We start from the raw sequence: 144,179 nt of genomic DNA on the forward strand, positions 1-144,179 counted from the left end.
ATTATAGCCAATCATCTGGACTAATCCAAGCCAGTGTTCCACTGGGATGTAGCAGTGCCATATAATACATTTTGAGTTTACAGTCAACTATCTCAGTGTAAAATCAAGGAAGTTTCCTGGAGAAATCTGATGGAGAGTGCTCCAAAGTTTGAGTTCAGCCTTCTCCCCAACTCCTCTTCTCCAAGTTGTGGAGGGGTCATATAGTAAGTGCCAGCCAGATATTTTTTCATGTTATGCTAAAATGAAGTCCAGGCTCAAGGTGGCTGTTGTGAGATCTAACAAGCCAGTATCTTAGTCTCAATTACATTTAGGGGCAAGGGGAGAGTAAAGATGTTCTTACATTTTGCTCTAAATAAGAACTCTAAATCCCCATCAGAAACTATTTGTTGTTTCTATGATGCTGAGGATATACCAGTGTCCACGGACATGGCTTGCAGAAGGCTTGAAAAGTTTATTCAGAATCATTTAATGCAGTTACTGTCCTGTTCCCCTACTCCCCAAGTTATGAATCCTAATCTTTTAAAAAAATTAAATATTATATATATTATACATTGTATCCTTTAATACAAGGCACTGTAAATCCTTTTTGGAAGAAGGTGGGTGTCATAAACAAAAAATAAATATTCCAAGAATGTATTAGGGAAGTTTGTGGATTCAGGGTGGGTTGTCTACAAGTTTATTGTTTGTGGCTTAGAAGACTTTGTGCTGCTGTTATCAAAAACCCAGAGACATAACTTCAAGGCTAAGTTAACTCATTCCATGTCAATATCTGACAGTTAGATTTGTTTTTCTTTCTCTCCATCAACAATTGCCTATCAAAGAATGACTCACTTTGAAATTTCTAAGTACTGTCTCTTACGTGTTACATTGCTAAGTTTTGCTCCTAGTGATCACTGCATGTGTAGTAATCACATGATCACGCTTAATATTCTGATGGTTTTATTAACAAGTATATAATACATATATTGCATACTGTATATAGTATATGAGGACTGTACAGTACAAATTTATGTTCACAGTTTGACATGACAAAATGTCATTACTGAATTCCCATTGGACTACAGAGTAGAAACAGAGAAGGTACATTAAACATTCACATCTTTAGTAAGAAAGATTACCAAAATGTTTCAGTATTTGCAAGTATACTAATGCATGCTAAAAACCTTTACCCATTCAGTCTTATTAGCTTATAAAATATATTACACTTTATTAAAAATTTCTGCATAGTTTATACAAGTATTAAAGTATTGTAAATGTAATAATCCTGCTATACTTGCAGGTATGGTTTAAGAGATGCTAAGCAGAAAGATTATTTTGACCCTCTAACACTAAGTACATAACAGCAAAAAAAAAAAAAAAAGTGCTAGTATTTGTAAAACATAGTATTGTTGTAGCCCTCGTTTAATGCATGTAAAATGGCTTTGTAAATGTATTAAGTGAATTTGCGATCATTTAGAACTTGTTAACCTCGACCAAGAAGAGAATAAAGACAACTCTGAGCAACTTCATGTATAACAGCAATTCCTTCAAGATGACTGTGTATTTTCTAACCAAATTATTTTAAAACCTTACATCTTTGAGATTGTCTTTAAAACAATCTAATCAGGAATGACGTGCAGATATATAGTATCAGCAATAAAGTCTTTCAAATTCCACATTAGTGCAACACTGATAGTGCAGATGGGTGTTTAATAAAATATACATTTACATCTATAGTTCCCCTATAAATCTGTTCCAAGGCTCTTGAAACTTCCATGTATTTAGCATTTCCTTAGTTGAACATAGCTATGCTGCTAACATGTTCTCCATACCAGATGATTTAGAATGTTAATGCCCATTTATGAGATTCACATTTTAGAACTCTAAAATATGATGGATCCAGCCTTAATTTTTCTGACTTCCCCAAGATGACACTTGGACAATAAAAAGAAACTCTTTAACAAAATTTATACAACACTAACTTCCTGTTTACAAATCATTCTCATCAATGTAAAATATTGCAATTAAAACCACCATTGATAGTAATATGGCACATCATTAAAACCACATGTTCAAGGGCATCTTATCTTGTATTTGAGGTCTTCCACAATTAACACCTAAAAATGTCTAAGAGACTAAATTTCTCAACTATCATAGTAAAATACAAATATATATAAAAAAGGAAAATTTGGTTAAGAGCCAATTGGTAACTAAAGTATACAGACCAGAATGGGAACAGAGAATGGCCTCTCTGGGTTGCTTTTCTTTCAGTTAAAATGTATCTTTGTTAATGAACTGTTAACATAACCTAAGTAAGCTGAAGAGTAATGTAAGTCTTTGCAGGGTCTTGCTTGCTCTTTTGAACAAAATTTAAATATGCATAACACATCAAATTTCATGAGAACCTACAAAGCTATCAACTGGACTCACACTCAAAGCTAATTATGCAAAGATGATCAATTCTACCCTTTCTTGCCTTTTTTCCTACCTTCTTTCTATATGGGTTGGAACACATACACAGGTCATCTCCATCTCCTTGCATTCCAACTCGATTCTTCAGTGTGTCATAAAAGAATTACTTCTAGAAATAAACACTTTGGCATGAATGTGACTGAGCATTTGCAGTACGGACAATACCTACTTTATCCCTCAATTCATGTCATAGTTGCAAAAACACAAACAGAAAAAAAAAGCCCAATTAGGAGGTTTTAATATTCTAAACAAATTTCGCAGTGCTTACAAAAAAAAAAAAAAAATCAAAACCAAGTGCCAAGAAGATAACAAATCACTTTGCATTTCTCAACTACATTTCCTTTCAGCTGGTTCAGAGGGCTGAGTGGGATCTCTTAGGTGCACAGTCCCTACAACTAACTTTTATTAACATAGCGCCATCAAAGTAAGCTCCCCACATGATACGCAGGCCTCCAGAATCACTCATTCGCTGATGTTTTAAAAACAATTGAACAATGTGCTCCTCCCAGTAAGGTTGTGCTGGATCCTGAGTTGTGGCTGGGATGAATCGTCAGGATTCCATTCTTCTCTCTTCTCTTCCATCCTTTATCGAGGGATGAAGGCGCATTTGGTGATATGCACCCACATTTGACCACCGTCGCCCAGTCTTCAAATTTAGGACCAATGACATTTCTCTGCATGAATTATTTTTATTGGCATTTAGACTATGGTGCTCAAAAGCCAGCTTTTGAAAAAAACAAAAACAACAAAAAAACTTCCCCCAAATAATGGCGCTATTTATCTTTAACATAAACACGAGTCATTTTCAGCTTCTTCTGATGGGATAATTGAGAGATAAATTTCCAGCTCTTTAGCAGTAGATGTTGGGGAGATTGAGCTATAAATATATGAATCCCTGAACTGTGGTTTTTGTATTTTTCAGAAATCTTTCCCCCAAATGAAGGTATGTGTGCTTCACAACTAGTTGTATTTACAAATAGTGTCACTCAGGTCTTAAATTGAATGCATCTACTAAAGCATTAGCAGATACTTATTTATGGTATGTATCACAGACACAATTGACAGCCAACTTGGCACCTTACAGTTCACTCGGAAGAGTTTCTGTATAAAAGCTGTATGATTAATTTGATATGGGAATACAATCACCACTCAACGTGTCCCCGTTTGCAAAAAAAAAAAAAAAAGCTGTTAAGTAGGTTGGGAAAAAAAGGACCATCCAGATTCTTACCCAAAAGATTTCTTTTTTTTTAAACCATTACTGGGTAAATATTTTTGTGGTGTCCCTACAATCAACGCTTGATGACTCACATTAAGGACATTGGAGGAATGGTGACAGGTGCATGGATAACTGTCAGTTTTCGGCTTTCCTGTATGGTTCTGAACAGTCGGAACACAAGAGCCTGGAGCTCTGGGAATGCACTGCATAGCTAACCAAACAAACTGAAACCTCACCAAAGAGCCCTAGCCCAGGAGGAAGGGCCAGCTTCCTCCTCGGCCCCTGCCGCTTCTCCCCTGTGCAGTGCCCCTTTGTTCTGACTCCGTGCTAGGCAGATAGAGCATCCAGCCCTTAAGTGACACACCTCACCTGCCTGAATCAGCAGCTCTGGCTCAGCTCCAGTAGTGGCTGAGACCTTCTTGTCAGCTGCAGCCACAAAGGAGTGTAAAGGACTTAATTTAGATGATGTGGGAAATCCAAGTTGACGAGCAGGATCTGTGAAGGGCAATGGAAGAGTGGACGGTCCTACCTGAAATCTTGCTGCACCTCTAACTAGGCTGTGAAAGGGTGTCCACCCTTTTTGCTGGCGAGCACAAAATACGATCACTGGGCACAGAGGTATGAACGTCCCTGGCAAGGACTAGCAGGCTGGATACTGTATTTCTAATACATTTACTTTGACATTCTTTTGAGAAATACATGGAGAAACTGACAATTGGTTATTTGAAGTTTACATGTTCCCTTGTTCTCATTACATTAAACGTATCTGTAAGAAGGGTTTGCTTAGCATCCCCGGAAAAAAAAAAAAAAAAGTGTTCACATTCTTTAGGTCTGACCCGTGGTAAGGAGAAGAGGATTAGAGAACGTCTACTACTGACCATATGGAAGTTTGAATGATATAAATTCAGAGATTCAGACCAGCTGAATCAAAATTAAAATGTACATGTAAAAAATGAGTTAGATAATGGGTGGGAGGACAGAGAGAGAGCCGGGAAGAGTGGGGAGCCAGGCTGAGGTGGGGGACGGAGGCATTCAAACTAGCATGTGGCGTTTCCTATGCAGGGCAAGGTGGTCAGAACGGGAGAAGCTGCGGTCACAGTCTGGACACTGGAAAGGTTTGATTCCAGTATGTTTTCGGAAATGTCTTGTTAGTTCATCGGACCGAGCAAACTTCCATGTGCATCCTTCCCATGTACATTTGTAGGGTTTTTCTCCTGCAAAAAGAAAAATGGGAGAGCTTATTTTTTTCCCTGAGGGCAAAAGGCGATTCATTAGTTTAAAAAAAAAAAAAGAAAGAAAAGAAAACATTGGTGAAATTAAGATCTTTGAGCTAAAACACTGGGCAAATATTATTTTCAAGGTAGGTCCATCCATTTGTTTCCCAAAAAACACAGCGCCACAGAAACCATAGCAAGATAAATGAGAAAAGGATGGCTTAATTCTTTTAATATTTAACTGGCACTTTGCCAAAGAGAAAAAAATTTTTTAAGAGTTCTTAAAGCATAAAGCCACTGAAATCCATTCGGAGGAGCTAGCAAGTAATTTTGGTTTTGCCCTCAATAGTAGGGATGAAGAACTTAAGAAACAACTCGTGATCTGTGTTTATCTCCAAGTCTTAAAGTTACTGGGGTGCTCAGTTTTATGCATTGCTTTCCACTTAATGAAAAGTCCAAATTGAAAGTCTGTGGGATTCTTATTATTTTCATAGTTTCCTAAAAATGAGAAGTGTGCCAGACACTGGCAGGGATTTCAGCATCTTTTGTTTAGTCAACAGCAATTACGCTTCAGTATAATGCTCTAATTCAGACATACTAAAAATACAGCAATTTCTCCCCACCCTGGCAGAAGCCAGGTCTCTCCAACCCCCTCCGGTGGGATGATGACAGGCAGGAACAGGAGCTCCTTGGGGGAAATCATAGGGAGAGCCAGGATGAAGACCCTTACAAATAAAAAGGCCATCAGTGGCAATCTGAAATGTTTGCATTAGTAATCATGGGCAAATGGGTATCACAAATCAACTCCCGTCTACTATCCCTTGTTTTCTAGAAATTTTAAGGATTGATATTCCTTGGTATTTCAAGGAGATATTCAGACTTGTATTATCTGCTTTGCTTCACAGAACACAAGTGCTAAGGTTATTTTCCCTATACCTCAACTGTTATTCAAATATTTAGTGTCTGGGGCAGTTGGGTGGCTCAGTGATTGTTTGCCTTTGATGGTCGTGATCCTGGGGTCCTGGGATCGAGTCCCACATCAGGCTCCTAATGGGGAGCCTCCTTCTCCCTCTGCCTATGTCTCTGCCTCTCATGAATAAACAAATAAAATCTTTAAAACGAACAAACAAGTATTTACTGTCTTTTTAATCTTAGGCTGAAAGTTGGTAACATCCACCTCTCAGGTTCTATTAATGCCCTTGGTGGTGCTTTTACTAGTTTCGTTGGCATCACCAATTGGATGTTCCTCTAAACACAAGGTGATCACCCTAGTTCCCTCTGTAACAGGGACAGCCCAAGAACTCAGTTGTCCACAAGCTGGTGTCCCCTCTCCCAGGGAGTCACTGAAAAACTTCACTTCCATACCCCCATTTCCCTTCCCTTTTCTCTTCCAAATCCCAGATTTTCCGTTTTGTCAACATCCCTCATTCGAATGAATCATAAAAGCTCAAAAGCAAACAAACAAACTACATTCTGAGTTAAGGAAAAGGTGCACCCAGGACAACTGCTATTGTACTAGAATTTCACATTGAAGGGGTTTGAGGTCAGGTCAGCTGGGACTTACTGTCAACTGTAACCACCAGTACTGACTGGGATTAATCAGGCCATGGAAAACATTTTTACACCGATTCCTTGAGATATTTTGCACATGAATGTTCAAGAGTAAACGGAACAGTATTCCTCACTGCTGTCATCATTTTTGTAAGATATGGCTGCATGTTCTGTATTCAGTCCTGGGCAGAATAAATACCCCGGGACAAACAGGGCAGGCAATGGCATAGAGGTTCCCTCCGTTTTAGAAGACATGAATCCTCCAAATACCTTTACTTTTCTGTATTTGTTCTACATAGTGAACTGTGGTGGTTTTTTTGTTTTGTTTTGCCATTGTGAATTTGATGATGTACAACACTTATTAAATGAAACAGGCCTATGGCTAGGAGCCCTTCCCCTCCATTCCAGCAGCCTTTCCAACCTTTTCTCTCTCCCTGAAACACAGAATATAGAGAACTCCATGGGACTGGGAGGGACCCTGTCACGGAGATAACCCGGAATCGAACGGAAGTTTAAAAATAACTCTTGAACCAAAAGTTCGTTTTCCAGGACCAGCAGAGAGCTATATAGCCCAACTCGGCTGACTTGCACAATGTCTGGACCATTTCATTAGAATCACCTTGGAAAGCTAGGATATCTGTTTCTAACATCCCATTTTGCTATTTGTGAAGAAGAAAGCTGGAGGGAGTGTAGTATGTCGGATACCTGTGTGTGTTCTTCTGTGTGCTTTCAGGTGAGAGCTTTTAGTGTACACCTTGTTGCATCCGTCATAGTCACATCTGTGTATCCTTCGTTTCCGCTGGGTGTCCGGGGACTCCACAGGCAAAGGTCTCTTCCCTGGTTGTACTATGACTGATGGATGATTCCTATGAGAAAACCGACGTTAAATATAAGGTATCAGGTCAAAGTCTCTTCCTCTCCTTCAGTCTACCAAAGGCATTAACAACACTAGGCGAAAACAAACGAACAAAAAAACAAACAAAAAAACCCCAACAGAATAAACAAAAAGAAAATTAGCGGATCAACCCAAGAAGCACTGCTATATTCATTCAACAAACATTGAGTGAGCACCTACCATGAGCCAGGCACTGTGCTTGGCACCAGGACACAAAGATGAATAAAAACAGGGTTCCTGCCCTCGAGGAGCTCACACTCTAGGGGGAGACAGACATGTAGATAAGTAATGACAGCAAGAAGGGTTAGGTGCTATGCTAGAGGGAGATGCAGGTGCTAGGAGAGTCTCTTGCCCTCAGTAAAAATTTGCCTGTTCAGAAAATCTCATGGTACTTTATAAAGCCATGCTGAACCCTGTTACCCTGTCTTGTCACTGGCTGCCCTGAGTGTCACTTACTGCTCTTTAGGGAAAAAGGTAAAAGACCAAATTCCTAAATCTCTGGCAACCCCCACTAAGTTATCTACATTTTAGCCTTTACATAATGGGCAATTAATTAGCTTCTCTTCAAGATCACCAATTCACATTGGAGTTTCAAATTTTGGCTCTTCTAAAATCAAGAAAGAAAAAGAAAGAATGGCACTGCTGAGTTCACGACCTCAAATACTTGTTGCTGGTATTCCTGCGTGAGGGCGAATTTTGGTTGGTGCCGAGCTAGCTGTCAGGCAAGGAGGAGTCCCCTCAGCCCCGACAGTGGCTCTCAGGGGCCCCTGGGTCTCCCAGCTTTCCTGGCTGCTCGCCCAGACCCATGCCTGCGTTGGCACACCTTTCCAGGGTGGGTTTGCAATCATGTCAAACACTATTGCTCTGAACTTTCTTTTTCAGAAAGGGATCTGGTGGAAAGAGGAGGCAGATGGGGAAGGGCTGGGGAAAGTCTGCAAGCCTTCCTCGGGCTTCCTCTGCTGATTAATGTCTGTAATTAAAAAATTCTAATCTGTTAATTTGCTTTCCTAACGACTAATTACTTGATACATCACAAGCTTATGGAACTGGCCTCTGACGGTAATGAAAACTTCTTTGTCTTTTAAATTGGAATCTAAAGTTCTTAAAAATGTTCCAAATAACACATGAATTTTCTGTACAAGCATGGATGAAGAGAAAGGGAATCTGATGAAGGCAAATATTCAAGCTTGGGAAATTTAAAAAAAAAAAAAAAGGATAATAAAATTTAACCATAAAAATCAAAAGGGAGCCCCTGAAATGAAACTTGTTTGGATCTGGGTAAAAATCTCAACATATGTCCCTTATCGGTAACTCTTCCAGGTAGGCTAAGAAGTAACTAGGAAAAGAATAAAAGGTGCATTGACTTTAAGTGACTCTACTTATTTCTCACTTCTATTATTAGCAAAGAAAACTGGCAGTTGAGTCTCACTTTACCTTCCTACCTTGATGTTTAGTGGGGGTGATATAGAAGAATAAAATCGCCAAGATGGAAAAGTGAACATGGGTGGGTGTGTGTGTGGGAGGGACAAGGACTTCAATTCTATATATATGTACAAACAGAGAGAAAATAGAAAAGTGACAGATCTATGGACACGTACAGTTTTTAGACAGCTGAATCATTAATTTAAAAAATCCTTCAATAGAAAGAAAAGAGTTATCAGTTTATTTTTAACTTTCCACCTTAATGCCATGGATTGAAAGGTTTCATCTTCATTAAGACATCTTCAAGAAATAAAATGCTGGGGGAGAAACTGAATGGTTAAATACATCTCTTCTGCCTCTGGGATACCGGGGGAGTATCCCAGGTGATTTTAGAAGCCTCTCCCAATTATTAGATTTTATGGGTTGGGAATCTGTCTAATAGTCTCTGTGCAGCAGTTACGATCGCTTTTCCCAGCTCATTTTGCATATAAAGGTATGTTAAAAGGCTGTGTGCTCCAAGGTCAAATCCCAGCTCTGTCACTGATAGTCCTTGTGACCCTGGGCAAAGGATTTACCCTTCTGTGCCTCCGTTTCTCCTGTAAAATAGCGATGATGGGAAATAATATGATCTCAGGAGGTTGTGAGTAATGTACACAAAGCAGTATAACATCTGTTCCAGATGTAAACCCACTAAACGGTAGCTGTTAATATTTTGAGGTTCAGAAACCCATTTGCAAACTTTGCCCCTTCAGCTGCTTAATTTCATAAGTTTTTTTTGGGGGGGGGGAAGGGGGAGTCCCAACACTAGAAAAGGAAATCTCTGCTCAAGCCAATGTCTACCTTGACAGGTAGCATCACTGAGAGTGAGTGGCAGCCCCATCTCTAAGAAAGCCAGATGCTGGCAGAAGGTGGAGAGCGGGATCTTGAGATCTCGTCCTTTTTGGATTCTCCACTGCTCACTTTCAAAAAGGCTATTTGGGACCATTACAGCCAAGAAGTTAGAACAGCTTTTAAATATCAGATACCTGGTCATTGTTTTGAGTTAAGCCGGACCCTCTTAAGTTTGTTAAAATTCACACACACAATTAAATGAGGAGATCAGATCCTCAAGCTTTTTGTTCTAAAGACATTGCACATGTGTAAATATTAAAAAAAGGAATCTGATAGACAGTTGAGTGCCTTTAAAAATAATTCTGAAGCTGTAACTCTTACATTCCAGCAAATGGATTTCAAAGCTGTATTTTAAAGTCCGCCTTCGGAAAGGAAGGCCTTCCGGAAGGCAAATATTGGAGCTGCCTCATTGCAATGGTACTAGGCGCTTGGTTTCCATCGATTCTTTCCTGGCTAGCTGGTTTCCTATGTGGGCTGTGACTGGGCACACGCCAAGACATTACTTAATCACATCTGTGAGAGAATTACTTAAAGAGTACATGTCCCAGTTGTGGCTAATCTGTTGAATTTTTTGAGGAGCAAAATGCATTCTTAGGTCAGCATTAAAATAAGCATATTACTCATTAATCATTAAAAGCCATTGAGCTTGAGATCATCAAAAGAACTTAAAGTAAGCAAAAAGCATTTTCTTTTCAGCAGTATTTAGAGCACAGAACATTGCTTTCAAATATTCCTCTTTTATAATGGTTTACATTGTAATTCGTAACCACCTTGGAATAACCCTTTTCGGGTCAATGGATCATCCCTCTCTCTGTGGGCACTTGGCTTTATTTAGTTGTAAGGCATATTCATCACCTGTGCAGGAATAATGACAAGTGCAAGTCATGTTGCCAGTTATCTTGCCAGAGACACCTGGCATCATAAAAAAAAAAAAAAAAAAAAAAAGAGGTAACTTAGCCTACAAGGTGTGTCTATTTTGGCCAGTTCTTCTGTGTCTCCTTTCACCTGAGAGTGGGAGCGGGACGCACTGGTTAGACAAGGATGTGGCAAGAAGAGCCCTCACTGGGTGGCAAGAGATCAAGCCTGGACCCCCTCTGCTCTTCATAGTGTGATTATAGGCGAGTTATCTAATGTCTTGGCTCATCAGTCTCCATTTGCTCTGACTCCCACGTGCTTGTTGCGGGGGAATGAAATAATTCCTTTGAAAACATGTGGGAAAGTTTCATGGGGGGGGGGGGGGGAGAGTGCATTATGCAATTGTGAAAGGTAATAATGTACCAGTTCATCAGACACATCAGACACACTCTCTCCCTGCTGATGTGGCTGGTCATAGGATTCAGTCTCTCCTTCATTTATCAGTGAGGAGGGGACAACTGCCTCCCCCGCAAAATAACTTACTATGATTTGGTGCAATGAGCCATTAACATGACCTACTAAGAAGGTACCTACTTGGGTTGAATGTGGGTAGAATTAGAATGTACTCTAAGTTCCAGAAAACAGCTGTTTGGAAGCCAGAGGATTCACACTCTGTTGCACAATTAATTGGGTAAGGGAGAGGGGAAAAAGTGGAGTAGAAACATGGGCAACACTGTTTCAAGTTGGGAAAAAAGTGCTATGGGAGAATGATGATGGAAGGGACCTGGAGGGAACGAAAACTACCACCTCTGTACTAGGAAGCTGGCCATTACGTCCAACCTTGAAAGTGCCCCAACCCAAGACAATTACAAGAAAAATAATTACAACTGACAAGGAAAATAAAGAGGAAACGGAGGCACCAAGATTAAGTGACTCGGCCAAGGTCATCCATATAGTGGAGAGCAGAGCTGGGATCCAAGATGTCCGATCCAAAGGTCACCTTCTTGGTTCCTACAAACACAGCCTCCAGTGTAATCACTGGTAGAAGGCAAGGCTACCTATTGTAGTGAATCCCATCAGTGATGCTATTTTAGCTTGTGTATGACACGGTCACATTATAGAACTAAAACAGACCACTGTTCAGTGCATGGATGTAGGCCAACACAGAAGCTTTCCTCCTGCATGGCAGTTCTAAGGCAAACTGAATATTTTAAGGGCTGATGGGATTAAAAAGACCAGAGAATAACGGGTCATTCCAACACTGAACTTCTCTGAGCTACACGGACAACTTTCTGTGGCCACCACTATTTACAGGTCTTTACTGGAGTGACTTCTTTGGGCTGTGGTTGGCCTGAATATTCTGATTCAAGACACTCCCCATCACAGAAACAGACTACTGGAAGGATGAGGTGTGTCTTAATAACTAAAGTTTTCATGATCCAACCTTAAGTAGAATATCTACAATCCCAAATTCAATCCATATTGGAATTAAGATTATGGGAAAACTATGTATAGCCTGGAAGGATTAAAAAAAAAAAAGAAAGAATCCCAAAACACCAGGATAAATCATGAGTGATCCAGATGCTGCAAACTTGGCGTCAAGGTCATAAAGCAGTCCACATAGCAGAACACATTGCCTCTGGAGCGATTTCCCCATTTTTCCCAGTGGCTGCCCCTACTGCAAGGTATTCCTGGCAATCACACCACAACACCACAAGCTGGAAGCCTGTGCTTCCAATCCAGGTCCCAAGATGCACACTGCTACGCAAATGTTGGGTAGACCTGAACATACTTACTCTTGCAACAGTGCTTGCGGGGGGGACACTGAGTTCATTAAAGGGGGTGACATTTCTTCAGGATAATAATCTGTCCTCTGTGGTTCAATCCCAGGTTCTATTTTAATTTTTTTCTGTAATATAGGCTTCTCATATGATTCAATTACAGGTACTAAAAAAATAAAAATAGAAAAGTCACTCCATGTACAATTTACCAATTTCAGCTTTTAAAAGTCTATTGCACAGCTTCTATCTCTAACACCGGATTATTTGTTTGCCTTTGCCAAAATTACAGCAGAAACAAATCTGGGTTTGGGGTGGGGGTCGGGGTGGAGGGGGCCGGCTCTCATTTCGCCCCCACCACTATCCTACTAGCAAGAAGCATGCATAGGAAGCTGGACTTTGAGCACCTCAGTCCTCAAACGGTTCTACTTTAGGATTTTGGGTTAACCTCTTTTTAACCCTTTCGTCTCCTGCCTACGGCGGGCCAGTGAAGGAGGCGGCTTTTAGTAACCATTACTCATCACCACCATCAGAGGTGTGTATTAGATGCCGTTTTAACAGAGCCACATCCGCATTCAATAAAGCAACATAGGAAGTCGGGATTTTTAACCGGCCCGAATTTGCCGATTATGCAGTGAAAGTAATGATTTTATGGCATTAAACAGCTGGACTCCTGGGAGCTCTTCCAGGATCAACACTTAAAAAAAAAAAAAAAAGCCACGACCACGGAAAGGAAAGGATGCCTGGGGCAGGGGTCCCTGGAGGGCCAGAGGCGGGGCAGGTGGCGGGGACAGGTGGCGGGGCAGGTGGCGGGGCAGGTGGTGGGGACAGGTGGCGGGGACGGTGGCGGGGACAGGTGGCGGGGACAGGTGGCGGGGCAGGTGGCGGGGACAGTTGGCGGGGACAGGTGGCGGGGACAGGTGGCGGGGCAGGTGGCGGGGTACCTTGCATGCTGCTGTTGGAGTTCTCCATCTCCTCCGACAGGGAGACCATGAGCGGCTGCTGGAGGTGGCTGGTGTACATGAAGGGGACCGGCTGCACCACGACGGGCTGGATGACGGGCAGTATCCCGGGGCTGCGGATGCCGTGCCGGGACAGGGCCGCGGCCATCACCGGGGGCATGGACAGCGGCACCCCGAAGGGCTGCACGCCCGCGGGGGGCGGCGAGTACTTCTTCACGGGCGGGCTGGAGGAGGGCAGGCTCAGGCCGGGCGAGGCCCTCCGGTGCGACGGCTGGAACTTCAGCGACGACGGCGAGTTTCCCGCCGAGGGCGGCGAGCTGCGCTTGTTCACCGTCAGGTCCACCGGCTCCATCTGCATCCCGTGCGACAGGCCCTCGGGCGTCTGGAAGAACTTATCCGGTAGCGGCGTCGAGTAGATGACTCCGTACTTGTTGGGCTTCATCGGCTCCATGTAATTAGACGGGTAGGACTACCGGGAAGGAAGGACAGAGACGTCTCAAGCCACGGGCACGGGTGCGCTGCAGCCCCAGCTACCGACGCCGTCGCTACAGGGCGCTCCCGAGGGCGCGCAGCCCGCGAGCGCTGTACCTGGATGTGTGCTGAGCCCCCCAAAAACGCTGAAGACGAGCACCCCGCAAGCGCTGTACCTGGAGATGTATGCTGAGTCCCCCAAAACGCTGAGGACGCGCACCCCACGAGCGCTGTACCTAGAGATGTATGCTGACCCCCCCAAAAAATGCTAGGAGGATGCGCACCCCGGGAGCGCTGTACCTGATGTATGCTGAGCCCCCCAAAACGCTAGGATGCACACCTCGCGAGCGCTGTACGTGGAGATGTATGCTGAGCCCCCCAAAACGCTAGGAGGATGCGCACCCTGCGAGCGCTGTACCTGGATGTATGCTGACCCCCCCCAAAAAATGCTAGGAGGATGAGCACCCCGTGAGCGCTGTACATGGAGATGTATGCTAAGCCCCCCCAAAACGCTAGGAGGACGCGTACCCCTGAGCGCTGTACCTGGAGATGCTGACCCCTCCCAAAAATGCTAGGACGCGCACCCCGCGAGCACTGTACGTGGATGTATGCTGAGCCCCCCCAAAACGCTAGGACGTGCATCCCGCGAGCGCTGTATGTGGATGTATGCTGAGCCCCCCAAAACGCTAGGAGGACGCGCACCCACTAGCGCTGTAGTGGAGATGCATGCTGACCCCCCCAAAAAAACGCTATGAGGACGCGCACCCCAGGAGCGCTGTACCTGGAGATCTATGCTGACCCCCAAAAAGCTGGGAGGATGCACACCCTGCGAACACTATACGTGAAAATGTATGCTGACCCCCATAAACACTATGAGGGTAAAATGAATGTCAGGGTTAACGGGGTAACGATGTTACATGAGACATCTCAGGGGTTTTTTTTTGTTTGTTTGTTTTTTGTTTTTTTAATTCATGAGAGACAGAGGCAGAGACATGGGCAGAGCGAGAAGCAGCAGGTTCCCTGTGGGGACCCTGATGCGGGACTCCATCCCGGGATTCTGGGATCACGCCCAGAGCCGAAGGCAGACGCTCGCTCAACCACTGAGCCACCCCAGGCACCTCGAAATCTCAGATTTAATTCTATGATGATTCCCATCCAAAATATTAAGGTTGAGGTTGATACCTGGCAAAAACTTTAAAACAGGTGATACACAGATTTTTCACGGGCCTTGATCCCTAGGAGTCAGTGGGGCTTCTCAGTGGGGCTTCACACTGCGCAGGAAATGCGGCTTTCCCCCCAGCGGTGCGAAGTGTGCAGTTCTCACCATACGCTTGTGCGTAACACAGAGAAACGGAGCTGCAGTACATTTGGAGGGGCTTCCGCTGCTGACCAATCGATGCCTAGGGTGACCTGAGCAATGGTCCTGTTTGCACTGGACAGTGGTTTCAGCACTAAAAGCCCTACTACACTCCATCTCAGGCAACTGAGATGGTCAGTCATTCCCACCCACCTATATATCGAGGGCCACCGGCTATCTCGTAATTATGTCCTTGGCCCCAACTCATTCAACGGTCTTATTCATGGTTTGAATGAAACTGTAGGTGGTGACTTGATGTCCAAATTTGTGCATGACACAGAAGTCTAAGAAATAGCTCTATGACTCAAATAAGGACACATGGTGCTTGAAGTGACTACTTACACACAAATTGAAGCGTAGTGTTTCCTTCAAATCTAAGATCTGACGATTGACCTGACTGATCTTCAAATACCTTTCTCTCATAGAGAGAAAACAGTCATAATCATTGCATGCTATGGGTGTAGTCCTCGGCCATGGAATTCACTAGAATTACTTCTATTCCTTAACTAAAATTGAAAAAAAATTCTTTGCTGTAAGATGCTTTTAAAAAAATTAAACTCAACATAAACTATTTTCTTTACTCGTAGGTATTTTAGGGAAACTGAAACTTTTAGTAGTGATAACATGTCTGCTAAAACTACTTGCATTTAAAAACTTTATAGTCAAATTGATAAGCAACATACTATGCCTTGCTTTCAGTTCTAAAATCATTTTGAAGCAATACTAGCTCACGGGACAACAACGAAAACTTACCAATGGGGTCTTATCATTGAAGAGTTTACATGCATGAGAAATTTCCGGACTGTCTCCAGTGCCCCAGTAGCCACTACTGTGAGTTATAAATGACGGTGGGACAGCAGTAGTTTTTATTGGGATTACAACTGAGATCATACCCCTTCTTCTCTGGGCCTGCACTAGGTGCATCTTCACCTGGCTATGCATCCCCGGTGTGGTTTCTAAAAGCCCCTTCTCTGGACCTACCAGGCAGAAGTATTGGGCCGATATGGGACCAGGTAGTATTTATCTTTATCTGCTTCTGAAGTCAGTTTCTCATCATTAGGATTGTGTGTTTTGTTCTTCTGCCTTTCTTTATCCCTGTCAATGCAATCTCTATCATCTAGAGCAGTGATTCCTGCAACACGGTGCACATCTCTCTCTAGGGGTACCGGAGACACTTATAGGTAGTACACAAAGAATACAGTGCTTTAAAAGAGTTAGATGTTTATTTAAATGCATAAGAAAAAAACTTTTTACAGTGTTGATACAAACTTCCTTTTCAGAATAAATTCATTAAAAAAGCAATTCTACAGAAGAAGGTAGGAAAGCTTACTAATATTTAGGGAGAAGTGCAGGTGCCATGAGTATAAGGCAAAACTTGTCAAGGTGATATTGAAAACCCACATTTTAGGAGGTTGTGAGGCTAAAATTAAAATTGGATTCAGTGAGATAAGCCATGTAATGAGCTTAACACACACTGTAGTGCTAGAAGTCTCTTTTCTTTCTAGACAAGAAGTGGCGCTGTAATGGGTCTGATCCTCTCAATCAGGGCTTCTCAAACTTTATTGTGCACAAATGTACCTGACCATCTTGTCAAAATGCAGATTCTGGATTTCTGGAGTGGCCGGCCCTAGGTGCACAGACCTCTTTTGAACAGCATAGCTCTCAATGACAAAGAGAGAATAGAATAAAAATACTAATTTTTAGTATTAAAATTTGATAAACCATTCAAAAACAATTTAAAAGTGCAGGAAGAATTTTTCACTAACAATACTGCTTAAAAACAATGATGTGAAGGATATAAAACCAGGAAAATATTTATTTATTTATTTATTTATTTATTTATTTATTTATTTATTTTTTTTTTTTTTTTTAGATTTTATTTATTTGAGAGAGAGCCCATGTGCACACATGAGCAGAGGGAGGGGCCGAAGGGAAGGAAGAGGGCGAGAACCTCTAGCAGACTCCACAGAGTATAGAGCCTGACATTGGGCTTGATCCCAGGACCCTGAGATCATGACCTGAGCTGAAACCAAGAGCTGAACGCTTAACAGTTTTAAAAAACTGTTGTTTTTTAAAAACAACAATTGTTTTGAGTTATGTATCAAGAATCAAAGGAGGAAAAAGAATCTTCCTTTAGAACCAGGCACATATAAGTACACCACAGGGTAAGAGGCCCAAAACATACAGCCATACTAATATTAAATATATTTACACTTAAATATGAAAACAGGTAATGTTAAGAGGCACCAATCTGCTAACAAAACAAAAAAAATTCTAGTATGTTCAACAAAGGTTTAAAGAAATAATTAAATATGGGGAGAGAAAGATTTCTCCTAGTTCTAAAGGTTAACTCACTTTATAGAATTTTCAAAAGTGCAAAAAGTTCTTGTATTAGAAACAAAAAGTTAGGAGATGGGAGGCAGCATTAATTGTTTCTACTCACCAAATGTAGCTTCTCCCTTATTTTCAGCCTTATTCTTCAAAGACCTCCCTATGACCTAGATTTTAATGCCAAGTTATTGGCAGCTAAATAGAAAGCAGAATGAGGACACATTTTTATTGCTGTCATTGCTAGATTTTTCTAACTGTGGGGTGAGTTTAAGGAAAGTAAGAATTTAGAACCTGGGAGATTTGCAAATTTAATAATATTCTCAGGTTTCTGAAGCCATAAAGAAAGAGAAAGCCACACATAAAGCCAAGTTTTATAAACATTATGCACTTTTCTGCTGACTTTGCTCCCCAATGAATGCCCCCCGGCCCCCCATACCCAACCGTGCAGTTTTTGCAAGGCTTTGGGGCTAAAAGTAGGGAGACACATTTGGATACACATCACAGTAAACAATTAACTATTTCCAGTCTGACGGCCTTGTAAAAGGGTGAAGAAATGTGGTTCCTCATACCATCTCACTAGAAATTTCCATAGTGATGTTGATCAGAACCTTCTGTAAGATGTGTTTGCTTTAATCATTTGGATGGAGCACTTGAGCTACTACAATCAGCTTGCAAACAATCTGGTTCTCCACACTGTAAGGACCAATACAGGGTTTGCTCTGGGCATGTGCCTTAGGTGAGTATACCCTGGTAAGAGTAGCTTCTCCTCTGTTCCAGACTTTTCCTATCTTCTAGCAAAGCAGTGCAAATAAGGGCCACATTAGTCCCAAATCCCAATCGGAGGCAAGTGTTGAAGAGGCAGCAAAAGCTCCTCTGGCCACAGATGGCTATCCAATCCCCCGGTGCACACAGCTTACCCGAGGAGGCCTCATATCCTGGAACAGAGCAGCCTGAAGACAAGGCTCCAGCAAGGGTCTCTCCCATCTTCCGGCCCTCACTGGGGGTGGTCATGAGTTGTGCTTTTCAAAAAGTTCTCTCCTGTTGTAATATACATTCATGTGTTCAACCTCCACACCATGTGTAATTTCTTTGCTGGCGGCCTCCTCTTATGTGATGAATGAATGAAGTGAATCAATGCACACTCTGAGCAAGTTTTTACAACACTATGGATAGCATCAATTCTTTTGATTCTCAAAAACAAGGACTAATTGTGACAGGGAAAAAGGCACAGGGCTTGGACGATTTTTCCAAAGCTACCACTTTGGACTTAAGTGAGCACTTTAATCGTCTCTTGTTTTACTGGGAATCGTTTTGGTGAGTTTTCCATCACAAGACAGTTGAAGTGGATGGACTGACTGCATGAAACATGGGCAGAGCCTCTATTTCACTGCTTATTAATATGAAAACCGAGCGAACATCCGTGACAGGGCAATGGCAAGTCACAGGCATCTTCATACCAAGGGTGGGGTTCCCACTGCAGAAAGGCGTGGTGCATTTATAAACACACACTCTGGAAACAGCAAATGTCATACTCTTCTACGCAAACTAAAGTAGAAAGCTCTCTTTCTACCAGGCTCAGAAAAGTCATGAAAGTTTCTGTTAAAACAGAACAGAGGTACTACTGATTTTAAGTAAAATCTCAACCTGTAAAGAGTCTGTCAGAGGATAGTTTTCATTACAAGAAAGGAAGGGGAAAAAAATACACTTTTATCCAAAAGTAATCTTCCTAAAGGAATAAAATATGAATACTTTTAAAAAACGTTTTCTTTCTCACTTCCTGATTTAAATTCTTTCATTTCCGACCTTCTTTGAAAATATATTGGTAAAAGCAATTCTTTGATATGTGCATTGTATATTCACATCTCATATTTTGCATATTATCATTTCCAATTTTGCAAAAAAAAAAGAAAGGCTCAGGGAACTGCTGGTGGTTTGCCAATATCACACTGATAGTAAGTAGAAGAGATCCACAGCACGGGGAGGGGGGTGGTGGTCTATGCTGTTCCACATTAGGGCCATCCGAAGCCTTACTGTTTGCCTCAAAGCACAAGGGTTAGCAGAGGAGGGTACCGAAAGCTTACATTTCAGTAAGAGAAATGACACTTCCTTATTTTTTATAAACTTTAGCAAAATACCATCAAATAGGTACTCAGCCTTCAGGTCAAAGGTGGAATTAAAAAAGAAAAAAAGAGGAACAAGGGAATAATAAATTAGGCTTAATGTACTATAGAGACAGGAAGGATAAAATCTGAAGATTCAAGAGTGGAAACAAAAGCTGTTTATTTAGTTTTGTAAAGTAAAGTAATCACAACACCCCACACTACCCAAATGTTCCAGTTAACTGAGGTTTTGCTGAATTAAGAAAAAGAAATGTAATTGTAAGGACTGTCACTAACTTTTGATGAAATGATCTCATCAAATTCTTTAAGTGTTAGCTCGAAGTTGAAAACTAGAGCGTGAAGGAGAAAAAAACATTAATTGCAAAAATACTTCTATATATTTTAACTTCACATATTTATGTAAGGTAACAGCATTATAAGTATGTCTGTTACTTCAAATTCATTTTATTTCCTTTTTTTTCCAGTCAAGTGCATTTCCTTGCACTTAATTATATCACACCAACTTAGCAACGTGGATCTTCATTTGAGCTTTAAATTGGCTCTTCAGCCGTATTTTCATGCTTGATTAAAAGCATTGGAAGTATACTGAATATTAAAACGCATCAAAGATGGTTCTGCATCATTTATAAAATTAATCATATTCTCCAGTACTAAAAACCTATTCATATTTCAAGGATATAATTAATAGGGAAATTTTATAGCTCAATTTTCCTCCAACGTGATCACGCGATAGTTTGGAGTAAGGGGGCTGATGAATATGGTGACGGCACCAAATAACATCAGAAGTCAATTTAGTTTTTGATTAATGAAGTTCTTATTGCTCAGTTATTATCACCTTTAGACACTTGGGTTATCCAGCTCGCACGCTGGAATGTAAATGTTATTTCCTCCAAGCCACTTGGACCTCACTTTTCATTGTACCCAGTGGTAAACACTCCGCTGGTTCAGTCATGCCCATGGCGACTCAGCTCCAAGGGCCTCCGGGTGACCCCTGTGTCTTGTATAAACATTTTTGGCAGGAGCCTCAGCGGCCGATGCATAAGGATGATCTAATTTTGCAAGCGTGTCATTACCAACCTTCAGATACACAACTCGGCCAAGTTTTTCCCCTTGTGACTATTTTCCAAGCCCATGGAAGAAACGAGCAAGGCAGAGTGGGAGCCTTGCCCTGTTATTTCCTATTGGCCCATCCGATCGCCAGGAGTCCAAACCACTCCCTGCCTGGAAGTCCCTGGACCCCTCTCTGTCACCGCCCCTGTCCCACTTCCATAGCACAGCACCAGTGCTGGCCCTCTATAAACCCCTGGACTAACTCCTAGCCGCCTGTGGCCCAGAAGCTTCCCGAGGGGTTGGCTTTGCACGAAGGTGTTGAAAAAGACAACAAGATTCCCTCCCAGCCACAGACTCTTCCATAGTGGAAAGGAATCCCATCCTCATGGCTAGGTCCTCTCTCGTTAGCTTCTCCTCAACCATCTCACTCAGGCATAGCTCAGGATAAGCTGTTGTCATCGGCTTTATTCTGAATATGTTTGTATTTTATTTATTTAAAGATTTACTTAAAAAAAAAAAGATTTTATTTACTTATTCATGAGAGACACAGAGAGAGAGAGGCAGAGACGTAGGCAGAGGGAGAAGCAGGCTCCCCACGGGGAGCCTGATGTAGGACTCAATCCCAGGACCCCGGGATCACAATCTGAGCCAAAGGCAAACACTCAACCACTGAGCCACCCAGGTGTCCCCCGAATACGTTTTTAGATGCAGGGCTGAGAATTTTTTTCTTTCCCAGGTTTCATCTTTTATTTAATCAGCTCCAGGAAGGACATGCTGAATACCACAGGACACAAAATGGAATATTTTTTTTCTTCCAGTATTGAAAAAGAAAAGGACATTCACAAACATTTTTAAGAAACTATTCTATATAATTGGGTTGGTGATCTTGAGTAAAGAACACCTCATAGAAACACATTCTTGATGCAGATTTCTTGTAAAAGTACAGCTGAAAGCTTCTTAACCATGATAAACACTGAGTATGGGATTTTTTTTTTTTAATATCCTGGATGCACATTAATTTTTAAAAATCAGTCTGGTCAGGCTTTTTTTTGGGGGGGGGGGCAAACCAATAATCCCAAGAGCCCCAGCAAAAAAGCTGGTAACTGAGTTTTTATAAACCTCCTTCTGTCATGACTAGATTCACCTGTGACCCAAGTTCTATGCTGATCACATCTTGGAGGGCCTGGGGTACTGGTCTTGAGGAGACATGGATCCCATCTATTGAAGGGTATATGGTATTAAAGGTGCTAGGAGGGTGTTTAGCCTAGTTACCAACCGTGGCTTTGAGAAAAGTGTGTTTACCAAATGCCTGTCAAGTGATGAGTAACTTTAAGGAATAACACAACACACAATAATGTTATTGCCACTTGCAGTAAATAGGAAGAGGTGTTCAATTTTGGAAAACTTACCACCGACACGGAGTCCATGACCTCTTGCTTGACAGGGACCGGGTCAAACATGAGCATTCTTTTAGTTAAGCTTTCTAGGGTGCTCTGAGGTTTAGCCTAGAAAACAAAACAAGGTGTCCAAATAAGTCCCAAGGTCACTTTAAACATAAGTGAGTAAAAATAAAACCTAATATTCCTCAAACCCCTTCTCTGCTCATTCCTCTCCCCTGGCCCCAGAATGGCTGGAATTTATTTTCCTTACCTATGAAAGATGCCATTTTATATAATTAAAACCAGATTCCACGGTCATAAGTAGATGAGAGCCAACTGGCATTTCTAACTCCAATACATAAACCCTGACATTTTCTGGAACAATATGTACAGCCCCTCCTGAGCAGCAAAGCTTGCATAACATTGCTGTGCAATTCACCATCAGTTCACATGATATATGAATGTTAAACATTTTTCCTTATGTTCATTACAGACAAATCAAGAAAAAAACAAGACAGGCAAAAAGAAAACCTAGAACCAACCACCATTCATAACTTTGTTTTTATCCTTCCAAACTCTCTTTTAAAATGGATTATAGTATACATATGATTTAGTACCCATAATTTCACTTGACAACGGATTGTAAAAATGTTTCTTTTTCAGTAAGTATGGTTCCATACTGTGGAATTCACTATGCCACTGTGTGAACACAGCTTTTTTCCTTTTTTAAAGTATCCCTTTTTACTGGGCACTTAGATTGCTTCTAAATGTTCATCATTATGGATGGCAGTGAGCATCTTTATACTTATGCCTTCCTGCACACCCTTAATTTATTGTTAAATAGCATTAAGGGTAAATCTCACATGGAGGAATTCTTGGGTGAGAAGCATGTACATTTTCCAAAGCAGCTGATCTATCATCCAGCAAAAAAGCTCTATTATTTCCATGAATAAAACAGAACCCATTTCTCAACATGCCCACCTGCAATGTGCATTACCACTTAAAAAAAAAAAAAACTTGGTTAGTTTGTCAGTTTCAAACTGGCAAACTATTTTTATTCTAAATTGATTTTGTTAAAGTCGAATTTTTTCAATTTTTATTTTCCATTTGCATGTCTCCTCTAGAGAAATGCCTATATTCAGGTCTTGACTCCTTCCCCATCCCCAGGCTGCCCATTGTTTCCTAACCCACTTTTTATACATGAAGACTTATTTTTTGGTATTCACTCCCAATTCTTCATTAGGAAATAAGCTAATCTACAGCCTAATGTAAAGGAAATGTCCATCTTAATCCCATTTGGCCTTTCTCTTCTCTTCTTCTGTTGTTATGCTCGTGTTATCCCTCCCTTTTCTTCTGTGTTTCTGTACTAGTTCACTGCTGGCACTAATCTACATCAAGCCAACTGCTTCCTCACAAAACAGAATATTCACTTTGCTCAACATCCAACTGCATCTCATAGGTTTGGGAATCACTGCCCAGCTACTACCCACATCTTCGACAACCTGCTTTAGGCATCTACTATCCAAATTTGGTTTCAGGCTTCAGAGCTTTGGTTGAAGGCAAGGTCTTTACTGGACCACTTTGGTTTGTGTGGGAGAGTGAACAAGGTCTGGACTGCAGTCTACCTGAAAAAGCTGCAGAAGTCTCTGGTTCTAGGTTACCTCCTGTATTTCAGGATTAAAACTCCCCAGCCCCAGCCCCACCTCCACAATAGCAGTTGCATCCACGCTCTGTGGGTTTTACTACGAAATCTTCACATACAATTATAAAAGTAATACTGTGTCGTTCTTGTGCTCCCTTGCTCAGTTGAAGAAAGACTGTTCTGGGTCTCATGACAACACGTGAGTATCGTCATTAACTCAACATAAGGCTCTGACTTCGAATTTTATTTTCCTACACCACAGTATGTATTATAATCTGTGAACACAATTTGATACCAGGCTGCTCAAATCAATGGTGCTAATACCCTCTTATGTATGCCAGCAAAAACAAACCCCAACAGCCAGTGAAAAATGGATGATTTCATAATGAAGGATGAAAACCCCTTTTGTGTCTTAGGATCTATTATTAACCAGTTCCCAGCCTAGCAGCTGCAGAGATGGATATGGTTCTAAAAAATACTGTCCAGTGCCTCACAGCAGACTATAAACAAAAGATGTGAGATCTTCTGCTCACATCAATGAGGTCAGGTAATTCAGCAGCCCTGACCTTTGGCTGGCCACCCTTCCCCCAAGCCTTTTAAATTTAATTTAATGGCTACCCTTCCCCCAAGCCTTTTAAATTGAATTTACTCTTAGATTCATCCACTTGACTGAAGGGTATCTTGATGCAAATCCTTCTAAATATAAGCAGTCCTATTCTCAGGTGCATAACAAAAAGAGCTCTGGTCTTGGTCTCTCTCTTTTTTTTAAGATTTTATTTATTTATTCATGAAAGACACAGAGAGAGGCAGAGACACAGGCAGAGGGAGAAGCAGGCTCCCTGCAGGAAGCTGACGTGGGACTCCAGGACTCCAGGATCATACCCTGAGCCAAAGGCAGAAGCTCAACAACTGAGCCACCCACGTGCCCCTGGTCATGGTCCTGAGACTCAAACAGGAGAGCTGCATCCTAGCTATGAAATTTAAAGCAAAACAGAACCCTTTGCCCTGTAAAGAGTTTGTATCAATAAACACATACGCAATTTCTGGATATACATAGGTGTGTACACGGCACTAACACTGTTGGTTCCAACTTCAGGAGCAAAGTCAAGCATTTGTCTCTTTGCTAACGTAGGTAGGCTTTAGAGGTCGGTCCCCTCTGCCCTTTAAAAGACTCAGACTGAGTTCAGTTTAAAAGTGACTAGCAGCCTATATCCTGCCTGAGAGCTCACAGAGGGGCTTACCACTTCCCAGCTGCACCACTGCAATAGCTTCCCAGCAAGTGTATGCCTCAGGGTACCTTACAGCCTTCACTACCAGTAAGAGCACACAGTGGAATTAGGACGGGCTCTGGTTCAAATTCTAACTCCACCATTTAGCTCATAAAGCCATTAACAACTTTTCCTAATGCCCAGAGCCGTGGCTATTAAATCCATTTAGAAATGAAGGACACATTAACCTACTCTATCTCTTATCATTTAAAGACGTTATTTAAATCGCTTGCATTAATGTTTATGTTTCATCTGAATTTAAGGAAATGAATGCTCCACAACTTGAAATCATAAATGAAAAAGGTAAAGTCTAATATAGAGCATCTGCCCTAATAAAAATTTTTTCCTAATAAATTTTTTATTAAAAAATAATTGTGAAGGTATGTTTACCTGTATATGTTCAAAACTGTACCTCAAGAGTAACACAAGCCCTGGTGAAGTGATAGTTCTCATTATAGAAGTATTTCAGCTAGTGAATGAAAAGGGAGTGGTACAATTAGAAGGTCTCATTTTGAAAGACTTAAACAAGGTAACGCTGGACAAAGTCTGCAACATTCAAATATCATTATGAATAGAATCAAACCCACTCACTGTCCATTTGCACGTCGAACAGTATTCCGTTCCCGACCTGGCTGCCTCTAAAAGGACCGATCATACTTTCAGCGGTAGTCACAGGATATGGAACAAGAGGTGAAGGACATGCAAGGAAGACTGTACACTCTTAAACTGTCAACCAGACGGCCCTTCTTGGGGGGGGGGGTCACGGGGCGGGAGAGCTTTAAACACCCATCTGTGTGCCAATGTTTAAATGTATCAATTCTAGAATTAAAACTCAATCAAAGCACAGGAGGGAAGCTAAGCCAGAAAGAAACCAAATTTAGGAAGAGAATGGAACACAGGAACACAAATCAGGCATTTGTTTATTTATGTGCAGAAAAATTCTATAGCCTGTAACTAACTCCTGTGCCTGTCTATCTCTGGTCCTGACCGTGTCTTTGGGTTCTGGTGTAGGATAGGAGGAGTGACTGCAAAGTCTCCAAGGTGCCTTGCATACGACTGAGAAGTAACTTATGCACTGAAAGAACTAGAACGCAGTGGATCTTGTTACATGTGGACAGCTCAGGCTCGGGGGACACTAACACCCTCGGTAAAGTACACGAAATAAAACACAACCGCACAGGAAAGCTCTTACGCAACACGGACCGCAGTCTTGAGCGGAACCAGGAGGTGGCGCGCTACAACAGGTATTAGGGGCTAAGGACACGCGGGAAATGGGAGTTTGCTGACCTCACGGTCCTTAAACCCACCAGTGGGTTTTAAGCGGGCCCAGGAATTCTGTTAACCACTTTCTGTGGGTGCCACGGAGATGAGAAGTCCCCAAACGTGGTTCTGTTTTTGTTTTTTTTTTTTCCAAACTGCTATTTTCCAATCATTAATGCATTTACATCGTAGCCCTACTGAACTTGCCAGAATGATTTTCCATAACCGGAACAAATGTCATCCCTCCTTAACTGGGTTATTTTGCTGGGAAGAGCCATCCGACTGAATTTTTCTCCAAAGAGAAGAAACACATTTCCCTTCACTCTCTCTACTTACACTTCTGACTTTTCCCAAGTTAAGACATGGGTCAAATTTTTTTGTCAAAATGCAAAAACGTGTGATTTAGGTATTTAAAAGCTTTGGTGAATCATTTACATAAAGTTTCAGAAGGAATGCAGTTCCATCTCACACTCTTATCCAGTCCACCAGGAGGCCTACTCAACAGCTGATTTAGGAGGATACAAATGAGCTGCAGAGCTCAGAAATAAGCACAACTCTTGATGTAAGAGGAGCCTATGATGTCACCAAACCTCCTTTGAAAGAAGCTTGTCTTGAAGCAGGAGCAAGTTTTATTATAGAAACAATCTTACCATTGTCCCTTCCTTAGAAGCATCACACACACACACACACACACACACACAATGTGTGTGTCTGAAGCTTAAGTTTCTTGTGATGCAGCAGGATTTGCTCCTGACCTTCTCCCTTCTTGGGTACATTCCAAATCTCATTCCTCAGATCCTCAAAGGGTCCCTGCATTATCCTCCCCCAACCCAGCCTGACCCTTAGACTCCAAATGACCTGCCAGCCTCGGAGCAATCTTTGTCTCCTGCTGACCTCAGCAAGGTGTAAGGAGAAAAACAGTAGGAACAAAGCATGACGTCATCTGCAAGCGCCCTTAATTTTCCCAAGGGTTTGGATGTTAAAAGAGAAAGTGTACTGCCCCCCCCCCCCATTTACTCCCCAAAGAAACCAGGGAAAAAGAAAACACTAAAAAAAAAAAAAAAAAATTTGTGTGTGTCTGTGTGTGTGTGTGTGAGACTCCTGGTCAGGAGAAGGGCCAGGCCAGGCAAGAAGGGCCAGGCCAGGCAAGCTACATCCCTGCAGCTGAACTTCCTTTCAAAAGAAACATTTCTTTCTTCACTTCTGTACCCAAATGCTTTTGAGAGCTCCTGAGGAGTCACATTTTTATGGCAGTTGCCTTGGCCAGAGACAGGGCGGTTGGGGTGGGGTGGGAGCAGGCAACAAATGTGGGAGGGCATTTTTAGGTTGCAGGCTGCTTTCAGAACAGCCAGATGCTGGCCCCTACCTGGAAATGTGCATTTTCCTAGGGCTGGATGATTTTCACCTATCTTAGTCTTCTATTGTTGGTTTGAAAGGGGAAAAAAAAAAAAACGCCATGGAGCATTTCTAAATCTTTGCCCCTCACAAACTGGGTTGGCCATTTTGCATCAAAATGTTTTGTAAATGGAAAGAAGTTAATTATTTAGTTTTAGATTAAATATAATGATCCAGTGAGCAAACAATCCGCCCTCTCTCCTCTCTCTGCTAACAAGCCACCCAATTTTACTTTCCTGCCTCCACCCATCTGCTCCACCCTATGGAGAGTTGCCAAGGCGAGTCCAACTTGTCCAAACAGGACATGGCTTCAGATAAGATTCTGTCCACACCCTGTACCTCGGAAAAGACCAAGTGAAGCAATTGATTTTGCATGTAAATAGGGACAGGTGCAAAGGTAACAACCAAGCAAAATCCCTACACGTTTGCAGACTGAGGCCCAGCTAAAGCAGGGCTGGGGGGTGGGGGGGGGTGGGGAAACCCAAACCCATACTCTTTATAGGTAAACTCTCAAGTTCAACGCTGCCACCTGGCTAGTAGCATTCCACACCTTTCTGAAAGACATTTTCGCAAATGCAAATCATTTCGCCTACTAAGGTTACACGCTTGTTTTCCTTCTTCAGGCTCTCTGGCAATTTTGTGTTTTAGTTTGAAGGGCACAGAACCCAAGATCAATTGAAAAAACGCCCATACTGTGTAATAATCCTGCTGTGTACATATCTTACAAGGCCGGCCGCAGCCCTCACAATTCTCTTCCGTGAAGCGTTATATAATCAAATCCAGAAGGGCTGCGTGAGGCCACACGGCCTCTCATCTGCCTCTGCGCTGGTGCCCTATCACTGGAGACCCACCCCGCTCTCCCCCAAGGGGCCTCCACCCATGGGGCCCCACCCAGCAGGGAGTGGGAGGCAGGGAGGGACCAACTGGCTCGGGTCAGCAGCCAGTTCCTGGAAATTCCGGCCTGAGCAGGGATGGCTGGGACCTTACAAATAACCAGAAAGAGGGACGCCTGGGTGGCTCAGTGCAGGTCGTGATCCAGGGGTCCTGGGATCGGGTCCCGCATGGGGCTCTCCGCAGGGACCCTGCTTCTCCCTCTGCCTATGTCTCTGTCTCTCTGTTGTCTCTCATGGATAAATAAATAAAATCTTAAAAAGAATATTAGGGTGGTGGCAATTCCTGGGCTCCCAAGGAGTCTCCATTAAAAGCTGACCTCACAGGGCCACCAGACCTTTGGATATGAAACCATGAGCTAATACTGCGCCCTCCCTTCAAAAGTACACGAAAAAGAAAGAGGAAAGCATTCTGAGCCACTGCCATGGGAGAGAATTAACTCAACATGTCCCCAGCACAATCCTCCCTCTCCGGCTCCTGCCCTGAAAAGCCTGCCTGCTGCCCCCCACCTCCCCGGTGCCTTATTTTCTGGTCATTCGCCATGGAAACCAACCTAGAGGTCATCTTTCAAGTCTTCCTCACCAACTTTTCTTTCCATTCCTGCTGCTGCCACTGGGGGCCAGGCCCCCGGTGTAAGACTGTGTCACTGGGTTCCCTCCGCCACGCTCCCCACGGCGTCCCTGGGTCCCTCCAACTCATCCTGACCCCCTTGCCGCCCACATTTCTCAAAGCCCAGCCCTCACCGGTCTGGCCCAAGCTCGCAAACCTTCCTCCAAAGGGGTCCCCGGGGCTTGCAGAGTGGGTTCAAGCGCCCATGCTCCCTCCCCGCACCCTGTCTCTAACCGGCTGCCCCTTGCTCCAAGGGCCCTTCACGCTGGCCGCCCCGTCCATCCACCCCCACCTCCCACCCCCATGTCTTTGTTCATTTTTGGCTCCGATGCTGGGCAACCAGCATGGAATGCCCCATCCCCTTCCGGCTTATCTAAATCCTCCTAATTCTTCAAAGACCTGCTCAAGGCCTCTCCACTCCGTGCAGCCAGCTGATTGCGCCCCAGTTGAGCTGAGGCCACCCCTTCTTACCTAGAAGGGCGGGGCCTGTTAAATGGTTTGTGGCAGACCACCACCTGGATGGGGAGCATCGCCTTCCATTTCCTTAGGGGGGCAGAGGGGACCCCCTCCCATCTTCCCCAAGGGGGGTCAGGCTTGCTCACTAGAGGGAAGTTTTCTGGCAGGCATGAGGGGTGCTTCCAAGAGCACTCAGCCCACAGTAGGACTTCTACGGCCTTCCCTGTCCCCTTTGCCTTTGAAGACACTTAGAACTCTCTCCTAAAGTAACTTAATAGGGGAGAGGGGCCCTAACTTTAAAGCAAACTTGTTAAACCAAACTTCCTTTTTAAAAAGTTACTGCTCCTAACCTTAACCTCCTTGCCTGTTACAGGTCCTCCAGAGACTTTATTAAAATCATCCTCCCAGAATTTTTTTATTAGCTACCCAGAGAGATCTTCTAAACAAATCTCATGTCAATGTCTCTTCTCTGTTGTAAAACCTAAAATAGAAGAGGAAAAAAAGAAAGAGGAAAAAAAGAGACGGGGCAATTTTCCATGAGGAGAGAAGAGAGTGAGAAAGAGTGTGTGTTTGGAGGGTTTTCTTTGTTTTGTTTTGCTTTTTCAGGATACTTCTATTGACCAAGGAAAGCAAGGGGCTACGTGATGTCACAGGTTTCCTGCAAATCATCACCACCTTCATGACTGGAGGTCTCCAGGTGCTGTTCTTTACATGGATGCCTATCACTGATGCCTATCGGGTGGGTGGGTACCAGTTTCCTATCACTTAGGAGAACTACGGAACAGAGAGGTAAAGCAATCTGCCCCAGGATCACACAGCTGTTAAGTTGTACAGCAGGTTTTGAACCCAAAGCAGCCTGACTGCAAAGCCGGTGGCCCCGGCACCCTATTCTACCTCCCCGCCCCCACCCCCGGCAGAGGACCACATTACACCACGGACAGCAATAGCAGGCCAGCACGTCTGCAAACACATCTGTCCACGGGGGATGTGGAAGGCAGGGACAGAGACCTCCAGTAGCGGCAATTCCACCTCCTTCCAACTGGACCCTGCTGCCTACCCTGACTCTGAGTGTGCACGCTTGGACGCAAGATCAAAAGATGCATTCTGAAGGCCCCAAATTAGGCCATTATTCTTCCTAGCCAATGCACCTGCAATTGGTCCATAAAACTGCTCAGAAAAAAAACTGGCAGCTCTACCCAAGTAAATACGGAAATCCTCATAATAACTGTACAAAGGTGGAAGGGTCAGGTCCTCATCCCCATTTTAGAAATGAGGAAATGGAGGAACAGAGGTGAAATGACTTGCCCAAATTCACAGAGCTGGTTGGAGCTGCAGCCAAGAACAGAAATGTGTTTGCCGGCAGACCCAGGGCTCTTTCTGTTCTGCTTCAGGGGCCTGTGCGGTGGGACTGATTTATAAGCAAAATCCTCTCAAACTGGGATCACTCTGGATACAGAGGGTATGCGACGTGTACAGTACCTGCTAGCCCATGTTGGCCCGTGCCCTGGGGAGGTTCCAGAGGGTAATTAAGATTTCAAAACGCCTTTTCAGGTTGGATCACTCGGGACCTCCTCCATCCTTGTGGCATAATAATGACTGCACATAATTTGAGATTAGCTCTAATGAGTAGGTGCTCAATAAATACTTGTGAGATGAATAAATGAATGGATGTCAAACTACCCTTCTTACACGTGAGGAGAAAAAGAAGGGCAAGGGCCTCTATAATGATTGTACACCAGGTGGCACACAAGGAAAACTTGCCCAGGGGCCAGCGAAGCTAGCTTGAAAATCATCTTCTAAAACCTAAAACGCAGCCAGTGCGAAAACTTCAGGAGGCTTGGCAGAGAAAACCTCCCTCGTTTGGAGAATGGAGCGGAACAGGGGCTTGAACTTGCTAAGGAGAGTAGTTTTGGGGTGCAAAGCTTGGGAAGGAACCACAGATATAAAGGAGTGGATGTCAGTGATTAGACTCAAAGCCCAGTAGTTAGTAGACAGAAGGTGTACAGGCCAGGGGGGAAAAACCCAGTTTGTTCACAGGTCGCTCTCCAGGGTAGAATGCACTGACCTCAACGTCCATTTGATCTCTTCTGTCTAGATTTGGCCAAACTCCACTGAACCGGATTGAGAACTAGCCACAGGCCATCCCTGGAGATCCCCAGGCCTTCCAGAGACTGGAACCACCTTACCCATGTCCCATTCTAAGCTGAGCTTTCTTCAGTGTCCTCTGGTCAGGGGGCTGCCTGGGGAAGCACCCACTTCCTAAACGTCAGGGAAGGAGCTAGACCCCAGGTTTGCTCAGAATGCGTGAGATGAAGGGCAACTTCACTTGCTACATTTGGTCTCCAGCTCCCCTTAATAATTGGATGGAGGAAATGATAATGAATTCAGCCTGCCAACACAATGGAGTGAGTTTCAAAAAGCTCCAGGAACCTGTTTTGCTAGAAAATGAACTTGACTATTAAAAACCCTGACCAAGGGATACAAAATATACGGATTTAAAAAAAATTTTTTTTAATGTTCCATTGAACTATGGTGACATTCCAGGAAAAGCATAGATCCAATTAAAAAGATATTTTTGCTTTGGGAGAAAACAGTCCTAGTTCTGGGGTAGAACCGTGTCTATAGCATTGTGTCTCTTTTTCATTACTACCAAATTTCAAGGAAGGAGAGTTTGGGGGGGGGGGGGGCGGAGAAAGCAGGGCTACCTCCTTTAGACAATGCTCTCCCTTATCAGGGTAGACTGCTGTCTGGTTTCCTGTCTCGAGCTCTGGCATTACTGCTTCAGATGAGAACAGGGGTCTAATAAAGGGGACAGATCAGGCTTGAAAATGAGAAAGCTAAAAACCACCATGATCCTCTTGCAACTTACTCTGAGATGTATTTTGACTAGAACATTACACATTAGCAAAGCAGGTATCAATGGTTTTACGACTCTAGGGATTTTTTTTTTTAAAGCTAGAACCAATGAGTATGAAGCACTTCAGAAAGAAACCCAATTTCCAGAATAATGTAATTCCTAGGATTTCAAGGATGAGGTTGCTTATATTTTTTTCTTAAATACAACCGGTGTGAAAAAAACAGTTAAGAAATACTTCCTAAGGAAGCTGTTCATTATAGCAAAAATGTTGACTTGGAAATAAATAATGATTTACATCATCAAGAGATGAAACCATTATTCCCATTTTTTTTTCCTTTTGTAATTCTAGTAACTATCAGACAGATACAATCTTTCCAAATTGTTCAGCTTGGTATTTAAAAGCTTGCAAAGTGTATTTAATAAAATATATTAGACCCTAATAATCACATCTATTAGCCAACCACCTCCCTCTCCCCCAATGCAAAGAAAATAATTACCTGACGTAAGCTAAATAAAGATTCTGTCTACCAAATCCAGTTGGATTGTTAACAGCCTTGGAACTAAATTGGAAAAGTTGCTTTGATTTGGGTTACTCACAAATTTTAGTTTTAAGGCCCCTTGCACTACAAGTCAGCTTTATATTTCAAGTTTGCTTCTCCCAAAGGAGAAAGAACAGCTCTTACTAAAAGCTTCCCAAACACCCATCTTTTTTTAAAGGAAGGTTATCAGTAAACTTCTATTTGATTCTAATAGTTTTCTTAATATCATATTATATATCTCCCTTCACCCATTAAGAAAGAATGTAGTAGAATGTGAAGTTAAAAACCCAACTACTATTATCATCAATTTAGGGGAGGACAGGGTCTGATTTGCTGCCTTAGCAACTCTAAATTAATTCCATTAGAGAACATCATAGATAATCCCTTTGGATCTTAAAGAAAATCCAAAAATAAGTTTAGAAAGAAACTTGCCGGAGTTTTCTTATCCAACTATCTAAAACTTAGTTTCTGAAGATCCAAGAGAAAAAGGTAGTAGGTTTTAAATAGTTAACCCAGAAGTGTTAGCCCACAACTAACAGAATTTACAAAAAAAAAAAAAAAAAAAAAGAAGAGGGGGATTATGAAAAAGTTGGTGTTGTAAAACAATGAAAACAAGAGGTCTCCTTCTGTTTTCAAAATACAAGATTAAAATTTCCAGACTCTCATTAAAATGAATTTATTTCCAGTTCTTTTTCTTTGAGCTTTTTATTCTTAAAACAGGTCGGAAATCAGATGTAGAATAAATACATCTTTGTCCTTAGGAAAATTATCCTAGCACTTACATCTTTGTCTTTAAGAGATGATCCTGGGATTTTCTCCATATATTTTATGCCTCAATACTTTTCCTGAAGATTTCTTCCTTAAAACCTAAGCAAGATTTCCAAATCAGCCCAGTCTGCCAAGACTGCTTAAAACTCTCCATCCGGTAGAATCTCTTCTGCCTTGAGCTCCAGTGTTACTTGGGAACAAGGGTGGGCCAGAGCCTTCAGGTAATGCCAGGTCTTCTAAACTGTAAGGTGGCAATCCCCCCAACTCCAGAATTGACAGCTTCAGGGCAAAATGCCTACCTCTAAACAAACACCCTACCCACCTCCAAACAGGAATGGAAAACAAACAAATGCAACCTCCTTTAGACTTCTAGCCAATCTGCACACAAATTTCCCAAAGTCACAATTTGGCAATGATGAATTTAAAAAGGTACCAGTATTTATTCACTCACAGAAACACACTGGAGCAAAGGGTATATGTAAAAAGGTTAACTGACTCCTCATTATGACATAACACAGGCATCTTAAGCAATTGCAAGTGTGTAGAGACATGATAACTCCCTGGGTGGGGATCGGGAGTTTAGGGGCAGGGACCACGGCCTGGTCTGGGCTACTGATCTACCAGAAAACAGCCTGAAACAGGAAAGAGCACACATATGCCACTTGGAATGTATGACGCAAACCCCAGCCTTGAAACAAAGAACAGGAAACAGCTCTGCTGGCTGTGCTGGAGAGCAAGCACAGAGAAACATTTAGCCGGCCCTCCCTGACCCTATATTCATGAGCAGCTGGAGTTTTTTAAGACAACAACAGGGGGGTGGAGGTGTTTGTTCTATGGGTGTGAATAATAACACCAGCTTTATTCAGGGGACCTGCCCTATTTACAAATAGGAGCTTCCACATACAGTAAACATCATAAGTGAACATGTGATTTTATCATATTCAGGCAGCAGAGACCTTCCTAATTAACACCAGCCTCCTTTCCAATTTCTTTTGTCTCTTTCTCCCCCATCCCAATGGCTGGTCTCGAGCCATCATCAAATTCTGGGTTGGGGTAATGAGTATTGTTCAGCCTCAGCATCATGACGAAAATGAAAAGGGCGCACTCTTAAGAATTCAGATGACAACTGGGTTATCCCACAGAACTGAAAACCGGACCAGTTCTAAGCGTCTCTTAGCTACACAACTACATTCCTAGACACAGAGTCTGGGATATCTAGAGTCACCCCAAATTTCACCATCTTTTTCAACCGCATAGTTAGAAACCTATCTGCACACAGCTGGCACATCTGTTCTCCATGTACACACACCTAAAGAAATTCACCTTTTGAGAACGTGAATCTCTCTTCCTGACATTTCATTTAACCCAGAAGTGTTACACGATCTGTTGAACAGAGTATCAATTTTTATAAGACGCCCGAAAATGTCTATCTTACTTTAGGTATATTTAAGGTAGTAAAATCCATTCAGTCTTTTCCCCATTATGTCTCTTTATTTTGTTATAGTGAGCCAGGACTGCTCAACTCAGGTTTCCATGATCAGAGATTTAACAATCTGTGTGTAGACAAAACTACAGGTAAAAAAAAAAAAAAAAGGCATCACTGTGTCCATAGCAACCAAAAGATTGGGTTTTAATTTAGAAGTTTGCAGTGAAAAAACAATAGCGTTTTATAATTGACAAGGTTTTGTGGTCTTAGCAGCTACTTTTCTTTGTTATTCTCACACTAAGATTTTTAGACTTGCATTCTCCTTCATGAAAGCCAAATGTTCTTTGCAGTGTATCTTTATTGAACTTACAGGAGTACATTAGGCTTTTTTCTTCTGATACTTCTGCTGCAAACCCCACTGACTGTAGAACTGGAGACAAGTTTCTCTAGGGAGTTTAAATTCATCAAACATCTCATTTTAGGTTTCTGTTAACAGGCTGAGGTCAACATACTCCATGCTTCCAGCCAGAAGAAACTCATTTGTCCATTCCTTAAAAAACACTTAACTTGCAAAATTTTGGAGATGTTAATGTTATCAGATTGTTTTCTTTTTCCCTAAAAGCAAGTCTTCCCTCCCGTTAGGCAGATTATCATCCAGATGGATTTCTTATAAAAATGCTGCTCAAATGCACTTAAAAAAAAAAAAAAAGTACAAAATTGCTCAGTGGAAAAACCTGTAATGAACAACTGCCCTATTCGCCTACTCCATTTTGCTAATAATTATATGCTCCATGTAAATGAAGTCAGAATACCCCTACACACTGCTCCGCAAATCCAGGCTCTCGTGAGAAGAATATGATCAACACATTTAAAGTATCTTAGGTGATATTCGTGGAGAAATACATTCTGAGCTAGCAAAAATTCGGTGTCAAATGTTTATTTTAGTGCAATACAAGAAGGTGAGCGATTTCCAATTTCCGTTTAACCTGACTTAACAACAACAAAAAGAGTCCAGTTCACACGTTCTCCGTCTATTATTATTGCATATTGCTGTAAACTTTAAGGCAGAAGATGCGCCCCGGTATCTCCCAGAGAAGCGGATGGGAGGACAATTCCAAGTATTATCTGCCATCTCCAAGAAAGCCACTCTGAAAGGTTAGGTCGGTCCCCAGGGTCCAGGTCCAGGGATCAGTCCCTCGGTCCCCACTCGGCTGAGTCCCTAACGCTGCAGGCAGTTGCCTAAGGCGCTCTCCGCCTCCAGCCTCCAGCCTCCAGCCTCGCTGCAATCCTTGCTCCAGGCACTGCGGCAGGTTCCCTCCGCGCCCCCGAGGAGGGCTCTCCAAGCCCGGCCGGCTCTTTCCTCCTGCCCCCGAGGATCCAGACGCCCCGGCAGCTCCTGGGCTCCAGGACCGAGAGCGGGATGCTGCCTTCGCTCCCAACGGCCCCAAGTTTCTTCCCAGAGGGCCCGGGAGGCTGCTCCAAGTTTGCTCCGGCGGGCGAGCGGTCGCGCGCGCCCCGTCCGAAGAGGGGGGCGGCGGGGGGCGGGGAGGGGAGGGCGCGGGCGCGGGCGCGGGCGCGGGGGTGGGGGACCCGGAGGGGGAGGAGCAGGAGTGCGCGGCCTCCGCGCTACCTTTCTCCAAACAACGTTGCCACACGCGGAGAGCACTGAGGTTTCTGGGGCTTTGGAGGGAATCGCGAGCGAGCGAGCGAGGGAGGGAGCGGGCGGGCGGGGGACCACACAGGTGAGCCCCCGCCCGCGCCCCCGCCCGCGCCCCCGCCCGCGCCCTCGCCCTCGCGGGCGCCGCGGCTCCCGCTCCCCGCACCAGGCTCTGCACGGCGGCTGCCCCGAATCCCACACTCTCGACCGCCGAGCCCGAGGTCTGCCCCGGCCTCCCCCAGCCCCGGCCTCGAGGAGCTGTGGGGCTCTTGCACTTTCCCAAGCCCGCAGGCGCCCCCACCCCCGCGCGGCGCCCCAGCCCATCCACTGCGCGCGCCCCCGGCCCGGGGGGGGGGGGGCGAGGCGTCCGCAGCAGCCGGGGAGGGCGACAGCGGGAGCCGGGCCGGGGAAGGTGAGGGAGGGGCACTTACTTTCGGAGGCGCGGTGCTGCGCGCTGCAGACGAGGAATAAAGGCCCGGATCCGAGGCGCCTGGGACCCCGCGAATGCAGCAGTGTCAGCGCGCCAGCCCGGGCGGCGGCGGCGGCGGCAGGGCACGGGCACGGGCACGGGGGCCGGGCCGGGAGGGCACGGGGACGGGGACCGGGACCGGGCGGCCGCGCGTGCGGCGGGCGCTCGCGCTGCGCTCCGGCTCGGGCTCGGGCTCGGGCTCCGGCTCCGGCTCGGGCTCGGGCCCCGGCTCCGCGCGGCTCCGCTCCTGGCTCCCCTCTGGCTCCTGGCACCAACTCCGGGCAGTCACATGACGCCGGCGCCGCTCGCTCTGCGAGCCTCCCGGGGCTGGCGGGGTAAGTAGAGGCTGGGACCCGGGGTGGGAGGGTCAGGGAGGGGAGAGGGAGCCGCCGCGGCCGCCCGGGCTGGGCGGGTCCCCACCCACTTGGGTGGAGGCTGCCGCCGGAGGGGTCGGCGAGTCACTCGCGCAAACACGCACCCCGCCCTGCGCCCTTCCCCCCGCCCCCGCCTCCCGCGCCGCCTCCGCCCCGCCCCGCCCCGTCACCCGGGCCGGCCTCACAGACACTCATTATTCCCCGGAGCCGGGCGCCGCCCCGCCGGCCCAACCTGTCCGGCGAGGCGAGGCGCGGCGCGGCCGAGGGGCTGGGCGTGCGCGGCGCGGCCCCCGCCCCGGAGCCCGCGCCCCGGAGCCCGCGCCCCGCGCCCCCGAGCCCCCGCCCCGGAGCCCCCGCCCCGGAGCCCGCGCCCCCGCCCCCGCCCCGCGCCCCCGCCCCCGCCCTGGAGCCCCCGCCCCGCCCCCGCCCTGGAGCCCCCGCCCCGCCCCGCGCCCCCCGCCCCCCGCCCCGCCCGCGCGGGACCCGCCGCCGCGCCGCCGCCCAGCCCGGGGGGAAGGAAGGGCGGCGCTGCCCGCTCCGGGCGTCACGGGGCTGCAGCCCGCTGCGCCGCTTCCAAAACACACAGCCGGGCGCGGGCGCGGGCGCGGGGCGGGGGCGGGGGCGGGCCGGGCCGGGCCGGGCCATCCATCAGCCGGCTCCGGCGGGAAGGGCGGCCCCGGGCGCGGCGGGAAGGGCCGGGCCCCGCGGCCGGCGCGGCCCCTCCCGGGCCGAGTGCGTGCAACTCCCTTAAAGAAAAAGCAGGGAAAGGCGCCGCCGGTGGGGGGGCGGGGACCCGGGGCGGGGACCGGGGGGCGGGCGGGACGGCAGCGCTGGGACGGCCCCGAGTGCCCGAGGTCGTCCGACGCGCGGCCCGGGCGCCCCTGCCTGTGCCTGTCCCCGGTGGCCGCGGCACCCGCTCGGCCGGGCCTCCTGCAAACTTGGCCAAACTTCGGAGCGTCCCTCCCCGGCGGGAGGCAGAGCTCGGGGCCAGCGGGGGCGCGGCCGGGGACCGAGCGCGGGCGGGCTGCGTGCGGGGCGGCGGACACGCGCCCGCCGGGCCCCCGCAGGACTCGCTGGGGCTCAGCCCCGAGGTGCGTGCTTTCTGAATCCCTCCTAAACAGTATTAATGTCATAAAGGACGCAATAAAAAGAACAAAGGACAAATTGGTTCAATTGTCTTAGTCCTGTGTGATGTTTCAAAACGCCCCGCTTCAGTGTATGGCTTGTTATTGCTTCAGGATGTCTTAAAGGCCCTTTCGGTCCACCCCTCTCACTTGGATGCTTCATCCAGGCATGGTGCTGCTTGAAACGTAGAGGTACGTAGAGGTAGAGGTGCGGTCTATACCGAGCCCCGTCCGGGAGCTGCGCAGTATTGCAGAATTAGTACCCCGTAACCTCAAGTAGTGGAATTGCACGGTATAAAAAATGCACGTAACATAAAAGACCACGCGGAGAACACCCAGAACTGACATTGGCTCTTGTGCCATCGGGCTGGTCCCCAAGATGACTCTTTAAAGGGATGAGAAGTTTATTCTATTTTTTGAAGATTTTATTTATTTATTCATGAGAGAGAGAGTCAGAGGCGCAGGCAGAGGGAGAAGCAGGCTCCCTGCAGGGAGCCCTGTTGCAGGACTCCATCCCAGGGCCCCTGCATCACCACCTGAGCCACCTAGATGCCCCGAGAAGTTTCTATTAATGAGTAAAGGACAGATCCTGGAAAATAAGTTGGATTCGTGTCAATTACTAATTGCAGTTCATTGATCACTGACATCAAATGTCTGATTGGATGGCTTAGCTTTGTATCAGCTGAATGACCGTAGTATTAGTGATGACTGATGCAATCATTTTTGCATTTGGATGTGTGGCTCGCAGCAGCTGCTCCAAAACTCCAGGCTTTGCTCAGAGGCCACAGTGGTGAAAACCTGAAGTACATTAACCGTGTTCTTTACCTTGTTCATGTGGGTGTGGACCCAAAGGAGAAACGTGAAATAGGTCTGAGAAAAGTGTGATCCAAGATAAGTAGGGAGTGGCTTCAATATCAAAGGTGGGGGAAGGAGGAGAAAAGTCATAAAAAAGCTTAATTAATGAACACACTGCATTCACTGCCCTGTGGAGGACAGCTGAAACACAACTTGTCCAAGAATGAAGGATCAGTGAAGGAGACCAACAGCCATCTGTCCAGGTACCCAGAGCAGAAATGCCTGAGGTCATCCTTGACTCCTCCCTTCCCCTAGCAGGCCGGAGCCCTGTCCTTCACAGAATCTTGGACCTCCTCATCCCCACCCACTCCTTGACCACTCTCCTGGTCCAGCCCATAGCCACAGGGTCTTGTTGGTCCTCCTGCTTGTAGCAGCGTTGAAGTGTGGGAAAGGGATTGGAGCAAAGGAATAAGAATATTTCTTCTAAAATACAAGCCTAAAATGTGTCAGTGTCCTCATTACATTCCCTCCAGAAGAAGACCAAGAGTTTACCACCTGTGCTGACCTGGCCTCCATCTATCTTTATAGACTCATCTCTTCCTGTTACCCCCCACCTCACTCTTCCCTGCAGCAACAATGAACTTTTTCCCCTCCAGCTCATTCTCCCCACCTCTGGCCCTTTGCATATGCTAATTTTCCTAAATGGGCTTAGTTAGCATCCTTGCCTTCTCCCCCAACTCCTCACCTCCATTCTCATTTCTGTATATTTTATCTGTCCTTTAATTATTGACTTAAGTGACGTCTTCAACAAAATGTATCTTGTCTTACCACCACCCCTCACCCCTCCTTTGGATGAGTGGAGGCACTCCTTCTTGGTGCTCTGATAACACCCATGCTTCACCTCTTGTAACTCTTTCTTATGGTAGATTATGTAACTCTCTTTCAGTGGCACTGAAATAGAAACTCTGTGAGGGCACAGACATTGTCCTTTTCAAAGCAAAATTGTATCCTCGTGGCCCAGATGTTCAATGAATATGTGTAAAATGAATAAATGTCAGCAATGAATTGGGAAGAAGTCATTCAGAACTAAAGAGATGAGAGAAGAGTGGGGAGCTTCCGGTGTGGCAGTGGCCACGAACTGCATGTACCTTTGAGATAGTGAAGGGGAGGGAGGAGGGAGTTCTTCCCAAATGTCTTTGAGCAGTAGAGTGAGATGGTAAAAGTGGTGCCCGGGTCTCCTTTTTATCCTTAACGTTTTAGCACAGGGACCACATATACTCAGGTGTTCAAGACATCCCGCACAAATGAAGTATCTCAAGCCTGGTCCTTGTGGTGGCAGCTTTACTCTTGTTCTTTAAGGACCGTAGGCCAGTGTGGTTTAGGTTTGGGGCAGCACATACTGGGGGAAGGATACCTCTCCCTGGCCCCAGCCTTGTTGCTCCCAACCAGTCGTGGCAGCCCCAGTCTCTTTTGCCAGATATATGACCTAGTTCTGGCCAGCAGGACATGAAGGGAAGTGTGCTGAAGCTTGTTTTTCCTAATTAAAGGAAACTCTTGCAAGGATAAATCCCCAGACCTGCTGTGGAAGTTATGTGAGGACATGATTGTTGAAGCTGTGGCAGCCATCTTGTAATCATGAGAGGAAGGCAAGGTTTCAGAGTTCCATACGGATAGCTCTTTTTTTCATCATTAGTTTCCAGTTCAAATAGTACATCTTCTGGGATGACTTCCTTGACCACACAACCTAAAATATCCCTCCCTTCTCCAATCTCTGTCTAGTTGTTCTTGTTAATTTTTTGGATACCTCTTTCCCCACTGGGCTCCATGAGAGCAGGGACATTCTATCCTTCGCTTGTATTTCCCACCAAGTTCCTACAACAGTGCCTAATAAACAGAAAGTGTTCCAAACGTATTTGTTGATTAATGGCTGACAACTAAATAGTAACTATGTTGAAACGGCGTCAGAGCTCAGTGGACACAAGCCACCACAAACCTCCATTTTCCCTTCCGTGGCTTGTATCATAGATAGTTCCATTTCAGGAGGTCTCTTTTGGCATGTTCTTGAGATTCCTTCTTCTGATCCCACTCTCTTCCAGAGCTTTTCCATTCCTTCCCTCAGGGAAGTTTCTCTTTTTCTTTTGAGGACACAATGTCATGAAGGCAGAAAAGTGTCATGGGCTTAAGAAATTAATGAGCCAACACAGATAACATTTACCTTAAAGGGTAACAAAACCATAGGGTTTTTTCTTTTTCTTTTTTTCCTGCTAGCTTTATTGCGATATGATTGGCTATCATATATGTATGTTCGAGGTCTACGACATGATGGTTAGACATACCTATATTACAAACTAACCACAATAAGGTCAGTTAACATTTCCATCCCCTCACATAATTAGTATTTTGTATGTGTATGTATGTGTATGTGGTGACAACATATAAAACTACCCTCTTACCTCTCAAGTATATAATATAATATCGTTAATTATATTTATCTTGTTGTACATTGGATCCCTAGACCTTATTCATTTTTATAGCTGCAAGTTTGTGCCCTTTGACTGATATCTTCCCACTTCCCTCTTTGCCCCCCCAAACCACCATTCTATGGCCTGTTTCTATGAGTTTGGCTTTTTAGATTCCACATATAAGTGAGATCACACAGTATTCGTCTTTGTCTGAATTATTTCACTTAGCATGATGACCTCAAAGTCCATCTGTGTTGTTGCAAAAGGTAGGATTTCCTTTTTCCTTCTTTTAATGAGTGGAAAATACATAGCAAGAGAGAGTAGATGTATGTACACACACACACACATATATACAGTGAGACAGAGTGAGAGAGAGACATTTTCTTTATCCATTTATCCATCAGTGGACACTTTGGTTGTTTCAATATCTTGGCTATGGTAAATAATGCTGCAGCGAACATGGGACTGCAGATATCTCTTTGAGATAGTGATTTCATTTCCTTCGGATACATACCTAGAAGTGAGGTTGCGGATCATATGGTAGTTCCACTGTAAACTTTTTGAGGAACTGCCATACCGTTTCCCATAGTGGTTATACCAGTTTCCATTCCCACCAACAGTGCAAAAGAGTTCCCTTTTCTTCACACCCTCACCACCCTCACCCTCTCTCCTTTCTTTTACAAAAGCCATTCTAACAAGTGTGAGGTGCTATCTCATTGTGGTTTTGATTTGCATTTCCTGATGATGAGTGCTGTTGAGCACCTTTCCATATATCTCTTGGCCATTTGGATGTCTTCTTTGGAGATGTTTATTCCTGTCAAGTCCTTTGTCCACATTTTAATCAGATGGTTGGTTGGTCGGTTGGTTTTTTTAATGAGTTATATGAGTTCCTAATACATTTTGGGTATTAACCCTTCATTAGTAGGTGGTTTGCAAATAGGTTCTCCCATTGTGTAGATTGCCTTTTCATTCTGCTGATGGTTTCTTTTGCTGTGTGAAGAAGCTTTCTAGTTTGATGTAGTCCCATTTGATGATTTTTGCTTTTGTTGCTTGTGCTATTGGTGTCATATCCAAAAAACTGTTGCCAAGACCATGGTCAAGGAGGTTTTCTCCCATGTTTTTTTCTAGTCATTTAACAGTTTTTGGTCTTATGTTTAAGTTTTTAATCCATTTTGAGTTAATTTTTGTGAGTGGTGTTAAAATAGGGGTCCAATTTCATTCTTTTGCATGTGAATATCCAGTTTTCTTAATATTGTTTTTATTCAAGAGACTATCTTTTCCCCACTCAGTACTCTTAGTTGTTTTTTTTTTTTTTTTTGTCAAATATTAGTTGACCGTATATGTGTGGATTTATTTCTGGGCTCTTTTTTTTTTTTTAATTTTTATTTATTTATGATAGGAACACAGTGAGAGAGAGGCAGAGACATACAGGCAGAGGGAGAAGCAGGCTCCATACACCGGGAGCCCGACGTGGGATTCGATCCCGGATCTCCAGGATCGCGCCCTGGGCCAAAGGCAGGCGCCAAACCGCTGCGCCACCCAGGGATCCCATATTTCTGGGCTCTTAATTCTGTTCTATTGCTCTATGTGTCTCTTCTTATGCCAAAACCATACTATTTTGTTTGTTATAACTGTAATATAGTTTGAACTCAGGAATTCTGATGCCTCCAGCTTTTTCTTTCTCAGAATTGCAAAGCCATATGTTTTGAGATAAAATTAGAAACGCTAGACTAAGGGTTGTCTATCTCAAAAGCATTACAAAGAGTCCAGTGATTCTCTTTGGCTTTCCTACAAGTTCTACCAATATTACCCATCGATCCATCAATCTGTCCATTCATTCAATTAAAGTTTGCCAGGAAGTACTGAGGTAGAGGTAGGTGACCAAGAGTTATAATAATAAATAGGAAACCAAATGTATGATCTCCCTCCCCCATCCCACCCCTCTGGGAGCTCTCAACATTTCCAATACAGGTGGGCAAAGAAAACAGTTCTGGATTATGTTTGGCAAGACAATGCAATTGAAGGACAGTGGTGCAAAAATAATTGAAATTGTTGGATCTTGGAATCTAAGTTGAAGAGCTAAAATAGAAGGAGGCTCTAAAGAGATAGCCAAAGGATCAGTGACCAGGACATTTCAAGTAGGTTGTAGAGAGGGCATATCGTGAATAACATAATGAACGACCTGAAAGGTTAGGAGATGAGCAGTCAGAAAGTAGGGACATGTGGCCTTAACATTTCAAGGTGTCACAGTGCCAGAGATGACAAGGCTCAGTACCTGTGGGAGTGGGAGACTAGAGGAAGTGGTAAGACCAACAGAAAAAGTGACTAGGGTACTGCGCAGGTTCTTGGAGCCTAAAATTATTCAAATTGTAGCTGGACTCAGGGTCAAGAGCAAGACCTAGGCCCTCAGGCCACATCTTCAGTCCATGAGAAGAAGACTTCAAGAAACTGGTGAACGATAGCAACCAGTAGAGATACAGCCTCCTTTTCTATGGTTAAATTTGCTTTCCTTGCATCATGATTATTTGAGTTAAAAATAACCATTCAATATGGGGTTGCTTATTGGTTATTTTACTAAAATAAATATGTCAGTAGCTTTATTTTCTACTTGTTATTGCAAATGTATTATTTCTGCTTCATTGAGAGTTCGAAACCCCCTTTGGTTGGGGGTCTTGTCAAGGATCATAAATATTATTATACCATTTCAAAGGGAATATATTATTATATTATTTTAAAGGGAAATAAATGTAATTTCCAAATCAATGACCTACGCATATAAAGATGTAAATTGTAACTAATTTCTAAGTTGGGGGCTATCTAGATTTCCCCTGGGCTGGGAAGCAGAGGTAGTAAAGAATGAGGGAGCCCACAAAATGAGATAAACTACTTGCCATCTTTCAGCTGGTTTTGGAATAAGCCTGGCTCTTTATGTTTCCAGCCCTCACCTCTCTTGGAAAAATTATCAGCATTTAAGTCTTGGATTTAAGTTAGTTGAGTAAGTTCTGGTTGAACATTTACCGTAAGTCTGGGGTGGGTACAGCAGTAATGAAGCAAGCAAAGAGAGGGCGTGTGAATTATGTTCTAGAGAAGTGGCCTTGCCACCTTTCTTCTGCTCATTCCAAGTATGCTGGATGCCTGTACTCCAAACCGCAAAGACTAAAGTGCCCAAGACTTCAGCCTTTAGTTCCTCAGCCTCTCAAGCTGGCAAGCCAGTAGTCAGTCCACACTTATGAATGCTTTAGAAGTTTTGCTGATACATTGCAAGATGGTGGTAGGATCATATGAACAGTAGAGAGTTCTTTATTACCCTTGTAATTCAAAAAGATTTGCTAACTGGAGACAACATTAAAATGATATTTTATTTTAATCAAATCGTATCAAAGTGATAGGAGTAGGGTGATATTTTTTTTCTCTGCCTTTGAATACTTTTTTGTTCTTTTCTTTAATGAGCATATATTACTTTTGTGGGGGGAAAATGTGCTTTTGAAAGTAGCCAAGAAAGAAACATGCACATTGTTTATGATTACATGTGAGCCCTCAAGCACAATTTTGCTGGAGGGGTCCTTGAAGGCGCCCTGACCTCAGAGGTGTGGTTGTTGCTTGCGAATTTTGAAGCCGGGTGGGCTAAGAAGGCACAGGCTCTAGGAGGTGAGGGCCCAGGGAGAGAGTGAACATCTCCTTTCATCGCCTCTAGCTTTTTAACTGCTGCCTGAATAGCTGGACCTGTGCAGGTTCTTGGAACTGGAATTCTTCCTCAGAATAATATGTATTTACTTTAAAAACCACTCCAAAGAGTAAACGCTAAAAAACAAAAATAGAAAACCCAGCAAATTGGACTGAGTAGAGCCCAAGTTCCCATTTCTCAAAAGATAGAAACATACTTCCTGGAGCCCAAGGTCCACTCACCCTCTCCCCCTGGTCTTTCGCCAGGATCTGTTGATTCAGCAGGGGAAATGGGAGTTGTCAGCAGTTGTACTGGACGAGAACATGTGTGAGGCTACCTTCAGGTCCCCAAAGTACCATTAATTCAGAGGAGACTGCGTCGTCTCAGCTATTGGGGTTCTAGCTTCTCTGGGATTTCTTTCTAAGCTACGTTTGTTTGTCTGTTATTGTTCTTAGGGTTTTCTGGGTAACTATAAGCAACAGACTTTGTTAGTTCCTCTTGAGATTGGCCACTACTCCCCACCCTTATTTCTCACCTCCCAGCATCCTGTTTGTCTCCCTGACTCTGTCCCCCGCCCCATCCCCACCCCCGCTCAGCTTTTAGCCATGTTTTTCTCCCCTCACTTAGTTAATTTTAAATTTCTGTTTTTATAAGTGTTCTCAACACCAAAAGAGGCATGCCACATATTCACTTTTTATTCGCTGATTTATGATTTCTTCTCCTGTGGATACCTTTAAAATACAAGTCATGCATGTTCCAATGTGTGTCTCCCCCTACCTTACCGGAGGACACTGTATTTCCAGAAAATTGGAAAGAGTAGAGAGGATTAAAGGAAACACGGGAAACTTTGAATTTATGGATGGGATCTTTTTTGGTGAGCTTTGCCTATTTAGAATTAGTCTGTTATGATAAGAGCAACAACAACAAAAATCTACAATGTGTACTGTGTTTATACTCACATTGGTACAATCTTTAGCTTATTAAATTTTATTTTATTTGTTTAAAAGATTTTATTTATTTATTCATGAGAGACACACAGAGAGAGGCAGAGACAGGCAGAGGGAGAAACAGGCTCCACGCAGGGAGCCCGATGTGGGACTCGATCCTGGGACTCCAGGATCATGCCCTGAGCCAAAGGCAGACGCTCAACCACTGAGCCACCAGGCACCCCATAATAAATTTAATAGCTTATTAAATTTAAAGGACATTTCAACCTGTCCATGATTTTATATGAATTACTTAGACTTATATTTCCATTTTACTCAGTATTGTTGCAAATGTCTCTCTAGCTATGAAACACTATGGAATCCAGCATCTCTTAAGTCTTACAGGTTTAGAGAAACACAAAAATTTTTTTAGAATACCACCATAAAAAGTCACCAGTACCACGAATATATAGTTCTGCCTAGTAATAGCATCTTCACAAAAGAGAAACTTCATTTTCTTAAAAAAGGAGGAAAACACTTTCGAACTCATTGAATACAACTCTTGCTACACAATAATTTATCTAATCAGTTTCTTTTTCCATATTGAAGTCAAGGAAAATAGAGACTCAAAAGAAGATATGGAAGATGGCATATTCCTATTCTCCTTTCTCTGAATACTTTGTAGTGTCAGAAAAGTTAAGATTCACCCCAGATGCACACAAATTTCTCTCCTTCCCATGTTATTTGGCAAATTTCTCAAATACAATTTGCTTTCTTTTTTCTTTCACTTAGTGCTGAGAAGACCAGTGCATCTTAAAGAAGATCCCAAGAAGATTCAGGAGGAGGCAGGAAAGGTCTCCATCAGGATTTATTACCATGTCCCAGGAGAGATGATTTAGGTAGAATCTTACTTATTTTGCTTCCCCTGCGTCCTCTTCCCCTTCAGATATCTCAAGATGTTCCTGTTCTGGTGCCTTTGAAAGTACTTTGTCCAAAATTCAGTCTTCGGGACTTGGTTTTGATTAGATGGTAGTGCTAGCAAATGAGTAGCGCCATTTGGATGAGAATGTTTGGCACATTTCTGAATGTATTTTCCTTTACTCTCTTCTGTACTTCAAGCAACTCTTAGAGCCAGAAAGAAAGAAAGAAAGAAGAAAAGAAAGAAAAGAAAAGAAAAGAAAAGAAAAGAAAAGAAAAGAAAAGAAAAGAAAAGAAAAGAAAAGAAAAGAAAAAAGAAAAAGCCCAGGTAATTTAATCTAGACCATTTGGTACAGATGACCTGACGAAGATGCATTATCTAATTCAGACACAGTGATTGCTATGTCTGATGCCCTCCTAATAACACTGTTGATTATGTTGTTTTAAGTCTAGATAACAGCCTTCCTGTTGCATAGTCTCTAAAAACTAGAGAAGGAAAGCACAGTTTGTTTACCTTATTTTAAAGAAAATATTTCTTGTATTACTGTTTTTTTAAATGAGTATAATTCAGATTTTCCTTTTGAATCCAAAAAAGAAACATTCCAAAAAAAGTTTTAAAAATTGTTTTTATCCTCAAGAATTCTCCCCCTTCAGCTTCCCTGTGAAATTTATGTTTCTAGATAGCTTGAACTCCAATAAGTTGTTTGTAAGCTAATTAGGGTAGGGGCTTTATCTTTTTACAGCTCCTGTTTCAACTCTTTATATTTAACAGACAGTTGTATATTATTCCAACAATGAATTGCCTTGACCATATAAATAATGTTTTTCTCATTGGAACTTATTTATCTACATAAGAATGCCAATACTCTGATTTATAGAGTATTGATTTGCATTTTTATATTTCATACCTCATTCATATTATTTTGCTTTAGTATCTCTGAATTGTATTCCTGAAAATGCAAGCTTTGCTCAAGATAGTGTTTGTTATTAAAGCCTAATTTTTCAGGGGAAAAGATTATAATTAAATATTATATTTAAAATATTGTAATTAAAAGCTCCATTCAGATATATCCTCTTTATATCACATAAAAATGGAAAGAAAATTAGACTGGAGGGTTAAATAAGAAATGTCCACAAAAATAGTCAAAGATGATGATATCCGTGCTTATGTGCAATGTTAGGTCCCTCCTTCTCCAGTTATCTTTATTTATCATTATTGCTTGGATCCAATTCAATGAAAAGAAACATAGTAAGATTTTTAAAGGTCATTTGAAGATGGGATCACATGGCCAGAAAGCAATGTGAGGAATATCACACTCATTTTTCCTAAAGGCTTTGCCTTAGAGCAAGAAAAAAGGCTTCCTTACACTGACTGGCTCATGTTTCGTATCAAGGGAATCCAAAAAAATCACTGACTGTAAACAATGACAACAACAACACAAAAAGTAATTAATTTTGTACAGTATTTCTTTTCCGTGTGGTTGGACATACTCTAGCTGTTTGCCGAGCCCACAGAGGCAGGGATCAAAAGAATTTCCGCATCCTGCTGCTGATTTGGTTATCTGAGGTAAGTGGCTATTCGATCAGAAAAACTCCCAGAGGAAAGAAGAGTAAGAATTCTTGGAAAAGAAACTCCTAGCGTTAATCAAATAGGCATTATTCAAAAATAGGGCATGGTGGATATTTATTACCCTGATGGGCAATGGTGATGCTATACTCTTTGGGGGCCATGCACCATACTAATGACATCATTACTATTCTCTATTTCCCACTTGTGGGAGGATTTGTACCCAAGTTGTCAAAAGAGATTTAGATTTGTCAGTGCCTTCCCTGGCTCTTCATGCCGTCAGGGCTGTGGCTGGGCACGAATGCTCATTTGCTGTTTTCCAGTGATTTAATTAAAAATCTATTTACAATATGTGCCGGACCCCTACTTAGATAGGGGTAGGATTAAGTACTTTTCAAGGTTCCTGTCCTCAGAGACCTTAGCCCGAAATGGAAACCAGACACATATCTTCATACAAAGATAACTAACGGTATGGGAAGTAAAGGATATATTTTTTGAAAGGTAGTCCAAAATGAGCGTGGTATCACTTTGGCTTCAAAGGGTCAGGAAAGGCTTCCTGTGAGGGCAGCTGAGCCTAGAAGGATGATGCACCCAGAAGTGATGCACAGGCCACTCTGGTTCCAGCAAGGGGGTCCTGTGGACTCAGAGAACAGGTTGGAAAGATCAATGAGAGGCACATGGGACAGTGCTTAAATTTAGGCCAAGGAAGAGAGATGTCAAACAATTAACACTTTACCAAAGTTGGAGTTTCCAAGACCAGTGTGAAAATCATGACATTTTGCCCTTTTCTTTCTTTCTTTTTTTTTTTTTTTAGAGATTTTTATTTATTTATTCATGAGAGACACAGAGAGAGAGAGGCACAGACACTGGCAGAGGGAGAAGCAGGCTCCATGCAGGGAGCCTGACGTGGGACTCGATCCCGGGTCTCCAGGATCACGCCCTGGGCTGAAAGTGGCGCTAAACCGCTGAGCCACCAGGGATCCCCAACGGCTGAGCCACCCGGAGATCCCGCATTTTGCCCTTTTCAATTCAGGTATTTGCCAAGTGCAATTTAATATTTAAAGTTTTACACGCTTACATAAATACATTTACATAACTTGTTTTACTCAGATAATATCCTGATTTGGTATTTGGAAAATAAAATAAATTATTCTGTCTTAAAATATTTGCTGAATATCTTGTGCCAGGTACAAGAATTGAATAGTTATGTACTATTTCAACAATTGTTTATTAGGGGGGCACTCAGGGTACAATATAGAACAAAAAGAAAAGTCTGCCTTCACAGAGCTTATATTCTAGTGGTATATTAGTTTGCTAGGACTGCCACAGACTGTCTTAAACAACAGAAGTTTATTTTCTCACAGATGTGAAGACTAGAAATCTGAGATCAAGGCTCCGCCAAACTGGTTCCTTGTTAGGACCCTGAGGGAAGGATCTGTTCCGGGGCCTGTCTCCTTGGTTGGTGGATGTCCGTCTCTCCTTGTGCCTTCACGTTATCTTCTCTCTACACTTGTAGGCATTCCAGATTTCCTCTTATAATGATATCGGTCATGCTGGATTGGGGCCCATCCTCATTCTAACTTCATTACTTTGTGAAGACCCTATCTGAACCTATAGTCCCATTCTGAGGTACTAGGGGGTTAGGATTTGAACAGATGCATCTTGGGAAGGACACAATTCAGCCCATAACAAGTGGACATTGATGACAGAGCAATCAATAAAGTCTAGAACTGGGGTGGTCCTGGTTGCTGTGTGCCAGGCACTGTGCCAGGTCACGGGCCTCACTGCACTGAATGCTGTAACCAGCCCACGAGGTAAGTATTGTTATCCAGACTTTACAATGAGGAAAATGAGGGGGTTTGCTTTAGTGGCACTGTGCTTAATGTTTTCATTAGTCAAAGCCTTGGAAATGAAAATTAAGCCATGGCTGAATGTGTAGGGTATATATTTGTGGCTAATTCAGATTCAGAAGCAATTTCTGAATGTAAAGAGGGAAGGTCTTTTTTTTTCTTTTTACATTAGATTCTAAGAAAAAAGCTCAAGATAAAAGTAATATTTGATAATTAAGTATCTTTTTTTCTCTGTAAACAATCCAATATATTATTTTATGAATTAACACTATTATACATAATAACACATTATTATATATAACCATAACTATTTATAGTAAATATACAACTATCTATTAAGTAAATCCTACATTTTTTATAGCAATGATCACTTCCTTTGGATTTGCTAGGTTTAAATAAGGTTCCAGGTCACTTCTGGAACTTTTTGATTCATCTTCAGACCAGAAGCTTGCCTCAGCACTGCTCCTATGGAAAGAATTCTCATATTACCTGTTTTGCCTGTCTCAATCATGATGTTCCTCTGGTGGACAGATTCAGATTCAGCAAACTTTTATGGAGTTTTCAGATTCAGATTCAGCAAACTTTTATGTCGTGTGGCAGGCAATTTCACAGTAATCCATGCGTTTCATAAATATGGAAAACCAAAGGATAATATGGTGCATTTATGAGCATCAATTTTTTTCAATTATTTCATGGGAAAAAAGTATTTAACTTTTTTTTCTTACTTAAGGTAACCAGTAGATAATTTAAAACATAATTTAAATATCGAAACAATACAGGTATATATTATAGTGTAAAATGCAACATTTGCATGAACTTTCCAGATGAAACTTATTTCAAACAAGTTGCTTTTGTTTTAAGTTGTGCCTTTGTTCAACAGAGATGCGAACCTGCCCTTCTCCTTCAGAGGCCTGGGATTGGGGGGGTGTCTGGAGAGAAAACCTTTGCAAAGTTCTGAAATTTTCTTCATTCAGTCTTTGTAAGAACCATGTGAGGTATATTATGCTCATTTAAGAGATCAGAAAACAGAAGTTTGGATAAATTATCTTGCCCTAGTTAACACGGCGAGTAAATAGCAGAGGCAGATGTTAAATTCAGACTTTCTGACTCTAATTCCGGGGCATTTTATATTGCACTACACCCACTCGTTGGATGAAAAGGCTTCAGTCTTCCCGAGGCCACATAGACCTCACAGTTCTGCATGTCCCCATGGTCCAACCTCATTGACTCATGGATTCATGCACTTATTTGTGAATTTAATAAATAAATAAATCAGTAACTTTTGAGAGCTTACTGTGTACTAGACTTTATGCTGGGTCCTGAGGACACAATGGTTAGCAACAAAGGCATAACATAGTTTTTTCCCTCATGGGGCGTACAGAGTCGTGGAAACACAGATGTTACACAAATACCATAAGACACTTGTTTATAAACTTGATTGGTATTATAGAGGGAAAACATAGGGTGCCATGAGAGGGAAAAAAACCAGATGTGTTAATTTAGTGATCAGAGAAGACTTCTTTAAGGAAATGAGTGACCTTTGATCTGAGGTTTTGAGCACGAGTTAGCTAGAAGAAAACTTATTTGCATGTAAAGTAGTTATAAATTGCCATCCTACAAAACCCATCACTAGAATTCCCTCTATCATCGTTAGATTCCTTCTTTGTCCACAACAAGATCAAATTCTTGCCCTCGACCATCACATTTATTCTTTTCTATTACATCTATCCATCCATCCATTCATCATGGAGCATCAGCTATGAGCCTGGCACTATTGTGCCCTGAATCCTTTTCTTTTTCATCTTCACTCTCTTCTTTTTTCTCCTTTGACTGCTTTAACCTTCTGATTCTTTTTCTAAGCTTTATTTATTTATTTGAAGCAAAGGGAGAAGGAGAGAGAATCTCAAGTGGACTCCCCATTGAGCCCATAGCCAGAAGCAGGGCTCAATCTCATGACCCCAGATCATGACCTGAACCAAAATCAAGAGTTGGATGCTTAACAGAGTGAACCACCCAGGCACCCCTAACTTTCTCATTCTTGAAGCTATTTTTGATTCACATATTCAGTGTTATGCCTTTCCCAGACCAATCACTTCCCTTCCCGTGGGCTAAGCTATCATTTCTCATCCTGTTTTCAACAAATGCATTCTTTCATCACATTTTTCTGAAATTTTTATATTCAAGTGTAAGAAAATGAATTAGGTTTCATTTGTTTGTTTATTTTGTCAACTACTTGGTGTTTCCATCCCTTAACACAGAAATACCGCTAATATAAAAAACAAACATTTTTGGAATCTCTTCCTTTCCCTTCTTCTCTCCCTCCCTACCTTTATCTATAATCTGTCTATATTTGGGATAATTTCTTCCCTTTAACTATAACCTCCTAGAGATGAATAGATCTTAATATAGCATCTGGAACTAATAGTAATCACTTCTTAAACTTTTCATATGCTTTTAAGAGGCAAGGCACATACTTTATAGGCCTGCTAATATGTTTGATGTACCTCTGATATAAATCACAAACGAATTCAGAAATGCACAGCCCAGGATTAGCCTGCTTTCAGCTTCTTCTATAAAGTCATTTCTGTCCTTTCTGTCAAAACCAGGACATAAAAAAATCCAAGTCAGCAATAATATAGTGTATCATCAACTATTTAGGCAAACATACACTTACCTTTCTATCTCCACACAAGTCAGTCAAATCCAACAAACCTTCTTTGGGAAGTCTGAAGACTCAGAGTGCACTATCTAGAAAGTTCCACCTATCAAAAGATAAGTAGAGGGGATTTCTGTTTCAAGGCACGATGGAGTAACAAGGACCAGACTTAAATGCCCACCATAAATAATTAGAAAGCTGGATAAAATATGAAACAATGGTTTTCAGACATTGGACAATAGTCTGCCTACGACTATGATTACTGAAAGAAGAGAAACAAACAAGTGAGCTCGGTAATTCCCCTGGCTTTCTGCCTGGAAGTAATTTCTAGACTGTGGACTCAGGAAAGAGGGACCCAAACAGATTCTGGCAGCCTTATTGAGTTGGTAAGATGGAGGCTAGAGTTTGAGGAGGCTGAGATGGCTAAAAGTAGTGGGAAAATTCTGGGAAGAAGGGGGCTATATGGAAAAATTGCTCCAGAAATATGTATAGGAATCCCTTGAGTCTTGTCCTGAATACCAGGACACAAATATATAGAATGACACTCCACAAGTTTGGACAGAAAAGACACTCCACAAAGTTGTAAGCTGAATAAATCTCAGGGCACACATGAACTGGGAGAACATTTGGTTAGCCAAAGGGGAGAGTCCTTGTTCATTCTTGGAACATTCAGTGGAGTCTCTAAAGTATCATATGTTAGTAATACATCTGAACTATCCTTTGAGTGAGATCCTCTGGGCCAATGGTTGGAAATTTTTCTTAAATTTACAAATCATAATTATTTTTGGCTTGTGGGTCATATGGTCTTCACCACAACTAGTCAGTTCTGCCATTGTAGTGTGAAAGCAGCCATAGAAAATACATAAGTGAATGGGTATGGCTGTGTTTAAATAAAACTTTATTAACAAAAACCAAGTGGTCAGCCTGTGAGCTGTAGTTTGTTGACCTCTGCTCTAGACCAGCACTGTCCAATAGAAATATAATGCAAGCCACATATGTAGTTTTAAATGTCTGGTAACCACAGTAAAAAGGAAAAAGGAGTAGGCAAAATTAGTAACATACTTTATTTAACCCTACATATCCAAAGTATTATCAATTTGACAATATTCAATATTAAATTGTTAATGAGGAAGTTTGTGCTCTTTTTCTCACACTAAGTCTTCAAAAATCTGTTGTGTTTTTATACTTATAGCACATCTTAATTCAGATTAGTCACATTTTAATAGCCACATATAGCTAGTGACTAACTACCATATTGGATAGCACAGGTCTCACCGGTCTCTAGTAAAGCTTAAAAACAGATCTTGAAGGAATCAACCTGATGGGACAATGAACTTCACTGCCTGCCAAAACAAAGCCCAATGCTCTTGAAAGGAGGACAACAAAATACAGACACTTAATAATGGAACAATAGCAATGTCACCAGCAAGTAAAAATAAATAAATAAATAAATAAATAAATAAATAAATAAATAAGTAACTGAACATGCTTAAAGGCAAGAAAAAAATACAAGAAGAAGAATAAGTTAAGAGAAACAGACCTAGAAATGACAAAATAATGGAATTAGCAGACACAATGTTAAGACAGATTTTATTATGTATAATCATTTAAAGGAAAACAAAACAATAATCAGAAGAAAAATAAAGGATATAAAAAAGAACCAACTCAGACTTCTAGAGATAAAAAAAACCCCTGCAATATCTGAACTAAAGATTTAAGTGGATAAGATTAATATTGTATTAGGTACTGCAGAAGAAAACATTAGTGAACCTGTGAGCATAGCAATTAAATTAATCCAAGATGAACCACACAGAGAAAAAAGACTGGAAAAAAAATGGTTGAAAAGAGGCTTAGGAGCACCTATGGCCCATCTGTTGAGTGTCTGACTCTTGGTTTCAGCTCAGGTCATGATCCTCAGAATCATGAGATCGAGCCCCAGTCCCACTCTGCACTCAGCAAGCTCTCCCTCTCTCTGTGCCCTTCCCCTGCTCACATGTGCACATGCTCTCTCTCTCTAAAATAAATAAATCTTAAAAACAAAGTAGAACAACAATAAAAAAGAAAAAAACCAAAGGTTAAATAAAAACATTATCAGACAAACAAAACTTGAGGAACTTTGTTGCCAGCATATATATACTAAAAGAAATGTTAAACAAAATTATTCAGGCAAAAGCAAAAATGACAGCAAATAGCAACTTGGAATATCAGGAATGATAAGTATGTGGACAAATAGAAAAGATTTGTCTCACCATTTTAAATTTTCTTTAAAAGTTAATCGACTATATAAAGCAAAAAGAATAACAATGTATTTTTAAGATTTATCAAATGCATAGAAGCAATATATATGACAATAGCTTGAAGGACAAAATGGAGCAGTGGAAATCTATAGGGTTAAGGATTTTATGTTATACATGAAGTGGTATAATACTATTTGAGTGCAAATTATGAGTTAAGATAGGTATTGTGAAGTGTAGACGAATCACTAAAATAAAAAAATAAATTAAAATATATCTCATCAATAGATAAAATGGAAAACTAAGCAGTACCAATTAACTCAAAAGAAGCAGGAAAAGAAGAAAAAATAACAAAAAAAGATGAGACAAAATGAAAACTAATAATAAATGGTAGACTTAAACTCAACCATATTGATAATTATATTAAATGTAAATGATCTAAAGACTCCAGTTGGAGTCAGAGATTGCCAGACAAGATAAAAAAGTAAAATTCTCTTATATAATGTGTAGGAGCAAACCACTTTAAATATATAGGCAGGATAAAATAAAACTAAAAGGAGGGAAAAACTATAATTTATGCAAACATAAATTATAAGAAAACTGGAGTGGCTATATTAATATCAGATAAAGCATACACCATAAAAAGGAATATACTAGGAATAATGATAAAGAATTCAATTTATTGGGGAGACATGACAATCCTAAATGTAATAGAGCTTCAAAATACATGAAGCAAAACTTGACAGAATGAGTCAGGATTCTGGGAATCACTTAAATTCTCTGAAGTGAATTAGTTGTATGGAATTGGGGAAATCATTTAATCTACGAGTGCAAGTTTCCTCCCTTGTAAAATAAAAATAATCACACATACATCATGAGTATTTTGTGAGGGTTAGATAAAAGTATATGTGAAATTAAAAGAACAAACCCAACCTGACAGAACTGAAAGGAAATTTTAAAATCTGCAGTTACAGTTGGAGTATTCAACACTTTTCACTTACAATCAATAAAGAAAAGACAAAATCAGCAAGGAATGTTGAAGACTTGAATGATACCATCAATCAACTGTACCTAATGGGTATTCATAGAATAACCAACAATAGCAAAATATAAATTTTTTAAAGTTCACCTAGAACATTAATCAAGAAAGGCCATATGCTGGTCATAAACAAGTTCTAACAAATGTAAAAGTATTGAAATCATAGGGTTTGTCGTCTGACCATAGTGAAGTTAAATTAGAAATCAATAACAGCTATTTGGGAAACCTCCAAATATTTAGGAATTATATAACACATTTCTAAACACACATGAGCCAAGGAAGAAATCATAAGGGAATTTAAAAAATATTTTGAACTGAATGAAAATGAAAACACAAATCAAAATTTACGAGGTGCAGTTAAAACAATGTCTTAAAGGCAATGTATAGCATTAAATGTTAATATTAGAAAGCCAGAAAGATCTAAAATCAATGACTTCATATTCTACCTTAAAAAGCAAGAAAAGAATGAATTAAATCTAAAAATAATAGAAGGGAGAAAATAACAACGAAAAGTAGAAATCAGTGACACAAAACAAAAATAATAGAGAAAATAATTGAAACCAAAAGGTAGTTGGAGAATTTCAACAAAATTTATAAACCCCTAGCTAGATGCATTAAGAGAAAAAAGAGAGAAGACACAAATAATATCAGTGACACACTACTTACTGATACTACCATTACAAGGATAATAAATGAATATTATTATTATCCTATATTATGAATATTTTGTTGTCAATAAATGCAACAACTTAGATAAATAGGGCTAATTACTTAGAAGATACAAATTTGCCAAATATGACTAAAGAAGTAGAAACCCTGAATAAGCCCTATATCTCGTAAATAAATTAAATATGTAAATTTAAAAATTTCTCACAAAGAGAACTTTAGGTCCAGAAGATTTCACTTGTGAATTCTATCAAATATTTAAGAAACATATCAATGTTTCAGAAACTCTTTCAGGAAATGGGAGGATAGAATACTTTCTAATTCATTTCATGAGGCCATGTTACAAGAGAGAAAAAAAGAGAAATAATGTGAGACCAGTATGACCCATGAACATAAACACAGAAATCCTTAGCCAAATACTAGCAAATCAAGTCTAGCAATCTCTAAAAGAAATAGTATATCATGGTGGCAGGTTATTTCAGAAATGTCAGGAAATCTAGAAGAAGGCCTTTGAAGGTGGGGGTGTATGCCAATGGGAAGTAAAAAGTAAAAAGGGAGCATTATTAGCTTCAATAGTCTTGATTTTTATCCTTATAGCAGCTGATATTTCTGATAATTTACCACATTCCAGGAAGCATGTTCAGAGCTATATGTGGATTCTCTTGTTTAATCTGTACGAGAATTCTATGAGGTAGGTACTATTGTAGCATTTTATAAATGAGTAAACTGAAGCAGAGAAACAACCTATCCACAGTCCCATAGCTATTAAGATCTGGACCTTTATTATCTGTCTCCAGGTCCTGCATTCTTTGCTAATGCACCACTCTACAAAGAACTGCTTATTTTCTGTGCTTTTGCCTATAAGGCTTATTTCATTACTCCTAAACATTTATTCACTTTTTCAGTCCATGATTAAGAACTTTCATCTGAGTCAAAATATTAAGTAGTTCCAAATGCAAAATACTTCTAAAAGTATGTGTATTAAATTATAAAACTTACAATACTAGCATGGGAGATGTACTCTATCATTCCCTCCTAAATTTTTATGTGGTTACACATGTTGTGGTCTGCAAGAAGTGGGAAAAAAACAAAAACAAAAACATCCCCAACTTTCCCTTTCCTATGTGTAGAACAAAATTCCTTTTTTTTTTATCCCCCCCCACCCCCCCCCCCCCCCCCCCGCATGTGTTGACCTAGAATTCAACGCTGGCATTAAGACTTGATGGCATATGAACTTTGGCAGGGAATTTGAGCCCTGGGAGCTTTAGTTCTCAGTTTTGCAAAATGAAATGGTTCTGCCTCTGACGATGCATGATCCTGTGAGGATGAGGAAGGTATCAAGGTGAACTTCAGTATTCTTTTCTTCCTTCTGCTTCTCCCTCACCTTCTCTCGTTTGTGATGCGTCTTTAGAGTCTCAGAGGTTCGAACCTCTCCAGAAAAGGCTTTTTGGATCTTTTTTGATCAGCGTCCACAGGAATCACAAACCAGTAGGACCATTATACATACATATGTATAGTGAAAGTGATCACCTAATTTATTGTAAAAATTAGGAAAACTATTGCTTTTGAAAATAATAACTCTGCTGATCCATCAAGAATAAACTGGGCCTGTCCTGGGGAAACAGCCACATGTGACAAAACTCCTTAACCTTGATGCATTCTTTTTTTTTTAAATATCATCTATTCTAGTTAATGGTAAAGATACTTTCCAGGATCTATTAAATCAATTTTGTGACCCACTAATGAAACCCTATGCAAGTATTTTAATTCCTTCTAAAGAATGTCTTGTCTGGCCATTACAACATTCCTGGGATCCAGAAGTGTGAAGATAAGCATACATAAGTATGAAGTTTTGGAGAACTGAAGAGGTTCTAATTCCCATAGGTACACTTATTCTGTTTCTCTTCATTCATTCATTCATTCATTCATTCATTCATTATCTATTCTTTTATCCACTCCTTCATCAAATACTTTGAGCATTTCCTATATTACCACATGCTGGAAATGATCAAATCCTGGATGCTGGGACCTGGTTCCTGCCCTTGAGGAATTCCTGTGTTCTGGTGGCCAGAGGCACCTGAAGATAGATTGTTTCAGGACAGGGAGATGAGTGATAAAGTACAGAGATGAAAGATCATAGGAACCTGGAAGAATTATCCACCAAGTTTGCAAAAGAAATAGGGAGGGTTCTATGGAAAAGACTAACACTGAAGTGTATGAAGTTCTTGAGGAAGACGTCGAAGCATCAGGGCACCAGAGGAGCTACTGCAAACCAGCCTCCAGGCTGCACCACGTGGCTCTCTCACAAGGCGGATGCAGTTCGGGAGCTGATGTGCAGCCCCATCTGCTTCCTTGGTGTTTCCCAAATTTATTTTAAACTTCTTGAGAGTACTCACACCCTCTCTATTTTGGTCTCCCCAACCTAACTGTCCTATCCATCTTACCCTGCTTGAATTTTCTCACAGCACCTTATAGTTTCTAAATATGCTGTATCATGTACTTATCTGGTATGTGTTACTACCTGCTTGGTCCTCCTATAATGTAAGCTAAAGGCAGGATTCATTTATTTTGTTCACTGTGGTGTCCCCTCCCCCCTCAACCCCCCAACTCCTGGAAAAGTGCTTAGTCCATTCACAGTAAGTTCCTGGTAAATAATGGGAATGACTTGAAAGAGCAAATTTCTGTATCCAGACATAATTTGTAAGTGCTCATACCTGAAAGAAAATGTAGAGGAAAATAAAAGCCTACAAGGCACCATTTCTAATCGCATCCTTTTCTTTCCTCCCTCCAACAGCGTGTATTGATCACCTGCTCCCCTCCAGCCCTGTTTTGAGCACTTGGATTTCAGAGAACAAAACAGATCCTCTTTTCTATCTTCGTAGTGCTGACCTGCCAGCGTGGAAGAGACATGAAATGAGCTATGTGATTGCAAATCTGGGATAACTTCTAAGGAAAAAAAAGTGCAAGATGCTTTGAAAGCCTGAAATCATAGCACATGACTTGGGCTGGGAGGTCAGGGAAGTGATTTTTAAGCTGTAGAAGTGAACTCAGTGAAAGAGGGGTAGGAGAAGGAGCATTCAAGTAGAAGAAACAGTTGCAAAGGTTGCTGAGTGGGAGAGAGAATACCTGAGTGTCACTGTGGCTGAGCCAGTGGGGAGGAGAAGCTTAGCTGAACAGAAGAGGTGGGCGGGGTCTGGCCAGGTAGCTCCAGGTGAGCACAGGTGTTAAGGGGTTTGACCTTTAGCCCAAGAGCAAAGGGGAACCCTGAGAGGGGCATCAACTGGGGGATGTTGAAATGAAAAGATAGCTCAGGCTTCAGTGCAGATATGGGATTAAGGAGTCTCACAGAGCAGCTATGGGGGTGTCAGATAGGAGGGTGTGCAGAGCTCAAAGCTCTGGGTAGGTTAGAGAAATCATGAGGACAGGACATAAAATTGAGGTGAATGCTTTTCTTTAGTTTCGGATAAATCGGTGACAGCTTGTATGTATAAAGTTTTTTTAAAAGATTTTATTTTTATTTAAAAGAGAGAGAGAGTACTGGGAGAGGCAGAAAGGGAGAGAGAATTTCTAGCAGACTCCCCACTCAAAGCAGAGCCCGTCACTGGTCTCAATCTCACCACCCAAGATCATGATCTAAGCTGAAATCAAGAGTCAAATGCTCAACCAACTGAGCCACCCAGGTGCCCCTGTATGTATGAGGTTTTTGTATGTTCCTATGAACCAAAATATAACAAAGATGCATCTTGAATTGTCAGAATTCTTTGTGATATGTATATGAATATTAGTAAGAAGTGAACTGCCCAATCCATGATGATCTAGTAGCCCCTGGATGGCTGCTGGGTCTTCAGGGGATGCAAATAAGGGAATGCTACCTGGAAGGCCTGGTACAGATCACAGGAAGATAATAAAAGCAGCACATGTGGTTGTGTGTACATGCACGTACCCAATCACAGAACCCGGCCCTCACTCCTTTCTTATCTTTCCTTCTAGCCCTGCTTCTTTCTTTCCACATCCTCCTCTTAGCCTGCAGTTTAAGATCAGTAGTTCTTGGGATGCCTGGGTGGCTCAGTGGTTGAGCGTCTGCCTTTGGCTCAGGGCATGATCCTGGGGGCCTGGGATAGGGTTCCACATCAGGCTCCCTACTGTGAGCCTGCTTCTCTCTCTGCCTATGTCTCTGCCTCTCTCTGTGTCTCTCATGAATAAATTAATAAAATCTTAAAAAGAAAAAAGATCAGTGATTCTTAATGTTCGTTGGGCCTTCTCCTGAGAATAGCGTGCAGCCAATACACACAGAAAATGCCATATCATGTATCTGGAGCCCTGGGACCCCAGACTAAGAATCTTTGACCTACAGAGTTTGTAAAATGGTAATTTGTAGACAAAAATAAATATATTTAGCCAATAAATATATGAAAGATGGTCAAACTCACTAAAAATCCATTGAGCCAATGCAAAGATAACATCTTTTTATTTTTTATTTTTTAAGTAAGGCTCCATGTCCAGTGTGGAACCCAATGCGGGACTTGAGCTCAGGACACTGAGATCAACACATGGGCTGAATCAAGAGTCTGATATGTAACCCACTGAGCCACCCAGGTGCCCCATGAGATAACATCTTTTATTGATCAGATTGGTAATGATTCAAAAACTTGATAATACCCAGCTTGAACTGAACAGAAAACCAACAGCTTGGCTGTTGTGGGAGGAAATGAGCACTCTTGTATACTCAGGATGTGCACAAAACAGCTTTTGAGAGAGCAACAAGGCAGTACCTTTCAAAATTGTAAGTGCCTAGATCCTGCAACCTAGTAATTCCATCCTAAGAAACTATCTTTTAGGAAAACACACATACCTGTGGAAATAATCAAGGATGTTCACCGCAACAACGACTAGAAAATTGGGAACTACCTAAATGATCACCGTGAGGGCAATGGTTAAATACCTTTGGGACATACCCAGACCACACAGTGGAATACTATGCAGTCCAAAAGAATGAGCTCGATCTGCACTGACAATATAGTAAGCGATAAAGGCATATTACAGCCCAGTAGATGTAGCACAATACATTCTCTATTAAAGAGCTTACAAAAATATCTGTTATTTATAAACGCTTTTTTACATATTTAGAAAATAAATACATGGAGGTACCTGAAATTCAAAATAGTGATTTAACCCTGGGGAGTAGGCTTTGATTGAGGGGATGAGGGAGGGAAGTCTTGAAATTTTCCTCTTTTATTTTGTGCACTTCTATACTGTTTGAATTTGTTTTAACAAGCCTATACTATCTCATCTTCATTCTTTAAAAAAAAAAAAAAGGTAGCATAAGAATTCTCCCCCCAAGGTTCTTTTCAACTGTATAGCTCTAATTTTAGAATTTGAGATGGGAGAAAAAGCAAAGTGGAGATGTGCCCCAGTGTCCTCCCCTGGTTAAAATATTTCAGTGATGTCCCATGTGTTGGGGATCAAGTCTAAACTCGTTGGGGTGCCTGGGTGGCTCAGTTAGTTAAGTGTCTGCCTTGGCTCAGGTCATGATCCTAGGGTCCTGAGATCGAGCCCTGTATGGAGCCCAGCACCTGGCTGTGCACCCAGTGGGGAGTCGGCTTGTCCCTCTGCCCCTTCCTCACTCATGCTTGCTCTCTCTCAAATAAATGATTTTAAAATGTTAAAACAAACAAAGTCTAAACTCTTTAATGTAGCACTGCAGGTTTTCCTAAATCGGGCCACTTGCCTTCCCCTACAGTGTCTTCAGTGATCCTCCAACTGGCTGCCTCTGCCCTCACTAGAACCCTCTAGGATTTGGATTCCGAGGATTATCTGTGATTATTGTTGCACATTAATTGTGCCCAGATTGCTCACTTGCCTCTAAAGACATCCTCAGCTGCCTAACATTCATTCTATTCTTTGAGACTCAGTTTACTCATCACCTCCTCCAGAAGATCCAGCCCACTAGCCAGCTGCACCCCGGTCTGGGTAGGGTGCTGCTCCTAAACGCTCCATGTCCCCTGTATTATGTCATTTATTGTACCCTACTGCCTCTTTGTTTTAGTATCCTGTTTCCCTCTAGGCAAGAACCTTCCTGAAGGCAGAAGCTGTGTTTTGTGTCACTATATGTCCATTGCATATCCCAATGGCTGGCTACTGGAGACCCTTACCAAGTGCCTATTGGATCGTCCAATGTTCGCATCCCCTTTCTGGAATCCACTCATTGGCAGCCTCAAAGAAATATGGGAGATCAAATTTTAAAATTCCTCACAAATTACTTTTTTACATAGAGCATAATTTAAAATTTAAATCCACAAAATCACAGCACTTTAGAACTGGAAAAGACTTAAGAGTTATCTAGAGGAGTTATCTTCGATCAAAAATCTGTGAACTAGGGGCGCCTGGGTGGTACAGTTGGTTAAGCGTCTGACTCTTGGTTTTGGCTCAGGTGGTTACCTCAGGGCTCTGAGATCCAGTCCCGAATAGGGCTCTGTGCTAAGTGCAGAATCGGCTTGAGATTCTCTCTCCCTCTCCCTGCCCCTCCTATTTGTGCTCTCTCTGTCTCTCTAAAATAAATAAATTAACTAAGAAAAAAGAGTCTGTGAACTAGTACAACTTGTCATACTCCAAGGCAAAATGAGAAAAATATGAGCAATAGAGCAGATTTAAAAAAAAATCAGGTTAGATACATTTGGTTTAAATGATGCTTTCTTATTCAGAGATATGTCTCCCTCCATTTTAAGGTTATTTATGAATTATGTGCTTGTAGGGTTTTTTTTTTTTTAGTTTAATTGGTCTACTAAATAAAAAAAATCTGGAAATCCTGGCTCTTGTGTATTTCACCTCAGAACTAAGACCCAGGGAGATTATCACTTTGTGCATAGCCAACAAAGAAACAAATGTTTCCGTCCAGAATCCTTCTGCTGTTGTGTGTAATGCAATTGCGTATGTATACAAATATTATATATGTTTGGTGTGATTGGTTTTCTGTTCAGTATTTTAAATCCAGAAATGCAACAGTCAGTTAACATATTTGTTGTATTACAATGGGAAACAGCCTTGCTCTTTGACAAGTGTCTATAACCATATGGTATTGCTGTCTGTTAGTATTTGGTGAGGTTTTAAGAAATGTCAGAGTCTTGAAATGGTATATATGCAATATTATTATTGACTTTGATATGGAAATAAAGACTGTTTACTATCAATTTTTGGATGCTTTCTAAGTTTGAAAGTGTTGTAAGCATCTTAAAAAAAGAATTTAAAGTGACTTTGAATTTGGCTATTGCTTCAATTCTGATTTTAAACATCTGAATACTGTCCAACTGAGAAATCCCACTTCCAAGAGTTTTTCATGAGAAAATAATGAGAGATGTGTGCACAGCAATACATATAGAGGTGTACATTAAAGCATTTGTGTTAAAGAATAGAAAAAACACAAATGCCCAATAATAGAGAATTGATTGAATGCATTTTGACGTGATCCTATATGGCTATATTTTTACTTTCTTTTGTATACTCGTTTCAATTTTCTAACTTTTATCTGTCCACATTATACTTATATAAGTAAAAAGTTTAAAAATCTGCCTAGCTTGGGACACCTGGGTGGCTCACTGGTTGAGCATCTGCCTTTGATTCAGGGCATGATCCCAGGGTCCCAGGATCTAGTCCTGCATAGGGCTCCCCACTAGAAGCCTGCTTCTCCCTCTGCCTGTGTCTCTGACTCTCTCTCTCTCTGTCTCTCATAAATAAATAAATAAATAAATAAATAAATAAATAAATAAATAAATAAAACCTTAAAAAAAAATCCATCTAGCCTAACGTTTTGTCCAAAATAACATTTCTTACCTGTTCTTATGTTTTCCCCCTAATTTGACATTATTGATGAATATAATTTGATAGCCCACCAAAATTCAGTACATATAGAGTCTAAATTTTATTTTTTCAAATTTAGCTTTTACATCTTCCGTGTTTATGTAGTTTAGCTTGGCTTCATATCTGCCACTGAGCTGCTATCGATCAGCACACAATCCAAAGGAAAGCTGTCATTCTCGTTTTAAACACTATACTCTCTAGCAAGTTCGTGTTTTAGGCTTGTACATACTAATTAGTAAGGACATAAACTCAAAGATCCAAGGACATTTGAAAGTATAATTGGTCTAAGTATTTATTTTTCCTCTAGATCTAGCTGCATCTTAGCTCAGAGTCAGACTGTTGGCAGCGGGATTTACCAGGGTTGTAGCCTGCTGGCCTATAAACCAGAAGAAGTAACATTCTTAGCACTTCCAGCCCCCAAAAAGCCTCTTTGAAAGAGGAAGACAAGAGAGGCTTTCTCACATCGTATCATGCATACCTGTGTGTGTACCAGTGTGTGCATCAGTGTGTGCATGTGTTTGTGTGTATGGCTGAGAGATAAGAGAGAGGGGGGATGGGAGGTAGAGGGGAGGTGGGGAGGGAGAGAAACAGTGAGTGGTTTCTGGAATCTCTGGCGCTGGGTTAATTCTTCTGCTGTTACAGCTTCCAATAGTTCTTCCCACTAGCTGTTCTACTGTGAATTAATTAATTAATTAGTTATTCAATATCTGGCTCTTTCTAGAATGTAAGGCAAGAACCCTGTCTTTGCCTCCCACCCCCTTCCCCATCCCAGTATGGTGCTTTTTACATATGTGGTGAGGATTTAATAAATATTGGTTGAAACCCTTGCTTAGTTCTGTTTGTACCTTGTCTAACAGTTTCTATGGCTGCTATAGCTTTTCTTCTTCCAGCTGCTTCTCAAAGCCATTTCTGGAAGAGGACCATTTCATCAGACGGTGGGAGGGGCTTGTTGACTATTTCTCTAGCAGGAGGGGAGGCCCACCCTTTTATCCATTGTGAACTTTAGAAAGTGGGACCCAGGCCTCAGCCCCTTTCCATGTCAGGCTCCTCCCTGTCCTAGCTGCTCAAACACTCTAGATAGTTTTGTGACAAAAGCCAAGCATCTGTTTCAAGGTTCTCAGTAACACAAGGCTGCAGCTTTTTTAGGACACCTGATTTGGATTACCATATGGCCATGGGAACTCCAGCCCTCTCATAAACAATGTATGCCTCCATCTTTAATTTGTGCAACATACCGTTTGCCTCCAGAGAGCTTGACGAAGGCAGTGATTCTTGCCTGATTTGTTCATTGCTCTGTCTCCATCTCTAAGGACAGTGCATAAATGCCTGGTCTGTGGGCACTCAGTAACTACTTGCCGAATGAGTGAACAAATGATGAAATGTCCCCATGGCCTTTGAATACCATCCTGTGTTTGATGTGCTCTTTTGCTTCTAGTTTGCCCAGTTAAACCCCTGAAATGTGTGCTGTGGATGAAGAAGGCCATCCTTTACGGACCCTCCTTCCCAAATTACAGTTCTGATGCTCTGCTACCCAAACCTTCTCAGCTGGACTCTACTTCTTCAACTTCCCCTTACAGAACATGTCAGACCATTAATATTGGCAGTCACATGCTGGTCTGTAGATTATAAATTTCTAAATTTTCTGACCAACCACAGATTTTATAAATGTAACACATCAGCCTTTCTTTGTGCATTGTGGGGAGGGTAAAATGCTGTACCTTGGAATCAATATTTTCCATAAGAATACCATTTTTTACTATGTGATTCAGAAGTTAGACAAGTGGAGATAATATATACTAAACTTAAAATCCGTCTGCCTCCTTTTATAAACAACAAAAGCCTTGTCACTTCCAATTTGTCTCATCTTGCAGGAAGCTCAGAGCTAAGATTTGTGCCCCTTTGTGCTATCTATTTTTACACTCAACTTTCTGAGACAGTGATTTCACCTCTGTTTCCCTTCATCACCGTGTACTTTTAAACTTAAAAAAAAATAATAAATGGCATTGTACTTTGTGGAAAGTGGCCTCAAATTCTTTTCCAGCAGATGGAAAATTATAATTAATGAGAAGAAAAATATTTCTCTAACCATTGACAGGTGCTTTTTCAAAGCCTGCATTCCAAGATGCTATCAATGCCCCCTTCTAACTCACTGGCTATCAACTCTCTTAATGAGCTTGATTTTTCTAGCATCACAGGTGCTGGAAAACCATGTTAAGCTAGAACGTCGGAGCACAGCAGAAAGAGCCCTACGTTTTCAGACAGCAGAACTGGACTCTTATTACAATTCCACTTACTAGTGGAATAATCTTGGACCAGTCATGTAACCTCTCTGTGCCTCAATTTCTCTTCTGTACATTGGGCATACAATCACGTGCTGTACCTACTGCATTGAGTTCTCAAGGTATATATCTCTCTCACAGATATAAATGAGATAACACATGTCTACATGTTTTATAAACATTACCGTTGTCTGCATTTCTGTGTCCTCCACAAATCTGTATGTGCTTCAAGATCAGAGACTACACCTGATTCATATTTGTGTTCCCAGGGCCTGGTTTGTCAGCCCAAAGATACATTTTAAGAAAGGGCACTAGATGTGGGTGACATGCAGCTACCCACATCTTTTTTATTTCAGAAATGCTCCACTGGTGTCTCGTTATTTATTTTTTAAAGATTTTTTTACTTACTCAGTTGAGACAGAGAGATACAGAGAGAGAGAGAGAGAAAGAGAGAGAGAGAGAGAGCATGAGCAGGGGGAAAGGCAGATGCAGGGGGAGAAGTAGACTCCCTGCTGAGCTGGGAGCCCAATGTGGGCTCCGTCTCAGGACCAGGAGATCATGACCTGAGCCAAAGGTAGATGCTCAACCATCTGAGCCACCCAGGTGCCTCTGGTGTCTCATTACTAACAAACCTTCATTGGTTAGCTGGACTTAATTGAATACCTTCTGCATGTTTTCTACTGCTGCTAGGGTATTGAATTGAGGAAGAAGTTTCAAAAAGAAACAGAAAAATGGAAGTGCAGGAAACTCACATACACTCGTACCATTATAGATTCATAAACGTCAGGGGCCACAAAATGGTGAGTTAAGGGCTAAATTAGCCTCCACACATGCTTTCTTTGGCTCAAACATTAATTTTTAAAATGTAACCCAATAAGGAGCACCTGGCTGGCTCAGTCGAGCACACGATTCTTGATCTCCTGGTTGTGAGTTTGAGTCCCACATTGGGTGTAGGGGTATAGAGATTACTTAAAAATAAAATCTTAAAAAAAAAGTCACCCAATAATCTGAAATCCAAAAAATGTGGATTTTCCCTTCTCTTGAAATTGTGAACAGTTGGTCACAATTGTGACCAGGTTCCCTCCAAGGGGGACCGATGCAGCTGTGGCCTTTTCAGGCACGTCCTTGAGAGTCCACCACAGAGGACTGTCACTGACCATCATTTCCTGTTGTCTCCTGAACACTGAGGCAGATAGGAGCTGCTGCTTGTCATCACATTTTTTCTGCTTGCACTTAAAGGGCATCCACTGCACACCAGGTGCTACCGTAAGCTCTCTGGTTCCCTACCTATCATAGGTTAGGAAACTGAGGCACAGTCAGTGAGTGGTGGATCCAGGATTCCAACCCAGGTCATCGGGCTTCCAAGTTCTCACTATCCATCACTCAGCTATGTCCCATCTCAGTGGGGACTCGGGGGAGGCTATCAAAAATTATCCCTAACCACAGCACAAAGTTGTGCTAGAGCCTCTTGTCTGAACTCTGGATTCTAATTGGAGCAAGATTCACAAGGGAAGTGTGCAGAGTTGGAGGGTTTCAAAGATAAAAAGAATCATTAGCCCAGGCATGTTAAACGTACTGTGCATAGGCTTGTTTGAGACCTGAGAGCTGGCATCTGGAGGGCAAGCAGGGCTAACGCAGCTGCGTGAGGTGCAGACAGAAGGCAGACAGGACTGAGGTGTGGCTGCTGAGCCCCACAGCGCTGGGAGCTGGGATCTGATACCCGAGGAAAGCAGCCTGACCTGGGCGGGAGAGGGAGGGAGGGAGTCGATAAGGTCCAAGTCCTGTTCGACCAACGTGATATGGGATGAATCGGCATTCTTACAGGAGTCCTGCTGAACTTCATTCATTGCTTTCACAACCTAAGAAAGTCAGTTTTGTAACACAGGTGTCCCTACAATACTGGCCTGACTGTTTACTTCTGCTTCAGTCCCTGAGCTTATGAGCACATACTCCAGGCATAGAACGAGCAGAAACTTGAGACAGAGCTTATCTTGTAATGCTGGGTTTTGCATCATATCCAGGGTGTGGTGTTACTTTAGAAGGCAAGTTCAATAATTACGTGTTTACAGATTGAGCAAACAGTGCATGTGCCCTGAGATGGCTCAGAATTTATACTTTGAGAGCCCGGTGAACTAACTTACTCAGCTGGACAGCAGGCTCAGTACCTGAATGTGTCAAGTGGTCACAGTATATTCAATATATATATATGAGTATGTACATGCACGTGTACATATTCACTATATATGTGTGTTTGTGTATGTACACGTATAGACTCATACACATAAGTACTTTCATTGGACACTTGTGCACACCTTGTCTTTAATCATACTTATTTACAAAATAGCCCAGGAAAGCTTGAAGAGGCTACGTGAAACAATTAAAGCTAATTCAGGCCAGCCCAGGTCATTGACCCACCCAGCGTGTCCTCTCTTTTTTATGTGTGATCTATTAACCATAGGACTCTGTTTGGTGTTCCCTAATAACATAATGAAGTGACCAAAATTAAGGTTAAAAGCATTAGGGTCGTTTAAATAGCCTTTTTTTTTTTTTTAAAGAAAAATGCTGATTAACCAGTTATATTCTTTTTTTCTTGCTCCATTATTATTTCTCTCTCCTGGAGGGAGATTGGGACCATGTTGACTTCTCTGCTCTTAATAGAGCTTGTCAACTACTGTCATACAGCAAGTGTTTATAAGCATCAGTACTAATGACCTGTGGCTCACACCTCCACCTAATCTGTTTCCCTGGTCTATTTCTCTTAGATAATTTCTTCCTTTTCTATTTTTGCATTTTCAGGGACAATGCAAGTCGTAATAGTTATCTGATTCATGGCATTCTAAACACATTTGAACGATGGCAATCACTTGTTATTCTCACTCGATAATAAACCTAAAGGCAAGCTTGCAAGCACTGACTTGTCCTTTCCCTCCTCATTCCAGCTACTACTCACTTGAAGTTCAGGGCTTTGAAATTATCTGCTTAATTGGGCTACATGTCACTGCTGTCTGTAGAAGTGGCTTTAAGATGCAGGTGTTGGCTTTTTGGGCCTCCTTTGCTGTGATTTTACATGTCTTGTTTGCACTACTACACTAGCTCCCAGGACCAGGCAACATCCTTAGCTTCCCCTGGGGCGAGTAGGAAGGGGCACACCCTAGATTGTTCTACTCCCTTTGAAGTAGATGCCATCTGAGTGTGGCCCTTCCTTGCTCTGGGTATTCAGATGTTCTGGACTCAAGTTTCTACTACTCTTGGCATGGTCATCAGATGTCCACATGGAGACTTTTGGTTTACTTAGAGCTATGCTAGGAGAAGCATGAAATTACTTCCCAAAGGGTGTGGTCCTGCCCCCTCAGAACCAGAAAAAGGAGGCCATGTTTGGACCAGTAACCCATCCTGGAGTGTGTCAGTTTCCTGATTTAAACAGTGGTAAGCATCAGACAAGACTGCCTCTAACAAAATTTCCTTTTTTTTTTTTTTTTTTTTAAGTTTTATTTGTTTAAGTAATGTCTATCTCCAACGTGGGGCTTGAACTCACGACCCTGAGACCAAGAGTTGCACATTCTTCTGACTGAGCCAGAAAGGAGCCCCGAGGATTGCTATTTCTGATCAAATATTCTATGAGCCACAGAAGGCTAGGAATACATATAAACTGAGAATTCTGAAATCTTAAGAATCATCAAAAGAGAGAGAGAGAGAGAGAGAGAGAGAGAGACTCTGGCACCATCCAATAGGACAGAGAGCTCGCAGGCAAAGGAAATTAAGGTTGAAGCCAGTTTCTGCCCATTCCTTGCTCTGTGACCCTTAGGAAATTACTTCTCTCTAGGTCTTAGGTGCCTCCCCCTTAAATTGGAAATGCTGCTATCGACACTGTGGAGTTGTTTTAAGGATTTAATAAATGCACATAGTACATTTTAAGTACTACATGCTTGACTGACACATTGCAGCCACTGTGTAAATGGTGAAAGTTACTACGATAACAGCCCATCTTCTGAGCATATGGTTTTTGGAATAGCTGAGGCTCCAGAATAGATCTGACCTAAGGAAGATGGCTTATGAAGTCTTTGAAGTTGGGGAAGGACTAAGAATGCCTTTGAGGATAGAGTAGCCAGCTACTGGAGGATATGATGCAAAGGATGTGATAAGAAACGGAGGTGAAGGGTACTGATGGGCGAGACCTTCTATTCACTTACTTGCTCCCCTGTTCCCGGTGTAGATATTTCTGAGGGGAAAAGCTCCTCATTATCAGTATAGTCTTGCATCTTGTCCAGCATTTTCCAGACACAGAGTCAACCTTTGTATTCAAAGACGATGGTGTACTGATGACACATTGTGACTCTTGTTATCCATAATAGATAAGGCGGTGTCTGAAAAGGCCCACTGGGGCTCAGCATTTCTTTCTCCAATATCCCGGTATGAAGATGGGTGGTATTTTGCTGCTATCAGTGCTTGTGATGCCCAACGCGTTCAGTGTTTCCGCAGACAGCTGGATCCTCTACAATCTTGTCTTACTGCAGATCTTAACCTAGGCTCCTGTAGGTCTCAGGGAACATTTGAAGTCCTTGAAATTCTTTGCATAATTGCATGTATAGAAGAAGCATGTGTGCATGGGGCGGGGGTGGGGTGGGGTGGGGTGGGGAGGAGGGGGGAAGGGCCAGGGGATCCTGGCCAGAGCAAAGGGAGCTGACCTAAGAAAGCTGAACACTGTTGCTGAAGGTGTCTTATAATAGGAAAGAATGTAGGGCCCCTGTATAGCTCAGGTGGTTAAGCGGCTGACCCTTGGTTTTGGCACAGGTCATCATCTCATGGGTCCTGGGATCGAGCCTGGTGTTGGACTCCGCATTCAGCGGAGGGTCTGCTTGAGGATTCTCTCTCTCTCCTTCTGCCTCTCTGCCTCTTCCCAACTCCCACACACATATGCATGCCCTCTCTCTCATAAACAAACAAACAAATAAATAAATAAATCTAAAAAAAATAGGAAAGAATGAAAGTGACATCATGAGATGAAAAAAACGGTAAAATGCAGACACAGAGAGTTCCCCCAATATCTGTTGGCTTTAATACCCCCAACACCTTCTTCTTTCCTCTAACAAAACAATGGTGTCTCTTTGATAAGGTGTGTCACCGTTTTTGGCCAGCTCTTTAAGACAAAAATCAGGGTCTCGCTGAATGGTCTGGAAGATATCTGGTGAGTGGCTATGGAGACTTTGCACTTTCTTCATTATTCCTAGAGAGGGCTTTTTTTTTTTTTTTTTTTTTTTTTTTTTTTTTTTTTTTTGAGGTGGAGTGGACCTCAAGAGTCTGAGAAAGTTCCCAGGGAAAGAAATGAAAACTGATTTTGACACCACCAACCTAAAAGTGTTAAAATAAACGTTGACAGGATGAATTTTTTTTTTTTTTTAAGAAAAGAAGGAAAAGTGCTTGTTTTCCAGATTTTATTGCAAACACAATCAGTTCTTTGTGCTGGCTTTGCCTCCAGGCCAGCAAGAACCACAGGGCCACACCCCAAGGCAGCTTCGATCCTTTCCTTTTCTTCCTCTTCCTCCCCTTCCTCCTCCTCCCCTTCACCCTCCTCTCATTCTTCCTCCCCTTCCCCCTCTTCCTTCTCCTCTTTTTCTCTTTCTCTCTGTCTCTGGGTCTCTCTCTCTCTCTCGCTCTCTGTTTCTCAGTCTCTGTTTCCCTCTTCGTTCTCAACCTTACACACACACACACACACACACACACACACACACACATTCATCTTTAAAAGGTACAGTCTTGGGATCCCTGGGTGGCGCAGCGGTTTGGCGCCTGCCTTTGGCCCAGGGCGCGATCCTGGAGACCTGGGATCGAATCCCACGTGGGGTTCCGGGTGCATGGAGCCTGCTTCTCCCTCTGCCTGTGTCTCTGCCTCTCTCCCTCTCTCCCTGTGTGACTATCATAAATAAAGAAAAATAAAAAAAATATATTTAAAAAAAATAAAAGGTACAGTCTTCATTATATCACCAATGTCAAGATTTGGAACATCTTAAGGAGGTGCTGACCATTATAAACCTAGCTTGGGGAAGGAACTGAATTTCAGTTGAATCTGATTAGAAAATACAAAACTTGTCTTTTAGGAAAGGGGAGGAAATCAATTAATAGAATTTGTTGAGCCTCTGTGAGTCCAGAGCTTCTGTTAATATTCTTCCTGAGGGAGTCAAAAGCCCACAGCTCATCATTTACCATATACAACAGAATGCATATCATACCTGGTTGTAGAGGTTGCTCTCTAGAAGTTTATCGACTAGTGTGGGAGACAAGTCTCATATCCCTGAATCAACCAAGGAGAATAAAGTACAGTCAGACTTCTAAGAAGGAAAACATTAAGCAGGCTGAAAGAACACATCAGATCATCAACAAATACTGAATGGCCTTTAGGAGGGGAATGGCTAAAAGTCGTGGTTCCAAATGAGGGAGTACTATTCAGCCAAAAGTATGGAAATAAATCTAAATGTAGCTGCCTGGGTAAGCCTCAAAATAGTTTTGAATGAATAAAGCAGTTTGGGGGGATCTGCATAGCATTATATCAAATATGTAAAAAAAAAAAACCCACATAAATAACATCATTTATTTTGTGTGTATATATGTATATGCGTGTGTATTTCTCTTTAAAGATCTGGAAGGAGACACATTGAACTCAGAATCACAATTACTTTTTGAGGATGGCAAGATCAGGGTAAGGGTGCTAGTCAAATATATATTTAGTTTCATCTGTTTCATGCTAGTTTTGTAATTGGTAACTTTGGTGACTAGGACTCTTTTTTTTTTTAAGATTTTGCTTATTTATTCATGACAGACACAGAGAGAGAGAGCAAGAGACACAGGCAGAGGGAGAAGCAGTCTCCCTACAGGGAGCCTGATGTGGGACTCAATCCCAGGACTCTGGGATTATGACCTGAGCCAAAGGCAGACACTCAACCACTGAGCCACCCAGGCACCTGGGTCTTGAGGCCCAGCTCTCTTCTGCAGAAAGCAGTCAAAGGTTCTGCAAATATCTTGTCTTCTCCAGATGTCCCACATTGAGTTCCTGAGAGCCAGAGCCTTTCTGAGGTCCCAAGAGTGAGGTCTCTTCCGCTTTTCTTTGAGATTTCCAGCCCAGTACTGAACGAAAACGTACCAGAAGAACGTTACAACCAGCACGGTGCATTTAAATGTTTGTGTTTAGCTATGGGAGTTTAGTGATGAATCCTTTCTCTCCAGTCCTGTCTATGTAGCTCTCTAATACCATCAGATGTCTGTATTTTAAGTCTTGAGCCAACGGTTCTCCTGCTGTACTCCTCCAAGTGGCCCCAGGGAACGAGAAAAAGGTCCTGCAAGAAACAAGCTAATGCACGGATGATGGGAGGCCCATGAAGGCTAGTTCTAGTGCCTTCCATCCTTCTCCAGGCCAAGCATTTGGATATCAAGCATCTTACCTACAAAGTGGTTCCATTTCAGCACTATGCAGTTGTCCTAGCATATCAAATAGAGAAAATTTTACCTTTTCAATCATCCTCCCTTTCCCCCAGTCAAGGCATTTAAGGCCAAACAGCTTTCAGTACACAGCCCATGCCAGCCCAAACCAAACCTGCTTCTCCCCTCTCCCCACGCTCAAGGAGGGAACCGGGTCAAATCTATCATGACTGTTTCACAGGCCTGTAAAAGGTCCAGCCATTTTATTTTTTACGTAGGAAATGTTCACCCTAGGAAAAAGTTGCAAAGGGGCATAAAATATTAAAATGGCATCTCTTTCACTTTATACAAGGGAAATGGATTTCGTTTTAAAGTCTTTACTTTTGCATTTGGTGAACTACTTGCATAAATATCTGGAGAAGTTAATAGCCTCAGCCAATTATGAACACACTCTTAAAATGTTTTGAAGAGCTTTGTTCCTCCTTGTCTCCCTCCTTTTAATATTATATTGAGAGTTTATATATAATCTAAAGTGTTCTCATTATGACAGCACTACTAGTCATTTGAAGAATACATTCATCTAAATAAACACACTCCAAAGTGAACCAAATGCTAATGCACATTTTATTGGATGAAAAGACAAACAATATAATTATACTTGAATTTTAGAAAATCAAAGGTAGTAAAACAAGTTTACACCAGAGCCCAGGGCAGGGTTTATAAGTTAGCCATACACACATTCTCTCCAAGCCACACAAGCCTGGAAAGTTTGCTAAAATGAGCTGAGGGTTACTTCACCAGACTAACAAAAAGGAAAATGTCTATCAGTTTTTCTTTTGTTCTTTCCAGATCCTGCTCAAGTGCACACTGAGCCAGCAGGTTCACCAGAAAGCTATTGAGCATTGGCTGGAACACATTATGCAGGGTGAATTTCTTCTGGAATGTTGCCAAGGGTTTTTTTATGCTTCTGTGGTAAGCATTTCTTGAACATTGTCATTTAGCCAAGCAAAGAGCATTTGCTTAAAGGATAGAAAATGTTTAAAAAATCCTGTTTGTTTAAAAGCAGGTTAAATAGCAATATGATCTTAGGGAAGAGAAAAGCACTTATTTCTCTAAGTGACCTGATTAGGTTAGTTTAACTTTTTTGCATTAACCAGATTCTAGGTTTTCCTAAAATAGTTACACATATATTAATACTGTCTTCTAGATAGTATCTTCCAGTGCCTGCTTTTCTTTAATGTGATTAGCTGTTTTTCAAAACTAAAATTTCACTTTAGAGAGTTCACACATGTTTGTGTATATAGGAGCTACTAGTAATAGCTAAGAGAATTTGGAAGTGCAGAGAACATACTAAAATAGAATTTCTTTTTTTCACTTTCAATTCTAGAACTATGCCATAAAAAATTAAAAAGGAAAGCATAAAAATGACTTTAAATTAGAGCAGATAATATTTTAAAAGGATTGCAAATCTGACTATAAATTCCAGTTCAAATTTTTGACATGTAAAAAATACAATACAGGGGACACCTGGCTGGCTTAGTTGGTTAAGTGTCTGTTTTTGGCTCCAGTCATGATCCTGGGGTCCTGGGATTGAGCCTCGCATCAAGCCTCACATCAAGCTCCCTGCTCAGGGAAACTGCTTTCCCTCTCCCTCTACCTGCTGCCCTACCCCCCTCCTACCACTTGTGCTCTGTCTCTTTTTCTCTCTGTCAAATTAAAAAAAAAAAAAAACTTTATTAAGTAGTACAATACATAAGCATGTCCCCAGAAATTATTCTCTAGTGAATAGTAAAATCTGAGACCTAACCACCTCACTTTAACAAAGCTTTAATTTGTACCAAAGTTCTCATCATACTGTCTGTAATATCCAGTAATATATAAGGGCTCTCTCTAAATTTGTCAGAGAGATCCTAAATATAAGAATTTGAATATTGTCTCTGCCATTCACTAGTTGTATGATCTTGCTTAAATTACTTGACTTATGCAAAATAGGAATGATGACATTTATCATGGGGCTGCCGTGAAGATGGAAGATGTCTGTAAGGAGTCTCAAGTGTTTGGTAAGGCTTAAAAAACTATTAGTTTCTTTCTTGTCTTCCTCAATCCATTCCACTACTACAAATCAATCTGGAGGCTTAAATAGACAAAACTGCGATGTTTGGATTGTGTTGTTTTAGTGTTAGGATATTTCTAGCTCTTGCATTTTATACTTGGATGTGAAATATACAAGTTTCTGTAAACACTCTTCAACCAAATTAATCTTTTTTGTTTGTTTGTTTTGATGAAGGTGGGACTGATTCTGATATGGGGGAACTCAATGATAATGCAAAAGAACTTTTTTCTCAAGAGCTAACTCTCTCACAAAAATGCACTCAGTGAAAAGTAAATAGAATCCCTCCTCCCTCTTAGTGTTTACGTTAACTCATAAGGAAAAACCTGGCAATTCTCCTTTTATACCTAAATCCTGTGGAACTTGCTGCCTCCTGTATTTAAGTTTGAGCTATGATCCTAAACTTGGCTCCCTTCAGTTGAGGTCTGTCAGGTACTTGGTGTGTTCCCGCAACTGAACCTCCCATATGTAACCTGCACCTGCAGTTTGCGGTGTACAACCCAGATAGCTCTGTTCTTCTGGGCCTGCTGGGTCCCCGGCAGCACCGGCCCTCACCTTTCATACCCCGTTTCTCAGCTAGTTTAGACCCTTACAAACATTTGGGTGTTCTAGTTTCTGTGACTTTGTTTTGGTTCTTTAAAAACAGCTCTTCCCCCACCCCTGGCACATCACCATTTCTCCAAGGCACTCATTGTGAGATGGGAAGGCCGGTGCCTGTCATTTGCATTCCAGATTGAAACGAACAGAATCTAGACTTTTTTCTTTCTTTCCTCTCTCCTTCTCTCTCTTTCTCTCTTGGTGTCATGACAAACAAAAGAGGATATGAGATGTCTTAATTCTTTTGTCAAATGCACAAGTGTCAACTCCAGGAGATGTTGAATTTTCCTCACCTACTTTGAGTTGTTTATGTAAACTGTAATTCCTACTTTGAACATTACTTTGATATTGAGGGAAGCATGAATTTGGTGGAGACGTTGGGAGGGAAAGCAGGGATGTGGAAAAGCGACAACTTTCTCATTTGCCCAGAGGCGTTTAATTTCTGGAAAGAACATACATAATGGCAAGTAAAATGTCCCGGTCTCTGGGGCCAAGAAATTGTGTTGTGTGTGTGTGTTGTGTGTCTTGAAGCCGTTAGGGTAGAGGCTGATGGTACAGACATCCTACCCCAGTGTCTGCTTCATGGCTGCTTCTCCTTACAGTACGCTCTCCCAAGGTGGAGTCGCTTGCTGATGGATCCAGGGTCTTTGGATAAAGAAGAATAAATCCGATAAATAAATTCATAGCGGTTGATTTAATTGCTTTAAGAAATCATTCAAAAAGAGAATGTCAGGAAAAGGTGTGAGCAAAATAGCACCCTCCCTCAGATTCTGGCTCAGGGATGGAGTTGGAGGCAGAAGTGATGTAAAATAATGTAAAAGGGAATTCTTAAATATTTAAAGATATTTCTTGAGAGGATAGTGCTGAGAATCTATGGGTCAATATAATGCTTCTTAACATGTTTTTTTTTTAAAGGTTTCATTTTTTAAATTAATTAATTAATTTTTAAAGATTTATTTATTTGAGAGAGAGAGACAGAGCCAGCCAGACAGAGAGAGGGGCAGAGGCACAGAATCTCAAGTGGATTCCCCACTGAGTACAGAGCTCCCACGTGGGGCTTGATCTCACTACCCTGCGACATTGACTTAAACCAAAACCAAGAGTCCGACACTTAACTGACTGAGCCACCCAGGTGCCCCAAGGTTTTTTTTTTTTTAAGCAGCTACTATCATTATAAGTTTTGGTTAAGGTTAAACATTAAGGTTTAGAGAGTTCACAGCTCAGACATCAGCATTTCTTCCTACTTTCATTCTTCTCCCCACTGCCTTTTTCCTCTCTTCCCCTCTTCTCTTTTGCAATTGGCAGGAGACTTGTCTTCTTCAAGATGCTCATGATATAGTAAAGAAGGCCTCCAGGCAAACATGCATGCAGGTAGCCCAGACTGGAAAGAGTACGTACTGGCCAAAGAGAACACAGAAGCAGTCAGTCCTGAAGGGCTTCATGGAGGAAGTTGTCTTGCAGATGACAAGACAGACAGGAAGTGAGACTGAGTGCTGGTGATGAGATCCTGTGAAACTGGTTTGGGCAAAGGAAAAAGCCTAGGAACACTACTGCAATATGAATGCTGGGCAGTTGTTGAGAGTTTATTATGTGCAGCCACCTGCTAAGTATTTTACATGGATTGTCTCATTTAATTGTCACATGAAACCTTTGGGGCAGATTTTCTTCCTATTTTAATCAAGGGAAAAATTGAGGCAGAGCAATGTTATGCTACTTGCCCACAGTTGCACAGCTAGTGAGTGGTAGGCCAGGATTTCCTGAGTCTGGGCTTTTAACATCTTTGTAGAAAGGATCTGTTTTTTTTTTGTGTGTGTGTGTGTGGTGGGGGAAAAGGTCAGGGTGGGATTTCAGTGTTTTTGTTTTTTTTAAAAATTCCTTTGTTTATATTTACATGGAAGTGAAATTTTTCTTAAATTTTTCTTCTCGGGGTGTGTGTGTGTATGAGAAAGGTAATTTGTAGATGGTTTGGACAATGGGGAGGGATGTGCTTAGAGGTGGAACAGTTAAGAGACCCACCGCTATCTCAGGTAAAAGATATTGATGATGATGGTAATGATGCTGGTTATTATTTTATCGAGCACTTACTATGCACCACATATCTTCACTTAATCCTTACAATGGCCCCATGAGATAGATAATTATCTTTTCAACTTACAAATGAAGAGACTGAGACTCTCAGAGGCTAAGAAACTTGTTCAAGGTCACACTGCAGGTAAGAGGTAAAACCAGGATAGGGGTACAGGTCTGTCTGATTTCAGACTCAACCCTTTTTTTGTTTTTCAGACTCAACCCTTAAGCTTAGGCAGCATGCAATATTAAGTGGCATAGACATTCTCACGGGGGTGTGAGGCTCCTGAGGTGTTATCCAACTCTGGAGATGTCTAGGAAAAAATAGAAATATATACACTTGGAAGCATGAAAGTTGACAGATGAATGAAACCAAGGGAATAAATATGTGGAGGAAAAGCTGTGTGGAAAAGGTGTCCTGGGGACCATTTCACAGAAGACAAGACTGAATGAAAGACCCTTAGAAGGTGGGGAATCAAGATTCTGCCCCTCAGTTCTATAGCTTGCCTACTGAGTAGTGATAGATAAGCTCCTCACCTAGCATTTTATCCTCTGACTCTATAAAAGTGAAGAAAGGAACCCACATTCCTTTTTTTCTTAATATTTTTTATTTTTTAAGTAATCTCTACACCCATCATGGGGCTCAAATTACAACCCCAAGATCCACAGTCACATGCTCTACTGACTGTGCCAGCCGGGTACCCCAGAACCCACATTCCTAGATGGCTTTACACGATTTTTTTTTTTGTGATCATTAGTGAGGTGTGGACATACACACCCTTTAAGAACTCCAAAGTTCTTTACAATCTAATGTGTATGGAGATAAGAAGGGAGCAGTGGAGGGGTCTGAACCCAACAAGTGGGCTGAGGATACTGGGAGAATGGAGCTGTGAGCTTTTTAAATGTAGCAAGAAGGAAGTTACCTAGATATGCTTGTGGGTTGGGTCCAGATGGAAACCCTGGAAGAAATACCACACTAAGATTTAAAAGTAGGATAAGAGAGAGGAACAGGAAGAGAAAAACTCAGGAATGTAAGTGAAGAGGTTGGTGCCATGGGAGGAGCCCCAGCCTGGATCTATAAGTCAGAGACTCCTGCCCTACCCTTGACCCTAAAAGGTTCTTTGCCTGAGAGTACATAGCTTCCACTTTCTGGGCCTCAGGCTTCACCTTTGTAAAAATGATAGTATAGTTGGTTGTCACGGCTGATGAACCCACAGCCCAAATGGAATGACAAGTATTACTATGCATCACGCCAGTCCGTGGTTGTGTGGAATGTTGTACTGAGAAGGGGAGTGAGGCCAGGAAAACAGATGTCAGGGTGGATAAGTGAAATCTGCTGGTGGTGTGCGGCAGGGGAGGTGCTTCATTCAGGCCTCACATTTATCCCCTCTAGCCCTGGCCTCCCAAAACAGGAGACTCCGAATCCAGAAAACTGAAGTGTCTGAGGAAAGTCCTTTCTGGAACTCTGGGGACAAGGCAATCATTGCTTATGAGATGTCAGCCATGTGGCCTTACCTGTGGGGGCAGACCTGGGCTCTTGGGAAAATCTCTGCTTTGTGAGGAGGTTAAAAGAGAGCACACTAGGAGTGGCCAGATTCTTCTGATAGGTGACTCCTGGGGTCTGGGCCAAGAAAGGGTTTTGGACAGGAAGGGGATTCACAACAGGGCATGCTTGAGAGGAATTGTTTAAGACTTTAAACCCTTGCCAAGACAGAGAGCATGAGACTGGACCTATAAGTTCCTTTAGCTATATATAGTGTGTAACCTGAAAACGCCTCCCTGGGCAGCATTTGTGTTTTTGACCCCACAGTGTGTGCCTCATGTGGAGGATGGAGTGGGGGAAGGGATTCTGCTGGGGGCAGACAAAAGTGGGGAGGCACTGGCTTTGAAGACCACATTTCCTCCCTTTTTATGCCTGGGGTGTAACCAGAGACCAGAGTCAACAAGGAATCTGGCTCAGGACTGCTTTTGTTTGCAGCTCTCCATGGGGCGTGACTTGCTTTTTTCAGAGGTCAGTGAATTGTAAATTGTGTAATTTTGGGTTCTGCTGAACCACCATAGGGGAGACATTTGAGGGGGTTGGCAAGAGAGGGGTGGATGGTGTCACTCAGGCATCTAGGAAACGTTTACTGTCTCTAAGACCAGACCCGGGCACATGGAATTCTCTCATTTATAGACAAGCAGAAAATACATGTGGATTTGAGTGCTAACACCTGAATTTACTTTGGTAAATGGATCTATGTCAAATATTCGAAATAAGGTAATATCCTGAGTTCAGGAGGAGCAAAACAGTAAAATCAATTATTTTGTATGTTTGATTGCACTTTTCTGGTTACAACTATTTGTGGTCTCTGAAGCTATATACATATATATAGCTGGGAAGGGTACATGCTGGGAACTGCTAAAGGTCTCAGTCATTTTCCATATACATTTTCCTTCCCCTCCTCCACTCCCCCCTGCTTAGCACAAGACCTGATATTTATTGATGCACTCAACAGATATCTGTTGAGCATTTATCTTACTCCAGTCACTGTTCTAAGGCCGGGGGTAAAGAAATCAAGCAAGCTCTTGCTCTCTTAGAACTTAGAATCTATTGGGTTGGGGCAGACAAAAAGATTAATATATTATACAATATATCAAGTAGCAAGGCATCCACTGAGGAAACACAAAGGAAAGGTGCAGAAGATAGAGAGGGGGTGGAGAGGGGTGGTGTCTCTAGGGAAGTGGAGTTGGAGAAGAGTGAGGGGGTGACCCCTGAGGCTCCATGGAAAGTAGCATGTCCAAGACCAAGATAGAGGGTGTGTTCCAGGGAGGGTGCAAGGGAATTGGTGGGAGGTCAGGTCAGGGCGGATTCAGAGGCAAAGGCAGACCTTGTAGCACTGTGAAAACTTTATGAGTTTTATGAGTTTTATGCTGAAGGAGACAGGAAGCTTATGGAGGATTTTCAGCAGAAGAGAGACAGGATCATTCTGGCTACAATTTAAAAAATAAGTTGAAGAGGGCAAAGATGGAAGCAAGGGGACAGGGTAAAATAATCTAAGCAAGAAATGACAGTAGCTTAGACTGAGGATTTAACAGATTCTAAATATTTTAAAGGAATAGTTGGCAGGATCTTGAGATGAGTGGAATGTGAAAGTAGAAGGAGAGAAGTAAAGATGAGTCAAAGACTTGGATCTGAGCTGTTGCTTACTGAGATAGGGAGGAAGAGGTTGGAAATAAGGGATCCAGCGTTTGGTTTTAGAATTGCTAAGTTTTGGGGATCCCTGGGTGGCTCAGTGGTTTAGCGCCTGTCTTCAGCCCAAGGCATGATCCTGGAGCCCTAGGATCGAGTCCCACATCGGGCTCCCTGCGTGGAACCTGCTTCTCCCTCTGTCTGTGTCTCTGCCTCTCTCTCATGAATAAATAAATAAAATCTTAAAAAAAAAATTGTTAAGTTTAAGATACCGGACAAACAACTAGTAGAGATACATGAATCTGGAGTTCACAGGAGAGGATGGGGCTACAGGCATAAATTTGGAAGTGGAAAGCACGCAGAAAATTAAAGCTATAGGTGGGTGGAGGCCACCTAAGAAGAGGGAATATAGGTGAAGAGGAAGAGCAATCCAGGAGTGATCCTCAGGGATTCCAGAACTAGTAGTTGGAGATATGAGAAGAACCAGCTAAGGTGATGAGGAGGAACCAGTGAGACAGGAAGAGAGAGTGATCTCCCAGGAAACAAGGCGAGAGGCTGTTTCAAGAAGGGAGTGTCCAACTGGGTCAGATGTTGCTGATAGATCAAGTATGAAGAAGACTCAAGTTAGTCATTGGATTTGGAACATGGAAGTCATTGGTAAGTTTCACAAAAGCAAGTTTAAATGGAACTGTGGGGATGAAAGCCTGATCTGGAGTGGCTGCGTAACAGTACAGAAAAAAAATAAGGGGAGATAATGAATATGTAGACAATTCTTTCAAGAGATTTTATTATGAAGAGAAGTCAACAACAACAAAGACAACAACAACAAAAATTGAGGCAGTTGCTGGAAGAAGAAATGTCCGTCTCTAGTATGGCCCAATAGCATGCCAGGAACTGGTTTTTCTTTTCTGAAGAAGGCAGTTCCAGAAGAACCCTAGAAATCTATCTTGTGACTCTCCTATTGGGGCTGGCTAAAGACTCTATGCAGTTTCCCTATCTGTTACAGGGAGCTCTGGCATCACTGGGTCTGCTGGATGGTAGGAGTCAAGGGCACTCTGCAGGGCAGCCTAGATCTGCTGCAAAGCCTTCTCTTGCTCTGGGTCCCACTCAAAACTACAACCATCTTGAATCACCCAATACATTTGTTAGGAGCAGTATCCCCTATTGCAAGTTATGTTTCTCCAAAACCCAAAGGGGTTCACAAAGCATTAGATTCTTTAGGAGTAGCAAGACCGAGGTGTAATAACTTGTCCTTTACCTCTCGGGGATGTCTTTTTTCTTTTTTTAAAGATTTTATTTTATTTATTCATAGACACAGAGAGAGAGAGGCAGAGACACAGGCAGAGGGAGAAGCAGGCTCCACACAGGGAGCCCCATGTGGGACTCGATCCCGGGTCTCCAGGATCACACCCCAGGCTGCAGACGGCGCCAAACCGCTGCACCACCTGGGCTGCCCCTTTTGGGGATGTCTTGACGTGCCTTGGATCATCAAAAATCCTAAACAATTTGCTAGTATGGGAAGTACTGCAGGATCCATTTTCAAGGGAACCCAAGCTTTGGGTCTGAAATCTGGCTCAGATTGGGTTATTGTGGGCACCTCAGCCTTCGCCTTAAAAGCTCTTAATTTTTATTTTTTTGGCTTATTCTACAAGTCATGCAGCACTCTATTGGCTGCTCATCTAACTCACTCCTAAGAACACCACGATCTATTAACCATCATCAAAACCTCTGTGGGTGGAGGCACCCTGGTCGTGCCTCTGGCCTTGCTGCCTGTTATGGTTTATGTCTGTTTGTAGTTAAGCACTGGCATCTGGCCTTTGTTATTCTGGGATCTCATTATTCCCATTGACACGAGGGAGCCCACTTATATGGCTGAGTCACCTATACTCAGTCAGACCCACAGCAGAAAGTCATCACTAGGCTTCTCAAAGACGATGGCCCTCACCGAGATATTCTTTACTGCCTAGCAAAGATAATGTTCTTTGAACCCTTTCAAGAAGCATAAGTCTCACATGACAGATTTGTTCTGCTATTCCTGTCTCCCTAAGCATTGTGTGCTCTTCTTCAGCTTCCTGCCGGGGCACTCCAGACTCTGCCCGAAATCTGCTGTAAGGTATCATCAGGTCCAAGCCTCGAAGAGCCATTCAGAAACACACTAGTACTAACTGTAGAGGGAGGTTCCCAGTCAACTACCTCTTTCTTGCTTTTGTATTCTGCTCCCCTCCTCGTTCTCCTGTTTATCATCCTCAAGATCACTCCCACCCATGTCCCCCTAGTTCACGCTGACACATCCCAGCCACGTCCTGCAGCTCTGTCTGAGGATAAGATGTTTTCTGCTGGATCTGGCATTCTATTTCTGCACTCGGGCTGCCTCAAGACTAGTTATTGGTGCAGGAGCAGTGAATGGAGGCAGAAGCAGATCTTCAGGAGAAAAGCATAATTTTGCGATAGTCACTGTCAAGAATCTAGTCTCGCCCAGATCTGGAGAAGAAACCAGAAGCAACATTCAGGTTAATATCAGTCAGCCGATGGGATATTTGGGATGGAGTTAGAGAAGCCAAGGAATGTCCCTCAGGCTCTAGGCTTCTCCCTGAAGGATTAGGAGGAAATTGTGGTGGCAAAGTATGTGTGAGGCCAGGAGCACTGTGGGAAGTAGGGTCAGTGGACTCTATCTGGTGAGTTTTCATAGGTGGCTGTACAGTCCCAGAACTCTCATTCCAGTGAGCAGAACTACATCAATCATTCATTCAATTGTCTATCCATTAATTTAACATTTGAAAGCCTCTTATACTAGGTGCTTGGCTTCAAGACAAAAAAAAATCTGTCTTTATTTTTCAGAAATTCAGAGTGTAGTGGGGCATGGACAGAAATGCCATTCGCCACTTACTATTACATGTGATAGAGTAGAGGATGTACAGGGTTTTGTGGGAGTCAAGACAAAATAAGAAAAACACTTGCCTGGTGTGTACGTACACAAAGGAGGAGTTACATAACGTCTTGTTTAGTTTCTTATCCTGACACGCTTCCAGAGCCACTTGACCACAATCACTGGTCATGGATAAAATAAAAAATCTCCATTTGGTAGCTGAGAGGAGTGTAAAGTCAACCTTCCTTTTTGTTCTCCACATCCATGCCTAGTTTCTTAATCTGTTTTTGTGACACATCTCCTCTTGTCCCCCAATTTCATTGTCCTAAATCTCTTCTCTACTTTTATACCTCATGTGCTTTCAGAGATCTCCTGAATCCCTCTTGCCCAAAGCCCAGGCTTTTGGGTAAATCCTTACTCCCTGTCCTCTGTACCTGCCCAAGGGGAAGGGAAAAATGTCTTAACATGTGCACCAGTCAGGCATGTTGATTATTTAATTTCAGCCTTCCATTGTTTCCATTCTATAAATGAAGCCAAGGGAAGTTAAGGAATTTGCCCAAATACACATAGACAAGAAGAGAGCAGGATTTTCTTTCTTTTCTTTCCTTCTTTTTTTTTTTTCTTATTTATTTATTCAGGAGAGACACAAGACAGAGGCAGAGGCAGAGGGAGAAGCAGGCTCCTTGCAAGGAGCCCGATGTGGGACTCCATCCCAGGACCTGGGATCACGACCTGAGCCAAAGGTCAAGTGGTTGAGCCAATGCTCAACCAGTGAGCCACCCAGGCACCCAGAAAACAGGATTTTCAATGAAGATCCAATATTCAGAATACTGACCCATATCTTAAATGCTCCCAGATGATTAAGTACCTGGAAAACATTCTGTCACAAAGATTTTCTGTTCAGTCTCCCAAAAGAAGAGAAGAAGAACTAAAAGGCTGCTTTGTAATTTTAAAACCTCTTCATATTTCCTGTCAAAAATTTGGTCCCCTCCAGGTACCCCCAGACTCATAAGGCACTTACATCTCTCCTCCAGGGTGTAAAAGTATATGAATTTCTCATGACTATAAATGTAGTAGTGGAATTCCTGGGTCACATAATGTGAGTATGTGTGTGTATATATATATATATATATATATATATATATATATATATATATACTTACTGAGTAAATATCACCTAACACTTTTTCAAAGTGATTGCACCAACTTACATTTCCACCAACAGTATATGTGCTTATTATTCTCATCAGCATTTGGTATGGTCGGTCGGTCATTTGAATTTTAGCCATACCGGTGAGTTTGTAGTGAATCTCATTGGGGTATTAATTGTATTTACCTGATTATCGATGAAGTTGAGCACATGATGTAATAAGTAGAATATTTGAAATAGACTTTTCTTTAAAGTATCTGAAGATACTTTCTTTCAGATTAAGTAAGTCCAAAGCTGTACGGTTTCCTTTTACCACAGCTTTAGCTGCATTAAAACAATTTGATTTGTCATGTTTTCATAATTACTCTGTTCAAAGTATTTTCTAGCTTCTGTTTGAAACCGTAGGTTTGTTTAGAAGTGTATTTTAAAATTTCCAAACATGATTTTCTGAATATCGTTTTGTTATTGATTTCTAGCTTAATTCTGTGGTAAGATAACATATTCTGCATGTTTTCAGTCCTTTGACATTTGTTGGGGCTTACTTTAAGGCCCCAATTTTTAAATTTTGGTACATAAAAGAAATGAGTATTCTTTAGACGTTGGGAGTGGTGTCCTTACAGTCCCACTAAGTCAATTTTATAAATATGTATATCCTCCTGTGAATATGAACTAACTTTTGTCTAATCTATCAGATATAGATAAATAAAATTTGAGGCTATGCATTTAGTTCCATACAACTCTTATATCTTCTTGATGAGTTTAATTTTTATCAGTTTGAAATCAATCTCTTTGTCTTTAGTAATGCTTTTAGCCTTAATATATAGTTTTTTTAAAAAATTTTTTTATTTTTATTTATTTATTTATGATAGTCACACAGAGAGAGATGAGAGAGAGGCAGAGACACAGGCAGAGGGAGAAGCAGGCTCCATGCACCGGGAGCCTGACGTGGGATTCGATCCCGGGTCTCCAGGATCACGCCCTGGGCCAAAGGCAGGCGCTAAACTGCTGTGCCACCCAGGGATCCCAATATATAGTTTTCTAATACTGATATCATATCTTTGAGAAATCTTAAGCTTTAGACTTGTCTTTTGTAAATAGCACATACAATTCAGTGTAATTCTGTGAGATAATCTTTGGCTGTTAAACAGGGAATTTAAACATTTATATGTAATCTAATTTCTGATTTTGAAAATTTAAATCTGCCATCTTGCTCAGCTCTTCAATTTGTAGCGCTTGTTCTCTATTCCATTTCTTTCAGTTCTTGCTTTCATTGCATTGATGGAGGACTTTAAAGTTTTATTTGAATCCTATAAAATCTTGTAGTGGTTGTACTAGATATTGCAATATGCAACCTTAACTTATAATAAATTCAGTATTAATTGGTTCCTTTCTCTTTTCTTGGACAATGTATGGACCTTAACACACCATAACCCTATTATTTCACTCCTGACTTAATTTTCTGGCAATGCATTATAATTCTTTATATAATTCTCCACAAAATATTTTTTGTATTGTTTTATATTTTTCATTCCTTTCTGCATTTTTGACCTTTTATCTGGAACCATTTCCTCTTGTCTGAAGGCTATATATATTAGTTCAGATCTTTGGGGATGAATCAAAAATCATCCCCCCCAAAACTGGAGAAGTTTTGGTTTGTTGGAACAGTTCTCTTTTCAATTTATATACTCTGGGAATAGAATTCAGAGTTGACAGTTAATTTCTTTTATTATTCTTATTATTATCTTATTATTTTGAAGCTATTTTCCCATTGTCTTTTGGCTTCCAGTGTTGTTGTTGAGAAATTAGCTGTTGGTCTAATTACCACTCCTTTAATGGCAATCTGTCTTTTTTCTCTGGCTGCTTTTAAAATATTTTCTTTGTGTATGATATTTAACAGTTTTCCTATAAAGTACCATGGTTTTCCTTTGTTTAACTAGTTTGGGATTTCTCGGATCTGTCGACTGATGTGTTTAATTTGTTTTGGAAAAGTCCCAGCTCTTAATTCTTCAAGTTGTATTTCTGTTCCATAATCTCTGTCCTCACCCTCTGGGACTTCAACTAAACATACATTAAGACTTTTCATGGATCTTTTATGTCAGTGCCATAGTCTAAGAAAAGGCAAATACTAAGATTTGAGCACAACCATTTTTGATGCTTTTATAACAACTGGCAGACTGATTTTATGCCATGAATCTAATAAAAATGTGGGCTTATATTAAAATGTCTTTTTATTTCATTGTTCTACTGATTTATTCAACTGCATTTTATAGAAGTATCAGTTTGTGACATTTGGATATTTTAAAAAATTCACTTAGGAAGTGCTTTTCTAGGTCTCTTACCCTCTCTTCTAATTTTTCTTTTATTTTTTCTCTCTATGCTTCATTCTGGATAATTTTTTCCATATTACAAAATCTCTATCTGTATGTAACTGACTATTAAGTCTATTCACATGCAGATTTAATATATTCCATATGTATCTTAATTATTTTTTACTTTTTAGTTCTAGCATTTTCAGTGTATCTTTTAAAAAATAGTTTTCAGTTCTCTGCTAAAAATTTCAAGGTTGAATTTTCTTTTCTTCAATAAATTAAGTGTAGTTTTATTTATTTTTTTTAAGTATGTGAAAATTCTAAAATCTGAGTCTCTGCACTCTATGGCTGTATTTTCTTGTTTTCATTTATGTGGTTTTTGTCTCCTTGAATTTCGGGGTTTTTTTTTGCCATGCTTTTTTGTTTTGTTTTGTTTTGCTATGTGTGTAAGTATGTTCAGATATTTTCAGTGTAAAGGGAAGGGGTCTTCACTCTTTCCTGCTCCTGTGGGATATCTACATCCTTGATTTCCTCATAAGAAGAAAATGTGTAGGGTAATAAATGCTTGCTATTTGTTTGCTTGTTTGTTTGCTTTAAAAGCTTCCTATTTTAAGTTGCTTAGTTTGGAGTCATTTGTTTCTAATAGATAGCTAACTAATATACTTCGGTTTGAATACCAGCATTACCCTTTACTAGATTGGCATCCTTGGACATAGGACTTCACCTTTTGAAGCCTATTTACTTTTTATTTTTTTTAAAATGGTAATAATAGCTACTTACAGTGCTGTTGAAGCCCAGTCTCTGTTATATAGTAAATTCTTAATAAATAACTATTTTAATTTTTATTACATTTATTATTAAGTAAAGTGAATGCTTAAGAACAAAGAAAGCTATAGAGCCATTATAAAAAGCAAACACAAAAACTTACAAAGAATAGCCACCTTGGGTCATTAAGTTTAGGGCCAAGAAGCTTTATCTGCTTTCTAGACCCTAAGAACATAGTTGTGTCAGAGTCTACATAATGAGGATCATGAATTGTCCATAAAAGGTCAAACAGAATCTATGTACTATCATTTCCTTTTTTTTTTTTTAAGACAGGAAACACACTAAATATGTCATATACATTTACTTTTCTTCTTTAACAATGTGTTTGTACTTAAGGAAGTTCCAGCAATCTAGAAAGTTCTTTTCTCTGGAGCAGTGGTTCTCAAACTATCATGCATCAGAATCACTTAAAGGGCTTACTGAACATAAAATGTTGGACTCCACTCCCAAAGATTTTTATTTTATAGGTTTGTATTATGGCCTAAGACTTTGCATATATAACAGATTCCTAGGATGATGCCAATATTGTTGGTTTGTAGCCACATTTTGAGGACTTCTGCTTTGGAACATCTTTGTCTCTGATAAATGAAGCATTATAAATGTGTTAAAGAAGAAGCAGTTCTAATAGGCAAAATATAGAGTAAAAGAAAATTCAATTGCTTTACAAGGATGTACAAGACCCTGATGTACAAGACTTTATTTTGCACTGTTTCTTATTTCCACTTGGCCTTCATTCTGTTCCTCAAAAACAACAAGCCCATTTCTGTCTCAAGGCTGCACTTGTTCCCTCTGCCTGAGGCTCTTCTCTCCCAGATTATGGCCTCTCTGTATATCATCATTGAAGGCCTAGCTCCAAATGTCACCTTTTCAGAGAGGCATTCTCTATCTAAAGGAACCATCTTCTCTCAACATTTCCCACTCTCCTAATTTATTCCTTTCATGTCATGTATTATGATCTGAAATTGCCTTTTTGTTTCCTTATTGGAAATCTTCAATGTAACAGACACCTTGTCTCTTAAGTTCTTTGCTATCTCCAGCATGGAATGGGCCCTAGTATGTAGCAGGTGCCCAAGAGATATCTGTTGGTTGGAAACAGCAATGTTTTTATAACCTAGTTTCTGAAAGGAGGTGAAGAATGCTAATAATCTGGGAAATATGGAATATGGTCCCTCCCTAACCTGCTCCCTACATGTTACAGATGCCAGGATTCTCTCCAGTTTATAATGTGAAGGTAAGGGGTTAGTGCTTTTCCCTCCCCAGGGGTGTCTTCTACACTCTTGATTGCCTCATAAGAAGACAAGATGGTGACTTGGGCAATGCTTGTCACTCTCAGAGACTCCAGAGAGTTGCTAAATGGGTCAATTTTTCATCCATCCAGAATACTCCTAACTTTTATAAGTGATTCTCTTCAGGATGGCTGGCATCTGCTAAGTTGTCCCTAGCAATAATGAGGGAAGGAGAGCTGTTCCTTACTTTTGTTGGGTTCCAGATGGGCTCTGACTATAGTTGTTCCCCCTTAGGTAGTTCCAGTTGTTTGGGATCCCATGTTAGAAATGGAACTGATCTATCCCATTGACAAGGACATGGGCCACTAAGATGAACAAAGAAGCAAATCTGCTTACTCAGATATTTTTAAATTGTATTTATTTCCTCCCAATGGTTTGCTCATTAAAAATTGAGTGCCTGTGCAAATTCTGGCTGTAGACAAGGCCTGGACATTCTCTCTACAGACAATTGTTTGTTGAGCTGACTCACTCCCATACCCTCTCCTCCCCAGGTCTCTACCGCTGGCACCTGGTTTTGCAGTAATCTCAGGCTGCTGACATGAGCCTGGGGAAAAACAACAGAGCTTTTTCTAGGGAATTAAGGAGTGAATCTTATGATCTAGCCACTGACTTTTACCATTGTTTGCATGAGGTTTGGGGGAGAGTTTTTCCCGAATAAAACAAATTGAGAACTCTCCTGGTTGGAGATACTCTGGATCCCCAAAGCACTAGAGTTAGAAATGTTTACACAGATACATCTCATATTCTTTCTGTCCTTTAGATAGGCATGTAGAGCATTCCAATTATACTAACTTCTTTCACTTCTCACCTTTATCCATGCTAAGGCCAGCTAGAGACACTGACTAGTGTCACTTGATTAGTGACTTTGGCATTGCTTGCACACCTTGTTGTGCCAGGAATGAACTGAAGATGGATTTGACAAGAAGCAGAGGCTGTGTGTGGGAGGCTTTGGCAGCTCCTCTTCTGAGCTGCCTTGAGGGTTTTGTTAGGTTAACTCAACCTCCCCTAGAGCTTTTCTGTGTTTGTGTGGGACTTCAGTGCAGCAACAACTTGCTAAGTGCCTACTTTATATCAACCACTCTTCCCAAGTAGATGTTGGGGATACCAAGACTAAAAGAATTTTCTCCTTGCCTTCAAGGAGCTCACAATCTTATTAGGAGAGGGACCTATGGTGGTGACTTGAAGATGGCTACAAAGTCTTTCAATTCCTTTTCCTGAATTTGAGCTTTTCCTATCACTAGTTTTGACCAGTAGAATGTAGTGGAAGTAATATTGTATAACTTCCAAGGTTAGGACTTAAAAGATCTACAGCTTCACTTTTGCCATTCTTAGAATGCTTCTTCTTTGAAGCCAGTCACCATGTAAGGAGTCTGATTACCTAAGACCACCATGCTGTGAAGAAGCCCAGACTAGTCACATGGAGCAAGAGTATGAGAGGAGCACTAAGGTACTACCCATGTGACTAAAACCTTCTTGGGCTTTATGTTTAGTTCAAAAGCTAGCTGCATACAGCTAAGCAAATGATGTCAGCTGACGCCACATGAACAGAAGAACCAACAACCAAGACTTGCCTAAATTCTTTTTTTTTAAGGTTTTATTTATTTATTTATTCATGAGAGACAGAGAGAGAGAGAGAAAGAGGTAGAGACACAGGCAGAGGGAGAATCAGACTCCATGCAGGGAGCCTGACATGGGACTTGATCCTGGGACTCCGGGATCATGCCCTGAGCCGAAGGCAGGTGCTAAACCGCTGAGCCACCCAGGCGTCCCACTAAATTCTTGACCCATAGAATTGTGAGCAAATGAAATGGCTGTTAATTTTAAACCATTTAGCTTTTGAGTAGGTTGTTATTCAGCTATAGATAATTGAAACACAATTATTCTTAATGATGGAGGGATGCATAGGATGTTAATAGGAACACAGAAGAAAGTACCTGAGCCAGCTTGAGACAGTGGTCGTGGAATGCTTTCCAATGCAGGTTTGCTTGAGTAGAATCTTCTCCAATGACCTAAATGTCAGCCAGGCTTGTGGGAGGGTAAAGTCTGTCTAGATACAGGAGAATAGAACAAAATAGCATGGAGGTGATTAAAAGCTTGGTACATATGTGAGGGATCATCAAACAAGTGTAAGGCAGAGAGGATTGGGTAAAGTTGCAGAAGTGTTCATAATAATAAAGAGTAGTAATAGATAATCTTTACTGAATACTTACTATGTGCCAGATTCTGATCTAAAGGTTTTATACGTATTAACTCATTTAATTCTCACAACAACCCTATATTATTGTTCCTCTTTTACATTAGAAAAATATGAAGCTTTGCAACAATGTGGATAAAACTAGAGGGTATTATGCTAAGGGAAGTAAGTCAATCAGAGAAAGACAATTGTATGATTTCACTCCTATGTGGAATTTAAGAAACAAAACAGAGGAGCAAAAGAAAGGGAAAGAAAAATAAAACAAAGACATATCAGAAAGGGAGACAAACCATAAAAGACTCTTAAACAGAGGAAACAAACAAGGTTACTGGAAGGGAGGGAGGTGGGGTGATGGGGTAAAGTGATGGACATTAAGGAGGGCATATAATATAATATAATGTAATGAGCACTGGGTGCTATATAACTGACTAATCTGAACTCTACCTCTGAAACTAATAATGCACTATATGTTAATTAATTGAACTTAAATCTAAAAAAGAAGAAAATGAGGCACAAAGAAATAATAACTTGCTCCAGGGCACATAGTTGGCAAGTGCAGTGTAGGGATTTGAACCGAAGCAAGATCTTGGAGAATTTTATGTGTTTCTTTAAAGAGCTTAGACTATGTTCTGTAGCTGATGTGAAGTGACCCAAAGGTTTTAAGGAAGGGAGTGACATGGCCACACCAAAAGATTCTATCCTCTTTATAATTTTCCCTACACTGGTCATTTTCTTTGCCTGTTGTCTATTTCCTCATTGTGACTAGCAGTGAACTCTTAATAACAAGCAGGGCCTGTGGGCTTATCGTTGAAGGATATAAGGAAAGAGGAAAATATGGGGACATGTGCTACTCCACAGCTGGTCTTGGGGGCGGAGGGGAGGACAGAATGCCCAGGGAGAGAATGGGTGTGGCAGCCACCAAGAGAGGAAAGTGGGCTGCATCTTTTATCCCATGGAAAGATGAGAACAGCAGCATATGGGAGCCAGCCTGTTCTGAGAAGATCTTTTAGGCTAAGGCACAGATAGGCTCATGGGCTTTGCAGACAATTTGCCTCTCTCTCTTTCCTCCACCCCATGGGCTTTCAGGTGATTAGCATCAAAATATTAAAAATAGCTGTTGGGTTCCCAACAGCAATTCGCAAAGAAGAGAGTCTTTCACATCAGTTTAGAAATGTTCATCTGGCTGTGGCCATTGCTTTTCTGAAGGGGTCCTTATGGGTAAGCCATCAAAAAGCTTCTGCATGCACCACACCCACTTCCTCTCTTTCCCCTGTTCTGTCAACCAAGGGCAGTAGAGCAGATTTAGTAGAGTCTTAATCTGCGTGAAGAGTTGTCATATCCACATTTTGACAGATTTTGTGCAAAGAGGGAAAAGACAAATATGAGTGTATAAGAAGAAAGAGGTCTGACTTAGGTTCCAGTAGAAGCTAGGAGATCTGTCCCTCAGACTTAGGTTAACCTACTCTTACTTTGTATGATATGGACAAATGTCTGAATTTCTCTAGATCCCAGGATCCTCATCTGTAATATGAGGGTATCAGGTGAAATTCTCTGAAGCCATTCCTGACCATCCTATCTAAAGCTCCCTATATTCATTATCTGTTGCTGTGTAACAACTTACTTGAACTTGTAGTTACTTCAAACCACAATAAAAATTTGGTCTCATAGTTTTTGTGGGTCAGATTTCCAGAGAAGCTTAACAGACTGATTATGACTTGGTGTCTTTTATGAATTTGCTGGGTCTGCAGTCATCATTTTCAACATAGGTGGTAGGCACTGGCTATTGCCACCTCCTTGCACCCTAGGATGTCCATGAGACTATTGGACACACATGGCATGGAAAACAAGGGATTCTAGGCACTTGCATCAGCTGTGCATGAAGCTTGCATCAGCTTTCCATGGCATGGAAAAACACATGGAATGTTCTCACAACATGGCAGCTGGCTTCCCCCAGGATGAGTGATCCAAGAAAGAGCAATGTGGAAGCTGCAATATCTTTTATGACCTACTCTTGGAAGCCACATACCACAGCAACCTAGTGGTTACCTTGGTCAGTTCTATTCATTGTGGCGAGGACTACAAAGAGCAGGAATGCCAAGAAGTGAAGATCATCAATAGTCATATTTGAGGCTGGCTATTATCTTCCTCCTAAATTTCTATCACATTACCGTGTTTTATCTTTAATAACACTTACCTGAAATTTGTTATTTGCTTGATGTCCATTTCCTCCCCACTGGAATGTAAGCCTTTCCAAGAGCAGGGATTTTACCTTTTTAATGACTGTATCTTCAGCACCTGGAACAATGTCTGATGAAATGTTGATGCTCAATATTGCCATGAGCTAGGTACTATTATTATGCCAGTTTCTGATGCAAAAATAGAGGCTCAGAGACATTAACTGATTTGACTGAAGTCATATAGATAGTAAGTGTTAGAGCTGGGACACCATCTTATGGATAGAGACTGATACCAATAGTCTAAGTGGATAGCATTCAGTGATTCCAGGGGTGTCATTACACAAATGGAATTACATGTGGAAGTGGAGAATAGGACAGCGTATGGGAGGAGGGCTGACAGAATTCAACGGGCAGCTAGGAAATACTAGGAGGAAGTAGTAAGTGTCTATATAAGTGGATGTGTGTGTATGGTTGAGATGGTTGAAAGGGAGGTTGAGAGAGAGGCAGGGAGACAGAGAGAGAATGTGTGGGTATGGTAGCTGGATCATTAAAGGGGAAATAATGTGCTCTGAACTGCTGTTATGACATAGGCCTAGAGATAATACTTTGACCTTAGTCTTATTTGCCTCAAAATTCTTCAAAAAATTGGTCTCCAAGGAACACCCTTATTAAAATAACTAAGTAAATGTTCCTTTAAAAATCCCACAAGCAATTTAAGTCACTATTTGATTAGCAAGCATATTGCCAAATTACACATGAATTGCTAACTTAATTATGTTTGTGGGAATTATCCATTTTCTGGACTATTTGCCAGTAAAAGAAAAGTACAGTCTTTTGGCCACCCACTCTCCATTCTCCTTCCCAACCTCCTGAGGGAGGGGCCCTGGTATTCATCAAACATACAATGGGATCCTCTTAGAACAATGCCTCCCCCACCCTCTCCTTTGGCCTGGGAGGTGGAAATTTGCGAGGAGTGGAGGGAAATGATAATAAAAGGCCCTCACTTACTCTTTCTTCTCTGAAGCCCTCTGGGTTAGGGGTGTTGTCTTGTCTGTATGGAGGAGTCTTTGGTCTTTGAGTGAGACCAGGGTGAGATACAAGAGAAAGGCTATAGAAGTTGGCTGTTGAGATGGCTCAAATCTAGTCTTGAAGCAAAGATAGTGATGGTTCCTGAGTTTCTTCAAGGCCCAGCCTTGTTGACCAGAGTAGGAAAGCAGAGAGAGATTCTTTGTAGGTCTACTCAGGAAAAATGAGAGTTTTCATTTAGCTTGAAAGTATCCTTAGGCAGCTGTGGGTTGTTATGGTTAACTGGACCAAAACCAGACCTGACTGAAAGATTAAAATAATTTCCCCCTCAAATTAGTGAGATTGTCTCACTAATAGCACCCAGACAGAGACTGATTAGCTATGTGTCAAGGAGAATGGCATTTTCCATGTGTTTACCACTCAGGCTTACCTCTTAGTTTATTCAAGGCAGACTCTAGAAGAGCCCCACTTTCCTTTTCCATGACTCTCTTATGAGGCGGCCGTAGCACACTGGTTTGAACAGAGGTCTTAGAGGTTGCTTCATTTTGTGTCCTTGGCTCTGGCACTTACTATGTGACCAAGGTCAAGTTACTTAGCTTCTCTGTGCCTCTATTTTATCAAATGTAAAAATGGAACTAATAATTGTTCTTATTTCATAGGCTATTTGTGAAGACAAAATTAGGATAATACATCTACATGTATTAGAACAGTATGTTGCATTCAAGAATTCATTTAACAAACATTTATACAATATATGTTGTTATGTGCCAGGTATAGGAGAAAGATGAAGGAGATCTGGTTCTGGCCCTAATGAAACTCACATTCAATTGTATTTATGGAGGGTGGTAGGCAGAATAATGCCCCCCCCCCCCCAAAGATGTTCATGCTCTAATCCCTGGAGCCAGTAAATATATTAGGTTACATGGCAGCAGGAATTAAGGTTGCAGATAAAATTAAGGTTGATAATAAACTGGCTTCTAAATAGCAAAATTATTCTGGATTATCCAGGTGGGCCTACCGTAATCACAAGGGCCATTAAAACATGGAAGAAGGAGGCAAAGGAGTGAACATCAAAATGATGCCATGTGAGAAAGACTTGACCTGGTGTTCCTGGCTTTGAATATAGAAAAGGGGCAAACACCAAGGAGCACAGGTGGCTGCTGCAGGATGAAAAAGACAAGGAAATGAGTTCTCCAAATGGAATACAGCCCTATTGATACCTTGATTTTAGCCCAGCGAGACCTATTTCAGACTTCTGACCTCTGGAACTCTAAGATAATATATTCATGTTGTTTAAACCACCAAGTCCGTGGTCATTTGTCACAACAGTGATAGGAAACTGATATTAATACAGGTAAGAAATAAGTCAACACATGAATATATACTGTAATTTCAGGGAATAAGTACTAGGAAGAAAATGAAGCAGGTTAAAGGGATAATTAGTAGAGGTCAGACCCTAAAAAGCCCTTGGAGTTTGGTTTTTATGGCAAGGAGTTTGGATTTTATTCTTAGTGTGACAGGAAACCACAGGAGGGTAACCACTGGAGAAAGTGGTATGAATGGATTTACATTTTACAAAGCTCATTTAGGCTGCTGTGCAAGGAATAGACTGGAAAGAGTTGATGAGTGGAGGTAACAGGCCAAATTAGGAGAATACTATGGAAAAAGCTAGACTTAGGTGGCAGTGATAGAGGTGGTGAGAAAGAGTCGGATTCTGCACATATCTTGGTTGTTAGAGCTGACTGGACTTGATTCTGGCTTGGATATGGGGTTTGAGGGAAGGAAACAAATCAAAGACACCTCCTAGACTTGGGCTGGAGCAGCTGGGTGAATGGAAATACTATTTAATTAAAGGTTGGTTGTCCCCAACACTCAGGAAGTTTGTAAGTTTTCTAGTTCTGCACTTGATTAGGGAATGCATGGACAATGCAATCTACTTTCAATCCCAGCCCAAGGAACACTTTAATTAGGAAGGAAATATTGGGATTGTAGATGCATACAAATATGGTTTTCTGATGCCAAAAATAAATGGTTTCAAATTGTATGTGGTTTTATACTACCCATCCTTTCTTTCTACTCACTCTCATTGCCAATTAATAGGGACAACCTCATAACAGATAAAAAATAGGAAATGATGGTAGGATGCCAGTATTGTCTTCAATTATTCCATTTCCAAAACTGCAAAAATCTCACTTGTACTATTTAATAACTTAATTTTGGCAGCATTTGCATGTATCCATTTCCAATGCCAAGATTGATATGCAGTTGACCTTTGATCCAACAACGGTTCAAATTGCACAGGTTCACTTATATGTGGATTTTTTGGGATAAATATAGTCCAATACTACAGATATTTTCTCTTATGATTTTCTTAATACCATTTGTTTTTCTCTAGCTCAATTTATTGTAAGAATATAGTATGCATACAAAATATGTGTTAATCAGCTGCTTATGTTATCAGTAGGACTTGTGGTCAATAGTAGGCTGTTAGTAGTTAATTTGAGGGGAAGTCAAAGTTATACATAGATTTTCAACTCCATAGGGAGTCAGCACCTCTCACTCTTCAGATCTTTCAAGGGTCAACTGTATATTTAAAGATTGCTTGATGAAACATGCAGTTAAGAGAAGTTGTTGTTCTTAGCAACAATCTCTATTTTTTACTTTTTTCCATATATCAATTACCTTTGGCTATGATCCCACACATAGTAGCTTAAAAGAATAAGTTTTAACTTAATTCTTAATTCTGTAGTTTGGTAATTTGATTGGGAAGCTGGGAAGGTCTGGTATGGGCTGGCTTGGCTGATCTTGGCTGAGCTCATTTATGTATCTGTGATCAACTGGTGGGTTAGTTGGGGCTGGATGGTTTGATGGCTCCAAAGAGGTGGCTGGGAACAAGGAGTCACTCTTTACAGGGTTTCTTCTCTTCCATAGGCTAGCCTGGGCTTCTTTATATGTAACAGTAGCAGGATTCCACAAGTGAAAAAAAAAAAAGTAGCAAAGCCTCTTGAAGCCCAGGCTCTGAACTTTTCAGTATTGCTTCTGCCATATTCTATTGCCCAAAGCAAGTCACAAGCCCAGCTCAGATTTAAGAGGTAAAGAAATTGCCTCCTCCAACAGGATTGCATTATATAGGCTGTAGATATGGGGACAGGATGAAGAATTATGGCCAGTTTTGTAATCTGTCACAATCATTTAGAATGCTTTTGTTTTAAATAACAGAAAATCCAACTCTAAGTTATTTAAACAATAAAGGCCCATATATCTCACAAAATATGAAGTTTGGAGGAAAAATGATTATAGGTTTAATAGCTTAACAATGCCATCATAGTCCTAGATTTTCTTTTATCCAAATTTCCACTCTGTCATTTCCAGCATCTTTGTTTCTGTCCACATTTTAACAAGATGTCTACAACAGTTTCAGGATTTACTTATAAATGATCAAAGTCTAGAAGAGAAAAATGAAATGTCTCTGTCTTGTATTTCTCTTTAGAAATGAGGAAAATATACCCAGAAGCCCTTTACAGTCTTTCCATTGGGTCCCATTATATCATAAGACTGTAACTGAGGATAAATAGATTGAGAAGCTCTGCCTGTCAACTTTCTACTGCTAGCTTTTGGGGTAAGAAGATGGGAATTAAAGGTGGTGAGTTACGCATACATTTCCCTCAAGAAATACAGCAGCTTAGGAATGGTGAATGTAGGGCAAGTAGTTCCATGAAGAAAGTAGCTTTGGGTTTATCCTTCTGGATATCCCTACCATTTGCAATGAATTCTTTAATAGTAATGATAACAACAATGACAACAATAGATGGTAAAATGAAGTCAACTGGTAGGAGGTGATGTCCCTGACTCAAGGGATTTCAAGTAAATTAGGACAAATAATTTAAAAAATCTCATTGCATGATTCTTGTTTTGAATATTTACATCTGCTTCTTGAACCATGTAAGAAAATTTATTTCTTTAAATCTTTCAGGCCACTAATGAGGTCTGAGTTTCATAGTCTTAAACAACCGAATAAAGAGTGAAGAGATGAAAATATAGCCACCAGCTAGGAAACTTTAAAGCGTTTGTTTACAGAGTACATTTGTCCTTAATTTAATTAAGTTTCACAACATCTATTAGTTCTCCTGTCTTTAAAATTTGACCCAGAGTGACATATATGGCAAACCCAAGCATCATTTTCTAGGAATTCTCAAGTAAAATGTGCCTCTCCTTTAGCTATTCTCCATAAATAAAATGTCTTGTAAAAAGACCATCACCTTAGCAACTGTCAACTGAATCAGCTTTATGAAGGCAAAGTAAAACTGCAAGTAAACTTGCAGAGAGGACTTGAGTGATTTTTTTTTTTAACCATTAAAGAAAGTGAAATTAAAAAAAAAAAAAAAAGACTTCTGACCAGGCTTTGAGAAAGATTAAACTATGTAAATTTAAAGTAAATACATTTTAATTTTAAGAAAAGAAGTTACCCTGAAAGGCAAAATTGAAAATCATAATGTTCTACAATTTCCTTCCATTTAAGATTTGTTTGAATATCTATTTTTTTCCCTCCTTGTTAAGCTGCTTACACTTCAAAAAACTTTTCCTCTTTCTATAAGTATCACCGTTAAAGTAAAAGCAGCCAGTGCACTTAGTGAATTCCATACTTTGGGATTTTGGGGGTCTTTTTGGTAGTATTTTGATTCTTTGATAGGACTTTGTCATTGACACACTTGTTTTGTATGGGGGGGTTTGGGATTGCCAATCCTCTTACTTACTACAATTTAAATATCTATGACAGGACTTTCAAAGGCAAACTACAATGATTTTAGAAAAGAATTAACAATGTGGGTCATTGGCCAATGATCAGATGTTCGTAATAAAGGTATAAACCTAACATATGATTGATTCAAAATAAACCGTTGTTTTTTGTTTTGTTTTTGAGTCACATATGACAGAGGTAATGTAGTTCAGATATCAGGGTATGACAATGGTTAGGAGAAAATGTGGAGTAAATTGCAACTTAGAATATTGGATATTTTCTAAGAACAAAAAAACTATGGTAAGAAACATAAAATCATTTTTTGTATCCACCCTCAAGATATATACGCAGGGAAGAAAATCTGAAGGAACTGCTCCCAAACCGTGTTAACTGTGGTCATCTCTGAGTAGTTCCTATTTGGGGGCAATTCTCCACTGTGTTCAGTTTTGGTAGAGTCCCTTGCCCTAGCTGCCTGTGGAAACTGAAAGGGGAGTCCTTTTCCTGCTCACTGCATAGCCACTAGGGTGTGGTCATATGACCTAGGCTTGGACACCAAAGGCTTCCAGGCTTCCACCTAAAATATCAAAACTTGGGTGTGTGACCCAGAATCTGGAGTAAGGTAAGCTAGCGAGGCATCTAGGGTGCTTAGGTGTACAATTTAAGGAGGCACTCATTCTCAGGTGCCTATGATCCTTAAATGTTGTGCCCTAGCCCCTGACTTGCCTTCTCAAGTTGCAGTGATGGTATGACACTTGGACAGTCAGAAAGCAGATCATCACAGTGGGGGTGGAGATGACAGTGAAAGGATGAGAGTGATGGCAGACACAGTGATGGTGGCAGTGCCTGTGGTGCTGTTGATGCTAACGGTGGCATCACATAGATTGGGATGAGCTTGGCTCCCCTGGGAGCTTTCCCCTTGGTTTTCCCGTGGGAAAAACTCCTGGTTCTTCTGCCTCTAGGCATTGCCATTTCTTCATATACTCCTTGGAATTGCTACAGCCCAGGCTGCCACTAACCTGAGGATAAAGCCTCAACAATCCCTCCAATACACTCTTTTTCTACTTAAGTGAACCAGAGTTGGTCTCTATTGCTTGCAACCAAGGACCCTGAGCAATACAGTGAAATTGTGAGCTATTTATTTTTTGTTCTTTTTTACCCTTTTCTCTGTTTTCAGCTTTCATGTAGTTATAACCAGATTACATTTTCATGGAAGGCCAAATATTTTTATAAACTTGTTCTGTCGTCAAGTAGACCAGAGTATATAGGGTAGACTCTGAACTCAGTTAATTCAGCAACTCATCAATGATGTTAATGCCAAGCACCTAGATTCTTTCCATCTCTCCACTTCTTCATGGTTAATGTTGGCTTGATCCTCAGGTTAGTGGCAGCCTGGCTGTAGCAATTCCAAGAATTATATGAAGAAATGACAACGTCTAGAGGAAGAAGAGAAAGGATTTCTTCCTATGATGCTTTTGTAAGAATTAGGAATAATTTTTCAGGAGCCCCACTACTAAGTTCACTTTTGTTTTATTGGCCAAAATTGAGTCATTTGCCTGAGCACCGCCTAACTCCTGACAAGGGCAATACTTTCCTTAGACCAATCAAATGCCTTCCTAGAGCTGGGGTTAGTTTCCACTGAGGCACATGCCACTGTGGAGAAGAGGAGAGCAACTGAATATAATTGGAATTCTGTTAGGAAAGATCGAAAGGTTGAATGGAGACTATATAGTCAACCTGCAGTACCTGTAACTTATTTTCACTACTTGTTGAGTGCTTTGCTCACTTTGGTGTGTGTGGTTATAGGCTGAATATTAACGTATATGTATTTTGTTAATCTTCTCTTCTGCTACCAGTTTTAAAATGCTGACTAGAGCATAGTGCAATTGTGCAGCCACTGTGGAAATTAGTATGACGGTTCCTAAAAAAATTAAATAGAATTATCATGATCAAGTGACTCCTCTTTTAAGTATTCAAAAGAATTGAATGCAGGATCTCGGAAAGATATTTGTACACTCATGTTCATAGCAGCATAAATCATAATACCCAAGAGGCAGTAGGAATGCAAGTGGCCATTGACAGATGAACGGAGAAACAAAATGTAGTTTATACATACAGTGGAACATTATTCAGCTCTAATGAAGGACATTCTGATACAAGCTAAAACGTGGGTGAACCTTGAAGACATATGGAAGTAAAATGAGCTAATGACAAAAGGAAATATTCTGTATGAATCCATTCATATGTGATACTTGGAGTAGTCAAATTCATAGAGACACAGAGTAGAATGGAGGTTGCCAAAGGCTGGAGAAAAGGGAAAATGGGGAGTTATTGTTTAATGGATCCAGAGTTTCAGTTTGGCAAGAAGAAAAGAGTTCTGCACCACAATGTGATTGTACTTAATGTCACTGACCTTGTACACTTAAAAATGGTTAAAATGGGAAATTTTATGTCATGTATCTTACCACAATTTAAAAAAATGTATAAATTAAGCACAAAAATCCCATTGTGAGGGTTAATTTTATGGGTCAATTTGGTAAGGCTATGTATGGTACCAGCTGGTCAAACACAAGTCTAGATGTTGCTGTGAAGATATTTTTAGATCTGACGAACATTTACATCACTAACTTTTGGTTTTGTTTCTCTGGGGAACCCTGACTAATATAGCTCTATTTTTTCATAAACATTATATAATATTTATATAAATTTTATAATTAAACACCTTCCTATCTTTATGACTAGAGGATGTGAGAAACTCAAAGACTCAAAGTTGTAAATCACAGGAGCCCTGGACCAAATGTCTGTGGGTTGGATGGAAGTTGTATAGGAATAGATGAGGAAGTGTGTGGGTCGGGGAAACCCCACGGAGCTTTCCCCTTAGCCTGGAATTCCCTTTCCTTACATAGTCCCTTATTGTATTCTTTCTGAAACCACTTGAAACAAGAGCTGGTACAACTAGCACTCAAAAATTATTATAAAATAATTTTATAAAAATTATTTATAAAAAAAACTAGCACGCATTTATTATTATTTTAGAGGGAAGATATGCTTCCCCCATTCATACTATTTCCTTTTATGTAGAGGCAACTCTACTAGGGGAATTATCTGGCCCCTCCCCCCTCTCTCTCTACTCACAGACAGCCGAGTTTAGAAGAAACAGAATGTATTAGTCTTTTATGGCTACAGTAACAAATTGGCACAAATTGAATGGCTTAAAACAGTAGAAATATATTCTTTTGCAGTCCTGGAGGCCAGAAGTCTAAAATCAAGGTGTGGACAGGATTGGTCCCTTTCTGGGGCTTTGAGGAAGTTTCTGTGCTATTCCTCTTTCACAGCTTCTGATAGTTGCCTGTAATCTTTGGTGTTCCTTGGCTTGCAGATGCACCACTCCCGGCTCTGCCTCCATCTTCACATGGCCTCTCTGTCCATCTCTTCTAAGGACCCCTGCCATTTGATTTAGGTCCCATCCATCTTAGGATGATCTCATCCTAAGATCCTTCACTTAGTTACATCCACAAAGAAGGTTTATTACAAATCACAGATTCTGGGTGAGCAAAACTTCTAGGGGGCCATCATTCAACCCACTACATCAAACTCATGTATTCCAGTCTCTTTCCTTCTTGGGGTGAGTCTGACTTCTGAAGATATGTGTTCTGCACTGATTCACCTGTTGTAAGTTTTAGAGGAGTCTTGCCCTCCATCAGGAAGTCTGTCTCTGCCATGCCATCCTGTGACTGTGTGGATAAATCTGTGTAATTCTGGGTTCAGAATTGGAAACCCACTTACCTGCAACCATAAAGCCTTATTCTTCAATATCAACTATATCAAATAAAGGTGATAGTTTGGTTTCCCATCTGCCTAATACCTCTGTATTATTTCTCAATTAGTTTAGAATTCAGGAAGGGAAGAAAGGTGCCCTTTTCCTGGATCCCTTGACAATTCAATAACTATTACTTAAGGCTCAGCTCAAATGTCACTCACTTTTTAAATTCTTCCCTCACTTTCACAAGCAGAACTAGCCATCTCTTCTGGGCCTCCGTGCTCCTTTGTATTATCTTGTTAGTACTTTTTTCCATTGGGTTTCAGTTGCTTGCAGGCTGTCTCCCATTTTGCACCTCCTGAATCCCATTCCCTTGTGTTCCATGAGTACATGACTTGAATGAGCAAGGACTATATTTTGACAACCCAGACAACCTTCTAAGAATATAAAACACAGGGTGCATGATTAGCCATCATGCCTCCTGTTATTCTGTTGTACTTTTGATTTCATTGTCATCTTTGTTTTCTTTGCTGTTAGGCATCTTTAAATAAGAAAGAAAACCTCACTTTCTTTAATGAAAGTGGGATCCAAAATATCTCGTATTTTTTGTCAAGTCAATTTATGGGTTTTGCCCCCTTAAGAAAGGGTGGTCATTTATACTGCTTTATATATCTTAAAATGGAGAATATTTCCTTTACCTTTGAAAGGTTGAGAAATAAAAAAAAATGCATAAGAGAAAAAACATAAAACTTATACATCACCTCACTATCCCAAGTCCCTGCCATTTTGTCTTTCCAGTTTATTCTCTCTCAATTCCATACATGAGTGTAAAATTAACTCATTAATAATACTATATAACTTGGTACATCCTGATTTTTATTTAACATTATATCAATAAGCATTTTCTCTTGTCATGATACATCCTCCAAACTATGATTCTTTAGGAGGGCTGTATAATATTCCTTCTTATAAATATAATTTACTCAACTATTTTCTTCCTATGGGGCATTGTTTTTAATTTTTAGTTGTTTAAAATAACTTTTGAAGTCTATTTCAGGGCACCTTGGTGGCTCTGTCCATTGAGCCTCTGATTCTTGGTTTCTGCTCAGATCATATCAGGGTCTGAGATGGAGCCCCAAGTTGGATACCTGCTGGGTGAGGAGCCTGCTTAAGATTCTCTCTCCCTCTGCCCTTCTTCCCCTGCTCATCTTCTCTCGCTCTCGCTCTCTCTAAAATAAATAAATAAATATTTTTAAAAACTCTATTTCAAGAATCAATTGTAACTCTGACATTATACATAGCAAAGCCCAACAGTTGCCACAAACTTGAGATGGCAAGCAATGCTGTGGAATGCTGTACTGAAGAAAAGTCAATTGATAAGATTGCCAGCCTCACCTACAACCCTCTTGTGATGCATATAAACCTGATGAGCCCTGCTTCCAGGGCTACAGCAGATTGAACTGAGAATTGATGACTGACCCAAAGACAGTCATACATGGAGTGTCCAGTGGCCACTGAAACGGGCTGAGGCATGAGTGCCAACTCATGTGGCCACTGTTTCCTAGGTGATGACTGGCCAATCAAACAAAGGCTCTTTCAAATTCAGTTTGAATTTGAAATCTATTGGGTGTGGAGGTGGAAGAGAGCTCAACCAAAAGGTTGGCTAGAAAGGGGCAGACACCCTGAGAGCAGTCAGAGAGCCCTGTCCCCATGGAAGTGGGAGCCGTGACAAAACAGGAACAATGGAGTAGAGGAAAAGAAGTGTGGGGAGGATTAGGCAGCATGAGGAGAGAAAAGCAGAGGCAGAGTGTAGCTGAGTCACCATACTGGCAGAGCATTAGAGAAGGAGCAACAGATGCCTACTGCTGAAGCAATGTCAAGAAAAACAGGTGGCTGGAGGTATACTGTGTCCTGAATGATATTCCCAGCTCCGCCAGGCAGCTGCTGTAACTGCTTCCTGCTCTTCTCCACTTCCTCCGGTATCCTCACAATGAACCACATTAACCCAAGTCACCAGAGCACGTCTGTCTTCCTGGCAACCTAAAAAAGCCTGATCGACACCATGTAATATTAGTCTCTCTATTATGGCCCATATCAGGTGGCTTTATGATGATTTGTTATGTTTCTCCCCGACTACAGTCTTTGAGGTCAAGGACTATGTTCAAAGCCTTCTTAAAACGTCCTCAGCAACCAGGACAGTACACGAACACATAGTAGGTGCTCACCACTTGTTTGAAGAATGAATGGCTGGTGAAAAGTGTGAGCTGCACGTGGCCAGAAGAGCCCTCAGAACACAGAGAGCAGTCAGAGAGCATTTCGCTAAGGAGGTAAGGTGTTGGTTTTTGATTTTGTCTACCACCGATTTGGGGTACAAAACTGTTTAATCGCAGGAATTTTATTTGACACAATGGTTAGGCAAAAATCCCCCTTCAACTTTGTGGTAAATGTGCCACATTAATTTTTTTAAATGCATTTCTTTTCTGAGCATTTACTGAGCCCTGCCTCCTATTAGACATTAGGCTAAGCTCTTAGTATACATTATGCTGTGCTGTATGAGGAGGGAGCATGAGGGGAGACAGAGTCCCAGCTTTATGGATGTTTTCAGTCTAGCAAAGAAAGCATGCCATCCACACCAGGAAAAATAAAATAATGTAGAACGACTATAGTGGTGCAAAGTGTTGCTGAAATGTGATTTTATTTATTTTAAAGATTTTATTTATTTTTATTAGAGAGAGATAGAGAGAACATGAGCTGGAGGGAGGGGCAGAAGGAGAAGCAGACTCCCCTGCTGAGCAGGGAGCCTGATGGGGGGCTGGATCCTAGGACCCTGGGATCATGACCTCAGCCAAAGTCAGATGCTTAACTACTGAGCCACCCAGGTGCCTCTGAAACATGATTTTAGAAAAGACACTTGAAAGTTGCCTAGAAAGGGCTTCCTATTAAGGAGGTAGCAGCATCTTTTAAAACCGTGGTTGATAATACTCTGTATTGTCAGTTTAATAGGGCATGGTCATCAAACCAGGCTTTTCAAAGTTATTTGGAATGTATAAGGCTGTGAGCTCCTGAATTTGTTATTTTCAGGTAATATTTATCCACAGTCTCAAAAGAAGCTATTATTATTATTACTATTTCAATTGAGATGAGAAATCACTATTTTCTCCAAAAGGAAACTTTGCAAAATAGGACTGATATAAGAGTTACATCACTGGTTGATGTTTTTTAGTAAGCTGAATGCGTTTGATTTGGCAACATGGGGTTATAATATCATGATGCCTACTTGCTGATAACATGTCAGCACTTCAGTTGAAACTTCAAATTGTGACTCAAATAGCAAGACATTTATTTTACTGTATTCAGGCTTTGAACCATAGTCGCTGAGATATCGGAGTTTTTTTTTTTTTAAATGATGTTGCTGAATTTATCATTATATATTACAGATATATTTGAGAAGCATTTTCCCAGTGAACACTGAAATCAGCAAAGGAGCCTCATCATGGTTTCTGTAATTAAACTTTGAAATAGAATTTCCTGTTACTCAACCTTTGGTCTACTTTCAAACTTAGGCACAAATTTAACTGAAGGATATCCTGAATGTTCCAGGTATGCTGTTTAAAAAAACAGTTACTATTGGAGGTGCCTGGATGGCTCAGTTGGTTGAACGTCCAACTCTTGATTTTGGCCCAGGTCATGATCTCAGGGTCGTGAGATTAAACCCTGCATCAGGCACCCTGCTCAGTGTGGAGTCTGCTTGGGTTCTCTCCCTCTCCCTCTGCTCCTTCCCCTACTTGCCTCTCTGCATACTTACACACTCTCTAAATAAATAAAATCCTTTTAAAAAACCCAAACAATTACTATTTGTAACTACTCCCTATGTGAATCGAGATTTTTGTCAATACTGTGCAACTACAATAAAATACAGAAAGAGACTGGGTGTTAAGACTGATAAAAACGTATAATTGTCATTCCTTACCCCCAGTTTAAAATCTTCACATTATATAGGCACGGCAGAGTAGACTGTGTGGTTATTACTTGCCCAGCATCCTTCCTGGGATGCACCTCAGTTTCCCTCTGAGACAACATCTGCTTCCATACTCAGTCCATGGAGACTCTGGGTGTCCTGGGGACCCACTCTGGCCACTCAGTAGGCACCATTATCAGGCCACAGTGACAGGTTTAGGGAGAGGTGTGTGAGCCAGGCCCAACCACTGAGGCTTAGTTGTGGGACTGTGTTGGGTTCTCTTGGGGGAGGAGATTGCAACTGATAAAGATGGTTATAAGCTCAGAGCTGCTGGAGCCACCACAGGGAGGAAGCCCTTCTTGAGAGCAGAGCAGCCAGTGGAGAGGGATGCAGAGCTGTATTAAAATGGGCAAAAAGCTTTGATCATACTCTTTTAGCTTCTCCTGAATCCCAGAACCACTTCTGAATTTACAGAAATAAATAAATCCTTCTCATCCCTCACTTTTTGTTTCTTCTCTGAGTTAGTTGAGATTGGAGTTTCTATCATTCACACTGGGAAAAAAAATCTTGACTAACATGCCAACGATTATAATTTTTTCCCTTTGGTTAATTTAAGAAAAGACAAATGGAATAATAAAGGTGAAAGTATAAAAGTCAGTTTGCATTGATAAAGCATCATTCCTCTTAGGTATATATACATTCAAGTTTCAAGTAGGAATCACTTGACAAAAGTTCTGCTGGAATACAAAAATTTAAAAACAAATATAAAGTACAAAGATATATAATGTCTACAACCCTTGGCCTACAAAAATAAGGTCAGGTGCAGGTGTAGTGAAGTCATTCCAGACCACTTGCAGCCTGTCCTGACCGACCTTTCCAGCCTCAGGCCTTGCACTCCCTCCTTGTCAGAATTCTAGCACTCTCTCTAGCTGCCTTTGTCCCTCAGTTCTTCAAAGACTTGCTTAGCTTGTGTCTGCTCAGAGTACCACCTTTTCTAACTGTTGGTTTTTTCATTCCTTCTTTATGGTTCAGCTAAATAGCACCTTCTTTGTAAAGCCTTTCAGAATTTCCCCCATGTAGAATGGATTGCTCTTCCTTCTGCTTGGCCACCATCATGATCTGAGCTGTGTTATTGTTGGGGATACATAAAGTCTGGAGTCTCATGGGCAGGGCTTACTTCTCATTCATCTCTGTATACTTCCTGTTTAAACTCTGGCATCTAGTAGATGCTCAATGTATACTTGTCAAATGAATTTTGTATGCTGGGACTTCAAGTAGTTTATGCTCCAGTTTACTCTCCTGGGTGCTCCTAGCCCTTCTCATGTAGGGTGCAGAGGGACCTGTATATACATAGCAGCAGTACCTGTCTGCATTCACAGTCACCAAACACCACAAATGACCTGTGTTCCATCCATTCAAAGAGTCCCAGTCCAAGGATAACTTTTATTAGCTCTATTTATTGGCCCAAACATACACTGCTTGGTTTTAATGCGGCCTTGAGCCAAATATAGTAATGCACAGATCAAAGAGCCTCCAAGGCTATTCAGTATTGTGGACGCCACCATTCTCCATCAATTTGTATTCTGGCTTAGTGGTCTAGTGCTTTTTTTCCTTGGTAGTTTCTATTTATCACAAGAATGGGAGATGTTTATCGAAGGAGTTTACAAGTATTTCACAACGCATTCAGGTATCAGGAAGCTTGCTTCGTACCCAGCCATGCTGGGTGTGTCACCATCTTTGGGCATCACTCATGCCTGGTGTCACCTTCATTGGGCTGCTTAATTGACTTGTGTGCTTTGGGCCATCTGAGATGATAGTAACTTCCCATGCTGCTTTCCTGAATAACTAATGATAGGCATTATACCTGCAAGTATTAACCACTCCCGACTTAAGTTGGACTAGTTGGACAACCTTAAATGTTCTGAAACTGTCCTTCTTTTCCTGATGGATTTTTTTGGGGATGAAGCACCCCACCCCACTACCTGTTGAGAAAGGATGTGATGGTGGACACTTTACCCTGTATCACGATCAAGCCATCCTCATGCTTGGAAGGGAATGCTCGTCTAATAGAACTCATTCTTCTAACTGGTGAGTAATTAGTTGTGATGACCCAGTTCCTGTTGAATGATTAGGAATGTCCTCTTTGTGAAAACAACCATGCTGAGAGAAGTGACAGTAGAACTGCTAGAGTTGTTGGGATGGCCCAGGGCCAATCCAGACATATCAAGAATCCTGCTGGATTATCAGTAGGAGTAGCAAAGAAGGTGACAAGGTCCTATTCCCTTGGGCATTCCTGCTTTGTTGGACAATGCAAGCAATTTGCAGGCTGGAGAATAGTATTTAGGACATGCGTGCTGACATGTGAAAAAGAGATGGCTACCCTGATTTTTCCAGAAGTCAACCCATCTTAAACCATTTTATTTTCAATTGATCTTTTCCGTTGATTTGGCTATCTGTTGATAACCCTCTCTGGGTTTACCCCATTATCGCTTCCTAGCAGTGGGGGCCAGAGAAACATTACAGGAATCATAAAATCAAAGACAGAAAGAGGTGCTTAGAGTAGATGTGTTGCTTTTTGTGACTAAAACCTAAAAAACTCAGAAAAAAATTTCCCCTCCCATTCTCTTTAGATGTCTTGGTGTTGTTTTCCTGAAAATATATAATTACACATATTTTAGAATGTGGAATGAAATAATTAAGAAGAAATTATCATAAATGGCTACTCTGTGATCTTGGGAATCCATTCAGATCAGTCTGTTGTTAAGAAAACAGCAGGAGTTGGGAGTGCCTGGCTGGCTCAACCACAGAGTGTACAACTCTTGATCTTGGGGTTGTGAGTTCAAACCCCACACTGGGTGTAGAGCTTACTTTAAAAAAATAAAAGAAAAAAGAAGGGAGTGCCTGTGTGGCTCAATTGGTTAAGCATCTGACTTTTGATATTGGCTTAGGTCATGATCTCAGGGTCTTGAGTTCAAGTTCCTAGTCTGGCTTCAGTCTCAGCGAGGAGTCTACTTGAGATTCTCTCTCTCCCTCTCCTTTTGTCCTTCCCCCCTGTTCCTACTCTCTCTTTCTCTCAAAAGAAAGGAAATAAAGAAAGAAAAGGGCCAAAGTGTTGGAGCCTGCTGGACACAGGTTCCAATCCTTATCACTATGAAGTTCAGAAGGAGAACATTCAAAGTATTCAGTTCCTAACGATGTTGTTTATTGTACTATAAGAACATTTTAAAAAGTGAAACTAAGTAGAGAATATTATTCTTGAACCCTTGCTAAGTATATGCAGTAGGCAAGAGTAAGCTGCTTAGTATGCCCAGAGATTCTATCATTTTTGTAAGAGAAGGCAGTGGTGGGCAGCCCCTCCTTTCCTTGCTAACTTCCCCTTGTTGCGTTTTGATCTTGAGATTGGTGGATGTCTTCCTGTATCCTCAAAGGACTTATGGTTTAGTGGACACTGAGAGTAGCATCCACTTGTTCCTGCAGAGATTGGAAACAAGGGGCTTATTGGCCATCTCACTCAAAAGGCCCTAGACAGAGAGAAGGAGAAGGAGGAAGTCAAGAGATTTGGGAGTTGGAAGGAGATGAGTACTCTCTGTATCTGCCTGGCAGAGGAAAAGCTCCTAAGTGCAGAAAACATAATGACTGCCTTTGTTTGCTGGAAGGTTGCTGGTGTCTTTGGTTTTCAAGTTTTAGCTTGCTTCATAGAAGCAGGCAGAAAGCAAAAGATGCTGGATTCCCTTGAGTCCAGCAATTTGTAATGCCATGATATTAAAAAATTATTTTAATTTGTTGGAATGCAAATTCAAGAGGAAAATGTGGGATTGTTGCGTAAATGGGTGGTATTTTTAAGCCTAATAAGTCAAAAGCATTGTAACTTTGTAAGAAAACCACAAAATGTGAAACATTCTCATGCTATTAACCTAGCAAAGTCATCTTAATCATGTAACGTGCACTCAAAATATTGCAAACATTTATCCTCCTCCATTTTGCCTTTATAAGTGGGGGAGGGTAAATAAAAAGATTTTTCCTCCTCTTTTGCATTAAAAAATTTTAGGAGCTACCTTTGTGTAATTGATTATCATATGGGGGTAAATGCTTGGATTCTGCTTTGGTTGGGATGCCATCTCTACCTTTTATTAGCAAGCCCCTCCTCCTCGCAAGGATGTGGTTTCTTATAAAATGAGGGTTCTTGTGAAGATTAAGTGAGTGGATATGTGAAGTCCTTGGCAATGGGAACATTCTATAATTATAATCCATTTTTCTTCTTACATGCCTTCAGTTTATCATCACCAACATTTTATGAGGAAGATAGAGCAGGAGTCATTAATGTCCTTGCAAGGAATAGAAAACTCACAATGACAGAGCCCGTCGGCTGGGATCACATATTTAGTTAAGTGCGATTCAGATTTAAGTGTTCTGGTTTTCCACTGCATCTCCCGTGATATCAGGAAATTATACGTTTCTTATCTTCTCTTTAATGCTCCGGGAGTGAATTAAACTCACCTGTTGACTGAATAGACCTACTTCAAATATGTATTTATTGATTGAATAGAATAACTAAGAAGCAGGTATTATCTACAGTAGTGTTTGGTCAACATTCCCTGATATGATATCACAGACACTCAAGCATTTTATAAGAATATTTTTCCTTTTGAGAGCAACCAAGTGTTTTATTATTTTTCAGGTTAGATTAAACAAAGACAATTGGTGCGTGAACCCCTACTATTGCCAAATTCACCAACTAAGTGCTAACAGGTTCACATGCCCGATGCTAGAACACAAAGCCACATTGCAAATGATGCAGTCATTGAAAATGAAGCATTTGCACAATCTGAAAGTATGATTAATCTTACAAGAGATTGATTTCCATATCTTTTGTCCATAACATGGCTATCCTGCCTTTTCATCAAAACACTAAAGCCTGAATCAGCCTTCCTTCCGGGGCCTGAACAACAGCATCTATGGCAGGAAAGAAAATCTAGAAAGACATCTCTTCACTTTGTGGAAGTGTCTGCTTGGAAGCCCCAGAGCTGAGAGGAGGAGGAGGTGATGGTGAATCTGGAGGGAGAGAGGGAGGTAGGTGGAGCTGGCAGCAGCATGGAAGGGTGAAGCTGAGGAGCAAGCGCTGCTTAGGGCACAGTGCTTGTTAGGAATAGATGAAGTTGCTATAAGGACAGTTTGCTCTATTTCTTTTAAGTTTGTTTGTTTATAAGTAGGCTTCATGCCCAACGTGGAGCCCAACACAGCACCTGAATTCACGACCCTGAGATCAAGACCTGAGCTGAGCTAGAGAGTTTAACGCTTAAACAACTGAACCACCCTCGTTCCCCTTTTTTCCTTTAAGTTTTAAGAAAATATTTCTAAGTTGATTTCACAGAATTTTATCACTGGGGGAGAAAGTTTAGAACTTAGTTGCCATTTCCCCCCACCTTTTATGGTGGATCAAGACCCAGAAGGATCAGCAGTTCCCCTGATGTCACAGTGCAAATTCCACATAACGAAGTCAAGACTAGGTCTTTGGACTCCCTTCTGGATACAGCAGTAGCTTACTGCTGAGTCCTGCACCTGATACATTGTTAATATTCCACAAATATTGGAAGGAGAGAAGAGCAGGAGGGAGGGAAGGAAGAAAGGAAGGAAGGAGAGAGGGAGGGAGGGAAGAAGGGAGGCTCCATCTGCCATACTTTCCATTTGTGAACCCCATTTTTGTACCCCGGAATAAAGAAAAAGGCAAAAGAGATTGTGGTGGGCTTTGTAGTTGGGCACAAAGATTTAGAAAGCCAAGATTTTAGTTATGGTACAGATTGAGAAACATCAGAAAAATGACTCCACTTCTTTTTTTATTTTTCCGTTTACTTGAGGGGCCATCTTTTGGCATTGATGTGTCTGATCGGAGGGTCAGGTTCTGAGGCGAGCCACAAGATGAAGGCCACAGATAAGCAAAACTACCCTTGAAACTCTCCTAGGGAGGTGCCATGCCAAGAGGCTGTGTACTGCTTCTCAGCCAGTACCTGCCCCCACACGTACACCGCCATACCCCAACCATCTCTCTCTATTTCTTGTATAATCAAACTTACCAAAGTTAAATGCGTGTAAAATTCGACTCCACTGTCCTACCTAGTCCACAAGGAAGACTGAACTAAGTACTAATAAAATATTCTAGAATCAAGATCTATATGAAATGTATTTCTTTAATTTGGTGGAGCTTCTTAGTTAAGAGATGGCTCAACTCTAGAATCAGATTTATTTTTTTATTTTTTTATTTTTATTTTTTTGCTGTGTAGGCTACAAGAAAAGGAAGCTTTTGTATGAATATCCCTGGGAAAAGGAGAATGAATTTGATGACAATTGAATTTAGGGAAATTTAAATGCAAAAGGAAATCAGTCTCCACTACCCTTGCCCTCCTCTCCCCCTCCCTTAAAAAACAAAAACAAAATTCCTGGTTTTCTCATACTTCCTCTTGAAGATTTGATTTACGCATCAAAGCCTTCTATGGCCACCAGTTTCCTCAATGGGCTGCTCGTTGCTCTTTCTGCATCCTCTCTGTCTCCCTTCCTTTTCCTCCTCCCCACCTCTACCTCAAAATCACCTTCCCACTTTTGTTTATGTTGCCACCTCACAGTGGACACAGACTACGGTCTTATGAAGGCCTTCGTGAAAATTTATTAAAAATGAATCAACTCCTGGAGACGTTACAGAGGACTTTGGACAGGGACCCAGCTGATTTCCTGGAGGAATACCTGGGGAATAATTGTTTTGGCTCCAAAAGGATGATATTTTAAGTTGTTATATATTTGCTGATCTTGGGGAGATTGTTGGAACCATCCAGCATGCACAGGAAGCTTGGGCTCTTGGCCCAGTCAGCTCAGAGTCTAAATATTTGGAGGATGAATACTTGGAAGTGCATTTAAACATTTAAAGCATTTTATTTGTTTTTCCAGTAAGTCTCATTGTTAGTGTGATATCATTCTGCAGTAAGACTCTATCTGCTGAAGGCCTAGCTAGGCCTCCTGACAAGTCCAGACCTAAGATCCACCTCAAGTCTTGGCTCAAAGTCACAGGGTTAGGTCTACTGGCTAACAACCACACCACTAAAGTGGGTTGTTATTACAGTCATTCACCATTGATGCCCATGTTCTAAAGTCATGCTAAGGGTCTGACCCAACTCTTCAGTGCAACCCAAGAATGGAACTTGCACACACATGAGCTTGTGGGCACGCACATGTGCACCATTTTCCAAACCAAACTCTGCAGTGCTTCCTTTCTTTTGTCAGTACTGGATCTTTACTGTTATTGCCAACCTTCAGCTCGACGCTGATGATGACTTGTGGTCAGTTTTCTTCCCCAGCTTCCCGGGCAACATACCTTTGGGCTGGTATATGCCTAGAGAAGACAAATTAATATGAACACATTAGATTATGTAAAACATAATTAGAAAAGTAAATTTGCTATAAAAGCAGACTGTGTGTTTATAGAACTCTGAATCAATTATAAGCAATTGGAGGATTTTCCATGTTTTTTAGACCCACAGGTATACTCTAGAACCTGAATTATATGAATTGTTTGCCTATCCCAATTGAACTATCTAGATAGTTGCTAAATATCTACTTTGCTACACCACAGAGTCACAAGTTCTTGTTGTCTCAACAGAATGGGAATGAGCATCGAGTTCATTTCTGAAATTCGTAGTAGAAAGGGGTGTGGTGGGGTGAGTATGGGTGTGCACCTGGCCTGGTAATTGCCATGGTAAGGTGTCCTAGACAACATGATCATAACCCTCTTGATAGAATTGGGGATGTGATAGCAACAGTAAAAATTATATTAAACTTAGCTTGATGCCAGACTATCAGCCTCCAATAAACAAAGGACAAGAGAAACATCTCTAAAGAGACTAACTTGTGAATCAAGGAAATAAAACAGGCCAGAGAGGTGCTTGCTTGAAGAGAAAATGCTTTCACTTCTTTGCAAAAGCTTTGCCTGACCTAATTAAAATGCCCAATGTAATTAAAAATCTAACCATAATCCCTCTGGAAGCCTCTTGCTCTCCCTCTTTCCATTGTTAAGATGCTCAGTTGGCACCCCCCTCTAGCTGAAAACTTATTGAACTAGAGTCCATTTGAGCACACACACATAATGCCTAGCCTGCTGAGTTGGAGCAAGGACACTAGTGATTTGTCCAGTGGATGGTGGTGTCTCGCTCAGCATTGATGTATGACATGGATTAGTACGGAGTGGCCATCTGCTGTTGGGGAAGGCGGTAGACCGAATCTGTTTCACTGTGGCAGATGATTCCCCAGTGCTGGCCAGCTGGCTTAGAGGGGACAAAGTTGGACAGGGCAAGTGATGCCCCAGCAACCCTCTGGGGATATAATTCAAGGGTCTTTCCCTTATGTGCCTGTATTTATTTCTGTCTTTTTGACTCATACACATACACTGTAGAGCTGACATGAAACAACATAGTTTGGAACATGGAGAAGAGAGAAGTAGCCCATGTCCACTGTGAAGGCTAAAATTTGTTGGTCTTAGTATGGGAGATAACTTTGAGTTTCCTGGTAGCCTGGGCAAAAAGAGGAGAACTGATAAGTCACATAGTTCACGTTCCTTGAGAAAAGAAGCAAATCAGTTTCTTGGAAGAAATAAAGCTGCTTACCCCAGTTGTCAAATCTATTTTTTCATCTGTGACTTGATAGAGAGGAGAAACTGAGTGTTTTAGGGCATATATAACAAAATGGCAAACTGCTAAAATGCTTGGCCTTTCGACAGGGAGAGGACTGGAACATTGACCCCCCTCACTCAGCAGTTCTCTGAGACTGGCAGATTTAACTCTGCCTCTTGACACTTGCCTCTTAAATACTATGTCAAAGAAATATCTGCACCCCCATGTTCATTGCAGCCTAATTTTTTTAAAATGTGTTTTTCAAAAACAAATTTAACACAGCAGTTAAAACCAATTCTGGAATGTCTTCATATTCGAAACACAGGGCAGTTACTTTTCTCTGCATTGTTAGGCAAAAACAAAAAAATAAAAACATTCGTTTCTACTTAGGATGGAGGACAATCAATAGAAATAGTTTCTTTTTTTAAAATAGAAATATTTTCTAATTTATTCTTCACTGAATACATACGTATATACTTACTTGCACAAACTCATGTTCACCAAAAAAATGCTCCCCCCTCAATAAAGACAAAACAATAACAAAATAACCCTTTAAGTCACACTACACTTTGTATTTAAGCAAACAAAGATCCTGGAAGTAAGTGCAAAATGTAAAATTAATTGAGGGACACCTGGATGGCTCAGTTGATTATGTGGCCCCCTTCGGCCCAGGTCATGATCTTGGGGTCACAGGATCATCGAGCTCCCTGCTCAGTGGGAACTCTGCTTCTCCCCTATGCCCTTAGCCCCACTGGTGCTGTCTCTCTCTCTCTCCAGTACACAAAATATTTTAAAAAAGTAAAGTTAATGGAGAGAAAAATGGTGAACAAACAGCATTATTAATATACAAAATATTCCTATTACATAGTGTTAATAGATGATATTCTCTGCTTCTCTAGCACTTTTTGGAATCATATTTAGTGGCAGCATTATTTATAGTTGCCAAGACATGGAAACAATATAAGTGCCCATCAATGGATGAATGGATGAAGAAGATATGGTGTCTATACACGATGGAATATTATTCTGCCATGAGAAAGAAGGAAATCCTGCTATTTGTGACAACATGGATGAGACCTTGAGGGCATCATGCTAAGTGAGATAAGTCAGACAGAGAAAGACAAATACTGCTTGATCTTACTTATATGTGAATCAAAAGGAAAGGGAGGAAGGATAAAAGACAGGAAGGAAGGGAGGGAGGGAGGCAGGGAAGGAGATAAAAGAGAAAGAAAAAAACCTCAACTTATAGTAAAAGAGATCAGATTTGTGGTTACTAAAAGCAGAGGATGATGAGTGGGGGGATTGGAGGAAGGTGGTCAAAAGATAGAAACTTTTAGTTATAAGATAAATAAGCACTAGGGATGGGGTGTACTACATGATGACTACAGTTATCATCGCTCTATGGTAGATAGGGAAGTAGTTAATAGAGTCAATCCTGAGAGTTGTCATCTCAAGGGAAAAAAAGTGTTCTTTCTTTCTTTCTTTCTTTCTTTCTTTCTTTCTTTCTTTCTTCTTCTTTCTTTCTTTTTTTTTTTTTTTTGTATCTGTATGAGATGATCAATGTTAACTAAACTTATTGTGGTTATCACTTCACAATATATGTCAGGCAATCATGCCGTACACCTTGATCTTATACAGTGCTGTATGTCTAGTATGTATCAATAAAACTGGGGGAAAAAAACCCCTCATAAAATCATAATTTTTCCCTTTTTGTCTCTGTATCTATCTGTATTTTCTAATATTTTCCCACAATGAACATGGATGGTATTGTCATGCAAGCATGCTTGTTCTGGGTGTCTCGGACCTGAGATCCTTTCCTTGCTCTTTCTCTGCTGGCTCTGTATGCAGGGCACCTGACCCTCCAGACCCCTTGTCAGTGGGCTCCTAACTGGGTCTGGCCAGTGGTGGGAGTGTGGAGAGCAGGAGAAAGGGGGAGTCAGTATGTTTCTCCCTCTCCCTCTGCACTGAGTTGGCATCTCTGGCAGCTGCTGCCTCCCTTCTTTGGCTCCAGCTCTCACCGGAAGCCTGCCATAGTTCTGGCTTCCTCTGGGCCATCCCGGGCTCTGGGCTTGGGTAGCATCACCTCCTCCCTTTGTCCCTCCAGTTTAGGAGTGGCAGCAACTTCCTGCTGTGGCTAGTCTCTGGATTGCCTCACAATCCCTTGTTTGGCTTCTAACTTTCTTTCATTTTATTGCATTAGATTTCCTCTGTTTTAAATATTCAAGGTGGTTTCTGTCTTCCTAGCTGGTCCCTGACATAAAGAAACAAAAATGTGTTTGAAGCACAAATGAATCAGGCAAAAGAAGGTAGGAGAATGTGAGTTGGAGAAGGAGCCCAAGAAACCAAAGACTCCACAGATAGTGACAGCACATGGAGAGGAATGTCCAATCTTGATGTGTACCAGTTGGAAAGGACTTCTGGTCACCTAAGGACCTGTTTCCAGGCACATTCACACGCACAAAAATAGCAGTTTTACTTAGAGTTGTCTGCTCCAGGAGTGAAGGATAACAGTACACAAGATCCAGAAAAAGACCCCAAAGCCCAAAAGCAAGCAAACCCAAAGGATTCAGAGTTCTAAGTCATGAATTCAAGTCCTGACATGTCACAGATACTGCGGTTGACTCTGTAGCATGAGTCCCTCCCACATGACAGAACAGCCGTGGAGTTTGAAGGAGACTGACCCAATCCCAAGCTTCTAGACAGTGGCCTCCATTGACATGGTCACTGGTTCATGCAGGGATCTCCCAGTCCTGAGCTAATCAGTACTTGACATTCCTTTGGCCCCTGGTGATAACAATGAAGCCTGGTACTCATATTTGGTGGTAGGAGAAAGAAGTCCTTTCTCTCTCTTAGTGTGAAGAGAGACTAAACTCTTTTAGTTTAGTCCTGAAACTGCTTCAACAAGTGCTATGAAATGAAAAAAGAGCCTGAGAATAAAGCTGACACACACAAAAAGTATAAATCCAAGACACAATAAAACAGGGCTGGATTTCTTTTTTCTTTTCTTTTCTTTTTTTTTTTAAAGATTTTATTTATTTATTCATGAGAGACACAGAGAGAGAGGCAGAGACACAGGCAGAGGGAGAAGCAGGCTCCCTGCAGGAAGTCCGATGGGGGACTTGATCCTGGGACCCTTGGATCACACCCTGGGCCGTAGGCCGACCCTCAACTGCTGAGCCACCCAGGCATCCTAGGGCTGGATTTCGGACCAAACTGTGCCTGAAGCCCTCTGCCCCCCTAGACTTTTTCTGTTACAGGAGTTCCTACATTTCCTTTATTTACTATTTCATACATTTTAATTTGAGTTTTCTGTTACTTGCAGCCCAAAGCATGCTAGTTGATAAATGTTGTCTTGTTGTCCGTGTGTCCTTAGACTAGTCATTTGATCTTTCTGGTTCTCAGTTTTCTTGTTTATAAAATGGAGCTATTAAGACAATTTACCTTAAGGAATTTTTGTGAGGATCAAATGAGATAATAAATGAGAAAGTGCTTTGTAAATTGTAAGCAGTTATTTCAATCTTTTTATTATCACACATATAATTTATTTCAATTGTTAATGCACATTTATACCTCTGTAACATACACAGAACTTATTTTATCAAGCCTATAGTTCTATAATACCTGCTTTATTGCTGTATCATGAGTGTTCATCGGGGTTAATCAGCAATAACCATTATTTCACTCGGTACAGCTCTAATATTTTACTTTTGAAGTCCTGGGTGACCTAGGTAAGCTTGAAAGGGTTTACCTCCAAACTCTCAGCCAAGTGGATATAAATTGAGTAACTCTCTGTGTGACCACTCATAACTCGTAAAATGCATGTTCTGGAGCAGCCTGTGCAAGTGGGCGTGTGACATTCCTCTCACTGAGTGAAAGTTTGGGTGCATCCAGGTGGTCAGTTCTTGCCCTTGCATATTCTTGAAGTTGTTGCCCTGAGGGTGTTTGGGAACCTGAAAGGGTAGTCTGGGCATGAACCTTTAAAAGAGCTATAAAACTAAGAACTCCCAGAGAAGCATCACATAGTATTTAGATTTTTATAAGAACAAAATATGAAGGGCAATTCATTGATCAAGACTAATTAGATAAGGTCTCTAACAGTTAGGGCAATGAAAATAAAAGTATAAGAGAGGTATGTTTATGTATGATTTTCCTCCAGTAACTGGCATATTTTAGGACAGGACCTGGTATGGCCTTGAGAACCGTGGCAGGTCAGGGCAGGTAGGAAGCAATGGGGACTGAGAACTTGACCTTCCCACAGGGCTGGGGCAAGCCCAGGGTACAGGAGCTACAAGTCCGACCTTGGTCCTTGTCACCTAGCGAGGCTGGTGCACCTCCCAAACCGACTTCCAGCTCTCCCTTCTCTGTCTGCCCTGCCACTGAGCTGGCTCAGGTCCCCATCATGTTTCACTTTCTACTAGTCTCTCCACCCCCGGGCTCACCCCCTCACCGCCCCCAGCTCACCTCTGTTCATCCTCCTTCCTGCTAGAATGTTAAGTCATTTTTAAAAAGCATACTGTGCTGACCCCACTCCCTCTCTCCTTCCCTTAAAATTTTCACTGGCTCCCTATAGCTCATCCTATGAAGCCCAAGCTCCTTAGCATGGCAAGACATTTGTGGGGTGTGATTCCTCTTAACAACCAACCCAGCTGCTGTCCCACCACCCTTTCTCTCACTCCCCAGCTTTCCCCTAAACTGAGTCAGAGACCTCAGACAGCTCTTCGAGCCCAGGGGTTATCCTGTTTTTATAGTCCTGCAATACTTGAGTTTGTTAAAAAATACAGTTTCCTGGGCTACATCCTTACTGGATTATGATCTAGAGGACTGCCAAGTTGGAGAATCTGAAATTTTGCAAGAACTTTGGCCAAGTCAAGTTCAGGTGGCTCAGGCTGCCTTAGGAGAACCACAATATGATAACCCGTATCCCACGGTAGTCCACTCCTTCCCTCTCATGTCTGCCTCTGACTAGAAGTTGCTGGAGGAGCAAGCTTCAGGTCTTTTCAGCTATGTCTCCCTAGGACCTGGCATGGTACTCAGCATGCACTAAGCTCTTGTGTGTTAAGTGAATAAATGAATCCAACAGAGCCAGTATCTTGAAAATAAGGCAGGGATAGGAGTCAGGCATCAGGGCCCTCAGCACGGGGGCCTGGAGAGCAGTAAGTAGTTTAGGGCTGAGAAATGTTGGAGATGCAAGGGAGCATTGGAGGAGTTGTCAATAAAGACACTTGTCACTGGGCACCAGGTGGAAGGAGGATCTTGCTCAGTGGGGGTCACAGGGAGAGGGTTAACAGTGGGAAGGAGACTGGGACTCAGCCTGAGAGGAGCCTGGGACAATTGGGATATACAACCAGGCCGGGAGAGCATGGTTGTGAGGATCAAAAGCTCTGAACCATGGTTCAGTTCAGAGTTCCAAGTTACGGCTCTAGAGAGCAGCTGTTGCCAATTTTATCTGCAAATTACTTTTACCTGGAGCAGTGTTTTTGGAACCACACAAACAAACAAAAGTCCGATTTTCACGTTCCAACCCAGAGTCCCTGATTGAGACTCTGGATATGTGCAAAGGGGGCAGCAGGAGTCCTGCAACTGTCATCATGTGTACAAGGATATCCCCCCATAATTGCACTGGTTGTTGCCCACTGGGCCATTTCTATTTAAAGAATCATGGGGCTCCTGGGTGGCTCAGTTGGTTAAGCACCTGCCTTTGGCTCAGGTCATGATGCCAGAGTCCTTGGATGGAGCCCCATGTTGGGCTCCCTGCTCAGTGAAAAGTCTGCTCCTATCTCTTTCTCTCACAAGTAAAATCTTTACCAAAAAATCACATTTGTTGTTTTGTTTTAGCTCCAGGAAACATTTTCTATTATTATTTCTTTGGTTACTTCTTTAGCTCTGTCTCTCAGTTCTCTTTGTATGTAACTTCTATTAGATGGATGGTGGAATTTCTGGGTATAACTGCAACAGTCCCCTAACTTTTAATATTTCCATTTCTTTTTTCTTTAGTATAGTGTCCTGGAACAATTTCTCAGCCTACTCTGCTAGCGAAGGGCTGCATTCTGCTGTGTCTGTGCTGTTATTCAGCACGTCTATGGAGATTTATGTTTCAATGACTGTATTACTCACTTCCAAGATCTCTAAATACTGAACGTCACAACAGACTTTTCTTGCTTAGGGAACACAGTGTCATCACTTAATTCTTGAGAACATTCCACATACAGTACTTCTTTTGAGATTTTCTTCTGTTTATTTTATTTATATTGTTTCTTCAGATATTGGCTTTTTGATTTGTTTAGTTTGGTTTTCCTTTCATAATTTGAGTCTTCCTTAAATATTTGATGATTCTGGGCTCTGCACCGATTTTTGTATTTGATGATGTTTTTTCTTCTAGATTAGGGCCGGTAAATTGTGACCCATGGTCCAAATCTGGTGACTGTTTATTTTGAAAATGAAGTTTTTTTGGAACACAGACATGCTCATTCATTTCCATATCATCTATGACTGCTTTCATGCCAGGATGGCAGCAGCACCAAGTAGCCCACAAAGCCTGGAGTATAATCAGGTTCCTTACAAAAAAAAAGTTTGCCAGCACTGCTGGATCTAGCTATCACTTTACAGGAAACACAGCGCAGAGAGGAGCATGGCAATCAATGTTGATACCTCAACCAAAGCAGACTATAAGTTATTCTATAAGACAAACACTCAGCTTCTTCACAAACAAATTAGATAAAAAGAAAAAAGGAAATGAATGTGGGTTAAATAATATTTAAACTATCAGCCAAAAGCAAAGTGTGACCCTTGCCTGGATACTCATTGAAATAGGTGAACCATAAAAAGCAGATTTTGAAACAGTGGAGGGAGAATGGAACATGAACTAGCATTTCTGATTTTTTACTGATACGACACAAATGACCTTACCACTTAGTGATGTAGAACGATAACCAGGTTATGTTCACAGGTTCTGTGGGTCAGAAATTTGGATAAATTTGGAAGCTTTGAAAGGCTGGGCTGAGCTGGAAATGTTGAATGGACACCTACAGATGGTCCCTTGTGTGGCTGAATTCTGAGAGGGGCCATTAGAGAGAGAGAGTTTCTGAAGAGTAAATACTCCAAGAAGGTCAGGTAGGAGTTAGAGACCTTTCTGACCTGGCCTTCAGAGGCAGGCGGCATTTCTGTGCTCACATTCCATTGCTGCAGTGAATGATGAAATCCCACCCAGAGTCAAGAGGAGGGGATTTAGACTTTACCTCTTGATGGGGGGCATGGCGAGCTCTTCTAAAGAAGATGGGAGATGTTGCCGCAATCATTTTTGGAAAATACAATCTGCCACAACTGGCTGTCAAATGATATTAATAAATCATTGTTTTTTTTTTTTTTTTCTCAGGTGTGGTAATGTCTCATGGATTTGTTTTTTAAAAAGTCCTTCGGGCACCTGGGTGGTTCAGTCAGTTAAGCCTCTGACTCTTGGTTTCGGCTCAGGTCATGGTCTCAGGGGCCTGAGAGCCAGTCCCCCATCTGGCTCTGCACTCAGCAGGGAGTCTGCTTGGGATTCTCTCTCTCTCCCTCCGCTGCCCCTCCCCGCAAGCCCTCGCACTATCTTTAAAATAAATAAATCCTTAAAAAAATAAAAAAAATAAATAGTCCTTTATGTGTTAGAGTCACATTCAGTATTTGTGAGTGAAATGATGTAGTACTTGAGATTTGCTTTAAAATACCCCAGAAAAAAATGAACGGTCTTGGTGGTGGTGATGATGGCATACATAAAACAGGAATGATGGAATGTTGGTAGTTTTCAACCTGGGCACTGAGTTCAGGTTGTTTGTAATATTCTCTGTCATTTGTATATGTTTGAAATTCTCTTATGTGAAAAAAAGGAAGAGAAATCTGGTTTTGCCTGTTACTGGTATTCTTTCTACCTTCAGCAGATATAGGTGAGTCACACAGTCTTGGTACTGAGGCGGGTGGTTGGGGGGTTGGGAGACACCAGTCACTCTTCTCCAGGTCTAGGGGCTCCCTGTTCTTTCTGGGAGTTGCCACCACCCTGAGGCATTTTCCTGCCTCTTTCTTCTAAGTCCTTACACTCACTGTTCTCGCCTGAGGCAGACAATCCAACAGGCCTACTTCTTGGCACAGTTTGGTGGTAGGACAGACCTACCAGCCTGGTGACCTGGATTGGGTTATTATAATCTCCCCATGACTGCCCCAAGGCTCCCTCCTGTTCACTGTATCTGCTTCCTGTGTTTGGAGAGCAGGATGAGCCGCTCCTACAGGTCCACCAGTCTCCCCTGAACATAGTTTCAGATGTAATTTGCTTTGTCAATGTAGTCTTCTCTGCTTTCCTTACTTCAAGGGTTATTTACAATTTCTAATTTGATGGTAGCATGCTTTGCATAGCATTACTAAGGTTTGAACTGACCTCCTCCCAAATCTCCCCACCTTCCTAAAAACCGCACTTATCTGTCATGTTTTAGAGATGTTGGTTGGAATGGAAATATATTCATGAGCATGAATTGGCCATTTTGATTCAGTAAGATTTTTCAATGTATTATAATTGAACAATATATATATACAATTTTGCATCTTGTGGGTTTTAAAATCCTACATTAGAACTAATTATTTTCCATTTATTAAAGACTACTTGCAATAATAATTGTTCATAATTTTGTCACATCCTATATGTATCCTGTAATTTATAATTTCTGAATATATTCAAAGCATTTCCAACTTTTTGATATTAAGTATAATGACTAGGATAAACACCTTTGCTTCAATGTTTACTCTCAATATTAATTTTATTTCCTTTGAATAAGTTCTCAAACATGAAATTACAGTGAAAGAACATGATCTTTTTTTAAAAAAGTTTTTATTTATTTATTTGAGAGAGAAAGAGCACAGGAGTGGTGGTGGGGAGGGGCAGAGGAGAAATAGACTCCTTGCTGAGCAGGGGGCCCAAGCAGGGCTCAATCTCAGGATCCTGAGATCATGAACTGAGCCGAAAGTGGACACTTAACTGATTGAGCCACCCAGGCACCCCAAAAGAACATGATCTTTAAAATGAATTTTGATATCTATTGCTAAATTTTCTTCAGATTATTTCTGTTCACTTATGGCTTTCCTTGCTACTGTCAGCGATGCAGGAATATCCATGTCATCCATTATTAATTTTTAGAATTGTTTTAATCTTTGCCAACTTGATAAGCACTGAATGATATCTCATTCTTTATGCTCTTGTTTTCCCCAACAAATTTCAGAATAATTTTACTAAATATAGAGAAATAGAAAGAGAGAGAGAGAGAGAGAGAGAGAGAGAAAGAGAGAAGGAGGAGAAAGAAGAGAAGACCAAAAAAACCTAAAGAATTCTTATTCCATTAGGACTTTTATTGGATTAAAAAAAAAAAAAACAAAAAAAAAAACAAAACCCCAAAGTACTTAAAAATGACATACATAATACATAAAAATAAAATTGATTTAGGAAATCAAACAAATCAAAAGTATATAGGGAGGAAAGATAGATATTAATTTTCTCTTTATTCCTTCCTCCCCCTCCAGATACAAAATTTTGGGTGTTTTTTTTTTTAAATCCTTATAAATTTTTATTTATATTTGTAGACAAACATAATTTTTGTTAAATTGACTGTTTTGCTTCTTTTTTTTCTATTCTTGCTTTGAAAATTAAACATACAATCTCTATTTCTCTAATAGTTATTCTTAAAAATGTACTTATTAAACATATCAGTATCTAGAAATAAACCATGGCGTATCCTTTCCAAATAATAAGACAAAGCTTAGGTAATTTTTCTTTTTCTTTTTTCTTCATTTCCAACCATAAGAAAATCATCTGGGATTTTTTAAAAAGATTTTATTTATTTATTTTAGAGAGAGAGAGAAGGAGAGAAAGAGCATGAATAAGGGGAGGGGCAGAGGAAGAGGGAGAGAGAGAAACTCAAGTAGACTCCACACTGAGTGCAGAGCCTGACACGGAGCTCAATCTCATGATCCTAGGATCATAACCAGAGCTGAAGTCAAGAGTTGGACACTTAGCCACTGAGCCACCCAGATACCCCTCATCTGGGATTTTAATTTAAGGTTTTCATTAATTTTTTTACATTGCTTATCACAATTATTTAAACTTAATTACCCATCTTTCTACATAAAGTTTTTGGTGCCCTTGTTTTTTTTCCTTCTTTCCTAACAAATTTTATTTTTCTGAAGTATGTTATTTTTATTTTTATTTTTTTTTTAAGATTTTATTTTAAAGTAATCTCTACACCCAGTGTGGGGCCTGAACTCACAACTCTGAGATCAAGAGTCACATGCATTACTGACTGGGCCACCTGGGCACCCCATGAAGTAAGCTCGTAAGTGATTTTCTGAAAGGAGATAATAAACTTTCTGTATCCTTTCATGTTGAAAGTATTTATTTTGTCCTCTCACTCAAATGTTGGCTGATATAATTTTAGATTAAAAGTTCTTTTGTCTGAGATTTATGAAGATTTGCTCATCTATTAGTGTTCGTTCACTAAATTTTTGCTTCTTTGTCTAATCTGCTCTTAAACCTATCAGGAGTTAAGAACTTGAGTTCTTAGTTTTAATCATTGTATTTTAAGTCCTATAATTGTTATTTATTTTATTTTCAAGTCTGAAGTGCTACTTTTATAGTTTACAGACTTTTTTGCCAAAATTTTAAAGCTTATCTTTTATTTTTTGAAAATAGTAAACATTGTTTTATGGTCTGTGTAATATCTATTAGAATCTGGAATATCTCTGCATCTGTTACTGTTGTCTGTTATTTCTGCTGGTTCTTGCCCATAGTGCTTTGTCTTTTTTGTGTGACTTGTTATTCTTGATTGTGTTCTAAACATCTTTTTAAAAAAGGTATTTATTTATTTATTTATTTATTTATTTATTTATTTATTTATTTAGTGAGTGAGTGAGTGGGTGAGTGAGTGGAGGGAATGGCAGAGGGAGAGGGAGAGAAAGAATCTCAAGCAGACTCCATGCAGAATGTGAAGCCAGAAGTGGGGCTTCGAGCCCATGACCTGAGATCATGATCTGAGCCAAAACCAAGAGTTGGACGCTTAACTGCCTGAGCCACTCCTGTGCCCTGTAAATGTCTTATTTTAAAAACTTGTAGAAATAATTTGAGGCCTGAAATAATGTTCTCTTCATCATGAGACCAGTTTTGCTTTTTCTCTGCATAACAAACTGTCTGGGGTCACTTTAATTAAGTAAGTACTGGCTAAAATTTGTTTCCCCCATGGATGATGTGAAAATGGGGAGAAAACTGTATGAGGGCTGATTTACTTCCAGTGTCCTAACTCAAAGTAGTGGTGGAAGATATATTTTATCAGAGACCTGGAATGACCCTGTTGGATTTTTTTACTCCTCATCCCTGAGAGGCTTATCAGTAACACACTCATCCTCTCTGCCTTCTCTCTCTCTCTCTCTCTCTCTTTCTTTCTCTCTTTTTCTGTATTGGAAAATGTCCTCCCCACAAAAGTAATGTCAATGCCAGGCTCACTTCTCTGGATTCATGTCTTTTTCTGGATCTTGGTACTTGAAATAGAAGTTTCTCTTTCTGGAGTGCCTGGGTGGCTCCACTGGTTAAGCGTCTGACTCTTGATTTTGGCTCAGGTACTAATCTCAGGGTCTTGAGATCAAGCCTCACGTCAGGCTCTGCACTCAACAGGGAATCTGCTTGAGATTCTCTTCCTCCCTCTGCCCCTCCCTTGGTGTCTCTCTCTCATGAATACATCTTTAACAACAACAAAAAAGAAGTTTTTCTTTCTGATAAACTCAAAACAAGCTCTATTTTGCCAAAAGAAAAATAAAATCTCCTTATGACAACTCTTTATGAGAACTCTCTCTGCACCTTCAGCAAGAGTTTTGAAATCTGGATGATTAATAAAATCACTTGAGGAGCCTTTAAAATGATCCAGTCCTGGGAAGTGTGTACATTGGTAGGTGAAGACTTTCTGGTTCTGTGACCACAAATGGTTTGAAGATAATCTCCAGACCCCACAATGTCCATGGATATTTCTTCCTAAGAAACCATTTGTGCTTAGGTACTCCCTTTCATGGAGCTCTTTTCCTACTAATAGCTACTAAAGCCAAAGTAGCCAATTAAAGTATGCAGTCCTCCTGGGTTGAATGATTTCAGTATATCAACATAACTGAATCAAGGATAATCAGAAGCCTATGGGGGATTTTTTTTCAAGGGCCATCAGAAAGATTTGTACCTTCCACTGTGGTTACTGAGGCAGGGAAATGTGAGTCTTGTTTTGCTGATGGCTGTCTTATCTTCTTTATAGAAAACCTACCTCGGAAATGAAGAAAAGAAGAGAGAAACATTTCTGACAGTTTGATGAAGCCTCTGAACATTTTGCTGGACATTAGTTATATCCTTGGACTTAGTAGTTAAGTGAGCCAATACATAGTCTTTTTTTTCAGGTTCAGCTAGTTTGCGTTACTAGTTTGTATTACTAGTTTACTAAGTAATTACTTACTAATTAATTAATTAATTAATTAGTAATTACTAAGTAAGTAATTACTTACTAAGTAAGTAAGTAGTATTACTAGTTTGTATTACTAGTTTGCGTTACTAGTTTGTATTACTTGCAAACAATGAATACTCTGTTTCTCCATTCTAGAGGGACTGATGTGACTAGGCAGGTTGTCAAGACAAAAACTCAGGGGAAGAAGGCAGATGCTTGACTGTGAAACCTGGGGTATCTGGCCTGGTAGGACCAGAAGCATGGAATTGGACTAGGGGCACATAAAATATAGTCAGTACCCGGGCTTGTCCTGCACTCATAGAAGGTTTTAGTAATCAACTGCAGCATTCTTTCCTACAGAGTCAAGACAAACCATGCACCCTTTACTCTTCTTAACACACAGCTCCAGGCAACCACTACCTCTGATTTGAATTTGTGTATATTTCTCATCCTTGATTTAATGCCTGAGGACTGAGATGCATTTGTCTAGGAACTAGGGGTTGAACTTGGAGGTTGGTCCAGTTTTATTTGGGATTTCCTCCTTGTGGATACTTTTGGAAGGTTGACTAGTCAATTTATTGTCAATTGTTTGTTATTGAATTGTTATTCATAACAATTCATTTGTTATGAATATGAATTAATGGTAAATAATTACACTTTCTTTTTTATGGAATTTTCTTTTTTAAACATTTTAAGTATTTTACATGTAACTAACTGTAAATGATTCCTGAATTCATATCTTTCCATTGACTTCCTCGTTTCTTTTAGCTGTTCAAGAGTAATGATATTTTCAGTTGGTTCTGAGCATTGTCAAATACTACTATTTTTGGAGTTGTTGCTCTGTCATTTAAGAGAAAGCCCAGGAGAACTTGGAGCTGACATAATGGCATGTCACTGGGCAGTTACAGATTTTCCTCTTGCAGTAGAACAATGCTTTCTTTTGCTAACTGCCTTAATTTCCTGCCTGTATCAATCAAAAATCAATGATAATAGTCTATTATGTGGATTTTCATTTAACCTTTTACATTTAAGTTCAACATTTCTCTACAACCAACAAACAGCTATCCTACTCAAATGATTTAAGTGCAATTGCTAAGAGAATTTATAACAAAGGGTTTTATGGGCTTTAGCAATCATTCACAAAAGTCAAATACCATTTAAACCTTTACCTATTTCCAACTCTTCCTAAAATCCATTGCATATTACAAAAGGAACTCAAATTGTATTATTGTTGTAGAAATTGTAACCCTTTTGTTACTTGGATCTTAACTGACCCGGAGATTAAATTTAAGATGTTTTAGGACAAACATAAAAATTACCCAACGCTTTAAAAAATGATGATATATCAGAAATATCACCACAAAGCATCCAGTGGCAGGTTTGAAACTGCATTCACTTTGGCCAATTACATTAGTTACTGTTGTTCATCATCATTGACATCAGTTCTAATAGCTAACATTTATTTAGCATTTACTTGTGCTGGATACTTTACTTTACTTGCATTATTACATTTAATCTTAGTATAAAAAGCATATGCTTTTATTCATTCTATTTTACAAATGAGGTAGCTGAGATAGAGAGAGATTGGGTAACTTATAAAGTATTATAACAATTAATTAATTAATTAATTAATGTACAGCCTACATTCAAATTTGGACTTGTATGATTCTAGAGCCTGTTTAGTTGAAATATGACTATAAGGGTGTGCCTACATATTCATTAGGATCACACACAAGTAACAGAAAAATTCAAAATGATAGCAAGTTAGTTTATCCATTCCCTTGTGTTTACGGGGTCCAGAGAGAGTCCAGAGCTAGCACTGCTTTCCATAGTATTAGGGACTCTAGCTTCAATTATCTTGTTGCTCTGCCAACGTGCGGCTTCTATTTCTAAAGTCACCTTCTGGCCTAGGATAGCTACTGGAACATCAGTCATCACATCTGCATTCTAGGAAGTAAGAATTCACATACCAGTTCCGTTTTATGCCTTTGGTTTGAAGTTAGTCACAAGGTCACATGAAGCTTCAGGGAAGGCTAGGATAGGTAGTCTTCATGCTAGGGAGCAGTGTGCTCAGCTGAAGCTCAGAAAGAGGAGAAAATAAATATGGAAAGTGGTTCAATAACAGTACGTATTAATGTCATATTTTCAGTTGCTTTTCCATTATTTTTGTGAATAGAATAATCTTATATATTTATATATATAGTCCTATCATTGTTTTAAAAAATCAACTCAGAAGAACATCATTAAAATGTTGCTTATTATTATACATTCAGTCATTTCACAAAACAAATTAGATCCCCAAATCTAAAACAAATAAAGCAGAAGCTTGGCTTTATCGGCATTATCATTTGTCTGCCACACAGAGGTCAGTCCTGCCTTTAATACTAGCATGAGAAGAAGGTTTTGCTATTAAGGAATACTCTAACAGGCATGCTTTTATGGTGTCTTGGCAATTATATTCTTGCTTAACTATTGACTAGAAGCCATGAAAGAACAAGTTTCCTAGCTTCTGACTCTCTCCTTTATACTGTGCCAAAATCTAAGTTGGAATGTGTATAACTGTGAACATCCACTCATGCAATAAAAAATTCCAGGTACTGTTCTGGGTATCTCATTAGTAACCCTAATACTTTTATAATTCTATGCTCTTGTTTACTTGTCAAAGGTTTTACATGCATGCTATTGCTTTGATACTCATCCCTAAGAATATAAATGTACATAATCACGGAAGTCCTGAAGGAATGATGGAGCATTTTTTTCCATTTGACAAAGTATTTATTAAGCCCTCATTCTATTCTAGGCACTGGTTAGATATGCAGAGAGGAGATTCAATAAATAACACCTCTTTTTACTACCTGATATTGGGCCCTCAAGTTGAGCCGTCTTCACTGCCAGTCTCAGGCAACACTAAGGACCAGGTGGCCAACACAGGGTCTGCCCCTATACAACCTGTGAGACCAAGGAAGCAGGTGATAGGCTGGACTGGGACAGACTTGCTTTACCTCCTATAGGAAGGCTGAGGTTATACCAAGGAGTGTGTCTCCCGTGAAGGAAATGTCAGGATGAGTAAGAAGTTTCTCTCATCTGTCTCTGCCCTTACAGAGATCAATCATCAATCTAGAACCAAAGGGGAAGCTCCCCATGAGCCACAGAGGAAGTGTTTTCTGTCTCCCCAGCTTTTTACTTCATCATCCCCCAGTTCCTCTGATGAAGGCAGAGTCTTCCTAGAAGCTGAAGTCACCTCTTCTGCCTTTAGGTACATCAGCTCTGTGGTTCACTCTACCTGTCAGCTGACTAGTCCCCTTCCACCATCCTTCTCCCCAGACACCTTCCAGTAAGATGACATTTTTGATTTTGGATACTGAAATGTAGGTAGAAGTTCCTGGGGGAGCCTGCCATTCTCAATCTACAAGGTAGAACCTTTCTAAAAGAGAAAAATATCTTTTTGGCCCTTTGTTCTTTTATTTTTCCTGCCTGGAAGGTGAAGATGGGGCCCAGAGAAGTGGTAGCCATCTTGCCATGAGAAGACAACACATTCAGAGATGAGAAAGGACTGCCTGCTAAGAATGTGGAACAGAGCTGGAAAGTGCTTGCATTCCTGACAACACTGTGGAGTGCCTTTATGGGATCAGGACCAGATGTCTCAAGGATCCCCAAATGATGTGTGATTCTTGCTGTGTGCTATGGTCTGAGTGTTTGTGTCCTCTAGATTCATATAACAAAATCCTAACCCCCAAGGTGATGGTATTACAGGTTGGGGCCTTTGGGAAATGAATGGGATTAGCATCCTCATAAAAAAGGTCCTAGAAATTTCTTTTGCTGCTTTCCCCATGTGAGAACACAATGGAAAGACAGCCATCTATGAACTAGGACACTTATCCTCACCAGATACTGAATCTTGGACATCCCAGCCTCCATAACTAAGAAAAGAAAATTAATATCCATTCTTTATAAGCCACTTGGTATATGGCATTTCATCATAGCTGCCCAAAGGGGACTAAGGTACTATGTATCATAACCTCAAAGTGCTGAATTTTGGTTATTAGCTATCCTTAATGTTGAAAATGTTCTTTTGGAGACAAGTGTTTGATTTGCCATATTCTGACATCTAAAGCAAATGAATGCTTAAAATATTGTTTAACTTTCTTTTTAACACATATATTAATACATATTAAAAGTTAAATGGAAATGGGGGACATAGGGGCTGGAAGAGAAGTTGAAGAATATATTTCTGTATCCAGCACTGCACTATTCCTCATGTCCATGCTTTAAGGGAACTCAGGGAGCTTCTAGTCCAGGGGTTCTCAGATTCAGTCATGAGGACTTCCTTGGGGATGCTTCTAGAGGGAAGCAGGGAAGTTGAGTAGATGGGCTCCAGCCGCATCCTGGTTGAACCAGGACACCTCCATTTTTACTTGTGATCTTCCCTGGATTCCTTGTTACAATTAATCCATGTTGTCAAATGAAATTCAAAACTACATGTTGAGTCAAAATTAAGTTTAAAAACCACTTATCTTTCCCAATACACTTATTTTATAAAAAAAGGAAGGTGACACCTAGCAAAGTTCAAATGACTTGATCAAGTGGCAGACAGCAATACCTCTCCTTTCTGTTCCCAGTATATTGTTATTCCTGCATGAATGCTTGATTTCCATAGATTATTAAAGAGGGAATTTCCTCCAAATGTGTAAGACTGGATTTCTTTGGAACAGCTGCTTACTTAAAAGCCTCATTAATAGAAATGCCACAAGGCTATAAACTCTAGTCACAGAGAAAAAGGACATAATGCACCTGAAAATTCCAGAGGTAGATGGACTTTATGTTCTATTTGATCAGCGTTCTCATTCTGTAAGTTCTGCTCACCATAGACTAACTCAGTCTGATTCTTTACATGATAGTTGTCTGAGGGGCCAGGCATGAAGATCCTGAACAACCATGAAATAATCCTGACCTTTGCGATGATCAACCCACCTATGAACCAATAACTGTAGCAAACTGTCCTGGTTTCTAAGGACAGCTGCCTTGTCTTCTTGATGTGTGCTGAATGTTCTCTTTACCATGCCTGTGCTTATTCAGTTTAAAAATATCTCTTGAACTTAATTATCTTGTATGACCTAATGATGAATTTCCTTATTTTTTCCACCCTTCCGTTTCTGATCAAGTGTTATCTGAGGTGTTTACTTCCTAGTGCCTTATGATTATGGGGTTCCATATCATGTTTCTTTAGTGTTGGCTTCATTTTTGACATTGTCCAACCTGAAAATCTGAGTGGAATTGCTCAGGGTTTGCAGCTTTCACCATCAAAGTGATCTGGAGAGTGTCTACTCTTTTTCTCTAATTGATGGGGTGGAGTTGATATTCTCTGTGCAGCATTTCTTGCCTGTGTTATGTGAGGTTGGAGTCTAGGCAAAGATGGCAAGTGCCATAGTGAGCTAAAGTTGCTGAGGGACACTAATGTCACTAGATCTCTCTGGCTTCAAACACTGCATTTGCAGCCCCTCTACTTCCTTAGCCAGGAGTGGGGAACTGGGACTGGGATTTTGGGTTATGTCTCAGATTCTGAACTTTTTGGAACATCCCTGGGCTTTCTGTTTTGCCTGCCTGGATTGATTCACAACAAATCCCTTAAATCAAAATGACCTGCGTCTTTGTTCCCAAGAATAAAAGAGAATAAAGCCAGCTTGGGGTAAAAGAGTCCCAAAACAAGAGTGGGGATGTTGAGGGGAGCAGAAAAAAAAAAAAAAAAGAATGAGAGTGAGACCTCACCAGAGGATTTAGGAGCAGAAGGCCTGGATCCTGAACAGAGTTCTTGCTCCCAAAGGTATCTAATTGGAGGATAGGGGAGACAGTCGGGGGCTCCTTTGAGATTTTAAAGATTATCTCAGTCAAAAGACTTGTAATTTCATTTGCAGAGGTAGATGTAACTTCATTTGTAATTTTATTTGCAGAAAGTTAAAAGAAACAAATATATCAAAAGAAGAAAAATGCCATATGAGCAACGATTTTTATGGCAGTGTATATATAACTGTACATAATACTACATCTGCTGTAATAGCAAAAATGAAAAGCATTTTAAATGTCCAAGGACAGGAAAACCACAAAATAAACCGAAAAATCAATACAACAAAATATTATGTATCCATTGTAAGAAACAGGCATGATGACTCTAGAATTGTGTTGGTCAATACCAGTCACTAGCCTCTAGTGAATGTCTAAATTTGTATTTAAATGGATTACAATTAAATAAGAAATTCAGTTTCTCTGTTACTCTAGCCCCACTTCAAGGGCTGAAGAGGCATATGTGCTTAGTAGTTACCATCAAAACGCAGGTTTTGAACATTTTCATTATCATAGAATGTTCTATTGGAAGTACTGCTCTAGAATGCTGGAAAGGTGTTCACATGTGACTGTTGAATTGAAACAAAAGTAGCATGAGAAGCATGTGCACTGATTATACCAATGGAAAAGTTATACACATGCATGAATAAAGATTAGTCAAGACAAGGAAGCATTAAAATTATTTCAATCAGGGAAATAAATGCATTAGGTGGATTTAAAAGTTACCTTTTAGAGTGGTCTAGAGTTCAATTACTAATGCAAGAAATTCATGAAAACTCTCTTTGGGAAGCCAATTGTACCTGCTGCTCCTGGACTAGACCCAGAGAAGTTGAAGAGGTGGCATCAAGTGATGGAAGAGAAAGGTTCTTAAGCTGGCTTTACCACTGAAACAGCTCTGTGATGTCATGGAAGTCACTGCAGGTCTCTCTTTTGTCAGATAAACTCCAAGGTCTCTTCCAGCTCAGAGGAATGGTTGTGCTTGTCTTCCAGGGGAGGGCAGGTCTTCAAGGGGCCCATTGTGCTAGGCATCAGGAGGCTCTACTAATGGAGAGACAGGAACAAGTTATCAGGTGGTGGGAGAGTTTAGCAGAATCTGGTGCTAACCATGGATTCTAGGGACAAAGAAGGAGAAGTGGAAGGGATACCTGAGGACAAAGAAGCTGGTCAGTGACAAGATGAGGGATTCATATTCTAAACACTAAAGAGGTATAAGAAAAATGGCATCTGTTTTTATTAAGTGTTAGAGATGACTTTGAACGGAACTTGAGTGAAACTGCCAACACAGCTGAGAAAATCCCAGTTCTGCTTGGTTCCTCGGAGACTCCACCCCCTCTTTTTCCGGCTGGCTCTCTAGTTACAAGTGGTTCACCAAACACCCTCCCATTGGCTTCTTAGTAACACTCTAGAGCAAGGCAATTCTTCCCTTTGTTCAACTATTTCTATGTCAGATCATAAAATCATACTTCTTGAAAATCACTTATTCTTGAACATTTCCTGACTGAATTGATTTTACAGTTGTAGAATTTTATCTAAATCATTTCACACTTCTTTTTAGAATTTGAAGATATGTAGCATTTCCCTCCTGTATTTTTCTGTTAAGCATCACATGGAGAAATGCTTCTACTAAATAATTGAAATTATCATCTACCTTTATGACTTTTTGAGGCATAATAACTACTCATCCACATGCCTTTGATATGTCTCATGTACACTCTGGTGTTATATTCCTGTTTATGCTTTTGTCGTACATTTAAAACATAGCAAACTACCTGAATCTCTACCTGTAAGACCCTTTAATGGTGTAAAACACATATATGAGTTGGTGTGTATCTGTGTGTGCGTGATCTACACATTCATTGAAAAAATGAGCCATGCTCTGTGGGAGATCAAAGTTGAAAACACATAGTCCTATCTGCCAAGAAGCTTGTAATCAAGTGAACATGTGCTTCGATCATTTCTGGACGGCCCCCAAATTGGAAAAAAATTGGGTTCCAAAGGTGTATTTTAAAGCCAATGGCTCAGAACCTAAAATTTTTTTTCCTTTTAAAGTTTGTATATGTTTAATAGTTTTCAAATTCAGTCTCCCTAAAGTAACTGAATGTATAATATATATACATATACGTATGTATATTACACCCTGGGCATCATTATACTCAGCATAATTTCATTCAATTTATCAATAGCTTTGAGAAACTAGAATATAAAGATGAGTAAGACATATTTCTTGTTCTCAAGCAGCTCCTAGTTTGGTAGGGAAGGCAAACCAGTTAACATATAACCCCCAGTATGCACAATGGGAGCCAAATAGGTCCAGGAAGACTTCATAGAGAGCACTGGTAACCACTCTATCGAGAATGTGGGCATTTTGTAATGAACAGGAGGCTTGGAACACATCTTCCACTGACAGAGCTCTGGGGGTAGAAGAGGAAGGATCTGCCTCCCCTATTCTTCCGATCTGCTGATCCGGCTGTAGAGAGGCACCAGCTCCAATGGAGTAAGATCGTGGTCTGGAGCAAAGGCTGAATGACTTGTCAAACCAGGACTTCCTGCTAATGCAACTCCACAGGCTAACTTCCTGTTTTCTCCTCACTCTTCATCAGGAACCAGGAAGGAGAGCCTGTCCTTCTTCCAACAACAACAACATCACTGATTTCTTTTCTTTCCTGGCCCACTGTGCAGCTCAGAGAAGCCTAAGACATGCATTAAGAGCTCCTCGCTGCCTTTCAGATAAAATCCAAACTCCCTTCAAGGCCAGCCCTCATCTGTCTCCGTCTTGAGCTCAGCCACAAGCCACCATGTCCTCTTTGCTACAGCCATGTACACTCCTTGTAGTTCCTCAAGCACATCACACTCCCCAGTATGTTCTCCAGTCTTTTATTTATACTTTCCTTTGGTTGAAAGCACTTTCTCTTCTACTGGACTGTCTGAACCCAAGTCATTCATCTGTCCTCAGCTTGCATTGCATTTCCTTAGGGAGTTCTCCACTGACCTGAGATGAGGGAATTCCAAGATGACCCACTGCTTCCCTTTTCTTCGTTGTCATCAAACTTTATATGATTATTCCCTCCACTCCTTTCATCTGTAAGCTCCAGAGGGAGGGCACAGACCACAACTCTCTGACTCACTACTGTAGCCACCAGCACTTGGTGGATGCAGGGTAGGCTTCACAGGCGTGGGACCTGTGTGATTGAACAAGGCCTTGTGCTAAAAAAGGTGAGCTTCATGCTTGATTTAATGATTTGCATTTATTGTTTTTAAAGTTCTTAAAAACTTTGGACAAGGGGCACTACATCTTCATTTTGCACATTTCACAAATTGTGGAGCTGATCTCATGTGGATGAATAAATGAATTAATGAATATATATTAATCTTCAAAATTCATTGAATCAAAAAAATTAAGGTTTCTGAAGTCCTAATTTCAAAATAGAAAAGGGATTTTAGGAAGAAATTGCAATGTATAAGGCAGACATTTTTATGATCTATTTTGCTATTTTTCACATATTGTTTGCATCTATGAGGAAAGAGAAACAATGCCTGAAAGATTGCATTCTGTTCTGTGACATGTATTTTCATTTAAAATTACTTTTTGGGGACACCTGGGTGGCTCAGCTGTTGTGTGTCTGCCCTTGGCTCAGGGTGTGATCCGAGATAGGTCATGGGGTCTTTTATTGGGATCCCTGCAGGGAGCCTGCTTCTCCTTCTGCCAATGTCCCTCCCTCCCTCTCTGTGTCTCTCATGAATAAATAAATAAAATCTTTAAAAAAATAAAATTACTTTTTATTCAACCACACTGTTTATGAATTAAAACAAAACAAAACAAAACAAAAAAAACAAGTCCAGAATGATTTACTTTGTCCTGTGCCTGATTCATTAGACTTGGAAAGATGGGTATAACTTCTTAAAAAGGACAAAGGAGCAAGAATAATTCTGCAAAGAGTGGGTGCTGCCTAGATTTCTACTTCTGTAGGGTGCATGAACAGCAGCAGCAATATTTGAGTAGTGAAAGCAATACTAGAAAAGAATGAATCTCAAAGGAAAAGGATGCAAAGTGTGACATTGCATCATAAACTCAAGGAAGCCATTCAAGAGAGACTGTGGAGTCTGGGCTTTGAGCTTTTAAGGCCTACAAAGGACCTCTGGTAAGCTCTGTGAGGGCAGCTGGGGAGCCCTCTATTTTTATTAAGGATCCTCTGAACTGTCATCACCACCGCTGGCAGCCCTTGGCCGTCATCCGCATCTTTAATTGAGAAGGCGGCTTTTTGGTGGGAGGGGGTGGGAATGTGGGTTCCAACAGAGGGCAGCCTGGAGCAATATATCATTTTGAGAAGCTGATTTCTTCTCACCCTTACAGGTCCAGAGGTTTTGTTATGCTAATCACTTGCTTTGTGGTCTTAATGATTTCCTATCTCCCGATCTTGGCTTCCTTGTGTGTAAAGCCAGAGGTGGATAAAAGCTTCACATCACCTCCCACCTACCATTCTGGTACCCTCAGTCTCCACCTAAGGTCATTCCTTTCCCCATCTCTGGGAGTTTGGAACTGACACTCTGATCCATCCACTGAGTTCATCCTCACCAGGTTCCCGTTTACTAATTCCTGACCCATTATTCTTTCTTGCACATGCAGTTGTCTTTGTCCCTGTGTCCTACTGAATACTCTCTTTTCACTCTCCTCGCTTTCTTGATTTACCTGCCTAATGCCTACTCACCCTTCAAAAAGTTAAATTCCATCCTGCCCAGAGGTCTCTTGAACTTCACCCTCCATCCAGTCTACACAGTCCTGTTGACGGGCACTCATGTGTGTTCACAGCCCTCTGCTTCCCTCTGTTCCATCTCCCATCCCACTGTATCATCATTGCCTATTTCCTTGTCCTTCAGGAGTCCCCAAGTTCTTTGAGGGCCTCAATGTTACCTCTTCAACATCTAGCACAGCCCCTGGGGCATAGTAGATGTTCAATCAATGTTTGTGGAATGAATGACTGAACGAACCAATGAAGGAATGAATGAGACATCATTACCTTGCTGCCTCTTAGAAAGCAATACTGTACTTACTGGGCCTCCTGGAAACACAGGGCCTTTATGAAGGAAGGTCAAATGGTAGAGTTTAGGCTGGTGGGGAAAAGGAATCTCTTTGCCACTTAGCTGGCCCTTCTGCTTAGCCAAGACCCAGTTGGCTCAGCTCACAGCATAACTGTAAGGAATAGCACCAGGAGGCATCAGGAAAGCCCGTTGGGTTTTGTTGCCTTGCTCACATCTTCCAGGTATCCTTACCCTGCCTTAATGGTATTGGCAGTAGGAAGTAGGGGAGAGGAGCAGTTCTCCGCCTTTATTGTAGCTCCTGCTGGGGTAGCACAATTCCTGCCTCAGAGATACCCAGGAGTGAACAGCAGAGACATGATCCCCAGTCTTGGTTCAGAGAATGATGCAGCTGATGGGTGTCATGTACTCAACAAACATCCAGGTGGCAGGTAGGCTGCTGGTGCTGACACAGGTATGTAGAGAACCAGACACAACACTTGGCCTCAAGAAGCTAATAGTCTGGGCAGCCCATGTGGTTCAGCGGTTTAGCACCGCCTTCAGCCTGGAGTCCCAGGATCGAGTCCCACATCGGGTTCCCTGCATGGAGACTGCTTCTCCCTCTGCCTGTGTCTCTCTGCCTCTTGTGCACTCTCTCTCTCTATGTGTCTCTCATGAATAAATAAATAAAATCTTAAAAAAAAAAAAGAAGTTAGTAGTCTATTGGAGGAGCCAGACAAGCAAAACGTTATAGTGGAATAACAATTAGGTAAGTTTTTGCCTCCCACCAGGGTGTAAACAATTAAATAAGCCCAAATGTCTGCTTTTAAGGGAATGAAAATGTCAAGCTGATATTAGGAATTCTTTGTTTAAGCAAGTCCTTTTATATACATAATCTTTAGCCCCCCACAGAAAATTCATGAGGTAAGTATAATTGTCTTCTTTTCAGATAAGATTAAAAAAGTTAAGCCATTTGCTAGAAGTCATCTAATTTTCAAGAGTGTCTTGGGATCAGGACCTTTTAGATCGTTCTCCTAACTCTACTCCTGGATCTTCCATCCTCCAAAAGCCCTGGTACTCAGGAAGCTGAGTCTAAAGCTTGACAAGTTTGTAAGGTGCCTTTGAAATAATCAAGAAGATGATTAGACTCAACATATTTAAGTCATATGTGTGTTTTCATTTTTTGAAAGTTAGACATCCATGGAGAGCATATGACATCTAGGAGCAGGTCTGGGCATGAAGAGGAAGCTCAGCCTGGTAGGGCAGGGGGTGTTGGCTGGTGGGGAGGTGAGACAAGATGTGAGGCTGCTCCGGATACAGGCAGTGATCGGGGGTGCTACTCTGGCTGCGGAAGCGAGGCTGGGGAAGGAGGCCAAGTAGCTCAAGGCATAGTGGTCAAACGACAATGTGTACTCAAGCCAAGTCTCGACCAGCTTTGGCACCAGTTGGCATCGGTGAGTATGCCTTTGGTGATCCAACAGTTGGGAGTCAGCCAGGCACTAGACTGGCCTGCAGCCCTGTAGCTGGTGCTGCCAAGGTCAAGGTAGAATCTGAACACAGACCTGCCTTACCCTCCTTCCCAACGAAGGATGGGCAAAGCACTCCAGGGGGCTCCAGGAGCCCAGGGTGTGGACCGTTGGTTGACTTTATCACTGAATTATGAGGTCCTACCTATTATGGTGTATCTGAAGCCACTAACCTCTTGCCCCAACCAGAAACTGAAGCATGTCTGGGCCTGCAACTGGATGGAGCCTACAGAGGATCTAGCCCAGGCTAGGCAAGGGTCAGGGAAAGGAAGAAGGGCCTTATAGTAAATGCGCTAACTTGCAATTAAGTGGAAGAGTAAATAACTCAGAATACCACATTCCTCAACCATTCTGAAATGAGTTTACTGTAATTCCAGATAAAAACAAAACTTTCAGAGCTGATACTTAGAGACTTGAGGCAAGGTTGGTTTATTTTTTTCTACAGTTTCAGTATAATTCAGCACTTTCACTTTGCAAAGATAGACCTGCACTTTATGTGGTCTGCAGAATGCTGATTCAACATCAGGGTAACCAGTGGTGCAATCATGACATGAAACAAGACTCGTGGTTGTCAGGGTTTTTAAATCTCCTTACTTGGGCTATCCCATGATCTCGGAAAGCTCTGTCTTTATCAGAAATTAGAGCCCTTGGTGAAACGGGGGTCTGGAAATGCATCTATTCATTTGAAACCTTTCTTAAAAGGATTTTTTCCCCTAGCTTATAAGGGGTGGGGAGGAGTGCTGATTTAGTTTAGGTCTTGCCCTGCTCTCCTCCAGTAGGACAAATGGTAGCCAAAGCTGGTGAAAAAAGAAATGGGGAAGGAAGTAGGGAGAAAAGAGGAAGAGGGTGGGGGGGGGGGGGCGGGTAAGAGGGAGGGTTGATAAGGAAGGCTCGCTTTTACTTCCTTGGAAATAATTGGTTCATTTCCAAGAACTCCATATTGAGGTGCCTGCCCCTGAAAAAGAAAAAGGCTTGGGTTCTTCCAAATGTCTGTTTATGTGACTTTTATCTGGCTTGATTTTATGGTTCCTTTGCCATCAAACCTTGAATTTAACTTTCTCATGTGAAAAATAGACAAAAGTTCTTCCCGCTTCTTCAAAATACAATGCAGCAGGTGCCCCCTTACCCCCAGCACACTTCAAAGCACCAAATTGATGTTTTCAACATACTTATCGTAAATCAAATCTGCTGTGCGCACCAGTAAATAGTGCTAGTAAGCCAGGTGTAACTGAATCAGATTTTTTAGCCTTGACTTCCAATGGTGAGAACAAGAATGTGCTGACAGATGGGAAAAATGATGAGGCAAAGGTGCCATGCACCTACCCTTTCAGAAGATGGAGAAAATCTGGGATAAGGATGGCATGGGGGTGGAGTCTGGAATAAGGATGAACCCGGGATCAGCAATGATCCAGTGGTCTTGAGGGACAGGAAAAGCCAGA

The 144,179-nt window shown here is 41.3% G+C and overlaps 1 protein-coding gene and 1 long non-coding RNA gene across 4 annotated transcripts; one reads left to right on the forward strand and one right to left on the reverse strand.

Annotated features, from left to right (window-relative positions):
- Positions 1-922: 922 nt before the first annotated feature.
- On the reverse strand, positions 923-37,916 carry KLF3 (Kruppel like factor 3). The gene is made up of 6 exons (XM_041752090.1): positions 37,143-37,916; positions 21,974-22,069; positions 13,218-13,704; positions 12,292-12,442; positions 7,138-7,298; positions 923-4,881 (listed from the first exon to the last, which is right to left on the reverse strand). The coding sequence occupies exons 2-6, from the start codon at positions 22,028-22,030 to the stop codon at positions 4,700-4,702; spliced, it is 1,038 nt and encodes a 345-aa protein (XP_041608024.1). The 5' UTR covers positions 22,031-22,069; positions 37,143-37,916; the 3' UTR covers positions 923-4,699.
- Positions 37,917-37,976: 60 nt separating this feature from the next.
- Positions 37,977-62,607, forward strand: LOC121490163. 3 transcript variants are annotated; one of them, XR_005987521.1, is made up of 3 exons: positions 37,977-38,870; positions 47,318-47,424; positions 47,645-49,800. It is a non-coding gene; the product is annotated as an uncharacterized LOC121490163 (long non-coding RNA). The 3 variants fall into 3 exon arrangements; XR_005987523.1 differs by lacking the exon at positions 37,977-38,870 and adding an exon at positions 60,250-62,607 and having other exon boundaries at positions 43,390-47,424; positions 47,645-49,010; XR_005987522.1 differs by lacking the exon at positions 37,977-38,870 and adding an exon at positions 49,825-49,875 and having other exon boundaries at positions 43,390-47,424; positions 47,645-49,010.
- Positions 62,608-144,179: the final 81,572 nt, after the last annotated feature.

Source organism: Vulpes lagopus, chromosome 4 (assembly GCF_018345385.1).
Source record: "Vulpes lagopus strain Blue_001 chromosome 4, ASM1834538v1, whole genome shotgun sequence".
Classification (NCBI taxonomy): Eukaryota; Metazoa; Chordata; class Mammalia; order Carnivora; family Canidae; genus Vulpes; species Vulpes lagopus.

Coding starts and splice junctions, on each gene's coding strand:
- KLF3 (XM_041752090.1), bottom strand. CDS start 22,030: ATGCTCATGTTTGACCCGGTCCCTGTCAAGCAAGAGGTCATGGACTCC. Junction 7,299..12,291: donor CCGCAAGCACTGTTGCAAGA/GTAAGTATGTTC, acceptor GTTTTCTCATAG/GAATCATCCATCAGTCATAG. Junction 4,882..7,137: donor ACACAGAAGAACACACACAG/GTATCCGACATA, acceptor TTCTTTTTGCAG/GAGAAAAACCCTACAAATGT.